This window comes from Eleginops maclovinus, chromosome 4 (genome assembly GCF_036324505.1).
Source record: "Eleginops maclovinus isolate JMC-PN-2008 ecotype Puerto Natales chromosome 4, JC_Emac_rtc_rv5, whole genome shotgun sequence".
NCBI classification, from domain to species: domain Eukaryota; kingdom Metazoa; phylum Chordata; class Actinopteri; order Perciformes; family Eleginopidae; genus Eleginops; species Eleginops maclovinus.
Window position 1 is genome coordinate 2659250 of NC_086352.1, and position 111924 is coordinate 2771173.

General features: G+C 42.8%; 6 protein-coding genes across 6 annotated transcripts in view; 5 read left to right on the plus strand and 1 right to left on the minus strand.

Moving 5' to 3' along the window:
• Positions 1-9498, plus strand: part of LOC134862710 (voltage-dependent T-type calcium channel subunit alpha-1I-like) — a 225623-nt gene extending 216125 nt beyond the window's left edge. The window contains 2 exon segments of the mRNA XM_063880729.1: positions 2396-2630; positions 5915-9498. Of these exon segments, the coding sequence (XP_063736799.1) occupies positions 2396-2630; positions 5915-6550 (871 nt within the window). The 3' untranslated portion in view covers positions 6551-9498.
• A 28110-nt stretch (positions 9499-37608) lies between these two features.
• zgc:92360 (uncharacterized protein LOC436988 homolog) lies at positions 37609-58872 on the plus strand. Its single transcript, XM_063880835.1, has 11 exons — positions 37609-38028; positions 42113-42243; positions 42410-42501; positions 46667-46749; positions 46866-46978; positions 50127-50273; positions 50783-50866; positions 51033-51095; positions 53476-53547; positions 56852-57083; positions 57747-58872. The coding sequence occupies exons 1-11, from the start codon at positions 37941-37943 to the stop codon at positions 57773-57775; spliced, it is 1134 nt and encodes a 377-aa protein (XP_063736905.1). The 5' UTR covers positions 37609-37940; the 3' UTR covers positions 57776-58872.
• Positions 58873-60025: 1153 nt separating this feature from the next.
• Positions 60026-61969, plus strand: uts2r4 (urotensin-2 receptor 4). The gene has a single exon (XM_063880839.1). The coding sequence runs from the start codon at positions 60026-60028 to the stop codon at positions 61100-61102; it is 1077 nt and encodes a 358-aa protein (XP_063736909.1). The 3' UTR covers positions 61103-61969.
• A 1495-nt stretch (positions 61970-63464) lies between these two features.
• lgals2b (lectin, galactoside-binding, soluble, 2b) lies at positions 63465-67486 on the minus strand. The gene is made up of 4 exons (XM_063880890.1): positions 67437-67486; positions 65228-65301; positions 64912-65083; positions 63465-63829 (listed from the first exon to the last, which is right to left on the minus strand). The coding sequence occupies exons 1-4, from the start codon at positions 67437-67439 to the stop codon at positions 63683-63685; spliced, it is 396 nt and encodes a 131-aa protein (XP_063736960.1). The 5' UTR covers positions 67440-67486; the 3' UTR covers positions 63465-63682.
• Positions 67487-69421: 1935 nt separating this feature from the next.
• LOC134862731 (GTP-binding protein 1-like) lies at positions 69422-85155 on the plus strand. Its single transcript, XM_063880778.1, has 14 exons — positions 69422-69496; positions 69882-70084; positions 70475-70586; positions 72186-72366; positions 72449-72632; positions 73305-73469; positions 73594-73717; positions 74556-74670; positions 75599-75743; positions 77091-77273; positions 77357-77492; positions 77942-78120; positions 78223-78363; positions 83088-85155. The coding sequence occupies exons 2-14, from the start codon at positions 69887-69889 to the stop codon at positions 83199-83201; spliced, it is 1977 nt and encodes a 658-aa protein (XP_063736848.1). The 5' UTR covers positions 69422-69496; positions 69882-69886; the 3' UTR covers positions 83202-85155.
• Positions 85156-107948: 22793 nt separating this feature from the next.
• Positions 107949-111924, plus strand: part of LOC134862713 (NACHT, LRR and PYD domains-containing protein 12-like) — an 82024-nt gene continuing 78048 nt past the window's right edge. The window contains 2 exon segments of the mRNA XM_063880734.1: positions 107949-108189; positions 108520-108675. Coding sequence (XP_063736804.1) covers positions 108551-108675 — 125 coding nt within the window. The 5' untranslated portion in view covers positions 107949-108189; positions 108520-108550.

Genomic DNA, 111924 nt, shown 5'->3' on the forward strand with positions numbered 1-111924 from the left:
TGGAGACGTTTTTCTGAATGGATCTCTAATTTGTTGGACCGACATCACATGACACACATGCAACTCTACTTCCTGGCAATGGGTTCAGGGTTTGCATCTGGTTTATGTGGAAGCAAATACATATCGCACACCGTTGTTAAAGTTCAACGCAATTTTTACCAAGATTTGTGCAGAAAAAGCTCATAAAAATCACCAAGGATTTCCTTCTTTGTACTTTATTCTTTAGTTGTTCTTCCAGCTGTGTTGCTACAGTATAGAGTGTTATATCATTCCAATAGCAAAAGTATATCAGAGTCTCAGAAGTTTTCCTTTCAGTTTCTACTTTCTCTCGATCGGTTTTCGTCGGACAGCAGCAGCTAAACGGTTCAAATGAATATTCCACATCATCGTATTAAAATAATCCCTCTCAGGGTTACCTTTCATCAGCGCTCCTTATTATCCTTATCAGTGTTCTCTGTGACCCTGCCTGGAATTCAACCACCAGGATTTCATTAAATCCTGACTTTGAGGTGGCATTGATAGTATCGTTAAAATAAGACGAGGCTTTCTCCGAGCGGGGCCGACGCACGAGGACGCGTCTCATAATCCCCTCCGTTGATTGACTTCCTCTGCGATTAAAGCAGTAATAGGTGATGCCGACCCTATGCTGGTGGCTCACCGCCTCCGTAACGTGACCGCCATCACAGGGACAGATGGTGAGATCCAAGCAGAGTCAATTCACTGACACAACATTACAGACTGTCCCTGAAGACACGGAGGACTGGTCTACATATGTTTCCTGCCGACAACGACAATCACTTGGTTTTGGGGATGAGATTTTCATAGACTTCTATACAATTTAGTGGAGTCGCATTGTGCTGGAAGTTAGAGACGATTCAGGTCAAAGGCATTGGCTTCTCTTTTCAGATATCAAGTTGATGTTTGAAATCTCTTTTATCAGAACCGTTATATAATCTCCGCCCTTTTATCCCAACTACTCAAATTCTGATTCAAACTCTGATCTCTGTTGAATTGCTTTTGAGTTAAACACTTCAGCAATGTCTGTATTGACGTACTGATTAAAAAAAGGGATGTTTCAGCTAACCCTAACTCATATGGAATGTGTGTTCTTTTTTGTCATGGACTTCTTTAGTGGAGTCGCTTTATGCTGGAAATTAGAGACGATGCAGGTCAAAGGCACCTTCACACTGGCTTAGATTTTCAGATATGTGATGAAGTTTGAAGTGTATCAAAGTCTATTGTATCAGTAATATATAACGCCTGCCCTTTTCAAATTCCCATTCAAACCCTGATCCATCTTTAAACTGTTGAAGTGCTTTTTAAAACAGTTGAGTTAAACAATTCAACAATGGCTGGATTGACGTACTTCGTGGTTAGAGCAAAAGAAGAGCTACTCCTGGAAAAATTATAAAAGGACTCAGAATCTGAAAAAGCTGAACCTTCTAGCAGAACTGGGAGTTAGCAGAATGTTATTTGGGTTTTATTTTGCATTAACAGAGGCGCACAAATAAACAATTCTTCAAAAAAGGGATTTCAGCTAACCCTGAGTAATATGGAATTTGTGCTCTGTTCTTTCATAGACGTCTTTAGTGGAGTCGCTTTATGCTGGAAGTTAGAGACGATGCAGGTCAAAGGCACCTTCACTGTTGCTTTTCTAATATGAAGTTTGCCTTTTAAATATGAAATTACATCTGTCTTTTATAACCGTTATATAATCTCTGCTCTTTGTTTCAACTTTTCAAGTTCCAATTTAAACTCTGACCTCTTTTCCAAGTGAAGAGCTTTTTAAAAGAGTTGAGTTCAACACTTCAACAGCGGCTGCATGGACGCACTGCAGGGTTAGAGCAAAAGAAGAGCTGCTCCTGCAAAAGATAAGGAAATGACTCAGAATCAGAAACTCATTTGTATAAGTTTAAACAAAGCTCTAGAAAAGAGGACCTTTTCAGCACAAACAGGAGTTAGAACGACTTTATTTGGATTCCTTTTTGCACTCAATGTTGGATGCACAAACAATCATTCAAGTAAGGGATATTTCAGCTGACCCCGACCCTGCGTTTTACAAAACGTTGTAGTGTAGAAATTGGCTTTCATTGGTGATGCAGATTTTAGTCCCGTGGAGTCACAGTCTTCTTTGTGAAACATTGGCAAAGGCATTTCCACCTTTAGAGGATGTTCAGGATAATTGGAACAACAAGTATTATCACTGACATTTCAGCAAAAGGACTGCAGATAAAAGGCAAAAGTAAAAACAGTAGACTTATCAATCAAATGAAAGTGCGTAGTAGAACATCTATTGTTTTGACATTTTACATCCTAAAGTATTTAAGGAGCCAGTGGTTGTGCAAACAGTGTGTCTGTATCGGTGTTGTGTGTTTGTCGACCAAGGTTTATTAAGTTCAAACCTTTCTGCCTTCAGACGGAGACGGGGAAGTTGCAGTCGAGATGAAGGCGGGTCTTCTCCGCTCTTCCACCTTCCTGCAGACTTCTTCCACCCGGCTGCTGCCGCTCATCCGGGCAGTCCCGGGCACAGCGTGGGCCCCGGAGACCGAGGACCCTCCAGGCTGCCCTCCCCGGCCTCCTGGGCGTCCCTCCGCTCACCCGGAGCCAACAGCAGGCCTCTAAGCTCTCAGGTATTATGGACGGATGAACGGATGGATGGATGGATGAATGGATGGATAGACCGGACCTGTGAGACATGTGTTAACCGATAAATGAACCAGAGAGAACCCGAGTTATCAGGGATGAAAAATAATTCAGGCAGATTGGATTTGCCAGATGATGTATAAGACAGATGATAGTACAATCAGAATGAGATGCTGTATGTGAAATGGGGCACCCCTATAAACTTTCCAAAGCTCAAGAGAGGCCCAGACACGAAACACAACTCCAATTCATCTTACTAACACATCTGGAACTGCAGAGAGTTCATGTATAACCCAAAAGCTACAACTCCACAAACCCAACCCTCACTAAATGATCACAAAAACATAATTTAATCGGTCAAGGGATTTGCAAAAGGACGTACAATTTAGAAAGAGATGTGAACCCAAACCCAGGGATCATGAAGATACAGTGACATGCTTTAAACACACCATATGTGATAGTCGTTCGGTCAAATTCCATTCATGTATAAACAAACAGTTAAAAGAACAAGTTAAACCATAAAACAGATCGGCGATATATAGTAATATATAATAGTATAAGGACCCACACATTAAAGAGAAATTGTTAAGAATATATCTTACTAACACGTCTAGAAAGAGAGAGAGATCTTGCATCATACGGGAACATCTACAACAACAAACCCCACCTTAGATACTAAACTAACCCTGACCACCAAATGGTAGGATTGGGATTTTCCAAACTGTGTAGTGAAGAAAGAGCTCGTGAACATTAACAGGGAGGCTGTGGCTCAGTGGGTTAGTGCGCTGATCTTCAGGATCAATCCCCACTGCAGTCAGCGTGTCGTTGCGTCTCTGGGCAAGTCACGCCAATCGTCCATAGTATTGAACGTATGTAAGTAAGTGAGGATGAAAGCCTGTAATAGGTGACATGTAATCCAGGGGTCTTCAGGATACAGAACATGCCTTAAATGCATCAAAGGTCTTTCAATCAAAACCAGAACCAAACACAGAGCTTGGCGGCGTCCGGTGCCGTCATTGCAGTCGCAGTAAATCTTTCAGGGTTACTTCACTGGAGCAGAGTCATCCACAGAGGACTCACAGCGGTTAAACTGGTGATTACAGACTGATGGAAATCACCGTTCTAGATCAAAACATGTGTTCTCTCCCTGCTGCCAAAACCCTTCTTTTATTCCAATTGATTCGGGACTAAGTTGTGATTTCAAACCGCCTATTTGAATATGGCCTTATTGTATGAAACCCCAACAATATGGTAGTTATACCCGATCGTTACCCTAGCCCCGGGGTCCCAAACATTTTTCCCTGAGGGCCACACACAGAAAAACAAACAACTGGCGGGGCCCCTCACTAGAGCTGAGGTATATTGCCTCACAGGTTAAGTTATAAGTTAGCAAAATCAATCAAATGTAGGTTCATGATGCCTGATGCTTTACAGACTACATCCCAGCTCCCCACAGGGTTTCATTTATTAAGTTGGGAGCTCATCCCTTAAAACAGGAGCCTCAGAATGCATATGATAAGAGGAAATCTGAAGGGTCTATTTCAAGCTTCTTATTCAAACAACTTTACAGAACAAGCTTGAAAGTATTCGTCTCAACTTAGATTTGTTGGAAGAGGTTCTTTATCGACTGAATTTATTTGAAAGGTGGACTTATGAACACATGAGTAGTACTGTGCACCACCTGTTTACATAAGTATTTAAGAAGTACAATATAAGACAAGCACAAGTTTAATTTGGGGGCCATATTCCATTAGACGAATGGGGCTGCATTTGACCCCCTGGCTGTAGTTTGGACACCCCTGCCCTAGCCTATGTTTTAAAGAAAGGATTTGAACGTCTGAATGAAAGTTGTAATGGCATCAAACCAATGACCTGTTGAGTGTTTCCCATGAAGACTCTTTAGAAAACGGCCATAGGAATTGCAACCTTAAAGCTGAAAGTCAAACCTGGATTTTGAGCACCTGACACCCCTACAAATGCAACATCCAGTTACGTGTTGTGTGAAACACTGCACACACACACACACACACACACACACACACACACACACACACACACACACCTCTCCCCATTGATGTTCCTTTGTGTGCAACTCCTGATAAATTTTGTAGTTATAAATAAAAGGTAATGATCTCATTCCGCATTGAATCCAACACCTCCCCTGCGTTGGCTTCTGCATGAAACGGAACCAGGATGAAAAAAAAAAGGCACTTATTTTAGTTCTTGCCACCGTGTAACCATGGAGACGGGTTTCTCTTTCTTTGCCCCCTCTACCTGTTTGGTTTGTTTCGCTCGTGCCTGAGTGCCTCTGTGATCCTGGGCTGCAACAGCAAAGCTCTGCGGCGCTCGGTTAATTAGCCCGGCCGGCCCTGAGTCTGAGACCGGCGCTGTGCAGACTCCTCACATTCTCTCCTGTCCCTTTATCTCTCTACGTCTCTCTCTGGTGTCTCTCTACGCCCCTCTCTTCTCACTGTCTGTCCTCTATCTTTTCTGTTATATTTCTGCCAATCCCTCCATGTCTCCTTTGTTATAATCCCTAATTTTCCTTTGAGAGCATGGCAGTAACAGTGCTGGGATATATGAAGAACGACTTTACGCCTTTGAGCCCATCTATCATTTAACAATCAAACACATGGTGTGTGACACATTGATAGAAGGGGTGCACCAATCAGGACCAACTTCAAACCATACCTGGACATTTTGGTTTTTCTATTATCTTTCATTTGTCTTCAATGGTGCTTATACAAAATTATTCAAAAGCAGGTCGTTTATGCTCAGCCCTTCTTGTGTAATAAGTTAGAACTAACCAGAAACATTGTGGTTGAGCAAAGGGATGAATAAGATGATTGCAAATTTGCGTTTTTGACTCACAACAAGTTCAACTTTGTCCATCACCATCAAAGCAGCAGCTTCAACCGACAGCAAAGATGTGTGTGTGTCGACACAGCTGTCAGCACGGACATGCCGTTGGCAGGCAATTCACTTGGCAACGGTGATGATGTATGAATCAAGATTCATCTTTTTAAATTGCCTTTATTTCAACTCAAATGTCCTCAGTAAAATTAGAACAGTTATGACATATCCACCATGTTGAAAACAGTCGTGCCAACACCAATCACTGCCCACAGGCTGCAGCACAATCCTGGTTCAATCATTTAGTTTAAACCTAATCTGATATAAAAATGTCCTGTGGTACAAACCAGCGTTAATCTTTCGGCTGGAAAAGTCTAATTGCTTCCTTTCTTTTACCAAATTCTTCCTCTGTGTGCAGCACCCGTCCCGCAGTGACTCCTCCCTGGCCACGGGCAGTTCAGAGGGCAGCCTGCAGACCACTCTGGAGGAAGGGCTCAGCTTCAGCGTGTCCCCACCTCGAGGTCTTGACCTCCCCATGCCTCTCCTTTCCCCCCTCCCCAGCCATCCCCAGGAACCGGCCTCAGGAGACCACCCTCTGCTAAAGAGACGCAGTACTACTTTTACCCTCCAGGCCACCAGGGGTCATCAGAGGAGCCAGAGCAGCTGCGGGGGGGGCAGCACCAGCCCAGGCTGCCCACGCCAGGACTCCATGGACCCTTCAGACGAGGACGTCGGCACGGGGACGGGGGGGGATGTCTGTCGGCAGACCCTGAACAGCGAACACTTGTCAGAAACGCTGAACAGTCTTTCACTGACGTCGCTGCTCAGCCCGAGCTCTCTGGCACCCCCGCTGGTGAAGAAGTGTAACAGCACGGGCTCACTGGACCAAACCAATGTACCCGCCAGGAGTAAAGATGGCCGCCACCTCTGTGGCATAGACTCACACGGTTACCTGTCCAACCCCTGGACGGAGGGGAGGGCGACAGGTGAGGAGGAGGATATCACAGACTTCAGCGGGAAATCCACAGACACAAGCTCCAGGAAAAACAGATGAAACATTTGTGGCCTCCCTGCAGTGGAACGCGTTAACCATTCGCATTTGTGGACCGTGAACCGAACAGGAAGTCACTTTTAACACATGTCCTGTGAACCCGATTCTGAAACCCTCTCGTGTCTTTGAACCGTCTGTTCTCTCCCGTTCCTCTCCCGGATCTGTCTGCTTGGGGGTTAGTCACTTCTCAAAAGATCACGATTGCTTCTGAGTTTGAAATCCTTCTCTTTTCTACAGGATATCGTTGCTTTATGAAAGGACTGCTAAACAATAATGGCAAGGGTCTTTTAGCATGACCAGGATTCAGCCTTTGGCAGATCTGGGTTTTACAATTTGAGAAAGCTACAGACAGGCATGATAATTAAAGTGATTGATGAACTTTACTAAAGTGATGATATTTATAAAGTGTACTGCTTCGAAACAAACATTTGAAAGACATACATAGCTAGACCCAACGTGCCGTCAACCTCAGTGTTGTCACGGTTGGACAGATGGCAAACTCTGAAGCTTCTTTTGAGGAAGACCTGAACTTTGTACAGTTTGATTTTGTAATATCCATCGCTAACAGTAGCATCGACCGACCTTTTTTCCTCTCAAGCAGGTGGGTAACTGAGAAATGAAAGCTTGTTTATTGTACTGTGTCCTTTTTTCAACTTCAATGTTTTGAAGTTGTGCGAATGTAGACGCGTCTGTCTCTGTCTGTGAGCAAGGAGCTCGGCTAAAGTCTGATGAGCGGCAAAGGGCCTCTTTTAATAGAAGGCTGGATATGTGACTGCTGCTGAGAATACATGTGGGTCAGTGGAAGCGTTGGCCACTTTCAGAGTGGACTCTTTGTGTTTTCTACATACCCATGAAAGGGCTAAAATGTATTGAGTGCAGACCTGGGCAAAAAAAAAACACACAAAGGGTCTGAACCCCAGACTCTTCTCATGAGTGTTATATATACAGTATGTAAGAGACATGTGTCCCTGAAAAGAAAGGTGTTGGTTGGATTCCTCCAAAATGAAATTAGGTTATCATACCCACCTCTTGAAAAGACTTCCCCCACATATTAAGCATCTACTGACATGGTAAATGTGAAGTAGGGATTCCCACAGATGAAATAGACTTCACAAGGCAGGGGGTAAAACATTCGTCGTGTGAATAAAACATGGGTCTGATGTCATTTAGTTTTCCTCGAGTTCTCCCAAGTTGTTCCTCTGTGCAACATACCAACAGTGTCTTCAGGCAGTGATGGATAACCAACAGTACGTATCTTAGATGTTTAACTGAGGGATTTAAAACTCAATGCTTCTCAGGAAAGAGTCAAAGATCCTATTGGCTTTGAGAATACTCATTAGTCATTGGTATGTCAATCATGTTTAACCCTGATCAGTAGCGGTAGGGATGGCATTTTTCGTCCGTCAACTGCTTCCGTCTAGCAAATTCAGTATTGAGAGCCCTAGTGGAGATACTTTGGGGTCCAGTAAATAAACCTTAACAACCTTTAATGTCCCCTTGACTTCAATTAACTCCAGAACAGGTCAAAGATCTCATTTCCATTCAACTATCTCGACATCACTGATTGTCACAAAACCTTTCATAGAAGTCCATAGTCCCCTAAATATGAATTGGAACAGATCTGAGACCCCTTCATGTGTCCTCGGGCAATATTTTAATGGAAACATACATGCGAAACACATGGCTATTGTGGTTATGTTAGCATTAGCATTTACCTCAAAGCCCCACTGTGTTTATCTACAGCCTCACAGAGCTGCTAGCAAGGCTGTAGCCTGCCGTGACCCTTTGTGAAACCTTCCCCCCCAGACCAGCTTCCTGAGCATTGGTACTACAAAAAAGAAAGGTTGTCTCATCCCAGATCAAACGGAACCAGTATTTTATGCAAGGTTCGGAGCTTCGGACAAATTACAGGAAGTTATGGAAGACCAGAATCAATTGTAAAGTAGGGGAGAGAAAAAGAGAGTTAGGAGTTAGCTTGATAGCATTAGTCTGCACCTATTACCGCTCTATTTTTTGGGTTTGCATCAAAAGACACCAACACTATTTTTAAAAAAAACAGAGAGTTAACATTAAATGTGCTGGTCTGTTGGACCAGTCTGTTGGACCAGTCTGGAGAAGCAGTCTGGAGAACTGAATGACATCAAACTGCCTTTCTGTCGTTGTTCAGTAGCACAGAATCCACTGGAGCTGCTGAACATGTGTGTGTGAAGCACTGGGTGTGAGTGTGGTAGGTTTAGTGTACCGTCAGATTTCCAGGGATCCAGAAGATCAGATGGTTGCTGCATTTAACCCAAATGATTATTGACTCAGGTCTGCTTGAGTGTAGCAAGATATTAGGAAAATACCCCAAACTATGGCAAGGATCTGGTGTGCCATGTGACTTGTTTCCAGACATTTTGACCCATTATATAATATAGGTGTGTCATGAAAATCCAGAGCAGGTAGACCTCAGGTGGACAACATATTGAAGCACATGCATACAGCAACAAATACACAAAGATGTCATACCCTGCAGGATGTTTCTGTAGTGGTTTGAGATGAGACAGTCTTCATCTCTTCCTCTACTTCGTCTTCATTGTTGTCCTAATTACATTATCTCCCGTCCACAGGGAAGCCGGAGAATAAAATGAATATTGATTCCCCCTCTATTCGAGATATGCAATATGCTAAAGTAGATGTACAGTTAGATGTATGAGATGGTATAGCTATAGCCAATATGGTGAGAGGAGATTATATTTATGAATTCATGTATTAGAATTTAAATATCAGATCGGGATCCAAAGGCCACTGAAAGGGTGATGATGTATTCATGTATTCAAGAGTGTGTATGTTTTCTCTTTCCCCCTCATGTTCCCAACCTGATTTCCTTTCTCCAAAAATGCATGTGGGTTTTATTTTCTGTTTTCTTAAATGTCATTCTAGTGTCATATAAAAGTGAAATAGCTTTTCAACCTCGGTCTCCTGGAGTTTCTCTTTGAAACGGCTTTTTATTTTACCTTTTGTTCTGTTCTCACAGAATTGTATCAAAGTTTTGTGTTTCAGTTTCTTCTGCGAAAAAACTGAGACCCAAAGCTTCGTGTTGGGTCTCAGTTTCTTCTTCACTCAAGATTCAAGAAGCTTTATTTATCCCGAGGGAAATTGCTGTGCAACAGTTGCAGGACAAAGTGGGAAAGTAATACAAAGTGAGGTAAAATCAAACTAACATAAATAAACCAAGTAAATAAAACCAATACAAAGACAGTTAATACGTGGGTGTATACAATATACAACAATACACACTGTGCAATGTAGCAGCATATAGAACATCAAATCAGTATAACCTAAATAAAGTGAAGCAGAGGAATTGGATAAGGTGATGTTGGCCTCAGGACGCAGTGTCTCCACTGTCCCTCTGACCTGAGGTAGATCATTTAAACAGTCTGATGGCCACAGGAAGGAAGGACTTCCTCTGGCGTTCTGTCTCACACCGAGGGGGAATGAGTCTGTTGCTGAAGGTGCTTCTGTACGAGGTTAGCACCTGGTGGAGAGGGTGAGCGTTGTTGTCCAGGATACTGTGCAGTTTACTCAGCATCCTTCTCTCAGACACCACCAACAAAGGGTCCAGTTGGACCCCCAGGACAAAGCCAGCTTCAAAGTTCAAAATCTTTATTTTTCTAAACAAGGGGTGTCTGTTGCGCAATAGCTCAACGATAAATATCTGAGATATTTACTTAAGGTAAATCGAACTGATCCCAATGAATACTTAAAACGTACAATTTAACAATTAAGCATCATGTGTTTTTGCCTCGAAGCGCGTAGGTGTTTCATTATTTCCACAGTTCCTTTCTACAGCCTTTTATTCCTGTCCCTTGAAGCAGCATAGAGCTTGGCCCTCATTTACCTGCCATCCATACGCCTTCCCTTATACAGCCGACAACGCCGCTGGAAAAGAAGAGCACACACCATTCAGACAAGTAGTCCTAAAAACAATCTAGAACTCACCTGTTAAGCCATCTTGTCTTCTTTGTGTTGAACCTTGTTGTTTCTGTTCTTGAAGAGAACACACTGGCTGCACCACTGCAACACACACAGCAGTGAGTGGTTTAGATTTAGAGGTTCATTCTTGTAAAACGTTTCTTAGAACAAGGAGTATTACAGTTGTCTTCTTTTGCCTTTGTGTGCTTGGTTGTATCCAGAAGATTTGTCAAGTTCTTTTGAAACAGATTCACATTATCATGGCTGATCTTGACAGTCCTGGCCCTCATGCACTCAGACAAAGGGTTGTTTAAAGGTTCGTCGAACGGACTAAAGGTTCACTTTATCACTTCCGCTTCTAATGATCACAGCTTCAGTCGGCCTCCAACACTTTTAAGCTAAGCAGCGAAAAGAAAGAGTCATGTTCTGCGTCTTTTTTCAGTTTGATTTTGCAAACTTTTCCCCCCGTGTTCTGTCTCTTTCTCCTTCCTGTCTTTGTGCTTTTCCCACTCTGCCCCGCCCTCATTCTTTCTTGTGTTTCTGCTTCCCTGTCCAGCTGTGTCTGGGCCATACGATTAGTTCTGCTTGTTTTCCAGTCTTTGTCTTTTGTTAGTCTTTAGAGTTCCTTGAAGGTTTTTCTGGGTCCTCCATTTGGGTCCACGCTGCTCATCTTTTCCCTGACAGGAAGTCAGAACATATGCAGAATCCCCGAAATACTGACAGTCGGCCCGAGAGGCTAATTGTTGTCCGACTAATAGCTGATGTTTTCTGAGATGTATTCCCATAAATCAGTGAGAAATGACCTCAGTCATTCTCTTTTGCTTATTATTATCCTTCCCTATTTAACCCCCACCCGATCCCTCCATCCATCCTCAGTTATACTCAGATCCACATTAAGCGCCTCCACACTTCCCTCTGATGCCCCTCGCTCCCTTTCATCTCTTATTTCCCTCTCTGATCTCGCCCAGGCCTCGGCCATTACGGTGCGTATCTGCCAACTCAGAAAGAAATGTCATTAGCGGAATATATTTGACACAGCTTTGCTATCACATAAATCCCCCAAAGAAATTATTTCCAGCTCTATTTTCTGCTCACTGGATAACAACGCAGTAAAACCCTTCTTATTACTCCTCCAGGAGGCATATGGCACCAACAAGGAATGGAGTATGGAGCATATTATACTCCACATCTGCGGACCAAGGGATGCATTAACACCTATAGAGTTTCTATCTTTGAGAATACATTTACATCTGTGAGCGTGGCTGGATTAACACAGTAGGCCGTCCTTGGGCAGATGTGAGCTGTCGTCCCCTCCCTCAATTCTCTTTGCATTGTGTATATTCCCTGCCGCCTTCAGGTACCCATCGAGTGCGGTATTAATTACATTTTGCCGAACTCGTACACTCTGATCACGCAGACGGTGTTGCAGTGTTTCAGGTTATCAGGTCAGAGCCAGATCACCACACATCTTAAGGCGAATATAAGCGGGATGGACGGTAAATGTACCATATCTGATCTGAAATGTGGTGTTCATGTGTAAGGGTGAAGTAGGGTTGGCTGGGGTTTAGAAGGTAGATGGTCGTCCTCCAATCCAAAGGTGGGTGGTTTGATCCCCGGCCCTTGTCCTTGGGCAGGATGATGTTGAATGTGTGGTCTCTCTTAGGTAGTGGCACCTTATGTGAGTGGGTGTGAATGTTGACTATCTGTAAAGGCTCTTTGAGGAGCTGCAAAGACTTGAAAAGGGCTGTATGAAATGCATTTATCACTCAGCCAATATGCAGGAGTCTGACCGTGCAGTGCACCATGAATGAAAGTGAGCATTGGAAACTGGAGTCACTAGAAACATGAGTGTCTGTTCCAAACTTCAGGACGATCCAACCGGCAGTCTGAAAAGAAAGCAGCAGAGAGATCATACTTGCCCTCCCTTGAGCCATACTGCTAGCATGGATAAAACCATCACCCACCAGTTATGTGGTGTAAGGAAATCCATTAGAGAAGTTTATTACCAGTCGTTTGAACCACAGCTGGCGTCCGGTGCCAACGCTAATCTACTCAGGAACGACGATTGTTCTTCGGTGTTTCCGCTGTGTTGGAGAAACAGAGTTCTGCTTTGAGGTGCAGAAACTTTTCGTGGCTTAGTGTTTAAACTTCATTTCAAAGTTAGCAGATAAGTGCTTCTGGAATAAGCCTGCAGTCTGTAAAGCTTATGAAGTTATAATGGTACTGTGAAACATTCACACAAATGGAACTGCGTCACTCTACAATATCGGTTTGAGAAGGAAACTGCCGTGTGAGTATTTATGTTTGAGTGTGTTCTGGAGTAACAGGTGAGGCAGCATGTGATCAAACAGCAGGCTCACCTGGGTGTCCAAACTCATTAATCCGCCTGTAATGAGAGTCTAATAACAGTAATGTGATCAGGGCGATACCCTCAGGGTGAGACCCTCAGGCCGACCTGTCATCTGTTAATGGAGAGGAGTGGTTTAGTTGATGGATGAATGTATAAATAGAAGGATGTGAACAGGGATAGCTGTCCCCTTCATCAGTAGTGTGTGCACACAAACATCTGGACCAATAATATTCATACAAATATCAATTGATATGAAACCAAAACGACCAACATGTTGCTGTAATGAATGCACAAGAAGAAGAAACAGATCTGTTCATATTGCACCGCCTGATTGTCCTTTCATCCCTCCTGATTTGCAACACTGATTTTAGTAGATTATACATCGTTGGAACATCTTTAATATAACATTTGGCCACAACCATCGAGTCATCCCTCTCAAAGTTTGAGCTCTAGAGAAGCCTCGAGGGCTGTGACACTGACGGTGGGAGATGAAAAATCCCACCAGATGTTGCAGGTTGGCAGATGGTGAACAGCTGTGAGGCCTTCAACGTATCATCTCAGTGTGTGTGTGTGTGTGTGTGTGTGTGTGTGTGTGTGTGTGTGTGTGTGTGTGTGTGTGTGTGTGTGTGTGTGTGTGTGTGTGTGTGTGTGTGTGTGTGTGTGTGTGTGTGTGTGTGTGTGTGTGTGTGTGTGTGTGTGTGCACAAAGGCTGGTCTAATTATGAGAGCAACCAGTGTGGCCATAGCTTGCTAGACAGCTTGACTTTGCTAGCTAGCTATTTCTGATAGGTAGCTAACGTAAGCGAGCTAACCAATTAAAGAGTAAGGGGACATTAGCTAGCTTAAAGAGTAGATAACTAACATGTGCTGGCTAGTTTGTTAGCTAGATAGCTAATGTTTGCCAGTTTAATAGCATACTGAAAGGTTAGAATTCAGCTTTCGTTTGTTGTTTTTTACTTTTCAACACTGTGGACCCATGCCTTCCCTTCTGGCAGTGGGAAAAAACTGCTGACGAGCTTTAGCACGGGGTCCGAGTGGCCGCTGTGCCTCTGTACTTTGATAGTTTGTTATAGCAGAGCCATTTAATGTGAGGATGTGGTACTGTAGAGCCATTGGCCCAGTGTTGCTGTGACTGATCCCAATATAAGTCATTGTTCACTATGCATCCCGTGCAAAATGACTGGGGAACTATAGGGAAGACGGCCCTGTCAGGAGAGCCCGCCTGCAGCGAGCCTCCTGATGGGATATTTGATAAGGAAATGTTCGAACAGCTGCTGTCACCTTAAATGTTAAACGCCACACAGAACGAGTGTCAAGAGATCTGACGCGAACATAACCGTCCCTCCTCGCTGACTCCACTTATAGACTCGAGTCACAGAGACACTTCATTGCCTTGAAAGCCTCCTAACAATATTTGTTCCTCTGTAGAATAATAAAATAGAGAATCGGCCCACCAGATCATTTGTTCTCATCATGCTCGGATCCAACCATCTGCGACTTCTTCGCTCCAAATGCATCTTGGAACATAGTGTGTAAAGAACAGGTGGTTTATTAATCAGAATATAAGCATTTATTTGAAAAATCCTCCTGTGTCAATTTGAGAGGTAGCAACAGGGTCAGCAGGGTCAAATGCTTCGTCGAGATTCTAAGAACTCTATTTTGTCATGGTGCAGTTTGACTGAACACACACACACACACACACACACCCTTGACAAACCATGTGTGACCACTTGATAGAATTTATAGTGCAATAACAAGATAAGAGCTCTCTCAATTTAATTTGGATTCCCATTTAAAAACGTAATTAGGCCACAGAGAGTGAACCGGTGGGACGCAGACAGACAATTAATCAAAGGGACGGCTACACGCGTGTTTCCTTTCTGTCTGTGCCGTGCCGCACAATAAGAGGCCCCGGGGGGCAGGGAAAAGGGTGGGGGGGGGGGGGCTGTCGAGCACAACATGCAATTACCTCCGCTATCTCCGGCTCAGGCTTAACGTAAAGCTCACACACCGACGCTGCATCCAGCACAGAGCAGGGCGACACAATGGGGGGGGGGATGTTCATGGAGATGAGCCGTGTGGAGGTGGCAAACGTGTGCTGGCACATCAGAGTCTGCAGCACGAGGGCGTGGAGACAATGGAAGAGCGATGGCCTCTGTGTTGGTGCTGATAGAGACATATGGACATACTGCATGAGCACTGTCAATCAAGAGTTTAGTACAAAGTAATTAACGCACTCTCAACTGATTGAAGTGATCCGAAAAGGAACGTTGTTCGTGTTTCCCGCCTTTAGGATCTGATTCTCTGCTTGTCAACAACACGCCAACGTTATCCTGGGCGGATGCATTTAACACACAAGGTGTTGGATCTAAATATCATTCGACGAGGCAGTTGATCAATCCACCGTCCTGTCCCTTTAAGTAGCTGTTGCTAGGTCAGACAAACTTGACATAAAGAAACTTGGTGACGCAGGTTTGGTTTGTGGGCGTTTGGGAAACTGGCCTTAAGGCAGCAAGAAGTGTAGTATGCAATTGAGCGGGATATTTTCAATGACTTTTACTCAGGTTATTTAGTTGGAATGCAAAACGTCCAAGATATAGATGGAGAAAATATGAGCAAAGAAACGTTAGCTTGGATCTTTTCTGGGTTAGGATAATTCCTGTCATTTTACCAATCCATCTGTCCAGTTCCTCATTTCTTTACGTTACTAAAGAACTGAGGAACTGGGAGGGAGGTAAACTGGTTATCAGACATAAGGCTTACTCATATCCAGCTAGTTAAAACTTGCTTGAACATATGTAGACTCAAATGCATGATGACAAATCACTCTTAAAGAGGTCAAATTGGGCAAATGCATGAAATACAAGAATCCGTAGCGTGGCTTTAGGTACAAACTAAATGAAGTTCTTGGCTTTAGAAATCAGGATTAAGGGAAAGACTTAAGGAGACACAGGTGGCAACAATCAAGGGTGGGGCTGACAATCACACTGGCGGGAAAACCCACAATGGCAGGAAGTCAAGGGGCTCTGAAACGAGATTGAAAGGAAAGTACGAGAGTGCATGACGAGACTAGACATGAGTGACATACTCAGACATAGATGACTAAATCTATAAACTCCATCTGAAATAATAAGATAAACCTGATTATTCAAAAAACTAAACTAACAGATTTAGTCTTACAGGAAGGAGGGTTTTAACTTAAGGGTTCTCAACTTGCTCAAATGTTTGTGGAGCAGAGAGAGAATAAGACTTTAGTTTACGGGCCTCTTGCATTGCATTGATTTCATTTGGTGCAAAAGTTTGCCGTCAAATACTAATCATATGCAAATATTACTCATATTTAATGCCAGGGAGACTGTATATGAACGCCTGTGTGTGCTTCTGCATGCCTGCCTGTGCACATCAGAGTGATTGAGGGCTGAGGGCATGACCGTGTGAGTCCTATCACATAATTTGTAATTCCAGCTAAACTGTAATTCCCTGGCTAAATGGCTTGGCAGGGGAGTAAGAGGCGGAGGAGGTGGAGAGCGCTGGTTGGTCGGGGGTGCAATAACCTAGATGCCTTCATACTGAATGGACAAAAGCATCAGTCTTGGGAGTCCAGCCCAGTCGGGTTAAATGAGAAAGAGGATAACTAGGTTGGTCTCCCGTTTGGCCTCCCCTCCCATTTACATGATAATGACTCCCCCATAAACCCCCATGACAACATCTTGACATCCCTGTCGCTTTTGCTTCCTTACACTAAATGCTTATGTATTCCTGTGTGTGTGTGTGTGTGTGTGTGTGTGTGTGTGTGTGTGTGTGTGTGTGAGGAGGAAGCATTTAGACAGACATTACAATGCAATCATGATTTGTCCCGGTCACATGATGAGCATATCCTCCCCCCAGACTGCCAATCATGTCTCAGCCACTCTTCCTGGACCTTAAACAGTCTGCTTGTCTGCTCTAACGTACAATACAATAGTTAGCATGTATGGCTAACTAGCTTACCACCCACTTGGCATTCCTTTCAGAGCCAATGAGCATTTATTTATCTATCTAGGTTATTATATGGGATTAGAGGTCACCGTCTAAGTAAGCATCTCGTGTGTCATACTGATATAACAACAGTCATGTCTTCCTCATATAGCCCAGAAGAGCTAACCAGCTCCCCAGATATAGCAACCGTAAAGGAAGCAGCAGTGAGGTAATGTTCGACTGCAGGAACTACGAATGAATGACTCCAATGAAATGTATGTTCTCACAGCTAAACGAACACCATGATTTTTGTGCTGTAGTTATTATTGTCAATGAGTGTCAGTGGCTTCAAAGCCCCTATTATTCAGGAGGTCAGATATCTTTCCTTTTGTCTGTGAACATCAGTCTATGGTCTTTGTAGTGCAGTGCTAATCAAGCTCTGCAATCAGACAACATCTTCAGTCGGTAATAGTATAGCAGTATAATAATGAGCTTGATACATAGACCTACATTATATATTGACGTGACACGGACTGACCTGAAAGACATTACCATATGCTGCTGCTGCCTCCTAATGAAGAGGTGCCCAGCAACAACACTTTTCAAGGACACCGTATGATTGGAATTACATGAGCGTAGTTAAGTCTTTATAAAGACGTGACACAGCCAAATAAAAGCAGCACCTTGAGGGGAACTGTTCGACAGTTAAACTCTTTCTGTTCCTTCAGGTTGACTGGTTCATTAGACTGTTACACAACCAGCACAATAAAACACGTGTGCACCTTTGCTCCGTGTTGCTGTGTAAAGGGAAAAGCCTTTAACTGCATCTGATCAACGACTTCTACAGACGTGTGGAGAGTCAAGGGGCGGATCGTTGGGGTTATTTCCATCTCCTTTTCTTGTGTCTCTTGTCATTTACTGGACAAACCCTTCTACTTCATCTAAGGACATGATACCATTGCCTTTCATTGATGACTGTAGTTCAGTTACATCTTTTGGTTTCAGGTCCTTCAAGGTCATTGTTCTGGTGTCATGTGGTTGGAATAACTACCACTGTGGACTCATTAACTTTCCCCCGGTGGACTTATTGATCAGCAACTGTCAGAGCTAAATGGTCTCCTGCTGCCTGTGAAACTGACAGATTAGGACTGATGGATAAAGCCATTCTCTAGACTTTTTATTCATGTGCTGTGTCCAAGAACAATACCTCAGATTTTTGCAAACTTCAGTAGCTTCAAGTCAGGTTTTATGTCAGTAATTGTTAATTCCAAGATGACTATTGTGCCCACTGTAACGACAGCTAACAATAGCTAACAGTAGGACAAGATGTGTTGTACCGCGTACAAAAGGCTGTGGGTATCAATCACTGTCCTGTCCTTGGTTACAAATCTTGAGCTGCAAAGGCTGAGCTGTTATTCCTCTAAAACACGTTTAATTAACACTTCTAGGTTGTTGTATACAAGTAAAACATGTCACCTCATCCACAGTCCTCCATGTTTCTTTGGTGAGCGATATTTCACAGATTGAACTCGGAGAGGGCAACACATAGGTGTATCTGTTGTTGAGCCACTAATTAGCTGCAGTGCTTTGCTCCGACCTATCCCACAGAAGCATATCCACTTAAGTCCAGCACCGGAGTCTGCACGCTTTTTTTTTTTGGCAGGTGAAAAGGGGGCAGACGGGAACGCTATCAAACTCTCGACCTCTGCATCTGCCACATCAGCTTGTTAATTAACAGCAAACATCTGCTGGCCGGAGAGAAAGAGGGGATTAACCCAGAGATCTGGAGCCCTCAACGGCAGAGTCCTTGACTGAACTGTGCAGTATCGAGTGGACGGGGGTAAGGACAGTAACATGGAGAAAGATAAAGCTGTCCAACAATACACTGAGCACTTGATTGGTGGTCCACAAAGATAAGAGTACCTAGTATAGATTGTATCTTGGAAGTTGACATTAAGACGTTTGATGGTCGATGACTAGCTTGAAGCCTTGAGATTGTCATTTGCCATCTTGGTGTTTGAGGGTGGAGTGAAGAACAAACAACCGATCAACATACAGCATGTTTCAGCCACCTAAATGTCACTCCACACTTTCCAGAATTTAAAACATCGTGGAAGACGTTCATTAAACCAAAATGAACCTCATGCCGTATTGAAGAAGCCTGGAAACTACCAGATGAGACCATAAAGTCATTGGGATATATTTACTAAGGTTATTAATTGAACTCGTTTTTCATAGACTTCTATACAATCTGACTATATTTGGAGTCAGTGGAGTCCACCACCTGTTGGATATTAGAAATGAATGCATTCTTTGGGCCCTTCCAATTGGCTTTACTTCAGACCCAGATGTTGTTGCCTGCTCCACCCAAAAAAAGGACCTCAAAAGCTCACTTCCTGACTGTTTTTTTGGTTGTTTTGTTTTATCCTTATGGAAACTAAAGATTACATTGCTACACAATGCAGGATTTAAATCCACATTGGCTTCAATATTCAGACCCAGAGAATGCTCCTTGGTTCAGACACATCCTGATGCCTAAATATCAAAGCATCATTGATGCGCTCCATAAGACAATTACCATTTCATTTTGTAATGCAGAGCGACCATCTGACAGCCCCGCTGAAAGAGCATTGATTGTGGGGAACACTGAGGAAGGCATGGAGAAATCATGGAGAGTAGGGCCGAGTTCAATCAGCTGCAGTTTGTGCTCAGACCACTGAACATGGTATTGTTGTATGAGGGTGGACAGCCTCTGTATCTGAACCAATCAGATCAGTGAACCATGACTTCACCCCCCCCCCCCGGCACCTTTACCTCTGTGTGAGATCAGCTTATTGACTCGCATACAATGGGTCTCCTCAGTATTCATTTCCACTGAAAAAGGACGCAGCTCTCATTGTTCACAGTGGCAGAATAAGAAAGCTGTCAGTCCGTGGAACTCATGGGTTTGACAGCCTCAGAATTGCAGATGATGTTCAGACCGGGGGAATAAGATTGTCAACTCGTCAAATTGTCAGCAGCTGCCAACAGCCAATCCAATCTCCCACATCGACCCGTGCCAATTCAATGTCCTGCTTAGCAAGTAGAACAAGATAGGTGGATTTACAGTCATTCAAGGAGCCCGTGCAATCCTTTATTGACAGTTCTACAACAAAAGTTAGTGATGCATGATTTGTTTTCCAACGGTGAGCCATGAGGATGCTTCTCTATGCAAAAGAATATGACGATTTTATCCAAAGCGACTTACAATAAGAAAACAGAGAATCAAACTCAGAACAACAAGGATAGGTCAGATATAATCACTTCAAGCATGTCTGTTAGAGCGACTGTGTTTAATTATACATTATTATTCTGTAATTCATTTAGGTCCTAATATGTTCTCTCTATTTATAACTTGAATTAAATTAAATAACCGGGACCAGATGTTATGTAAGGAAGGGGTGGGACTGAGCCTCGGAAATGGGGAATCGGGACGGAGTGTTTACCCCCCAATCGAGCAACAATAAACTCCATTGTTAAATGTTTAAACGTACAAAATTCAACATTCAGAGTTTAGATTTGAACGATGCGTTACTAAAAATTGAGCATGTCATCTGCATAAAGAAATGCTATGGTTGTTCTTGCATTTGTTTCTCTCACTCTGTAAGTTTCAGCTAGAGGCTCTATATTCAGAGCAAGATACAGCCTGAGTTATATATCTAAAGAGAGTGGGGGGGTGGACTAAAGGACAGAATGCTGGCTTCGGCTGAGGACATGTTCAACCCAAACAGAATGTAGGTGAGCCCTGAACTGACATCGTTGTAATTTTCGAGGGATTTCTCAATGAAATCATGTCCATGTGTGAAATGAATGTTGATGTTTGGGATGTAACCGTGGTGGGAAACTCTCTATAGGTCGAAATATTGAGCTGCATGGTGGGTGCTTAGGCCCTGTAACCAATTCACCAGCTCTTACAATGGTAGGACATTGTCATGGCACATTTTCATTCAATGTTTTAAAACTGTGCCACATAAACAGGGTTCCGCTTCTCGACTCACACGTGTACAAATAAAGCTCCGTATGCACTGATTTTCTTTTGCCTTCCGTTGGCAGATTTATTTTCCCTTTCCACAAGTTAAACAACCTCTTGTTTGAAGATATAGGTCCCTGGTCTCACCGCTTGGAGAGAGCAGTAGGATTGATGTAAACACATTTGGGGAGTAACCCAATGTTTTGACAAATGGTTGCATAAGAACCAACTCTCCCCAACTACCTCTGGTTTTTAGTGATTATTTTGTCTGTTTCCTGTATAAATACAAGAGGTTAGAAGCACTTGTCAACAAGTTGACTCATTTGTATGTTTGGATCAACCGTCCCAATCACAACTGCCCTGATTAGTAGCTTCAGAAAGCTGAGCATCATCCATCACGTCGTCGGGCAGGTTTTAGAATCGACTGAAATCCTGCAGCCACTTGACCACACATACAGTCTATGTATGGCTCCACCGGCCTCTATAGGGCCTGCAGTATATACCGAGGCTGATTGCTGAGTTGATGCAGCTGGGGGAGCAAGTGATTGGAGCAGATGGTCTCCGAAGAAGGTAAACGCTCAGAGAGAAAAGCGGAGGTCAGAGAAGACACGACACTTTTTATTTTATGTCTTTCAGATGAAACCAGGTGCAATTATATACACATGACCTGGAAATATGGATATTTTTACTGGAAAAACTAGACAAAATTGACCTGTTGACACTGTTTTCTGTTTGGGTTTTCAGATGTCAATTGATGCAAACCCAGTATTTCAAACAATTGAAAAATAAAACCCAAAGTAACGTCGTGGTTGGATGCAACAACGGGTAAGTTATGTGACAACAAACCCTACTGAAACTGGTGATACTCTTTTCTGATTGGGGCTTCAGGCGTCATGTGATTCTTCCACTGTATTTGAGGAGGCAGAATCCCAGAGAGATACTACAAAACCCAAAGTAGCTGCATGGCTGGGTGCATCAACCATCCCTTCATTTAGTTATTATTTTATCCTTAATATGATATTCAATAATCAGCAAATGTGTGGTGGTCCCACTTCCATTTATTTACCCCTTTAAGATGAAGGTGGTAATCTGTCCTCTGAGGAGGTTCCTCTTCCCTGCCTCCTTACAATAACAGTTCCTCATGGAAATAGAAATGAAAGGCACACAAACACACCCACACATGCAATGGGACACACACACACACACAGCACACACATGTAGTATATCACACTGGCACGCCGATATTCCTCCTCCCATTTCACCATATGGATGCAATTTACAACATATCATGAGAGCTGTAAGCCTCGGCCCACACTTCCCTCCCATTCTGCTCTGCTCTTCATTTCCCGACGCACAGATAGCCCCCTGAGAGCAAATACTGTATATGCAGAGGCTCCCACTATCTCCCCCCTGTCACGTTGATGGGCAATAATTTCCATCCACATTACATAACTCAGATAAACCTCTTAAAACCACCATGCCTCTCAGTGTGCAAATTGCTAATCCTACTGGAAGCCTGGCAGTTTAATTTTCAATAACAGTTAGTACTTTTAACAGTTTACCAATGGTGGACACTTTTATCCCGAGTGCCTTCGAGAGCTGCATATTAACACGCAGTTCATCTGCTGCCCTCGGCTTTCACAGCTGACGGGAACACAGTGGTAGCTGCCATCTTAACCAGCTTCAAAGGGAGGGAAGTTGTGCTGGTGACACTTTCTATAGACAAAGGAGAATCCCAGAAGCCTTGATTCAAAGGGGCCCTAATAAGCTCCTTTTCAGGTTCCTGTCAGTATGTAGAGTCTCTACTTTAAAGAGTCCTCTCCTGCTGATGTTCAGGTGTATATCAGTATGTAGAGTCTCTACTTTAAAGAGTCCTCTCCTGCTGATGTTCAGGTGTATATCAGTATGTAGCGTCTCTACTTTAAAGAGTCCTCTCCTGCTGATGTTCAGGTGTATATCAGTATGTAGTGTCTCTACTTTAAAGAGTCCTCTCCTGCTGATGTTCAGGTGTATATCAGTATGTAGAGTCTCTACTTTAAAGAGTCCTCTCCTGCTGATGTTCAGGTGTATATCAGTATGTAGTGTCTCTACTTTAAAGAGTCCTCTCCTGCTGATGTTCAGGTGTATATCAGTATGTAGTGTCTCTACTTTAAAGAGTCCTCTCCTGCTGATGTTCAGGTGTATATCAGTATGATTAGGGCAACATGTAAATGAAGTGAGCTCTAATAACGCAGATTCAGGCAGTAGGCTTATAGATTCACACTTGAAGTATTAGCTTACAGAACAGCTGACAGAGAAGAGTAACAGCTGATCCTTTTACATCAAACTATACATGCTCTTTTTAGTAGCATTGTAGTCCTGCTAATAATCCCCATGTTTAATAAAAGTGATCTTATTACGGTTCTATTTTTATGTAACTGTGAGAAAATACCGTTTTTTTTAATATCCTGATTACGTAATTACTCTCCATGCCTGACAATAAGCTCCAGACACAATCATCTCTCCCTGTTGTCGCGTTCCTCTCTTCATTCTACAGATTAGATGTGGTTGTCTCTCGCCATTAATATCACATTTAAGCAATGTTGCAGGAACGTACGGAGGAGAGGAATCACACACACGCCCACAGCTAGAGAGGGAAAATGGATTCTGTGAAGTAAGATTTTTAATAATTTTGTTCTGGAAGTGTGGGAGTATAATAACATACTATCTTTCTTTCCCTCACAGCTTAATTCATTCTGTTCTATAAAAGGAAGCACGATAACGTACGCTGTCTGTCTCTGCCTGTCTCACTGCCGTGTGCCGGCCTCCGTAAAAATAGACGCTTGATGAATCTGCTTGCTGTGATGGTGAATCCTCTCCTGTCATTAATGCTGAAAGCTATTGCTGCTGCAGTTACAGCCCTGTCGGTGGGGTCTCGGCGGTGATAAACGTACCTGGCAGGGCCAAAGCAATTATTTAGCTGATGTAAAGTAACGTTAGAGGTGCCTCCCGCAGCAGGGGGGTAATCTTGTTATCTAAATGATGAGGAAGAAGGAGGGAGAGAGGTGTGAAGAGGAGGAGGAGGAGGAGGAGGGAATGGTTTCATTGTTCACTTTGTCTCTTGCATATACTCAATTGAATACCTATAGAAACACAACTTCGACCTGAAGGGAAATAATGGACGTTAATGAAGAGTTTTGGAGGTCTTTACTTTGAATTAATGCAGAGAAGGGCAGAGTGGCAGGTGTCAGCAGCGTGTGCAACACATAGAGACTAATGAACTGATTACTACAAGCCTGCAATTATTCGATTCAACAGTGAAACTTAACAAAAGATGTCTTAGTCGGAAGTATGGTTGCTATTAGACAGCATTTACCCCCCTTTGAATCCAATATTGAATCCAATCCTTCTAAATCCCTCATCGTATCTCTTCTTCTACTCCCTACAATGTGCCGCCTACGGGGCTCGTGTTACATAAATATTAATAGTGGCATACACAAATGAGACTACAGGTTTTCAACTTGCAAGACACGGCCACCCAGGGGAGTGGTACTGTGTGAAGGGAGACACTGGGTGAGGTAAATGGGGCTTGTTTTTTAAACAGGAAGTTAGTTATTATAGTTTGGCTGCTGGTTTGGTGCGCTTATTATAGCCGTCAGCAGCTGGAGCAGCTCATAGAGGCAATTATGGCTCTTTAAAACCCTCAGTGCAATTTGCATATGAAAATATTCCCTCTCCTCTGGGCTTAACTCGTTTAAAATCTGAACATATAAAACCATAACTACGTTTAGAAATCATAGAGAAAAACACGCTCCTGAGTTGTATAGAAGTCTATGAGAAAAAGACCCTACTTTTCTCAAAGTATTGATGAGCTTATGGTCTCAGTCTCTAGTTTGAAGTCTTCTCCAATAGAGCATGGTACTCCTTTTATAGATTGTGGTCCCCTTTATGGTAAAATAGAAGGTTAAAAAGGCTATGGTTTTGGGTTCCTGTTAATGGATACATCACTGCCATGGAAATCACGTTGTTATTTAACCTGCAGGGGTTTGAAAGACACTCAGGAGCTGCCTCTCCCTGTTGTTAAGTAACTTACATAAAAACAAACCTGTGTACATTCCCAAAAATACAGAGGTGTAAAGTAACTAAGTAGATTTACTCAAGTACTATAATTAAGTGAAATATTGAGATACGTGTACTTGAGTATTTACATCTTATGCTACATTGTACTTCTACTCTAATGCAGTATCTGCACAATGAATACTTTTACTGTCGCTACTTTAAGTACATTTAGATGAGAGTACTTCTACTTTCACTGGAGGAACATTTAGAATACTTTTACTGTGACAGAGTATTCCTACACTCTGGTACTTCTACTTTACTCAAGTACAAGATCTGAGTACTTCTACTTTACTCAAGTACAAGACCTGAGTACTTCTACTTTACTCAAGTACAAGACCTGAGTACTTCTACTTTACTCAAGTACAAGACCTGAGTACTTCTACTTTACTCAAGTACAAGGTCTGAGTACTTCTACTTTACTCAAGTACAAGATCTGAGTACTTCTACTTTACTCAAGAACAAGATCTGAGTATTTCTACTTTACTCAAGTACAAGACCTGAGTACTTCTACTTTACTCAAGTACAAGACCTGAGTACTTCTACTTTACTCAAGTACAAGGTCTGAGTACTTTTACTTTACTCAAGTACAAGATCTGAGTACTTCTACTTTACTCAAGTATAAGACCTGAGTACTTCTACTTTACTCAAGTACAAGATCTGAGTATTTCTACTTTACTCAAGTACAAGATCTGAGTACTTCTACTTTACTCAAGTACAAGACCTGAGTACTTCTACTTTACTCAAGTACAGAATCTGAGTATTTCTACTTTACTCAAGTACAAGACCTGAGTACTTCTACTTTACTCAAGTACAAGACCTGAGTACTTCTACTTTACTCAAGTACAAGGTCTGAGTACTTTTACTTTACTCAAGTACAAGATCTGAGTACTTCTACTTTACTCAAGTATAAGACCTGAGTACTTCTACTTTACTCAAGTACAAGATCTGAGTATTTCTACTTTACTCAAGTACAAGATCTGAGTACTTCTACTTTACTCAAGTACAAGACCTGAGTACTTCTACTTTACTCAAGTACAAGATATGAGTACTTCTACTTTACTCAAGTACAAGACCTGAGTACTTCTACTTTACTCAAGTACATGATCTGAGTACTTCTACTTTTACTCAAGAACAAGATCTGAGTACTTCTACTTTACTCAAGTACAAGATATGAGTACTTCTACTTTACTCAAGTACATGATCTGAGTACTTCTACTTTACTCAAGAACAAGATATGAGTACTTCTACTTTACTCAAGTACATGATCTGAGTACTTCTACTTTTACTCAAGAACAAGATCTGAGTACTTCTACTTATCTCAAGAACCAGATATGAGTACTTCTACTTTACTCAAGTACATGATCTGAGTACTTCTACTTTACTCAAGTACAAGACCTGAGTACTTCTACTTTACTCAAGTACATGATCTGAGTACTTCTACTTTTACTCAAGAACAAGATCTGAGTACTTCTACTTTACTCAAGTACAAGATATGAGTACTTCTACTTTACTCAAGTACATGATCTGAGTACTTCTACTTTACTCAAGAACAAGATATGAGTACTTCTACTTTACTCAAGTACATGATCTGAGTACTTCTACTTATCTCAAGAACAAGACCTGAGTACTTTTTCCACCTCTGCAAAAATACCGTACAAATAAACGTCACATAGTTCAGAGGAACGCTCCATGCTAACCGTGCTAACATTAGCTGCTAGCAATAGCTCTTGTCTACATATGTTTATGTCTGGGTAGAAAAATCCAGATCGTTATGTCCCAAAATGCCAAGCCCTTCAAAATAATGATCCACGGACCAATGGGTGACCTCCAATGATCACGTCCACCCCTTTTATGCACACTGGCATACGCTGTCATACATAATGCATGGGTGTTTCACACAGATGAATAATCCATAGATGGAGGTTATGTTTTTTAATTACTCATGCACTGCAGGTAATTAATGAAGGACAACATTCAAACTATAAACACACACACACACACACACACACACACACACACACACACACACACACACACACACACACACACACACACACACACACACACACACACTTTTAGATATTCTGCCAGTAGATGGAGGAAACAGATGCTAGTCGAGTGTAGCACAGTTTGATCTTCCTTTCCCACGCACAAATGTCAAACTGTTGCAAGTGTACACACACACACACACACACACACACACACACACACACACACACACACACACACACACACACACACACACACACACACACACACACAAACAAACACACAAACTCTTTCAATGAAACTCAACAGATAGAAGATGTATCACTCAAACAATATAACTGCCGACCACTCAGTCTTATATATCTTGGGCACCACAAAACACACAGACACACAGACACACAGACACACACACACACACACACACACACACACACACACACACACACACACACACACACACACACACACACACAGACACACACAGACACACACACACACACACACACACACACACACACACACACACACACACACACACACACACACACACACACACACACACATAAAGCCACAGTTGGTTTGTATATTTGTTATATGCTGTATGTTGGCAACACACACACACACACACACACACACACACACACACACACCACAAACCAACCCACTAACTGTAAGACATGGCAACTGGGCCAACCACCCAATTACAAGGTCTAACATTGGTCCTTACACAACAGGATAACAGACACACACACACACACACACACACACACACACACACACACACACACACACACACACACACACACACACACACACACACACACACACACACACACACACACACACAGTAGAGCGGCTCTTAATTAACGTGCAGTAAATATTTGGTGCACAGGGCATAATGACAGCAGGGCCACGAGGAGACATAGAGGATAAAACAGCAATATTAGCTAAATGAGAAGCAGTGGAGCGGAGAAGAACATGTAAAGAAAAGACAAATAGGACGAGTGATTTCAGGCTGCAGAGGATGATTACTGGGACACAGGAGGAAGGCCACTTAAAAAAACAACCTCTTTCATCCAGGAAATAATTTAGTTACACAATGCTAGACAGCGATGCTAGGGTAACGGTAATTGATGCTGAGTTTGAAGCTTTTATGGAGGCAGTAATGGCTGAGTTACCCACAGTTGTGTATTGTGATATTCAACACAATGATTGAAAAACTTCACAAAAAATAAATCAAAGGTGACTGCTGTGCCAAGAAATAGTTGGTTTTCTCATTTCAAAAACACTCATAAGTGCATTTATTAGACACATAATAACTCCCCTGGTTAAACAGCAAGCTTAATCGCTGCAGCACGGCTCTGGAAACCTGAGCATTGAGCTGAATGCAGGGTCAGAATACCATCTGGAAAACTGGGAAATGCTTGTATTCCAGCATTTCTGACATCCAGTCTATTCCTGTTGAGTGTTAGCTTTGTTTCAGGTAGGATATCATTCTTTCATTTCCCATTTTTTGTAGTAAAACACTCTCCTTGTGTCACGTCTGGTTTCACCTCCTGTTTTTCGTGTTTTCCAGCCTTTCTGAGCTTGTTCTAAACAGAACTGCGTGCAGCGTCGGAGGTGCGTTCCCGTTCAATCCTATGAAAGTGGCCTCAGTTATGAAGCCAAAAGAATGATCCTCAAGAACAAAAAATATCTTCCAACGACTGTGGCTGCGGTCCTCTTTGACCCAGTAAGTTGCTGGTTTGAATCCGGCCCTGCAGTCAACATGTGGATGTATCCTCAGGCAAGATACTGAACCCTGAGCCTTTCCCGATGGCCAGCGGTGTGTGAGTGTGTCTGAGCCTGTGTGTGAGTGTGAGTGTTAGCTTCCCGAGAGCAAGTGATGCTGTTCTCTGTGAAGGAGGGGTGAATGGATGAATGACTCGTAGTATGTGAAGCTTTGAAGAGTCCAGAAGACCTGATGAAGAGCTATAGAAGTACAGTCCATTTACCATTTACCCTGATCTTCCAGGGATCTGGGCCTTGAGAGCATGGATGGAGAATTGTGTCTTCCCTAAACCCCGCCTCCAGTCAGCTCTGTCACGGATCTCCTCGGCTCAGTCAACTGAATCCAGAGTTTTCCCTTTTTAACACATTTTACAACTTTTAGGACCTCAGGATTTAAACATATAGAAGTGTTTGTACTGGGAAGTAGATTTAAGGGAAAAAAATGTATATTTACAGACGTCTGTTTCCCGCCGTAAGTCAATGGGAAAGAGTCAGCTGACACAGAAGTTGTAGTACCAGTCTCTGCCACTATGAAGACTGGCTTCAACACACCCTGCTCTTTCTTGTGGTTTGGTAATCAGCCTGCTGCCTTTGTGTTGTTGCCTCCCCCCTCCAGCTGTGTCTTGTTGACATGGTTTTTCTCAGTGTCAGATTGTCGTCCATGTGTCTTGTATAAGTTCCCTGCTGCGGTGCATCTGTGTTTTCCTTCCTGCATTATTCCTTGTGTTCCCTCTGGCTTTGCTGCCCTTGTTTCTCGTGTCATCTCAGTTTGTTCCCTCGTTCAGTTCGTTCTACTTTTCCTTTGTGTTGTATTACCTTGCTTGCTCTAAACGTTTAGTGTTTAGCTGTTCTGTCACGGCTTTATTTTGATTAACGTAAAATTTAACGACAGGACGGTTAAAGCATTCAAATGTCAAAAAGTGAAGAGCTTTTATTGTGAAGGAGCCACAGGAAATGCATGTGTGATTGTTGTAGCTTTACTTCCTGCCACAGAGCAGATGTGCTAGCTCCACAGTGTAATTACAGGACAGCTCATGGCCTCATGACTCTTTTCTGCCATCGTACCTGACACGTCTGCCCCCCGGGCGCTGACACCAGCCCACACTGCGAGGATCTGACATATGGTCTCCAGCGAGGAAACTTGCTCAGCATGATGTGTGTCTCTCCTGCAGGTGGAATAGTCGTCTTCTCTTTCGAGGACTTAATCCGTCCCGCCTTCACCTTGACTTCCATGTGCACAGCAGGGGGGCGTGCATCATGTACATACACATGTCATTTATATGTTCCATTAATCATGTCTGCGTGAGTACCCCCTCAGGATATTCCTCATCTGGCCTAGATACTGGTGCAGGATAAATAGTCCCCCGTGATCTATCCCCACATCCTTATCACCATGCAGGTACACAACCATGAGTGTTTACCAACGCCTCCATAAATAGAAGCCATGTATTATTTCAACCAGGAACACGGCTTAAGCAGGTAATCCATGTGTCAAGCCCCACTGCATGCACTCCATCATGGAATGATCGATGATAGGGGGTGTTTGCAAAGAGAATTCATAAAGCAGGAAAGCATATTTGCATACGGGGTGAGGAGAGCAGTTTAAAGCTCAGAAGAAGGAGTCAAATCCTTCCTTTAAAGATGTCAATAATTCCCCGTTGTCCCGCAAGGATGCTCTCATTTATCTCTGCTGTGGAGATAAATATGGAGACTGCATTTATCAATTGAGAGATGGATACTTTGGGATTGTTGCATCCATGTCTCCATTTTCTTTTCAGATTAACATTTCCCAGTTCTGACAAAGGAAAACGCTTCCTTACATTCATTTTCAAACAGTCACAAACCAGATTCTGCTGAAAAAAGAAAGAGGTAGGAGGGCAACACACCAAAGGTTTATCCTCCTGTTTAACTCGAGACGAGGTGTTTAATGGCATTGCATCTTTATCCTCTTTCTGGATTCCACCTCTCATAATGGACAGAGGGATTATTGCCCTCACCTTTATTTTAACATAGTCAATGTATTGATTGACTGATTCATTGATTGATTGATTGGTTGGTTGATTGATTGATTGATTGGTTGTATTTGGGAAAAGGTAAATGCTTTCCAATGGGTTCCAAGAAAGCATTTAGGCTGTTGGATCTCACATGTTTTGCTCTCGACACGGACAAAACCTGCTTAAACTTGACGGACACCAGGAAACCAGAATGCTCCCAATGTAAAAACTGTCAGGGTTGGGGAAATAGGACCTAAGTGATCAATGCTAATCAATAAGGTTTCAACTCAAATCGAGCTGTAATCAAAAAAGCCAATTACAATTAAACAAGAAAGAACTTAACACATACTACAGGGGAGCATGACTGAGGCAGACATGGAGACAACAGGAAATGAATTAAAAACCACGGGGAAAGCGACGACGAACGAACAAGGAGTAAAAGGAAAGACTAAATACACAGGGTAATCACAGGAAGACACAGCTGGGGAGGGGAGGAGAAACACAAGAGCAACAGGTGATCACAATGAGACAATCAGACACAGGAGGGCAAACACAGGAAGTGACACCAGACAAATCACAAGGAGGAAGATACATTTCAAAATAAAACCAACAAAACCCTATAACCAAGACAATTCTGTACAGGAAGTATTGCTCTCATGTCCATTTGAATAAAGTTTCCACCATGGATTTGTAGATCATCTGTTTTTCATAAGAAAAGACACCGTTTACTGCCTGTTGTTCACAGTCTGATCAGCGACTTCAAACACAAGATAAGAGTTGGAGCAAAGAGATAACAGCTGAAACTATTTCAGCAAAAGCTAAATCGCTTCAGATGAATTCTGAGATAGCATTTCAGCCGCTGCGTTTCACCTCCTTTGCTCTCCACACTCCCAAAACCCGCTTTAGCTTGCCAGATTTATGGAAACCTGAATGCTTCTGTTGCCGAAATCGTGTCCCTCTGCTCACAGATACTGCATCGATATGCAGAAATCTTCCATGCACAATGCAGAATGTGTTTGTCTTTATCAGGAAAATCGCTGTTTTCTCCTGGAAATAAAAGGAAAGGAGGAGGGTATCAAGACAAAGACTTGCTGTCTCGTGTCCTGTTTAACTTCAGGCGAGGCGTAACAAAGTCACAACCCTGAATTTCCATTTCCATTTCTGACACGACAAGACACAATTCCCTGCCTTTGTGTGATCAGCAACTTCAAACACAAGAATAGAGGCAGCGTTGAGAGACAGCAGCTCAGACTTGATTGTATTTCAGCGCAAGCTAAATTGCTTCCGATGGATTCCAAGATTTGACCGTTGCGTTTCACATCTTCTGTTTTCCGCTACACACAACCTGCTCAAACTTGACAGAATTATGGAATCCAGAATGCTTCTGTTGCGTGTCCCTTTTCGTCTTTATCAGGAAAATATCTTTCTGCTGGAAAAACTCGACAAGCTAGGAGGGCATCACAACAAAGACGTGTTGTCTCACTTGTTTGTTTTGTCTAATCTTCCTCCTGTTTAACTCCAGGCGAGACGTTTTATTGTGTAAGCATGGAAATCTTTTGAATCAATTTCGAGCTCAGGAGTTGTTTTTCCTTTTCTCCTCCCTCAAACCCTGACAGATGTGTGTGTGGTGTTGAGAATCTGTGAAGAGAATCTGCTGCCATGGAGGAGGAGAGGTGAAGGGGGTGGTGTTCAACAGTGACCTCCCTCTGGCTCTGGTCCTCCTCCTCCTCCTCTCCTCCTCCTCCTCCTCCTCCTCCTCCTCCTCCTCCTCCTCCTCCGCCTCCTTCATCTATGCACCACCCGCCTGAGGATTTATCCACTTGATTACCCATCAGACATCTCACCTGCTCAACCCCATCCCTGCAGCACTCCGCTTTAGAGTTCAGTCGTTGACCCGCAGCAACATGCTTATTATATCAGGCTTTATGGAGTTTAATAAAGAGCTTATTTTTACCTGCTGTTTTAGCCAAGATGCTAGGTGGTTCAGGCTCTTCTCTTACCCTGGTTGTAGCTGAATGCATTATAAGTTTGACGATCTATTGTATGTCATTCACGTAACTCTGAACCAGAAATATCTATATTAAAAAAAGGTCTGCATAGGAAGGAGGAATATGGGGATGAACTTAAGAAACTCCACTTTTACAGAGATCTCAACCCAAATGTTGACTTACTTTTCAGCTGACTTAGCCCCCTCCGTAAATTCCATAAAATAACTTTATTTAGAATTGAAACATAACTGACCCACTCGAAAAGGAACAATGGAAAGCCACTTAAAGTCGAAGTTAACATTTGCTAATTGAAGCCATATGAATCTACTCCAACTTCATAAAGAACAACAAGGGCAAAAAGATTTCCATCAGGAGAAACGCGCCGTAGTTCCAGGAACGATGCAGACGCACGCAGCTGGAGACCAGGGGACACTAAAGAGAGACGCACACAGCTGGAGACCGGGGGACACTAAAGAGAGACGCACACAGCTGGAGACCTGGGGACACTAACGAGAGACGCACACAGCTGGAGACCAGGGGACACTAAAGAGAGACGCACACAGCTGGAGACCGGGGGACACTAAAGAGAGACGCACACAGCTGGAGACCAGGGGACACTAAAGAGAGACGCACACAGCTGGAGACCTGGGGACACTAAAGAGAGACACACACAGCTGGAGACCAGGGGACACTAAAGAGAGACGCACACAGCTGGAGACCAGGGGACACTAAAGAGAGACGCACACAGCTGGAGACCAGGGGACACTAAAGAGAGACGGACACAGCTGGAGACCAGGGGACACTAAAGAGAGTCGCACACAGCTGGAGACCAGGGGACACTACAGAGAGACGCACACAGCTGGAGACCAGGGGACACTAAAGAGAGACGAACACAGCTGGAGACCAGGGGACACTAAAGAGAGACGAACACAGCTGGAGACCAGGGGACACTAAAGAGAGACACACACAGCTGGAGACCAGGGGACACTACAGAGAGACGCACACAGCTGGAGACCAGGTGACACTAAAGAGAGACGCACACAGCTGGAGACCAGGGGACACCAAACAGACGCACACAGCTGGAGACTAGGGGACACTAAAGAGAGACGCACACAGCTGGAGACCAGGGGACACTAAAGTGAGACGCACACAGCTGGAGACCAGGGGACACCAAACAGATGCACACAGCTGGAGACCAGGGGACACTAAAGAGAGACGCACACAGCTGGAGACCTGGGGACACTAAAGAGAGACACACACTGCTGGAGACCAGGGGACACTAAAGAGAGATGCACACAGCTGGAGACCAGGGGACACTAAAGAGAGACGCACACAGCTGGAGAACAGGGGACACTAAAGAGAGACGCACACAGCTGGAGACCAGGGGACACTAAAGAGAGACGCACACTGCTGGAGACCAGGGGACACTAAAGAGAGACGCACACAGCTGGAGACCAGGGGACACTAAAGAGAGACGCACACAGCTGGAGACCAGGGGACACTAAAGAGAGACGCACACAGCTGGAGACCAGGGGACACTAAAGAGAGACGCACACAGCTGGAGACCAGGGGACACTACAGAGAGACGCACACAGCTGGAGACCAGGGGACACTAAAGAGAGATGCACACAGCTGGAGACCAGGGGACACTAAAGAGAGATGCACACAGCTGGAGACCAGGGGACACTAAAGAGAGACGCACACAGCTGGAGAACAGGGGACACTAAAGAGAGACGCACACAGCTGGAGACCAGGGGACATTAAAGAGAGATGCACACAGCTGGAGACCAGGGGACACTGCAGCATGTGCATATTTTCCAGCTGAAGGAAAGGGAATCTACAACATCTCAATTAGTGAAGGAGCTGCAGCCGTCTGTGTTGTTGGAGCACCAATTTGTGTTTTAGTCTGTGTTGTTACATGAAGTGCATATTTAAGTGGAAGCAGGCAGCGGGCTCTTGCAGACAAGTGGCCCTGCAGACAAAGAGGAGACGAGGCCCCTGGAGGAGGCAGAGCTGGGAGTTAATGATCTTTCTGTATGCAAAGGCCACGGTTCAAAAGGCACCGGGATGATGGGAAGTGGCAAAACCCCATTAACTCCATGACAGAGTCTGCCACCAGTAATATGCTTTCTTCCGCTTTCTGTCTGTCTGTCCTTTCTGCCTCTGACTCAGGGTTTGTCTTTACACCTCTCTCTTTTCCTCACAAGGTCCCTCGCCCTGTCTCTTGTTCCGTCCTTCTCATTTCCTTTATCTCTCTCCTGATGTTTGGCCTGTTTTGTCTTTGGTTTCATGTGGCCATTTTCTCTCTCTCTCTTAGTCGTTGTCTCTCATCTTTTCCTTCTCTTCACACAACGATCTTCACACGGTCTGAATACGAGCCCCGAGACCTTACATCGAACGAGACAGATGTACACTGAATAAATAGAAAGAGATCAGGCCACACAGGAACAGAGCAGACGGGAGGGAGGATGAAGGGATCTAAGGAGGGAGCATGAGGGGATGTGGGGAGGGAAGGATGAATGAGTAAAGGCTTGCAGGGAGGGTTGAATGGATGAAGGGATGTGGGAAGGGAGTGGAAAATGGATCTAGGAAGAAAGCATGATGGTATTTAGGGAGGGATGGATAAAGGGATGAATGAATGGAAGAAGAGATGTAGGGGGAAAGGTTGAATGGATGAAGGGACGTAGGAAAGAAGGGATATAGTGATGAAGTGATCTGGGAGGGAGCATGGTGGGATGTAGGGAGGGAGGATGAATGGAAGAAAGGATGTAGGGAGGGAAGATGGAAAGGGGATGTAGAGAGGAAAAGATGAATGGTTGATGAATGTTGCTCTTGATGTCTATTGATACAGTTTCTGTCTGTGATCCAGTTTGTGTTCCAGTATCGTTTCCAAACATTTATCCCCCAGATCAGAGCATTGATTTAGACTCCGTTGGGCCACTTATGAAGCCTAAGTTATGGCTGCAAATCACAGAGTAAACTGGGAGTCCAGACTGGAAGGAAGGGCCAGAGACGGGGCATGATATGTCAGCTCGACACATACTAATGGCTGCCATTTAGTCCCTGTCATACCCACAGGCTTCAAAATGCCACCAACTGCGTGCATATAAATCATCATAGAGACAGAGACAGTGTGCTTTCTGAGCCCCAAAGTGTTGCTACAAATAATGGGAAATATCAGCTGTATATCATGGAGTCAGGAGGAACACACGTCTGAACTCAAATCAGTTTATTACGTTGTTATTGAATAAGGAACGTCTGCAGTCCCTGGGCCTTTAAAGAGGCCCTATTCTGCTTTGTCTGGGTTCCCCCTCTCCTGTAGTGGGTTATATAGGTTTTAGTGCATGTAAATGGTCTGCAAAAAGGCTACAATCCCTGTGTTTCTCTTTGCACCATGGGTAAAAAGAGTGAAAGTCTGAGCACGTTTTTAAGCTCAGCTGGATGTTCCAATTCCTAATAGGGGTAAATTAAAAAGCAGATTGCTAAAGCTGAAGTTGATGAGACAGGATGTGAGACAAATGACAGCGAGATAAGAGAGACCTTATTTTGTCTGTGTCCTTTATTAATTTCTGTCTGTGAATAACCTCCTGATCATCATATCCAGGAGAGTAACAGGATGAGCAGCTCTCTTATCACCCGTTCGTACGTTCACCCGAATCTATTTGGTGTCACCAACCCTCAGCTTTGACTGCTGTTAGTAGATTGTCAGCGAGGGGGGGATACATGAACCACGGCCTGGGACCGGTGTTGACAAACGAGCTCTGTAACGGGGCATTAGCCTTCCTCTGTCACAGGGGAAATCCAGCGCTGCAGAATGACATCAAATCCAGATTGACTCCCGTCGACCGCCATCTGTCTCCCTTGCACGCGATCACATCTGGGCTGTCAGCGATGGGGGAAGACCTCCGATCTTTTACTCAAATAAAAGTAGTCCTGCATTCATAATCTTACTTAAGAACAAAAGGTTAAGAGTTGGCATCTAAATACACCTGAAGCAACACAAGTAACAGTGCTGGTTATGCAGAATCATGTATATGAAATGACTGGATTATGATTACTGAGCTTTAAGGTGTTCATCACAGGTGGTAAAGGAGCATCATTTGAATGTACATCCTGCTGCTGGTTATCTTAACCTACAGTTATAGGTAGATGTGTATGTGTTAGTAGATGTATATTTTGTATTAGCTAATAATCTGTCACTGTAAAAAGCTATCAGATAAATGTATCTCACACAGTAGCATACAAGAAAAAGGGACAGTGCATGGTGAATGTAGCATGAGGGGAGCGCTGTAAACAGAGAATAGCTGTTCTATATTTCCAGGTACGATCATTTTTATTTGAATGGGAAGACAGTGTTGTTTGTAATATGTGTCATATCAGGATGAAGTGCACTTTCGGCCCACCAGTCATCCTGGTGTCATCATGAGGGGGATGATCTTCTCTTCCTTAATACTTTAAGGATACAGCGGTGACGGGCACACCTGTACCACACAGCGCTGCACCACAGACTGTAACTACACCCATTACTCACAGAAAGGTGGAGAACTCCTGCCCCCTGCTGACCCAACATGGAGCTACAACAAGGCAGGGACTCCTCAAGCACATTTTAGGTACCACCAGTACTTTCCTTTAATTATTTTTTCCCACAGCTGTATATATATATCTCTATTAATACCTCTCTCTCTCTTATATTCAATATCTGTATTTACTTTACTTGTGTAGCGTGCATTGGTATATCTGAGGTATATCGCATGTTGCACGAGTCTTCAGATTGTCTTTGCCAAAACTGCACTGGAGCCTTTGTGCAAATCCAATCAAACTTTCAATCACCATTAATCTGCTCTTTGAAAGGCTGCACACTTGGCCACGGAGCCATTTGCAAAGTGGCCTATCCTCAAATTATGCGGAAAAGCAAGTTAGAACAACCCCTGCTTTTCACTTCCTAGTGTAGGGTTTCATTGCTGTCCACACACCCCTCCAGACTGTACACACACACGCACGCACGGCCCGGGTCTGTTGCAGGGATTCCGCTGCAGAGCTCGGAACCACGCGCCTCAGAGTTCGGGTGTCAGAACCTGGATTAAAGGCCACAGAAGAAGAGAAAAGCGGATGGATATTTCCGTGTTAACTAAGGCTTTGATTTGATTCGAGCGCATACCTGTGCGGACTTGCCCGTCAGAGGGGGAGTCGAGGCCGAGGAGACACACCTTTACCTGCCTGCCCCCCCTCGCATCCACCTCCCCCCCCTGTTTCGCCCCTCTCTCTGCACGCGGAGGAATCTGGAAATGTCGGCAAATGAGAGAGCAACGCGCGCGCTGCGGGAGATCCTGCAGAACCCTGGGAATGAAACCTGCGCAGACTGTGGGGCACCGGGTAAGAAGACTCAAACGCATCTAAGTCAGCTGTAGAAGTGGTCAACACGGGGGGTTATCTGGGTAGCGTGTGTTCAGTTGCTGTGATGTGACGTTCAGGAGCTGTGGAGCGTTTACCAGAGCCGACAGGGTGAAACCAATCATTAAACACTCTTTAAAAGCGCCATTTCCTCTTTCTTTCAACCACTGAAGGCTTAAAGTTACGATTTTTAACATAATATTAAAAATGTAAAACTCTCCTTTGGTACATATTGTGGTATGGATTTAAATGTGTGGGAAGCTGAGTTCTCCAGGAGCACCTGAAGGCAACACATTGAAGTGAAGTTTTGAACAAGCCTGCACACGCTCAGACAGGTCTTGTAAACTCCCTTAACAGAACTTTTTTTAGCCCAACTCTCGAGGTCCACTGTACTCACCTTGTAGTTAGGCTTAGGGCAGGACATTATCAACAACATAAATCACAACATTGTGGACCAAACAACTCGAACCGTTGACAGTATATTGCAGGGTTGACCTTTGAAGCTTGCAGAAAATATTGCCCTTCTGAGAATGTTGATTAAACAAATCATCAATAATGTGGATTTAAAGGCTGAGAGGTTAATGGCAATATATAGAACAGCTAGAAATTCAAATGCATACAGAAACTGAAATCTATCTACTGCAATGATGCCTTTCAAATCAAATAAACAACACTATGATAAGCGTTTACGATATCTCAGCTCTAAGACGATATCTGTGTCATCTCACAACACAGCGGAGGGAATGTGAATGAAAACGGATAAAGTTTAATTATTGTTTTTATTCACATTATTCTGTGCAAATAAAGCACTGAAAACGTGCTGCTGTGTTCGGTCAATCATTAAGACTTTAAAGAGTCCTCTCCTGCTGATGTTCAGGTGTATATCAGTATGTAGTGTCTCTACTTTAAAGAGTCCTCTCCTGCTGATGTTCAGGTGTATATCAGTATGTAGTGTCTCTACTTTAAAGAGTCCTCTCCTGCTGATGTTCAGGTGTATATCAGTATGTAGCAGTCTCTACTTTAAAGAGTCCTCTCCTGCTGATGTTCAGGTGTATATCAGTATGTAGTGTCTCTACTTTAAAGAGTCCTCTCCTGCTGATGTTCAGGTGTATATCAGTATGTAGTGTCTCTACTTTAAAGAGTCCTCTCCTGCTGATGTTCAGGTGTATATCAGTATGTAGTCTCTCTACTTTAAAGAGTCCTCTCCTGCTGATGTTCAGGTGTATATCAGTATGTAGAGTCTCTACTTTAAAGAGTCCTCTCCTGCTGATGTTCAGGTGTATATCAGTATGTAGTGTCTCTACTTTAAAGAGTCCTCTCCTGCTGATGTTCAGGTGTATATCAGTATGTAGTGTCTCTACTTTAAAGAGTCCTCTCCTGCTGATGTTCAGGTGTATATCAGTATGTAGAGTCTCTACTTTAAAGAGTCCTCTCCTGCTGATGTTCAGGTGTATATCAGTATGTAGAGTCTCTACTTTAAAGAGTCCTCTCCTGCTGATGTTCAGGTGTATATCAGTATGTAGTGTCTCTACTTTAAAGAGTCCTCTCCTGCTGATGTTCAGGTGTATATCAGTATGTAGTGTCTCTACTTTAAAGAGTCCTCTCCTGCTGATGTTCAGGTGTATATCAGTATGTAGTGTCTCTACTTTAAAGAGTCCTCTCCTGCTGATGTTCAGGTGTATATCAGTATGTAGTGTCTCTACTTTAAAGAGTCCTCTCCTGCTGATCTTCAGGTGTATATCAGTATGTAGTGTCTCTACTTTAAAGAGTCCTCTCCTGCTGATGTTCAGGTGTATATCAGTATGTAGAGTCTCTACTTTAAAGAGTCCTCTCCTGCTGATGTTCAGGTGTATATCAGTATGTAGTGTCTCTACTTTAAAGAGTCCTCTCCTGCTGATCTTCAGGTGTATATCAGTATGTAGTGTCTCTACTTTAAAGAGTCCTCTCCTGCTGATGTTCAGGTGTATATCAGTATGTAGTGTCTCTACTTTAAAGAGTCCTCTCCTGCTGATGTTCAGGTGTATATCAGTATGTAATGTCTCTACTTTAAAGAGTCCTCTCCTGCTGATGTTCAGGTGTATATCAGTATGTAGAGTCTCTACTTTAAAGAGTCCTCTCCTGCTGATCTTCAGGTGTATATCAGTATGTAGTGTCTCTACTTTAAAGAGTCCTCTCCTGCTGATGTTCAGGTGTATATCAGTATGTAGAGTCTCTACTTTAAAGAGTCCTCTCCTGCTGATGTTCAGGTGTATATCAGTATGTAGTGTCTCTACTTTAAAGAGTCCTCTTCTGCTGATGTTCAGGTGTATATCAGTATGTAGTGTCTCTACTTTAAAGAGTCCTCTCCTGCTGATGTTCAGGTGTATATCAGTATGTAGTGTCTCTACTTTAAAGAGTCCTCTCCTGCTGATGTTCAGGTGTATATCAGTATGTAGAGTCTCTACTTTAAAGAGTCCTCTCCTGCTGATGTTCAGGTGTATATCAGTATGTAGAGTCTCTACTTTAAAGAGTCCTCTCCTGCTGATGCTCAGGTCTATATAGCCTCTACTTTTCCTGGCCTCCAGCGATGAAGACACCCGGTTGCTTCGGTCTTGCTCTATCTAAACAAGATCTTTATCTCTCTATCTTTAAGTCTGTTTTTCTAAGGAAGGCACCCTGATCCTCTAACACTCCCTCAGGTCACACTCTGGCTGTTATTCCTGTCATCTCTTCTTCTTCCTTATGACTCGAGACAAAGGACGCTTACCTTGGCAGGTGTCTCCCTGGTATTGTGAAACAGTGATCAGTAGATCATTAACCTGCAGAGCGTATCCCTTTTCTAATCTGCTGTACTACTGGTACATAAACAAATGGGCTTAACCCCCCTCATCAGATATCAGTGATCTGTAGTGATAAGAACAGGGAGGGATGCTGAGATATTGTGGCCCTGGGTATGATATGCTAAAGGACCCACAACCTCTCGTAATTCGGAAAGCTGCACTGCTTTCTGTTTTTTGGGGTCATTTTGACCCTCTTTAAGGTCTTTTGTGTCTCATTTCTTGTCATGTTCTGTCTATTCGTGCTCATTTTAAGTATCCACAGGTTCTTTGTGTCTCTCTGTTGCTGTTTTGAGTGTTTTCGTGTCGTTGTGGTTTTTTTGTAGTCTCTTTGCATTCGTTACACATCCATCTGTTCTCTGTGGCTGTCTGTTGTTGTCTTGTGTTTTTTTATGGTACATTTCGGTCTCTGTGGTATAATTCTGATGTGTTTTTGAGTATCTTTACTACTGCATTTTTGTCTCTTGCAGCTGGTTTGCATCTCTGTAGTTGCTTTGTGTCTTTTTGTGGCATTGTTGTTTCGCCTTTGTGGTTGTTGTGAGTCTGTTTCTGGTCTCTGTGTCTCCGTTCAGCTGTGAACCATCTCTGTGTGGTTCTTTTGGTCTCTTTTTAGTCTCTTTCTCTCTTTTCATGGTCATTTTGTTTCCCTTTCCTGTTTTGGGTCTATTTTTCAGTCGTTCTTTTGTGTCTTTGTGCTCATTTGAGGTCTCTGTAGTTGCTTTGTGTCTTTTTGTGGCATTGTTATTTCCCCTTTGCCTGGTTTTTTAGGAGTCTCTTTGTGTCTGTTTGTAGTTTTGTGTATCCTGTAGTCCCTTATGTTTCTTTGTAGTCAACCACACTTGCCAAGTATGCCATCCAGTAATCCACGCACACACGCACACACTCTGTTTACTTGCAGGCTGCAGATAGCACAGGTGTGGTCAAAGCAAAGAACATTTCTCACATATCCTGTCTCTGAGCTGATCAGGTTTTATCTTCATAATAAGACAGAAAGTTAAGTGTTTATAATCTCACATACAGCTGTGTTTGAGCTGCCTTTAAGCAAGGCACAGAACCCTCCACTCCCCCTGAAGAAAACCATATCCAAATCCATGTTGGATGTGAGGCAGGATAGAGATTAAAGGTGCATTTTGCCCATTTCTAAGGAACTTTTTGATCAGTGTAAGAAGAAGTTGTTGAGCTGCAATGGAGCGCTGTTCCCTCACACATCCCATCCTCTTATTTCATTCTCTCTGTCCTCCTCCCTGCAGACCCTGACTGGGGTTCCTGCACTCTGGGGGTCTTCATCTGCCTGGCCTGCTCCGGGATCCACCGTAACATCCCTGACACCAGCAAGGTGAAGTCCCTGAGCCTGTCCCACTGGGAGGACCACGAGGTGCAGGTGAGACCGCTGCAGCATCACCTGTTTCTAAAAAATACTTGTTGAATGCATCATCTTAGCTCTCTCATTTTATAAGTTACTTGTTACTTTTCTAAGTATCTAATTCCTGTGCCATGGTGTGATTCGTCCTGACTGATCTGTCTTATTTTGTGTGTGTGTTGGTTAGTTTATGGCTGATTGTGGCAATGACCTGATGAAGAGTAAATATGAGGCTGCTGTTCCCTTCTACTACTACAAACCAACCCACAAAGACTGCCAGTGAGTAACCATGGCAACACACACACACACACACGTCAAACTGCTCTATGCTTACAGTGATTAAGGAATCTAAATTTTGCGATCGTAGTGTCCTTTGGGCTGCAGGTCGTGCAGGAATGAGTCCTAAAGCGAAGAAATCAGTCAACCTGTTAGCACTTCCACTCACTGTGGAGACGTGAAGTCATGTGACCGTGCTGCAGTTCCTTTATAGCCCAACATTAGCCTCCTTTAGCTTAGCGGAGGTGACGTGAAGTCATGTGACCGTGCTGCAGTTCCTTTATAGCCCAACATTAGCCTCCTTTAGCTTAGCGGTGGTGAGGTGAAGTCATGTGCCGTGCTGTAGTTCCTTTATAGCCCAACATTAGCCACCTTTAGCTTAGCGGTGGTGACGTGAAGTCATGTGACCGTGCTGTAGTTCCTTTATAGCCCAACATTAGCCACCTTTAGCTTAGCGGTGGTGACGTGAAGTCATGTGACCGTGCTGTAGTTCCTTTATAGCCCAACATTAGCCGCCTTTAGCTTAGCGGTGGTGACGTGAAGTCATGTGACCGTGCTGTAGTTCCTTTATAGCCCAACATTAGCCACCTTTAGCTTAGCGGTGGTGACGTGAAGTCATGTGACCGTGCTGTAGTTCCTTTATAGCCCAACATTAGCCACCTTTAGCTTAGCGGTGGTGACGTGAAGTCATGTGACCGTGCTGTAGTTCCTTTATAGCCCAACATTAGCTTTTTAAACGTTTGTTCGTCACACAGATTATTTTCTGCAACAATCCCGAATCCAATAATAAAATCTCATTGGATTTTTGTTGAGGGAACCAGGGCAACTCGAACCGTAGGATCAGACTACAAAAAATGCATCATCTGTGCACTACTTTTTGATAGATGCCAGGCTATTTATGCTATTAATTTGTGCAGGATGTCCGGTATCATGCTAGTGATGATTCTTTCTGACCAATCAATGATCTGCAGGTTTTTAAGTCGACCAATTGTACCAACAAAAAAAACAACCATAGAAAACCAAAACCCATGAGTTGAGCAGAGGTGTATGTTACCGTGCAATGAATACACGGCATGTTCTTCCTCCCAGGCTGTAACCTTATATCACTCATCATTTCTGATCATGAGTAAAACGTTTCCTGTATAAATCCCTCACTTTCTAACTGTGTCATGTCCTCATTTACATCATAAGGGTGTTTTCTCTTTGCTTTGTAGATGTGTTTAAAATATTACTTTCAAGGTTTAAAGCTCTGTCCTTCTCACACAAACTGTTGGACTTGCATCAGGTGCCTTTTAGAAACCTTTCAGCACTCCTTGTTCCTTGAAATGTTCATTCCTGTGACAGCAGGAAGTAATCGCTGCGGCTTTTGGCAGCGATGCTCGTGTTCTTGGATGTGTCTCAATCCCTTTGTTTGGATGTTGTGCTGCTCTCCTTCCCGGCTCATTTGCTCAAGCTTGGTCAGGTTGTGAAGGGTGTGTCTTTGGAAATTAAATGTGATTCAAGTCTTTGGAGGTGCATGTGTGGGCAAATCTCAATCTTTAATTACCTTTTAGTTTGAGGATCCCAAACGTTGTCGACGCCTCTCCGCTGGGAGATAATTATTCTTGACAGAGAACATTGCCTTGTTCCCGGCTTGAACACAAACACTAACCATCTCATTCTCATTAACAGTCAGTATCACACATTTTGTCCGTCCCTCTTCCATGTTTTAAATGTCTTTTGATTTTGATTTTCTACTGCATCGCTCTCTGTTCTCTACAATATCATGAAGATGTGATCTGACTCTGTAATATTACGTTAAGACGACTCAGTGTGTCATCCTTTTGGCATTGGATGTGTGAACAGATGTCAGTGTTTGCAACATACTATATTAGTATGTAGAGTCTCTACTTTAAAGAGTCCTCTCCTGCTGATGTTCTGGTGTGTATCAGTATGTAGAGTCTCTACTTTAAAGAGTCCTCTCCTGCTGATGTTCAGGTGTATATCAGTATGTAGTGTCTCTACTTTAAAGAGTCCTCTCCTGCTGATGTTCAGGTATATATCAGTATGTAGAGTCTCTACTTTAAAGAGTCCTCTCCTGCTGATGTTCAGGTGTATATCAGTATGTAGCGTCTCTACTTTAAAGAGTCCTCTCCTGCTGATGTTCAGGTATATATCAGTATGTAGAGTCTCTACTTTAAAGAGTCCTCTCCTGCTGATGTTCAGGTGTATATCAGTATGTAGCGTCTCTACTTTAAAGAGTCCTCTTCATGCTTTAATGTTCAGAAAGCTCTTTATTTTTCTCATACTGTCTGTGCTGCAGCTCCTCTTTTCACCCTCTGTCTGAAACCAGAGCCCAGTCTGCTCTGATTGGTTAGCTGGCGTCACTATCTTCAATAAGTACCAAAGGAGTCCAATGGAGGCATTTCAGGCGGGGAGGTGTGTTGGAGAGATACTCCCTCTGGAAGGAACACAGCGATTTTAGCCTTTGTAGACCATTTACATGCACTAAAACCTGTAGAACACACAACAGAAAACTTCAACAAGAGCTCCCACAATCAATAGATATGTAGACGTCACACAAAAGTCATTTTTACCTGTAGTTTCTAACAGCAAAGTAGAAACTTCCTCTGGCTGTGTTGCATTTTAAAGTTCTTTGAATTTGCAACCACTCCTAAACAGCACCGTTTTGCTGCTAATGACAGAGAAGACTACTTATGTGAAGTTGTTTGAACTCAAGAGGCGTTTAATTACATATTGTGAGAATGGAGTCAAAGCTAACCAGCACCTTTTTTTGAGACCTTTTCTGATTCACTCTCCTGTCTGCGGGTCGCCTCCAGTTTACCTGCAGACACACACTCTTTGTTTCTGCTGCAGCGAGCAGGTCCGAGACAGGAATGTTAGGAATTGTATTCACAGGAGGCGGGGAGACTTTCAGAGAAGAGCAAAACCCTATCGTCTGACAATAACACACAGGCTTCCACACCTGAGTTTAAACCACTGTGTGTGTGTGTGTGTGTGTGTGTGTGTGTGTGTGTGTGTGTGTGTGTGTGTGTGTGTGTGTGTGTGTGTGTGTGTGTGTGTGTGTGTGTGTGTGTGTGTGTGTGTGTGTGTGTGTGTGTGTGTGTGTGTGTGTGTGTGTGTGTGTGTGTGTGTGTGTGTGTGTGTGTGTGTGTGTGTGTGTGTGTGTGTGTGTGTGTGTGGTTACAGGAGCATTTCACCAATGTGCCTGTATACAGCTCAGACCTCCACACCCTTATCACACACACATTTTTACACGCGTGTTGCACCTTCTTTGATCATTAGTAATCAGGACGTGCAGAGGAGGGGGGGTGGGATTCATACCCTCCGCCTCTCAGGTGGGTTGCTTCTTGGATCAGCGGATCTCACGTGATGATACACAAACAGACGATAGATAAAGAAGCTGAGATTTTCAGGCTTCTTTTCCTTGATTTGGTTGCTTTAAATTAAAAGACAATGATTATGTTTGGGGTTTTGAACCCAAAAACAGACATCTGAAGACTTCCCCTTTTGATTTTCACTTTTTGACATTTTAACCAATCAAATCAAACCATCGATCACATCAAATCAAATCTTGACAATTGATTTGTTGCAGACAGAAAATAAGACTGATCCTGAGCCAAGCTGGCTTTTATTTAAGGGGTCATGATAACTGTGACATGAATTGATAGTTCCTACAAAATTGAACTGTGTTTAACTAAATCCAATGGCAAATATTATACTCACACTTTGGGCTGTCGGTATGTCCAATAATACTTGTTTACTATGGCTCTTTGTGTCTCACTTAATGTACTGTTTCATTTTGCTTTCTGCAGCAGTGTTGTTAGCTTTGCTAGCTAGCCAGTTAGACAGCAAGTCACTAACATTATACAAATAAGTCATGTTATGTTTCTCTGCTGGGATACAGTACCAATGCTTTTCAGACTTGTATGTTTTAATTAAACTACTCTTGTTGAAATCCCCAGATGTTAGGTAATAATGTTTGCTGTTGTTATCAACTGGGCTAGCTGACAAGGCTAGCTACTTGATAGCCAACATAAACACACATTTCAGTCTCTTAACCAATGTGTATTACATGAAGATTCATATACATATTTCCTATCTGCCACAAAGCACACGTCTTCAGGTCTGCAGGCTCTATTGACATTTCATCTGTTTGTGTGTTCAGGACTCTCAGGGAGCAGTGGATTAGAGCAAAGTACGAGAGAAAGGAGTTCTGTGAGCCTGGGAACCACTCTATATATGAGGAAGGTGAGTGTGGGCACACATGCACGCACACACATACACGCACGCACGCACGCACGCACACACACACACACATAAAAACACATTCATGCTAATGAATAACCTTTACTGGTTTCTTCCAGGAATGAGAGATGGCATTTTGATGAAGAGGGGGCGGGACAACGGGCAGTTCCTCAGCAGGCGATTCGTCCTCTCAGAGAGGGAGGGGACCCTGAAGTATTTCACCAAATATGACGTAAGCAAAAGCTGTAAATAGGACTTTTAGTGGCCACATGAAGCTTTACCTACACTGAACCTTGTCTGCAAAACACCAGTTACATGCGTTAATAAGACAGCTTCCTAAATAATGTTGTGTGAAGGCAGTAGTTTACTTCCAGCACATGTGCGACACACATGTAACCACATCACAAATATCTCAATAAAGTGCAGGAATAACTTCTGAAACCCGGAAATTAGTCAGCATTTTATCACTTCCTAAGCCCCAGTTAACATAAAATACATCAGTAAATACCCAACTGGTGACTTAAAAAATGGTGGTTGCTAACAAGTGTCTAAATGAGGCGACTTAACGTCATCAAGCCCAACATTAGCCACCTTTAGCTTAGCGGTGGTGACGTGAAGTCATGTGACCGTGCTGTAGTTCCTTTATAGCCCAACATTAGCCACCTTTAGCTTAGCGGTGGTGACGTGAAGTCATGTGACCGTGCTGTAGGTCCTTTATAGCCCAACATTAGCCACCTTTAGCTTAGCGGAGGTGACGTGAAGTCATGTGACCGTGCTGTAGGTCCTTTATAGCCCAACATTAGCCACCTTTAGCTTAGCGGTGGTGACGTGAAGTCATGTGACCGTGCTGTAGGTCCTTTATAGCCCAACATTAGCCACCTTTAGCTTAGCGGTGGTGACGTGAAGTCATGTGACCGTGCTGTAGTTCCTTTATAGCCCAACATTAGCCTCCTTTAGCTTAGCGGTGGTGACGTGAAGTCATGTGACCGTGCTGTAGTTCCTTTATAGCCCAACATTAGCCACCTTTAGCTTAGCGGTGGTGACGTGAAGTCATGTGCTGTGCTGTAGTTCCTTTATAGCCCAACATTAGCCACCTTTAGCTTAGCGGTAGTGACGTGAAGTCATGTGACCGTGCTGTAGTTCCTTTATAGACCAACATTAGCCACCTTTAGCTTAGCGGTAGTGACGTGAAGTCATGTGACCGTGCTGTAGTTTCCTTATCAGCTTTTTCCTTCTGGTTCTAAATTCTGTCTTCTGCTATTGCATTTACGCTCCTATAAAAGTGGTGTTAACATGTTTAAGTTTCACAAACTGTCACATTCACATTGATGAAATAACTTTACTAGAGACACATTATGTTCTGCAGGATTTAAACGCACACTTAATAACGCTCTTTATTATTCCACGCACCAACCAAAAACCTAGGAGTCCCAGCAGTAGCTCAGTCAGTAGGGGCTTGGACTGGGAATCGTAGGGTCGCCGGTTCAAGTCCCCAACAGACTTGAAATATGGAAAGTGGACTGCTACTTGGAGAGGTCCCAGTTCACCTCCTAGGCCCTACTGTGGTGCCCTTGAGCAAGGCACCGGACACCTCCAATCCCCCCTCCCCATTGCTCCCCGGGCGCTGCACGATAGCTGCCCACTGCTCCTAGTACTAGGATGGGTTAAATGCAGAGGACCAATTTCACTGTGTGTGCTCTGCTGTGTGCATGTATGTGACTAATAAAGAGGGCTTCATCCTCCGATTTGATTTGATTTGATCTTCCTCAGCTGCTGCTACCTGTGCTCCGATGAGCTGAAGCAGCTGTGTGTCCTCTGTCAGTGTGCAGGATTCACTAAGCTGTACACCATTTAAACACCAATTAGAGCTGGAAGCACTGCGAGTCTGTCACAGTGAAATTAGGTCCAAACTACAACAAGTTAAATTTTGAATATGGTTTCCAGTGTGTTCTAACACGTGAATTGGCTTAGAAAAGTTGAATTCCCCTTGTCCTTCAGCCCTTCTTTTGTCGCAGTACTTCTCTCTGTATTCTCCTGGAGCCTCTGCTATAGCCAGCAACAAAACAAAATCCTCTCATGCAGTCTCAGAAATGATAAAAGGGAAAGTGTCGCTCAGGTGCTCCGGGCTCTGAGCTGTTTGTGGTTTCAGAAAAACCTGGAGGTGTGTAAAATATTCAGGCCGGAGTCGCAGTCTGCCGGCTTCTGTTTCTCAGAGTTGTCTCACTTTCCGACGCTGGGGGAGACACACTGACGGGAGGGTGTAAAATCTAATCTTCTTTCAGATCTTTGTGAAAAAGCAGAGCTGTGTCTGTTATCTGTTAAGGTCGACACACACTTAGAATATGTTCCTATTTAAATTCCAGTCAGGACAGATTAAAGCTCACACGTTTTCTGGGATTAGTGTCGGTCTGAGGCGAGATGGTTATCGGTGACGCTGACTGATGTGTTGGTAATAGGTCCAGATATCATTTTCATGGCTAGAAATTGTACGAAATGTGGCCCCAAGGCCGATTCACCTTTATCCATTACTTTATTTTCTTCTCTGGTCAAAGTTTGTCTCAACAACACATTTTTTATCAAGACTGATGAAGACCATTACATCAGGTCCCAGACCAGTTCATCCAGACATTATTTACCTGTTTCTACAATGAACAGAGTTGTATTTAAAACCAGAAGGGCACTATGCATGTGCAGACCTTCACCAAAGTCAACGGTGCATTCAAGTGCATCTCGGATCGTCAAATGTCATGATATGGGAAGTCTTTTTTCTTCAGATTTTGTTTTATTTATGAGCCATAAATTGTAATATAGGATCAAAACATTGTCTTGCTAACAGCTTTTAAAACCACACGTTAATATCTGGACGTTTACGTGACTCTTCCCACTTGGTAACTCCGTTTTCCGATTTATTCCTACACCTAGTGAATGCAGCATCACTGCAATGTTAGAGAAAGTCAGAAATAATTTGTGCACCCTCATGTGATCCGGATCCACTCCAAAATGTAATTTGGCTCTTCCTTGGCTTATGCTGCACCCTTTCACCAAGTTTGATGAAAGTCACACGGGTAGTTTTTCTATAATCCTGCTGATGGTCAGACAAACCAAATCGAAAACGTCCTCCTTGGCAGAGGGAATAAAAAAAGAGTATCAGGGTGGAACAAACACAAGATGAAAATATGAGATGGAATACAATAAAGAGCCAGCTTTTTGTGACTGTTTCATATAATTAATCCAAACAAAGTGTAGACATTTGCTCTTCTGAATCCTGAATCATCAGCTTTACAGTCCCTGAATTACCAGAAGACTTGCTGTTGACCCTTGCATTTCTGACCCACTATTACACCTCCTTTTTCCTCTCCTTCCTCCCTTCCCTCTTGCAGGCTAAGGAGCCCAAAGCAGTGATCAAAGTGGACTCCATCAACGCCACCTTCCAGCCGGAGAAGATCGGGAACCCCAACGGCCTGCAGATCACCTACCTCAAAGACTACAGCACCCGCAACATCTTTGTCTACCACGACAACGGGAAGGTCTGTTCCCAGTGTTGCAAATCTATGACTCTAAAAATGTGATAGGAGTTCAATTATTAATTGTGTTTCCATCAGATAAAGAACGTGGTGAAAGTACACAGTTGGTGCTGCTGGGGCGAGTCTCCAAACCCTTTTAGAAACCATCCGTACCAACTGGTGCCTGCTGATGGAATCCATTAGCTGATAGCATCCAGTCCATCGCTCTCTGTTATTGCATGAATACACAGTGAAATATGTCAAGTATTTCCATGTCTAACATCTGATTGGAGAGACTGCTGTATCAAAGACAGCATGACATTCTTTGCACATTTTTTAATATCCCAAAAATTAAACTAGCTGGTGAGTTTTTGTTCTGTTTTTGAGACACAAAAATACATCTTTTGGTTTTGCAAATCTGTTTCCTCTTTCAGATTCTCTCCGGGTTATTTCATCTTTTCTAACTTCTCCCTAGATTATTAGGAGAGGATCTTTCCTCACTTGTGTCTCCCCCCTCTGTGTGTCTTCATCAGGAGATCGTGGACTGGTTCAATACGATTCGAGCGGTTCAGCTTCACTATCTAAAGGTGGCCTTCCCCGGGGCTACAAATGCTGAGGTGAGGACACACACACACTCTCACACACTGAACCTGAGCCGGAGAGAATTCATTATTGTTGTTATACTGTGCGTGCATTTTTTTACCAACTGAATACTCAGCACTGAAACCTGTTGTTCCCTCAGGGTGTTATCCTTCATTTCTTCTCTTTACTTGTTGTTTTCAGCTGGTACACAAACTCACCCGGAACTTTCTGAAGGAAGGATACATGGAAAAGACCGGCCCCAGGGCAAGTGACACACTCGTTATAATCACTGAGCATTAAGAAACATTTTAAACGATTTGAAAGTTGAAGTAGAATTATAAATCATTCTAAACCAAGGGAAATCACAACAGAGCCAGCTAACCAATCAGAGCAGGCTGGGCTCTGGTTTCAGACAGAGGGTGAAAAGAGGTGCTGCAGCACAGGCAGTATGAGAGATATAAAGAGACACTACATACTGATATACACCTGGACATCAGCAGGAGAGGACTCTTTAAAGTAGAGACTCTACATACTGATATACACCTGGACATCAGCAGGAGAGGACTCTTTAAAGTAGAGACACTACATACTGATATACACCTGAACATCAGCAGGAGAGGACTCTTTAAAGTAGAGACACTACATACTGATATACACCTGAACATCAGCAGGAGAGGACTCTTTAAAGTAGAGACTCTACATACTGATATACACCTGAACATCAGCAGGAGAGGACTCTTTAAAGTAGAGACACTACATACTGATATACACCTGAACATCAGCAGGAGAGGACTCTTTAAAGTAGAGACACTACATACTGATATACACCTGAACATCAGCAGGAGAGGACTCTTTAAAGTAGAGACACTACATACTGATATACACCTGAACATCAGCAGGAGAGGACTCTTTAAAGTAGAGACTCTACATACTGATATACACCTGAACATCAGCAGGAGAGGACTCTTTAAAGTAGAGACTCTACATACTGATATACACCTGAACATCAGCAGGAGAGGACTCTTTAAAGTAGAGACTCTACATACTGATATACACCTGAACATCAGCAGGAGAGGACTCTTTAAAGTAGAGACGCTACATACTGATATACACCTGAACATCAGCAGGAGAGGACTCTTTAAAGTAGCGACGCTACATACTGATATACACCTGAACATCAGGAGGAGAGGACTCTTTAAAGTAGAAACTCTACATACTGATATACACCTGAACATCAGCAGGAGAGGACTCTTTAAAGTAGAGACACTACATACTGATATACACCTGAACATCAGCAGGAGAGGACTCTTTAAAGTAGAGACACTACATACTGATCTACACCTGAACATCAGCAGGAGAGGACTCTTTAAAGTAGAGACACTACATACTGATATACACCTGAACATCAGCAGGAGAGGACTCTTTAAAGTAGAGACGCTACATACTGATATACACCTGAACATCAGCAGGAGAGGACTCTTTAAAGAAGAGACACTACATACTGATATACACCTGAATATCAGCAGGAGAGGACTCTTTAAAGTAGAGACTAGAGATAGCAGACATATGTTGGAATGAAGCATTCACACAAAGAGGCTTTTGTACATTGTTACATCAGCATAGCTACATGCAGGTGCTTTCACACACTCAGAAGCTTCTACACACACACAGTAACCTGATCCTAGAGGAAACAGCCACTTCAGTATTCAGACACACACTCCATTTAATCTCTGTGTGTCAGGCGGCGAGATGAAAGGAGCCACTGACTCGCTTTGGGACGATTCGCTAAACGAACGTCATCACTCATTTCCTCGCGCACCTGTGAGAGATATTTGGGGAAGGAGTCACGGGCGAATTGAGAACAGATGACTGTTGGCTGCGAGGAAATCAAACTCTTTTATGAAGACACTTTGGCTGCAGTCGGGGACCTGAGTGTCCTTTTCGTTCAAAGCTCGGCTCTCTAAAGCTGCTTCGATAAACTCTCAGAAGGTGTTGAGTATTCTTTAAGAGCTTTCAGCGGGATGAATTAAACCTTCAATTTTGCCATTTCAGTTTCAGAGTGTTATGCATCACAAGCATTCAGACCTTTATTTAGAGACTTTAAAGCCAGGTTTGTTGCACTTCCAATGCCTAATAAACATTTATAAAGAATGCCAACACTCCTGATTTATAGAAAGGAACTTGTGTTTCATGAATTACCTCAATAAGGCTGCAAAGAGCTTCAGTATCAGTATCAAATGTCCCTGCAGCATACAATCATTGCCTTTTCTCAGGGTTTTCCACTCGTTACAATATCTAAATGTTGCTATGGATATGCAAAGGTCTGTGTTTACTTTTTTTTCAGATATCAACATATTCTTATAGTGCTCAAGTAGTTATTAATTGACAACGCATAACTGATTTAGCTTATTTTGAGTAGTTAAAGGTTAGATGATGAAACAAAAAAGCAGAGAAATTGATGATAAGTAGTTGCAAGCCAAGAGTCACACAACGTAACACTATGAATCACTTCTTTAAATTGAAAGCGAGACAGAAAACCCCTTCAGTCTTTGTCTCTTCAGTGATATGAAATTACTGCTTTGTGTCTCAGTGTTTCTCTGTCTCCCTCGTCTCCTGCCTGACTGTCTCCCTCGTCTCTCTACAGCATACAGAAGGCTTCAAGAAGCGCTGGTTCACTCTGGACCAGAGGAGACTCATGTACTTCAAAGATCCCCTGGTATGACATCTGTTCACACACACACCTACACACATCACACAGACTTCAGTGTGTCGGTTTATATTTAGTCGTTAGTTGATGCTTGAGGGAATATGCTTCATTTTCCTGATCACAACCGACCGACGACAATGCCATGAGGCAGAGCTGGGACCAAGACTTGCAAGTCATGATTAAGTCTCAAGTCCATGGAAGTCCCACATCTAGAATGATGTGTCCAAAGTAATCACAGACTAGCATCTTGTGAAGACAGACTAGTCCCAAGTCAAGACAGACCAGTCACAAGTAAAGACAGACTAGTCGCAAGTCGAGAAAAATGTGTCCTTAATACTCACAGACAAGTCCTACTTAAAGATGGACAAGTTTCAAGACATGATAGACTAGCCTCATGTCATTATTGACTAGTCCAAAGTTGCCAAGGTCAAGAATGGTAAGTCCCAACTCAAGAGTGATTCGACCCAAGAAAGACAAGTCCCAAGTGAACAATGATGTGCCTTAAGTAAATACAGACACGTCCTAAGTATAGACAGAATCATCTCAAGTCAATACAGACTAGTCGCAAGTCAAGACAAATGGGTCCTTAACAATCACAGACAAGTCGTAATTAAAGACGGACAAGTCCTTTACCAAGACAAACAAGTCCCAAGACATGATAGATTAGCCTCATGTCATAACAGACTAGTTCAAAGTTGCCCAGGTCAAGAATGGTAAGTCCCAACTCAAGAGTGATTTGATCGAAGTGCGGACAGACAAGTCCCACCTAGAGACAGAGTCATGGTTTACATTTCTGTATCATTTTTGTCTAGCTGCTTCTCAGTCATTGTAACTCAAGTCCATGTCATGTGATTCAAGTCTCTGCTTGAAGGTATTCCTGTGCTCTTACAAAATAATTAAAATGATCACCATGGAGAGCGGAGGGGGGGGGGGGTGGATTAAGTGTGACTCAGTAGGGTCTGATATAAGCTACTTTAATCTGTACGTAACCTTGTTATCCATGTGGCCTTTTTAACATGTACAGATTGCCTTAAAAGGAAGTGAAACGCAAACAATCCGAGTTGCTTAATCCTGTAAACTACGCTGTGGACTTCCAGAGACAACTCTGTGTGCAAACCGTTATCTGATACCGGTGCTTGCAAGCTGCAGACAATGTGAAAGTTAGGTTCTGAGTCACAGAGACTTTGCTTGAGAGGGGGCGGCCCCGATTGCCCAACACTTGGCTAAATGCACATCAGATAGCCTAGCATGATTAGCTGAGCTGATGCAATAGTTCAATGGAGAGGTGCAATAATTATAGGTGACCGAAATGTCTGAATTCCCCCGAGAGCGCAATACAAGAAAAACTGGACGATGAAAGGAACAGGAAGTCTAGTGAAGTTGTGTGTGGACTGGGAGTATGTGGCGGAGGCTCAAAGCGAGTGTCATTTGATCCCTTAGATAATGTCTGCATAACGTATGTTTGATGTTGGGTTTACAATGATGCACTGTGTACGCAATTTGTTCAGATTTTCTGAGAACAAAGGGGGATTTATTTGAGACGTTTAAGCAGTGTCACCTTGTGGTAGTAACACATCAGAGGAAATTGGTTTAGAGATTATCATGCAATAGATTCATTCAAGGCAAGGTGCTGGAGTGTCTATAGTCTCTGGATGTATGTGCTCTGAAAATTGGCAAGGAAATAATCTTTGTAGAAAGGATTTAGCCTATACATTACCAAAGAGCATACACGTGAACATAAAGCTTGGATTGAAGTTTTCATTATTAACTTAGAAATTGGAGAAATTTCAGTCCAGACCAAAAGAGGTAATCCAAAAAGCTACGTGGCTAGCGATGCTAAAAACATTGTTTAAGAGGCTGTGTCTCAATTCAGTAAACTGCCATTTCATATAGTTTGCAGTGTGTGAATCTGGACCGGGTAGTGTTGTCTAAAATCAAGCATGGCTGCTGTTCTGCTGAGGAAGGCTAGCTCTGTTGTTGGAGTTAAACTGGACAATCTGGAGGAGGTGACTGAGGGGAGGACGAGGAGGAAACTGGACAGTATCCTGGATAACCCCTCCCACCCCCTCCATGCAGAGCTAGTGAAGATGTTCAGCCACAGACTCATCCCACCTCGGCACAGCACTAAGCGCCTGGGAAGCTCCTTTGAGCCTGTAGCCATCAGACTGCACACCAAGGGGTTCACCAGGAGACCCCCTGAGAGTAACCGGACTGCACACCAAGGGGTTCACCATGAGACCCACTGACAGTAACCGGACTGCACACCAAGGGGTTCACCATGAGACCCCCTGACAGTAACCGGACTGCACACCAAGGGGTTCACCATGAGACCCCCTGACAGTAACCGGACTGCACACCAAGGGGTTCACCATGAGACCCCCTGACAGTAACCGGACTGCACACCAAGGGGTTAACCACGAGACCCCCTGACAGTAACCGGACTGCACACCAAGGGGTTCACCATGAGACCCACTGACAGTAGCCGGACTGCACACCAAGGGGTTCACCATGAGACCCCCTGACAGTAACCGGGCTGCACACCAAGGGGTTCACCATGAGACCCCCTGACAGTAACCGGGCTGCACACCAAGGGGTTCACCATGAGACCCACTGACAGTAGCCGGACTGCACACCAAGGGGTTCACCATGAGACCCACTGAGAGTAACCGGACTGTACACCAAGGGGTTCACCATGAGACCCTCTGACAGTAACCGGGCTGCACACCAAGGGGTTCACCATGAGACCCTCTGACAGTAACCGCACTGCACACCAAGCTGCTCTCGTTCTGAACTCATACATGTGGATATTTCCGTTATTTATCTGGATATATTCTTTTAGAATTTAGAGTTTTTATTTTAAATGTGTGTTTCATTTTCCCGTGTGAACCTGTTCTGCTTTTCCTCCTCTGTTGCTGCTTAAACACTTGAATTTCCCCATGGGGATTAATAAAGGTACACCTTATCTTATCCGTCACAGCTAGCACCGTTATCTTTGCATTAACAAGTTATTAGAGACTGTTCAATGGACCAAATTAAATTAACGGTGGCCTCTTTTCGACACTAGTGTAGTGGAATGTTTATAAAGTGTGGAAAGACCACCATGTATAACTTTTATTTGTAGAGTGCTGTGCTTTGAGTGTGAGAAGTGTCTAGCCTTCCTCACTCAGCTCTGTGACCGTTATGAGAGCACCATCCGGGTGCATTTTGCACTCTAAAGTCGTACAGAGTTACGCACATTCAGACACAGCATGGTTCCCGCTATTCCAACGTTTTCAGCTGACCTATGTCTGTCCCCCTTTCCCTCTCTTTGAAGGACGCCTTCGCCAAAGGTGAAGTGTTCTTGGGGAACAAGGACCACGGGTACAGCGCCTCCCCCGGCCTGCCCGCTGGCACCCACTGCAACGGCGCCTGGCAGTACGGTATCACCATAGAAACACCTGATCGCGGCTTCCTGTTTACCTGCGAGTCAGAGAGCGACCAGCAGGATTGGCTGAAATGCTTCAATGACGTCATGAATGCTGTGATGTCCCCTCAGGAGTACACAAGTAAGAATGAATATATTTCTAACATAATTTCATATACTTTAGTTATTAGCTTTCAAACTAGGCTGCTGATTGCTTCTTTTTTGAGTGCCCGTTGGTGTTTTTTCCAAAAGCTTTACATCAAATAAGTACTATGCCCCATACGGGTACAACGGAATTATTCAAAAAGACAACAAAAACACAAAAGCACAAAAATAAATTACACATTTAAATAAATGTACAATAATATCTAAGGTATTTGCTATTCTAAATCACTCTATACTTTCTAATAATCAATCAACACAAAAGTACATGTAAGGCTTATGAGCAGTGAGTAGTTATCCAGGCAACCAAAAATATCTAATTCAGTGGAAAAGTAATCACCAAACCAACCAAGATTTTCTACCACATTTGTCTAGAGACCATGAGTGTCTGTATGTCAATCCATCCAACCGTTTTCCAGATATTGGAGAAGTGGCAGGTTATAACCAATCTTTAAAACCCCAAAAAAGTAACCATGGAAGCGTGTGAGTAGCTCAACGTTTGGCTTTGAAATGAATCCTAAGGGTGCATTTGCAGTTTCCGCTTTGTGTGAAAGAGCAGTGTGATACCTTATGTACTGCAGTATAGTCAGCATTAGCAAAACAGGGTTTTTTTTCTAACTTTGGATTCTGATTTGTCTTCAAGTGGAAGCTTTGTTCAAGCACAGGCATTGATGGACCGGAGGCCTGTGGACCATCTCCTCTCCCACCCGGACTCACATCTGTGCCACACTACCTTCGTCACTAATATGATCTCACTGGAGCGTCTTCCAAGTCCCGATGCTGCTCTTTGGGGGCAGATGTACGAACAAGAGGACCATGGCAACATTCATTGGTACATTTAAAGAAAATATCGAGTCAAAAACATAGGAATACTACAGGTATTTGATTTTGTTGTGCTGCAAGCTTTGTACGGGGGGGGGGGGGGGGATACTTAAGATGTTGGTTCGGTCTGACCCTAACCCTAACAAATACATGGCCAAAATCACAGAGATCAATATGGTGTTGGTTTCCACTGTCAATCACTTAATCAGATGCATACACAGTGCCATTTTTAAAAGCCAATAGGACCTCTTGTATTAAGTATTTTATGCTAGTGTAATGTGATGATTGGGTAACACAAAAAAGGCGACCGTGAACAGGAGAGAAGCTGCTTCATCAGTCTGGGATCAAGATTCCTTTTCTTTAAACTTTTTTTAAATAAAACCAATTATTTTATTCATTGATTCATTTTAATGTTAACTTGTGTATCAAATGTATTGCAGTCCAGCTCATGAGATAGAGCTGAACAATGCTGATTATTGTGCTGTTTCTGTCCAAAAGATCAGAGTTTTTCAAAGCAAAGCAATATCTTAGACACACTACCTGTACAGTTTGCATCATGACTCTTGTGATTTTGTCAGACTTCTTTTGTTAGTAGTAGGTTTAGAACAAGTGTGCCTGTTGAAGAGGATCATTTATAGACAATAAATCATGTTTGCAAATGCATAGGGGATAGAAAAGCTGTAAGCACTTTAAGACATTGCATGGTCTAACAGTGCCTCCATGTGGCAGACCATTCCATTACTAGACCTGGGTTGGAACAGTCAATGATTCAGGTTAAAGGTTTCCCTTTCTTCCGTTTCACTGAGCGTTTGTTGTTTTTCTTTCAGTATTTTGGTTAAAGAGGTACTCCCATTATGTATTGATCTGTTGTCATTTCTATGCTTGAGCATGGCTGGCTGACATGAACATATTGATTACGAATAATAAAATAAATATTTCTTCTGGAAGTTGTCGAGGAATCTCTGTACAGATTTGTGCACCAATTCACTCTATGAATCATTGTTGAGCTTTTCCACATATTCTACATTTCCTGCACCATAAACCTATATAGATTCAAGAGTACGTGTGGATTTCATACTCTCTAACTCACAGAGAAAGCAAGTGAAGTCGGTTTTTAAAAGTTGTGAAGATAAGGTTCAAATTAAGAAGTTGTACATCTAAACAGAGGTCAAATGAAACCTTCTCTGTTATGGATGGCTGTTGTGTGTGTGTGTGTGTGTGGTTGCGGACAAGTGCCCCCGCCAGTGGTTTCTGGGTGTTTAAAACTACAGAGGCCTGAGAGGAATACCTCATAAATCTATAGGTCCTTGCCAGTTTTCACCCAGGTGAGAAAGAGGTAGGACGGAGAAGAGAAAAGGAGGGAGAGTGACCATGAAAACCCCAAAGAACACAAACACTTTGGTCTTCAGTCAAACTGGAGGCTTTCATGGATCCGAGCTTCATCTGCCCTGGTAATTGAGGTCAAAGGAGGTAAAGCGGAGCGGAGGTAAAGCGGCAACATGGATCATTTGGATAAAGGAAAGGAGCTCTACCACAGCAGGTAGACATCTGTAAAAAAAAACTTGGATTGGATATGGTACAGCTGATGATTCAACCCTTTTGGTCCTATCAAGACGAGAAAACCTATGGAGATCACTGCAGTGGACGGACATGTATTGAAAGTGACTGAAGTTATCCCAATAAGGAGACACCCTGGAATCTGAAGTTCACTTCAAGCAAACATTGCCTTTGCAAAGTTTGCCGTCGGAGATTTTCAGGGAACTTGATCCTGATTTTGGCGTGTGGAGGGCAGTCATTTTTGGGATACCAATCCACTGGAAGCTCCATACTCCCTGAAGCTGCTGGCCATATCATTAGTCTACCTGGTCTTCTAATTGGATATTAAAACCTCTGTCACCTATCGAATATCAATGCTGTTTCTTGATGTCACAGCTTGTACCCAAGTTGGTTTTACCTGCATTTTTCGAGATACAGTTTCTAAGAAATTACTGTATTTTCTATCAGCTGCCATCTGTGCTACTCATCACAGCATGAGATGTTTGCACAAACTTTAAAAGCTTTCCTAATTGAATGCAATGTCCTTGGATCTGTGAACCTGCCATGAACTGCACTCCCAATGCCACCATCACGCCACAGCTGGGCCTTGTCCTGAGCCCAGGGGCTGGAGACGGAGGTTCCCAGGACGGTGGTGGCGGTGGTGGTAGTGGTGGTGGTGGACTTTGGGTGACATCTCTGCTTGGTGTGACTCTGATGATCATGTGCGCCATGGGTTTGGTGGGCAACACGTACACGCTCATCATCACACGATCGGCCGCCTTGCGTAGGACAGGCTCCATGTACGTTTACATTGTCAACTTGGCTCTGGCGGACCTGCTCTACCTGTCCACCATCCCCTTCGTGGTCTGCACCTACTTCGCCCACGACTGGCTGTTCGGTGAGGCCGGCTGCCGCATCCTGCTGAGCCTCGACCTCCTCACCATGCACGCCAGCGTCTTCATCCTGGTTGCTATGAGCCTTGAGCGCTACCGTGCCGTGGCGAAGCCCTTCAGCGCGCACAGGTCCTCGACTCGTAAACGGAGACTAGCTGCAGGGGTTATCTGGGGGTTAGCCTTTGTGCTAACACTTCCCATGATGGTGATGATCCGCCTCAGTGAGGGGAAACCAACCGCGAGGGGTACGGTGAAAAGGATCTGCTTCCCTACATGGACCTATGATGCTTTCAAGGCTTACATCACCGTCCTGTTTCTGACCAGTGTTTTAGTTCCTGGATTGGTAATCGTCGGGCTGTATGTGGGGCTGGCTAGCCGCTACTGGGCGGTGCAGGCTAGCTTTGGAGGCAGCAGCCGGTCTGCCCGCAGGAGAGGACTCAAACAGAAAGTGGTGTCAATGATCTTTAGCATCGTGGTGGCCTACTGGGCTTGCTTCCTGCCTTTCTGGGGATGGCAGCTAGCCAAACTCTTCTCTCCGGAGTCCCTCAGTGCTTTGTCTCCGGCGGCTCATAATTACGTGAATTTCTTCGTCACGTGTCTGACGTACGGGAACAGCTGCATCAATCCATTTCTATACACTCTTCTGACCCGAAACTATAAAGACTACTTGGCCCAGAAAGGTCAGTCTGTGGGATCGAGCAGGGCTGACGCCGGGTCAGCTGTGACTACGCCACTGCAGGAACTTTAGTGGATGAAGAAATCCTCGCTAGGCATTGACACCCAAGTGAGGAATTGGTATTGACTGCTGGTTATCATCCAGAGAGAGGACATCTGTATTCTTGCTTCTTTGTACATAACCGGAAAGTGTCATATTTGTGAGACATTTGTAATCTGACGTAGCACTATCTACAAACTGAGTAAATTCTGAGAACATTTTAAGTTTCCTAAAGACGTTAAACCAGAGCCTTTGAGGATTCAGAGAAATCCAACACAGCAGGTGGATGTTTGCTAACACAAAAGTCAGTTTGAAGGCAGACGACACAAATGAGAGCATTTCATTTTTTGTTTTGTAATATACAACCTAAGCCTTATCCTCACATGTGCAGGACAGATGACTGTTATTCTACTCTTACAAAACACATTTCTATGTGATCTTTAGTCTACAAATACTTGGGTTCAATTGCCAGTTGTTACCTTAAATGCAAAGTACTTTTGAATATCTCTAGGGAAGAAATGCTGGTGACACAAATCGCATGTTCGATTGCTCCTTCCCTCTCCTATCTGCCGTACCACTTTAAACACACACATGTAAAGGATATTTCATCTGCGTCAAGGGAATGTGTTTGCATCGTGCCACATTCCTCAGCCTCGAGCCACGGCTTCTTTGAGTCCTCCTGCAAATTGTCTCTGAAAGAGCTGCTTCATCTCACCTCTGTCATATATATACTCCCTCTCTTTGCATTATCCTGTTTGATTCTCTATCACCTGCTCTATCCTTATAGTGCAACAACTCTAAATCAACAACGCCAAATTCATGATCAATGATTTCAGATCCGATTTGTCCTTTAGTTTTTATCCTTATTCTTCACGTGATCAATGTTTAGTACTGGTTTTAACAAACGTCCTTTTTGGACAAACTTGTGCTTAGAAATGATAGTGCTAGATAGCAGATTTATAGAGATTGAGGCGATATGTAAAGTCGTCGCCTGTAAAAATCATGCAGCTTCAATGGCTTTTATCTGGTTTTCACTCCATTAAATGTTTTAAAACATGCACTGGCTTTATTTTACAATTTACGATTTAAATCATAAGGAGATCTGAATCTCCGAAACACCTCCATTAAAGGTGTCACCGCCAGTGAATTATGACTGAAAACCTGTGTGTTGTGATGTTCAGGTGTATATCAGTATGTAGTGTCTCTGCTTTAAAGAGTCCTCTCCTGCTGATGTTCAGGTGTATATCAGTATGTAGAGTCTCTACTTTAAAGAGTCCTCTCCTGCTGATGTTCAGGTGTATATCAGTATGTAGCGTCTCTACTTTAAAGAGTCCTCTCCTGCTGATGTTCAGGTGTATGTCAGTATGTAGTGTCTCTGCTTTAAAGAGTCCTCTCCTGCTGATGTTCAGGTGTATATCAGTATGTAGTGTCTCTACTTTAAAGAGTCCTCTCCTGCTGATGTCCAGGTGTGTATCAGTATGTAGTGTCTCTACTTTAAAGAGTCCTCTCCTCCTGATGTCCAGGTGTATATCAGTATGTAGTGTCTCTACTTTAAAGAGTCCTCTCCTGCTGATGTTCAGGTGTATGTCAGTATGTAGTGTCTCTACTTTAAAGAGTCCTCTCCTGCTGATGTTCAGGTATATATCAGTATGTAGTGTCTCTACTTTAAAGAGTCCTCTCCTGCTGATGTTCAGGTGTATATCAGTATGTAGCGTCTCTACTTTAAAGAGTCCTCTCCTGCTGATGTTCAGGTGTATATCAGTATGTAGAGTCTCTACTTTAAAGAGTCCTCTCCTGCTGATGTTCAGGTGTATATCAGTATGTAGTGTCTCTACTTTAAAGAGTCCTCTCCTGCTGATGTTCAGGTGTATATCAGTATGTAGTGTCTCTGCTTTAAAGAGTCCTCTCCTGCTGATGTTCAGGTGTATATCAGTATGTAGTGTCTCTACTTTAAAGAGTCCTCTCCTGCTGATGTTCAGGTGTATATCAGTATGTAGTGTCTCTACTTTAAAGAGTCCTCTCCTGCTGATGTTCAGGTGTATATCAGTATGTAGCGTCTCTACTTTAAAGAGTCCTCTCCTCCTGATGTCCAGGTGTATGTCAGTATGTAGTGTCTCTTTATTTTTCTCATACTGTCTGTGCTGCAGCACCTCTTTTCACCCTCTGTCTGAAACCAGAGTCCAGCCTGCTCTGATTGGATAGCTGGCCGGCTCATAATAGAACACATGACAACAGGAAAGGGAAACCCCCAAAAGGCATAATAGGGCCTCTTTAATACTCCGCTGAGGTAAAATAGTCAAAAGAGATGACTGGTATCAGAATGTTGACTGTATGTGGAAGCGAGCCAAATCCAAACCAAGTGAAATACAGACAAAGAGTAAGACATGGAGACACATTTTTTTTCCCCCACAGCATTTATTAACGAACCCAGTGACTGATGGGATGTCGGAGCAGACACACTGAGCTACGCTGTGCTGTGGCTCCCTCCGATGGCCATTTCCTCTTATTACATACCACATATCTAGTGTAAAACAGACTGTTAAAGCTGAAGCTCTTCAAACTCTTGAAACTCTTCAAAAGCAACACACAAAAAAGGTGGACAGATCAAGACTTCTACTTGATCTTGATGCCGACGATCCTGGCGTCGCCGCTGACATCGAAGTGTTGGTACTTTACGTCTCCCAGGCGGTTGGGGAAGTTCAGCATGGAGCCGTCAGGAAGCTTGATGTAGAACTGCTCCATGCTGAAGTTGATGTGAAACTGAGGACAAAAAGAGAATACAGGATTTATCTTTCAGTACATACAAGGAAACAAAGCTAAGAGGACATGTGTGTATGTAAAACGAATGAGATAAGTGTGCTATCTGTCTTCCAGGGGCTATTGGGTTTATTGAGCCTGTAAACCCCTTCATGATTGCACAGCTCAGCGTCTGTTGAGTTACCAACTTTACAGTCCACTTCTTATGGGGAAATACATCATGAAATTTGGACTCCAGCCAAATGACTGCAATAAATACAGCAGAAGACCTTTGCTGATGAGCTGCCAAAGTATTTCATCAGATACACCGAGGTCAGTGTGTGTGAACTGTAATCAGAAGCCAAAGCAGCTTTGAATCTTTGTGGTATAAACATTGAATGGATATTAATTCTTCAGAAGTGATGACTCGGAGATGACTTATTTGCCATTTTTCATGTGGCTGAATGTATAACAATCTAAAACTGTTAAGAAATGTTAACTCAGAATTCTCTAAAAATAAATGGTCCGAATTATTCAGATAAATATCAAAATCAATATTCTTAGAAAAATGTTGGAAATTTATTATCAGAATTCTGAGATTTAAGAATAATTGGGATTATTTTTTTCCCAAAGTTCAGACTTTTTACTTTATTCTCAGAATTCAGAAATGTTCTTTTTTTTTATTCTGACTTAAAGCTCAGAACTAAAGATAAGTGTGGGTCATCTCACACATTGTTTCCACATGTTGCCCTAATCCTCTTCTGTACAATTAAATCTTATCACCAATTCAAAAAAAGAAATACAGAAATAAAAGGTCAAACTACAACGTATAGCGGAACCATTTCTATCTTGAATTAACTTTGTTATCCACCCTTTTTTTAGAATACTAACCATGATGTGTACTGTCTTTTACTGATGTGTATTGGGAAACCAATAGAAGGTCAGATTATGTAACTTCCGAGACCTGACATAACTCGTACTTCCTCTTATAAACAAAAAGGTGAAATAAAAAGCAATAAAATAAATGAATACTTGTTTTCCTTCATTTAAATAAATAAAAAACAGACTTCTTACAGATTACAGATATTGACTGCCTCCCAACACACCTTGCATTCCTCCCCACGCACAAAGGGGAAGTTTCCCTCTCGCATCTCGTCCCCCCAGCACCCCCCGGACATGGTGTTGAAGATGATGGTGTTTTCTTCCCCGTTGTAATCGAATCGGGGGTTGAAGTGCATCGCAACGTTCTCAGAGTCGTGGCCGATGTTGATGGCGAAGCTGCATGGGAGGTCAAAAAGGGAGGCGATGAGAAAGGGGGAAGAAGTGGATGAAACAATAACCTCTCTCAAAGAGCGTCGACTTCCTCCTCATTCAATGTGACAGAAGAATCTATATCTGTGATCTCTGAGGAGGCAGACTTACGAACTGCAGTCGTTGTTGGGCTTGACGCGGATCTTGAACTCATTCCCCTCCTTGAATGTCATGTTGGTGACTTTCTGTAGAGGGAAATAAGAAGAGACAAATGGTAGGGGTTACACAACTAGTCTCCTTTTTATTTTAGTACAGCTTAAGTTTGGATCAGACGACCAATTTGCGGGATGAAAGGGATAATAAATAAGAAGCCGGGCTAAATTTGGACTATTGACTGGTGGTGTATTTACTTATTTGGACGGATGGATCCTAGTAAAACTATCTTTTCAGAGACTGGATTTTAAGGGTTACAAAAAAAAGGTAGCGTTAGGGTTACACGACTAGTTGCGTTTCCATAATAGTACAGCCAGAGTTTGGACCAAACCAAGAGTACGGGGGGAAAGATTTGACAAGAGGCAGGATGAATTGTGAACTATTGACTCCTCTATCTGTATATTTTCTTCCAGTGAAACTAAAAGGATATCAACTTTGATCAGAAGATATTGAAATTAACAACAAGTCTGTTAATCTTCAGGTATAAAGAATGCTTTGTTTGGATCAGCCCACTAATATGGGGGATAGAGGAGATCATTTACAAGAGGAAGGGCTGAATATGAACCCCGGACTGCTCTGTTCTTCGTGGTCATCCTCGTAAAAAACATGGTATTTTAGTTTATTGGAAAAGGGCTCCACAAACAGGGCATCAATTTGAGTCTGAACAAATTTCCTTTTTAAACAAGCCTGTTAATCTTCAGGTATCAATACTCCTTTGGCATTGAATTCACACATTTTAAGAGATGAACATGAACGGCTGGAGGATGGATGATCGTAGCTGTTCCTGTTTTGACTGTTGATGATCAACCAGGGTGTACAAATGGCCCTCGGCTGTAAATGTACCGAAACAGGAAGGCCCTGTGTTTGTTCCTTGACACGTGGTTATCATATATAGACAATAAAACCATAAACACACACACTGACCTTCTGCCACGTTATATGTGCACACACTAAACAGGTACTGTCTCTTTAAAAAAAATACAAGTCTTACAAATAAAAACTAGCAAACCTGATAAAACACCTCAGATAGATTTTGAAGTTTCCAGGAAAACTATACGATACCACAGACAGAATAGTCTTCCTTGAACCTGTAATCAATAACTCCCATTCACCATCCTGTCCTTCCTGTCCCATATACGGCGGTGGTGGCAAAGTCCATAGGGGCTTGGCCTGGGAACTGGAAGGTCACCAGTTCAAGTCCCCGAAAGACCAAGTGCCACCGTGGTGTCCCTGAGCAAGACACTGGTTACCTACACTGCATAATGGCAGCCCACTGCTCCTAACACTAGGATGGGTCAAATGCAGAGACCGCATTTCGTTGTCCTAGTACTTGTACTCTGTGCAATGACAATAAAGTTGAATCTTCATCTTCATCTTCATATACCTGCACCACACCTATAGATACCCCATCTTTACCCCCCCACAATTCCCCTTATCTCCGATCAATGCTGGTTTATCATTGACTGCTAAGACTTGGAGTTGGAGAATAATTAAGACCAGTTGTACTCCATTATTTCCCATGAGGATTTTAGGACGTTGTTAGTGTTACGTTCTCTATATGGCAGCACAATACCTGTCTCGTATTGCCAAGCCATTACAATATTATATATTACGGGAGTGTCTTCTGTAAGTTAAACTGCTTTAGATTTACTAAATCTAAACGCATGGCACTTCCTTTGCAGACATGTATATTTTAAATTAGTTGCAGAGCTTTTGTTTCACAGTTGAAGTCTTGGTCACAGTATATCAGTTATTAAAGAATATTTGTTTTCTGTCCCTTGAATAAACTGTTAATGATTAACAACCTACTCCATAAAACTAAATACATGAGAAAGGTGCTAATGCAACCAAACCTTCTCTTTTCTCTCCTATCAAGCCATAAGGACATTTCAAATGTAGGTAAATCTGCGTTAATACCGCAAAGAATGGCATTCAAAGCTCTGTGAAATGGTCAACGTCCACCTTACTTACATACAATTTGTACTCTTCTATGTATTTAGAAATGTGGCACAATGAACTTTTCGATGGACTATGGCTTTAGAAACTGCAGAACATTTAGGAAAAGCAATCTAGCAATGGAGTGTCATACCGTCACCATGAAAGGACACAATACTAAATGCAGTTTACGTGTAGAATGAAGGAATATGAGGCTTTCCGCCCCGCTCACCATCTTGGCTGTCTTCAGGTGGCTGTCCCTCAGTGACAGAGCTCTGCCGGCAGGTGAGTCTTTATATAGCACCTGTGACGTTTACCTGGGACAGGAAGCAGCCAATGGGAGAAGAGTTGTAACAAAATATGACCAATCACTGGTGACTTCACCTTTCAAATCCAACTTTATTTCAGTATGGGCAATTATGTTTGGGCCTTGGGTCTCTTGAAATGCGCTATATAAATAACGGTATAATTACTTCAAAGTATGACTTTTTTTTATCCCATGTGTACTATCTGTGTTTCTGTCTTATTCTATTGCTGCTACACGATCCTGAATTTCCCTAAGGGGGTCAATAAAGGTCCATGTTATCTTATCTTATTTTACACAGCGCAATTTGGGTACTGTCCTTCATTTTTTTGGACTATAAGTTCACCAACATTAGTGTCAGACCTTCACATTTCCTCATTTTCCAAAAACTGAGAAGCAATGATGTTTTAAAAATGGCAGATTTAATAGCTATTTTCAGATTACGATTATTAAATATGGTTAAATAATGATGCATAATGACAATATTTGCCCCTGAATGTAATCACAGGGTCTTGCCAGTTTGAGCTGCAAACTCCCCGGCATGAAATGGATCACAATGTTTGAAACTACACATATCCACATTGTACCAGATAGAGTCGGAGGATGAAACCCTCTTCATTAGTCACATACATGCACACAGCAGAGCACACACAGTGAAATTGGTCCTCTGCATTTAACCCATCCTAGTACTAGGAGCAGTGGGCAGCTATTGTGCAGCGCCCGGGGAGCAATGGGGAGGGGGGATTGGAGGTGTTTGGTGCCTTGCTCAAGGGCACCACAGCAGGGCCTAGGAGGCGAACTGGGACCTCTCCAAGTAGCAGTCCACTTTCCATATTTTTTTACTTGAACCGGCGACCCTACGATTCCCAGTCCAAGCCCCTACTTACTGAGCCACTGCTGTACCATGGTCATACTTCGAAAAAATACTTGAAAGAAATTCAATTTGTCCTCATAATGAAACACAATAACTACTTATTTATTTACTATGAAATGTTTGTAAATGTTTTATATCTCTGGGCACCTGATGTAGGCTTAACTGAGAGGAAAATGTATGTAACACATGAGATACTGAGTTTTGAGTTCGGCTGTTATTAATTATTTTGCATTCAGATTGCCTTAATGCAGGGGTGTCCAAACTTTTTTCACCAAGGGCCAAATTCAGAAAAATATACGAGGGTCTGGGCGCCTTACTAGAGTTGAAGTATATTGCCTCTTACGTTAGGTTATAAGTTAGCAAAATCAATCAAATGTAGGGAAGTTATGCTTGATACTTGAACATGCTTTAGGAAAAAATCAGCCTACACCACAGCTGTCCGTAGGGCTCGCTCAGAGTGCTTACAATAAGGGGGAAATGAAGGGCATATTTCAAGCTTGTTATTTAAATCAGTTACTGGGCTTTTTTTTTTTATCAACTTAGATTTGTTAGAAAATGTTTTCAACTTTAATTGCCCGAATTTATTTGAAAAGTGGGCTCTTTAACTCGTGAAAAACAGTGTAGGCCTAATATATGTTTACATATCGTCTTGTGCTTGTACTTATTTAAGTACAATATAACACAAGCTCAAGTTTCATTCGTGGGCCATATGACATTATCCTCTTGATTTACCTGAGGGCCAATTTAAAATAGCCTGCGGGCCGCATTTGGCCCCCGGGCCGTAGTCTGGACACCCCTGCCTTAATGTGATATAATAACTAAAAGGTAATTGTATTTCTATTTTGGGATCAAACATAATGTAACAGCAGAACAGTTTGTGTGAAGAAAATACGTAATTAAATACTTAGAAAAAGTACAGGTGCGTGAGTGTGCTGGTTTCTGAAAGTAGGCCACAGTGTTTACGTAGCAGCCGCACTGACCGTAGTGGGCGTGGCTTTAAGAACAGTAGCCAATCATCTCTCTCCGTTTTATACTGGGCGGGGCCTGCATTCATCGCACAGACACCTAAACTAACCCGAATAAACTTAGCTCCTCAGCTAGTTAGCAACATATGGTATGTCTTCATTTCCTTGTTCTGTTATCACCTACCTCCGCTTCTTTAACCCTTTAACTTGAACAGTTTAGACTAAATGTACGGTCTATCATTTATAGCTATTATTTTCCTAACATAGGAACGTTAACGGTACATATTATAACGACAAGTTCGATGTTTGTTAGCATTAGCTAGCTTTTAGGTGGATTGTTTTTTTGTTGTTGTTTTGTTGTTTGTAACGCCTTTTGCAGAATACTTCAGCAATGCTGTGTTTGTGATGTGGTCATGCCAATAAAGCCCCCCTTGTACTGTATTGGACTGATAGTGAATCTAACTTCTGACTGTGCTAACGGCTAAGCTAGCTAGTTTGTTTATTTATTTTTGCTGCGTTTGCGTTGTTTCTCAGTTGAAATGGCGTCGCTAGAGGAGACAGAACCAACCACAGAACCAGAGAAATGCCCGGATGTAACACCAGCAGAGTCCATAGTGCCCGCTTGTATGTTTGCACCGGAGCGGGACTGTGCTGAAGATCCATGCGGGGAGGACGGCTTGGGAGACGGCGAGGGGACAAACGGAGAGACCGAGGATCACTTGGATTTAAGCAGCAAGGTGGGCCTCACTGCACATCTCTAAACGTGTTCCAGCAAAGATGGTGTTTGCTTTGATTCAATGAACTGTGCAGTAACACATCATAATATATGTATATGTATATATTGCATGAAAGCTGCATGAGATTATTATGCATTGTGCTGACTGTGCAAAACATCCAAAAGTGACACGTATGTAACTGCATGCTATCTAGCCATGGGGTATAATTTACTGTGTGTGCAAGCAGTTTGTATATTGGTATAGGGAGCAGCCTGGATATGCAATACTAAGATTAAGTATTGAGTGTTTTGCAGAGGCTTTAAACAAAAGCTAGCTATGCTGTGACTTGAAGACACTCACAACATACTTGTTTACTCTTGTTTGACCTTTCCTAATATCTTGACTTTTCAGCTGGTCCTTGTGAGTCCGACAGGGCAACAGTACGATTCATTACTACGGCATCTGAGGGAGCAGATTGATGAGGGCTGTGGAGAGACAATCTACGTGGTTGGGATGGGCTCAGGTAAGAGGAACTTTTATAGATTTTAACCAGAAAGTCTTGCATTGATCATACACGCTGCACATGATTCAATAACATGTCCCCTCAGCCTTAAACCTGGGGAGATAATGTTGCATGCTTGTTAAAGTATGCAGAGCTTTTCAACATGTCGTGATGTGGCTCCTCCATTCGGTAAAATGGTGGGGAAATGCTTACGTTACGAGCAGGTCAAAGATAACAGCTTCTGTTTGTATTTCCAGTAGATAAAGTCAAGTGTTTTATCCTAGAGCGACCCCTTCCTCCTCTCTGTCCCACCTTAATGACCTTTACTCATACTGTAATATATATAGACTTTCATGTGCATATACATTAGCTGTTTACACTGGAAACTTCTCTTAAAATGGAAGCAGTGTTAATTTCATGAGTGGAAATGGTGACAACATTTATTTATGAACAACTTTTTCCTTAATGAAGAGAATTAAAGGTTATTTATGGACACTTTTTACATGTTTATACAATAAAAAATCTATGAAATCTTGGGGGAAATTGCATTGTTTATAGACTAAAATGTCTAAAAGAATCCGTGTTAACTCTCACGAGTCTCTGATGTCAGCATTAGACTTTATTAATGACTGGAAATGATGACAAAATAAATTAAATCAGCTTATGTTGGATGAAAAATGAATGTGTTTTATATGTAATTACAATAAAACTCAATGAAATATCTCTTAATGTTCCTTAAAAAACCCCTCGTATATTAAAAAGATGTATTGAACAGTGGTGTAGTTTATAGACTTTAATGTCCAGAGCTTTAGTCAAATAAATTGATAGATCTGTTTTAAATCACATCTCATATCAGGACTAGACTTTAGTACAAGAATTTAAAACATGTTCTGTCAGCACCTGGTGAGGAAAGGGGGGGTTAGGGTTCTGAAAGCCCCTCCCCAGTGAGAGGGAGCTTCCCGTCAGCTGTGGCGGTGACCCCATTTGTTTGCTGTTCAGACCCTCACATTCACCAGGGCTTTTGTGGCAGTTATTTTCTGCCTGTTGGCGGGTCAAAGTGCATGAGTGAAAGGGTGTCATTTTCCCCGAGTCAGCACTGGGAGTGTCTCTACTACACAACCAGTCCTGCCTGTCTGTCTGTCTGTCTGTCTGTCTGTCTGCACAGTTAGCCTTCTGACCTGCCTGGTTCTCCTTGTTTCTGTGTCTAGACGGCTTTACTACGAAGCCACATTAGTGAAATGTTGAGCCTGCAGCTACGGTTGTGTTCTAAAGGCGGCTCTCTTTTAAACTGGCCCGACGTTACGCCCTGACGGCGTACGGTGCAGACCTAACCTGGTCCGGACTGGTTTATGTTCAGAGTTTCAGATTGAAATCTAATCACTAACTAACTCCTTTTGGATATGATTCCACTCCGTAGCAGTAGCAAACATAAGTTGTTACGTGTTTCTTTATTAATTATATCGTACTCATTACTTTAACCATCAAGGAACTGGTAGCAATTGTAAGCCTAGCATAAAGTTAGCACCGTATAAAAGACGGCTCTGTGTGCGTTTCTCTTTGCCTTTCCACTCCTGGCCCCTGTTCATACTTCATGGTCCTCCCTCTCTCTCCTCTGTTCAGATGGGGGAGACTACGGCCTGGACGAGAAGGACATGGAGGCGTCGGTGGCCACGGTGCGGTCGCTGTGCGAACAGATCGAGGCCGACCTGATCTTCCTCAGAGAGCGGACGGACACCGGAGGAAGGATCCGAGACTACCTCATCCGCAGGCGCGTGGGTGAGCAGGACTTCCTGGAAGTCAGGTAAGGACTTTAATCTGCACACTAAATAAAGCGTTTCTGATTCCTGATAGCTGTCACTCACCCTGTTTCCTCTGCTCCTCAGGGTGGCGGTGGTGGGGAATGTGGACGCGGGGAAGAGCACTCTGCTGGGGGTTCTGACCCACGGTGAGCTGGACAATGGCAGAGGCTTTGCTCGCCAGAAGCTCTTTAGGCACAAACATGAAATGGAGAGTGGCAGGACCAGCAGTGTGGGCAATGATATCCTGGGGTTTGACCAGGAGGGAGAGGTGAGCTTCTGCCAGCGCCCGGGACTTACTGTAGGAGTCTGGGACGGTGAAATGGAGAGCGTTAGTGTTTCTGCTAAATATGTTTACACTCATGTGCCAATCAGATTAGATCCTAGTACAGTGTACTGTTCAAATTTGTTAGTTAATTTCTTCAGTTCTCTGCCACTTTAATTTTAACAGACGTTTGACTCATTACCGGATATCCAAACCAGGGTTTGAAGAGAGACTTTAAAATCATAATTGATTGTATAACTACTCAATATTCAAGCTTTACTCCTTTTAGAGTGATTTAAAGTCAGTATAACTCCTAAACCTAAAAGCAGCAAAGGTTCAAAAGCATTTTCCATTAAGATAAGAAACCAGTATTAGTTTTTTTATTTATGTATTTCAGACGGGATGATGCACATTAATTAACTTGAGCACCTTTTAGTCCATCATGTGCTGTATAATTGTGCCAGATTTACCGTCTGATTTTCATCTGCAGCGCCTGGCAGGTCGATGTCATTTAAAGAAAACAAACAATAGCACAATTAAAACAAATGGATGCACAATTACAGCATGAATGAAAGCACGTCGGCTCAATAAAATGCACAAACACAGAGTAAAAGCACGGATAAAAGCTGATTATTATTGAGCGATCTGTAACCGCTGTCCGTGCTTCTGCTCCTGCAGGTGGTGAATAAGCCCGACAGCCACGGCGGCGGCCTGGACTGGACGAAGATCTGTGAGAAATCCTCCAAGGTCATCACCTTCATCGACCTGGCGGGCCACGAGAAGTACCTGAAGACCACGGTGTTCGGCATGACGGGACACCTGCCCGACTTCTGCATGCTGATGGTGAGAGAGGAGGAGGAGGGGGGGGATGAGGGGGGGGGGGGGGGTCAGGCACACTTTCTTGGGACTTCCTATTGTTTTGGTTTGTTTTTTGACCCTCTGTTTCCCCCCCTTCTTCTCCTCTCAGGTTGGCAGTAACGCCGGCATCGTGGGGATGACCAAAGAGCACCTTGGTCTGGCTCTGGCCCTCAATGTGCCGGTGTTTGTCGTGGTGACTAAGATAGACATGTGTCCGGCCAACATCCTGCAAGGTGAGCACACCCAGCACTGTATTGTTAAGCCCTGCCCAGTTTCCGGTGGAAAAATAATAGTGTCTTCACGCCTTGAAGCTGCTGAGTCATATATTGCACCTCCGACAACAAATAGATCCAGAGCTCCGGTTTCTTTACTTCGTCTCCAGAAAAAAGGAGAGTAAAAGAAAGGGTCAGAAATCTCAGTCTCAGTGTCAGCCTGCTGCCTGCCACTCGTCCCCCGGCAGGACACCCATCCCCTATTTACTCTCCGTAAGCTGTCTCTGCCGTCTGACCAGACATCTGACCCCAGCTCCATATCTCTGGACTCAGTAAACCCTTTCTGACCAACAGAGAAGTTGTTTCCTGGCAGCACTTTAACATTTTAGGGGGAGAATCTGCAACATGTGTTCAGACTCCTCTCTATGAAGTCAGTTATTAGAGACAGTAATGTTATGTGATTCCAGCTTTATTAACCCTCCCTCAGCAAGACGTTCTGTTGTTAAAAACACAATAACTCCCACTGCTTTAATGATGTTAATGCAGTTGGTGTGAAACCCCACACTCCCTCTCAATAAGAGCCTCTCCAGAGTTCTGTTTGCTTAAAACACAAATCCCTGCAAGAGCAAATCAACAAGCAAATGTGAGCAGGCCAGAAACGCAGGCAGTCTTCATAATGAACTATGATTAAATATGCTTTAAAGGAGGGACGTTAGATATAAAGCACCATTTATATTAAACCCCTCTCTCTTATTATAGAGATGGTACTTTACTCCGTCTGAAGGATTTTACTGTAGAAGAGTGACGGCCATTGCTTTTGGGTCCTAAATAACTTGATGCATTTTCTATGTTTCTGCAGAGACGCTGAAGCTGTTGCAGAGGCTACTAAAGTCCCCCGGCTGCAGAAAGATCCCCGTGCTGGTCCAGAACAAGGACGATGTCATCGTGACAGCGTCCAACTTCAGCTCCGAGAGGTGAGAGGACAGCGGAGGGACGGGAAGACTCACATATATATCTTCCAAAGAAAGGGAAAGGGAGAAGAGGAAGTGTCTTTAAGATCTTGATCTACAAGATTAAAGAGACACACACGTTAGTTTCACATTAAAGGAAGTGGATGCAAGTAGTACTGGGAGTAAAGTCTTTAAAATCATAGTGAAAAGAGAGATTTTAACACACTATCCACAATTGTTTTCATTAAAATGCACTTTTACTGTCTGCAACTCTTCATGTTTATCTTTAAAACAGCATGCAACGAAGTACTAAAACAAGTGTGTGTGTGTGATAGTATAATATATATTAACTTTAGCCAATTGTGACTCCTGTATATTATGTATATATTGTATGTTTTTACCATACAAAATGTATAATAGCCCTAAGCAATGTACTGAAATGATTTCAGAGCAGGTATACTAACTGTTGAAGCCTTAAGGGCTCATTACACTACTCCGTAGCTATCCGTCAATCCGCCCCCCTGGTCACGCAGAGGCTCATGAACCTTTCGAAGTTCTCCGTGGGGATGTCGGATACGCAATGCAATTAACCGCCCGATCAGTAGGTGTCGCTACGCAAGATGACCTAATCTCACGACGTCTATCGTGAAAGTCGTTGATTGTTTAACTTCCGGCTCCGTTCCACACAGTGAACAATGGCCAGGCATCTCTGTTATAGCACTGTAAAAGGGTACTTAATACTTCAGCTTCAGTTTGTATTTAGGCTAGTCAATGCTTATTGTGTATTGTATGTATGTGTATTCATATTTATGTGATTGTTTATTAATCCCTAAATGAATCTTGGGCTCATATTGAATTTCCTACATTGGTTCTGTGCATTCGTCTTGTAATGACGGTGCTGGAGGGTCTTTATTAACAGTTATACTTTCCTCCTCCGCCTCTCTCTCTGCAGGATGTGTCCCATCTTCCAGATCTCCAATGTGACGGGGGAGAACATGGACCTGCTGAAGATGTTCCTCAACCTGCTCTCCTCCAGGACCAACTTCAACAACGACGAGCCCGCCGAGTTCCAGATAGACGACACTTACTCTGTACCGGTACGGAATAACTCTTCCAACTCCCCGATGTTTGTTTCTTTCCCTCAGCTGAGTCCCTCCGTTCTGTTGTGGCTCCTGAAAGAGGTGACAGGGAAAACGACACCTTGAGCAGTGAAGGTTTGAGAGCTCTGAATGGATCACTGAACAGCAGTAAGGGATTTTCACTGTGAAGCGGTCACTGCCTTACATATGAGATCAAATAAAAACCAAAGCATGTCAGACTTTGAGAAAAGGATGATATGCTGTAAAGTTTCTGAACTTCTAGAATTTACTCACCTTTTTCAAAAAGTGTGATTTTTTAAAGATGATGCATGATGAAATGCAGAATTTTTAGGAATAAGTATAATTTATGAAAAGTGGAAATTTGAAGAGAAAATGGAAAGGAAACAAAAAGTGTGAATTTTGTCAAGAAGATGTTTAGGGCCACGTGAAGAAGAGTTGCAACAAGGAGAACATAGTGGGACACTTTTAAAAGTCGACATTTTGAACACAAATCAGAAATTTGAAGAAAAAAAGGCAGATTTTTTTAGGAAAAAGTGATAATGTTGAAAAACAATCTGAAATGTAAAAGTTGAAATTTAGAAAGAAATCTGAAAAAATGTGATCTTTTAAAAAAGTGATACTTTTGGAGAAATAGTCAGAAACTCTTAAAAGTGGACATTTGTAAAAAAAATCTGAACTAGAAAATAGAAAGGAAAGAAAAAGTGTGAATTTTAAAAAGAAGAGGATTAGGGCCACGTGAAGAAGGACCTAGAATAATGAGACAATAGCGGGACAAAACACTGTATTCCTGCTGTCACCCTCGTACGGTATTTTAATGTTTGCACACATGACGTCCTCCTAGTGTGAGCACAACTAGTAAGGCCTCTAGGAGAATTACAAAAAGCGACCTCTCCTCTCAAACACAAGACAGTCACAAGTAGAGCAGTAGAATCGGAGGATGAGACCCTCTTTATTGGTCACATACATGCACACAGCAGGCAATGGGGAGGGGGGATTGGAGGTGTCCGGTGCCTTGCTCAAGGGCACCACAGCAGGGCCTAGGAGGTGAACTGGGACCTCTCCAAGTAGCAGTCCACTTTCCATATTTCAAGTCGAGGGACTTGAACCGGCGACCCTACGATTCCCAGTCCAAGCCCCTACTGACTGAGCTACTGCTGGACGAGGAAGGAAGTCGGTTTGTTTCTCCTCCCCAGAGCTTACAGCTCTTTACATTTCAAACACTTAACACGATTTCCACTTCCATGTGGAGAAGCTTCAGCATTCAGACATACTTTGTAGAGTACGATATGCTCCAGTCTTCCCACTGAAGCAGCCCGATGAACACTGTGTCTGTTCTCTCTGCAGGGCGTGGGCACAGTGGTGTCGGGGACTACGTTACGTGGAATGATACGGCTCAACGACACGCTGCTGTTAGGCCCCGACCCGCTGGGAACCTTCATCCCCATCGCCGTGAAGTCCATCCACCGCAAGAGGATGCCCGTCAAAGAGGTGCGGGGGGGACAGACGGCGTCCTTCGCCCTCAAAAAGGTTTGTGGGAGAAACGAAGAGTCGGAGTCACTATGGCTTTAACTCCGGTTTGGCTTCATGTGTCTTTTTTTGTGTCTCCTCAGATCAAGCGCTCGTCGATACGGAAAGGCATGGTGATGGTTTCCCCAAAGCTGATGCCTCAGGCCACCTGGGAGTTTGAGGCTGAGATCTTGGTGCTCCATCACCCCACCACGATATCACCCAGATACCAGGCCATGGGTCAGTGTCCACACAGATCCCTTACCTCAGAGCATTAGAATATAACACTGTAAAAACACACAGACGCACTGCAGACACTCCAGAGAGAGATGGTTCTAACAAATGTGTGTCCATGGCATGACAGATAAAGTCGCCGCTTTATTCATGTCAAATGCTCTTATTTTGAAGGTGGACGGAGCAGCTACATCGTTAGCTTAGCCTAGCCAGATCATTAGTTAATGGTCCCACTAACAGGTATCAGCTGGTAGTTATTTCAGCAGCATTTTGATGCCTTTATTCCAATTAAATCACAGCAAAATGAGTCTTAACCACTGTGGTAAACGAGATAAGTGCAGCTGACTTGTGACCTGCCACAGCTCTCACTCTTAGCTCCCGTTTTGGGTGCATTCACACATGATTTTATGAGTTCCTGCTTAATGCCTGACACACTCCTCTCTTGATCCCATCAGTGCACTGCGGCAGCATCAGGCAGACGGCCACCATCCTCACCATGAACAGAGACTGTCTGCGGACGGGGGACAAGGCCACGGTCCACTTCCGCTTCATCAAGACCCCCGAGTACCTGCACTGTGACCACAAGCTGGTGTTCAGGGAGGGACGCACCAAAGCTGTGGGCACCATCACCAAGGTACTGGAGCTGCAGCTAGGGACACCCCTGATGGCCCTGTGTGTGACACTGGTAAACCGACTCTCTGTGTGTGTGTGTGTGTGTGTGTGTGTGTGTCTTCAGCTCCTCCAGGCTGTGAACACGCAGGCAGCGAAAGCCCAGCAGGCCAAGATGCTGTCCAATAAGAAGATGTTTGGCACAGGAGCCAATGAGGAGGCTGGATCCTCAGAACGACCGCCCAGTCCGAACTCAGCACAGCTACCAGTGAGTAGACCAACCTCTGACGTGTATCCAGTAAACACTCTGTTTTTAAAGGTCATTGCACCAAAACTGATCCATCTACTACACATGTTCTTGCCAATCCCGTTACATTTTTTAACAACTCAGTTTGGATTACCTTTTGTTATGCTACGGGTCATTTTGGTTTTGTAAAAGAGGTTCCTTTTCTTATCTAAATAAAATAAAAGAAACAAATATGAATGTAAAATATATAACTGTAGGAAAAATGTATTGAAATATAATGCACACACTGAAATATGGTTTCTGTTTTAGAATGAAATTAAATAAAAGATAAATAAAAAAGGGAAAAATAAATACATTATTATAAAATTATAAAAATGGAATTAAAGATAAATAAAATAAAATGGTGAAGAAGTGATTTCAGATAGATTAAGAATTCAAATAGATTTCAAGATAGATTCAAAGTATTCACGCTGAACTGTTCATGTTGAAAGCTGCTTTTTCATTTCTACCGGTTTCTGTTTCTATCTGCCACAACCCTCACTCTTCATCTCCTCGTACCCTCACTCTTCATCTCCTCGTACCCTCACTCTTCATCTCCTCGTACCCTCACTCTTCATCTCCTCGTACCCTCACTCTTCATCTCCTCGTACCCTCACTCTTCATCTCCTCGTACCCGTACCCTCACTCTTCATCTCCTCGTACCCTCACTCTTCATCTCCTCGTACCCTCACTCTTCATCTCCTCGTACCCTCACTCTTCATCTCCTCGTACCCTCACTCTTCATCTCCTCGTACCCTCACTCTTCATCTCCTCGTACCCTCACTTCCTTCATCTCCTCGTACCCTCACTCTTCATCTCCTCGTACCCTCACTCTTCATCTTCTCGTACCCTCACTCTTCATCTTCCTCGTACCCTCACTCTTCATCTCCTCGTACCCTCCACTCTTCATCTCCTCGTACCCTCACTCTTCATCTCCTCGTACCCTCACTCTCAGCGCCGTCCCCCCACTCTTCATCTCCTCGTACCCTCACTCTTCATCTCCTCGTACCTCACTCTTCATCTCCTCGTACCCTCACTCTTCATCTCCTCGTACCCTCAGTCTTCATCTTCTCGTACCCTCACTCTTCATCTCCTCGTACCCTCACTCTTCATCTCCTCGTACCCTCACTCTTCATCTCCTCGTACCCTCACTCTTCATCTCCTCGTACCCTCACTCTTCATCTCCTCGTACCCGTCTCACTCTTCATCTCCTCGTACCCTCACTCTTCATCTCCTCGTACCCTCACTCTTCATCTCCTCGTACTCTCACTCTTCATCTCCTCGTACCCTCACTCTTCATCTCCTCGTACCCTCACTCTTCATCTCCTCGTACTCTCACTCTTCATCTCCTCGTACTCTCACTCTTCATCTCCTCGTACCCTCACTCTTCATCTCCTCGTACCCTCACTCTTCATCTCCTCGTACTCTCACTCTTCATCTCCTCGTACTCTCACTCTTCATCTCCTCGTACCCTCACTCTTCATCTCCTCGTACCCGTACCCTCACTCTTCATCTCCTCGTACCCTCACTCTTCATCTCCTCCTACCCTCAGTCTTCATCTCCTCGTACCCTCACTCTTCATCTCCTCGTACCCTCACTCTTCATCTCCTCGTACCCGTACCCTCACTCTTCATCTCCTCGTACCCTCACTCTTCATCTCCTCGTACCCTCACTCTTCATCTCCTACCCTCACTCTTCATCTCCTCGTACCCTCACTCTTCATCTCCTCGTACCCGTACCCTCACTCTTCATCTCCTCGTACCCTCACTCTTCATCTTCTCGTACCCTCATTCTTCATCTTCTCGTACCCTCACTCTTCATCTCCTCGTACCCTCACTCTTCATCTCCTCCTACCCTCACTCTTCATCTCCTACCCTCACTCTTCATCTCCTCGTACCCTCACTCTTCATCTCCTCGTACCTCACTCTTCATCTCCTCGTACCCTCACTCTTCATCTTCTCGTACCCTCACTCTTCATCTCCTCGTACCCTCACTTTTCATCTCCTCGTACCCTCACTCTTCATCTCCTCGTACCCTTACTTTTCATCTCCTCGTACCCTCACTCTTCATCTCCTCGTACCCTCACTCTTCATCTCCTCGTACCCTCACTCTTCATCTCCTCGTACCCTCACTCTTCATCTCCTCGTACCCTCACTCTTCATCTTCTCGTACCCTCACTCTTCATCTCCTACCCTCACTCTTCATCTCCTCGTACCCTCACTTTTCATCTCCTCGTACCCTCACTCTTCATCTCCTCGTACCCTCACTCTTCATCTCCTCGTACCCGTACCCTCACTCTTCATCTCCTCGTACCCTCACTCTTCATCTCCTCGTACCCTCACTCTTCATCTCCTCGTACCCTCACTCTTCATCTTCTCGTACCCTCACTCTTCATCTCCTCGTACCCTCACTCTTCATCTCCTCGTACCCTCACTCTTCATCTCCTCGTACCCTCACTCTTCATCTCCTCGTACCCTCACTCTTCATCTCCTCCTACCCTCACTCTTCATCTCCTACCCTCACTCTTCATCTCCTCGTACCCTCACTCTTCATCTCCTCGTACCCTCACTCTTCATCTCCTCGTACCCTCACTCTTCATCTTCTCGTACCCTCACTTTTCATCTCCTCGTACCCTCACTCTTCATCTCCTCGTACCCTTACTTTTCATCTCCTCGTACCCTCACTCTTCATCTCCTCGTACCCTCACTCTTCATCTCCTCGCACCCTCACTCTTCATCTCCTCGTACCCTCATTCTTCCTCTCCTCGCCTCCTCCTCTCTGTCTCCTTGCCTCCTCCTCTCTGTCTCCTCGCCTCCTCCTCTCTGTCTCTTCTCCCCTTCCTGAATCTCCCTCCCCTTTAACACTCTCTCTCTCGCTCTGCCTCCCTGTCACGCTGCGTCAGACAGAGGAGGAGGCCCTTTGTAAAGACGGGAACAAAGAGAACAAGGTAAAGACGTTTCTGCCGAGTCACGACGAGGCGCCGTCTGCTGAAGCCTGGATGTTGTTGGTTTCTTTACTCCTTTCAAACCAGTGTTTTCTGAGCATGCAAACTCCATTCAGTCTGAAACCTGACACACACAGTTTTCACAGAAACTACAGGACCTTCTTTTTTAATACTGCATTAATGCTAACACACCTCTGCTTATATTGCAATACATGCTTTATGTATTGAAGTACCATGTCCACATGTGAACACTTACTTCTTTATTTAGTTTGATTTATTTGACGTTTTTTTCTGCACATTTGTATTTTATATGGTATTTTGAAGTATTTCCTCTTTTGTTGGACATTCTTACTTTAACTTTTGTTTATGTATTTAATATTTGATTATTCACTTCTTCTCTTTATGTAATAATTGTTATTCTATTCAAAATAATATTGTATTGGAAATTGTTTTATTTGAATATCAATTCATATATTTTACTCTGCCTTTTATTACTGTAACTTCTTATGTTCATATACATTTTATTATTATGATGTTTTTTTATTTTTATTTACATTTCCTTTTATACAATGGAGTAACTCGCCAAATCCAGTTTCCCCCGGGATAAATACGTATCTCTTCCTTGTCGTTAACATCGACCTGCTTCCAGGCCAGCAGCTTCTTGGAGGAAACCCTGAACCAGTTACTGAACTGGATCCCAATGTGTTTCACCCTTTATTTCCCTGTACTTAATGAAGTGTTGTCCTCGTTCATGATGTCAAAGGTCAGCATGTGTTCCTCCTCTTATCACAAGAACCTGCGATAAGCTTCCTATTTTTTGTATTTCATATTTTTATTCAACATTTTTACTTTAACTTTTGTTCATGAATTAAAACATGTATTTAATCTTCTATTATTCACTTCTGTTGATATAATAATTGTCATTCTATTTAAAATACTCTTTATTAGAAATGATTTTATTTCTATGTAAATTCATATATTGTGTTTTTATTGCACATTCTTTAACTTCTCATTTTTATGTGAATATAAATATCATTATTATGATGATGTTTTAGAGTCTGTATTTATATTTCATCTTCTAAAATTGAGTAACTCACCAATCCAGTTTGCCCCGGGATAAATGCATATCTCTTCATTCTCGTTAACATCGACGTGCTTCCAGGCCAGCAGCTTTTTGGCGGGAACCCTGAACCAGTTACTGAACTGGATCCCAATGGGATTTTTGGTTTAACAGATAATGTACCCTTTATTTCCCCTTGTTTTTTTCCCTTGTACTTAATGAAGTGTCGTCCCTGGTCATAATGTGTCAAAGGTCAGCATGTGTTCCTCCTCTTATCACAAGAACCTGCAATAAGCTGCAATAACAATTTCAGAAATGTTTTCCCTATGAAGAGATCTAAGACCACTCCTCCACCACAAACATCCAATGGGATTGCAGAAAAACCACAGACCTGATTTCGGGCTAAAACACTGGAGCAATAACCCGGAGATGAGGAAACCGGTAGAGAAATCAGTTAGATTAAATGCTGCACCACTCTGTTAGCATCCTACATTATACGAAACATGTATATGTATGAAGTGAGGACATTGTGGGGGCTCACCACCTCCACTAAAATGTCCTGAAGCATTGTGACTGTTCTTCTCTGTAACCAAATGTTTACCCTCTTGTCCGTTCAATCCCAAAGCACAACTTCCCGTTTCCTGCTGTCTTCAGTTTGTCTCTGCACCATGTGTCTCACTGGGGTCTCCTGTGTGTCTGCAGATGAAGTCTGGAGGTGGGGGCCGCCGGAGAGGAGGTCAGAGACATCGAGGGAAAGGAATAAACGCTGCAACAATCTCCACAGCGGTGCCTGCAGGAGCGGCAGGAACCGCCTGATCAGCATCTCTTAATCTGCAGGGCGGTGGCTGCGACTGCGACTGCGACTGCACGGCCTCTGGATGGAAACGTGTCCTTAATATAATAACTCATCGAGAGAGAGACAACTTCTTCCACATTGAGACGATGTAAAGCTGTATTTGTGTAACCCGTGGGCTGCTGAGGAGGATTTTTATCTAGTTTGATTGCAGTTCCTTGCGATTTGAAATGCATTATATAACCTTTTTCTATTTGCATACAGACGTTTGGGGGGTGTTTGTAGTTCTTTCATTAGCATTATCTGAGACCAGCAGAGGCAGAGCAGTCACTCCCCCCCCCCCCCCAACGTACTCTATCCTTCACAATCATATATGTTTGTTCCTGTGTTGCTCATGTGCTGTTCATCGTCTCCACATGACGTTCATTAACCGTTTTCTCGGGCTTCCATGTCAGTGACAGGAAGAGGAAGTAGCTCCATGAGACGAGCAGTTCACAGAGGCGATTGGTTAAAACGAAAAGGGAATTAATGCCAACCTTAGAATAGACCCAACAGCTAGGTGATCTCTAAATATTGTAGATATGAAAACTTGCCTTCCTGGTGTCACAGGGGTTCAGTGAGGTTTGTTTACAGGCAGCAGAAAAGTTATTGTCCTATCCTGAACCCGCATATAAAGAGCAGTGCAGGGACGACGTGGATTTGTACGCCAACCCGGAAGTTAGATCTGCAAGGGCTCCCTCCACGAATAGTCAATGAGATTTCTCCATGTGGTTTTGGGCTGTGAAGGAACTACTGATCACTTCTGTGCAACCACCATTTTTAATATGAGGTATTTGATGCAACCCAGAAAACATTCTGAAAACCATAGCCTTTCGTACGAGGGAACAGGAAGTGCTAAAATGCAGATGTATTTCCAGGTTTTAGGACTCATCCCTGCACCGCTCTACTGTCCACAGGGGGTCTCTCATGAGACACATCGTAGATAAAGAGCAAAACCGTCTCTCGTCCATTTCCCCCTCACATGCTCTGTGATTAATCCTGCCATAGAAAAGTCATGTTGTCAGTCAGACCTTCCTTTCTGGAGCTGATGTTGCAGATCAGAGAGAAGCCCGACATGCCCTCGTTTTCCCCCGAAGTAGTGTCAAAGTTAACGTGTGCAGACTTCTTGGTTTGCTTGGAGATATCTGAACACAAGCACAACTTCCTTCCATTTCCACTCTCAGAAATACACAATCAGATTATTCATCTGGCCGTGGTGTTCCACACTTAAAATGTAAACAAAAGAAGCCCAGGAAGAACGTCTTTGAGTCGCTGAGAGCAGATTTTACTGGGACGTAAAGGTCTCTAGGATGTGCCCACCATCTCTCAAAGCTTCGAGGGTCAAACCCAGACGTGTGTCAGACACAGGAACTCCGAGATGACAGTCTTTGTGGTTCTATTTAATCAATGATGAGCAGATATTTTACAGGACTCAGTGTTGGGTTTGCAGAAGTTAATGAGCCAGATGAAGATGAACAGAAGCTGCTTTTGTTAAGGGTCTAATTACATCGTCTGATGGTCTCTGAAAAAAGCTCCAATAATCCATCAATCTAGACTCAAATGTCACCCAGTTGCCACATTTTGTTTGCATGTTCCACTGATTTTATCCAGTGGTTCCATAGTTCCCAGTTGATATTGAAGAGAAACTACATAAGTGTGTGTGGGGCTTCTTCAACCGCCCCAATGTCCCCTTCCCATGTTGGTATGATGATGGTCAGTCTTCTCCGAGCGTCTGTAAAGCCACTGAATGAAACATTTGATCAAAGATCACAAACAAACTGCCAGAATATTACAGTTGAACTATTCTTTGTTTCTGAAGGGACACTTTGTGTGTGTTTGTCCGTTGTTGTGCAAGGATGAAAAAAAGACTCCATTTAAATTAAGTGGTGCCAGTTTGTGTTGTAAATCCTTTTAAATAAAGATGTTATAGAAAACTGACATGTGGAAAGTGCTTCTTACTTTACTGGAGTATTTATGAGTATTGTTTTATGCTCCTCTGTACTTTTACTCCACTACATGTATTTATCACCTTCAGTTGCTAGGCAGATTAGGATTACTGATGGTAAATATAATCTCCCTTAAATCAGACTGTAGTTCACCTGCAGTAAATCCAGCAGCTACCCTGCAGTATACAAAGCATTCAAACTAGCTGCACCTTTACCAGCTCTGAGAACACTTTAATGATCAATCATTATAAAACATATCAGAGATATTATTCTGAAATGGACCAATCAGACAATGACTACTTTTACTGTCGCTACTTTAAGTACATTTAGAGGAGAGTACTTTCTACTTTCACTGGAGGAACATTTAGAATACTTTTACTGTGACAGAGTATTCCTACACTCTGGTACTTCTACTTTACTCAAGTACAAGACCTGAGTACTTCTACTTTACTCAAGTACAAGATCTGAGTACTTCTACTTTTACTCAAGTACAAGACCTGAGTACTTCTACTTTACTCAAGTACAAGACCTGAGTACTTCTACTTTACTCAAGTACAAGATCTGAGTACTTCTACTTATACTCAAGTACAAGACCTGTGTACTTCTACTTTACTCAACTACAAGATCTGAGTACTTCTACTTTACTCAAGTACAAGATCTGAGTACTTCTACTTTACTCAAGTACAAGACCTGAGTACTTCTACTTTACTCAAGTACAAGATCTGAGTACTTCTACTTTACTCAAGTACAAGATCTGAGTACTTCTACTTTACTCAAGTACAATACCTGAGTACTTATACTTATACTCAAGTACAAGACCTGTGTACTTCTACTTTACTCAAGTACAAGATCTGAGTACTTCTACTTTACTCAAGTACAAGATCTGAGTACTTCTACTTTACTCAAGTACAAGACATGAGTACTTCTACTTTACTCAAGTACAAGACCTGAGTACTTCTACTTTTACTCAAGTACAAGACCTGAGTACTTCTACTTTATTCAAGTACAAGACCTGAGTACTTCTACTTTACTCAAGTACAAGATCTGAGTACTTCTACTTTACTCAAGTACAAGATCTGAGTACTTCTACTTTACTCAAGTACAAGACCTGAGTACTTCTACTTTACTCAAGTACAAGATCTGAGTACTTCTACTTTACTCAAGTACAAGACCTGAGTACTTCTACTTTACTCAAGTACAAGACCTGAGTACTTCTACTTTTACTCAAGTACAAGACCTGAGTACTTCTACTTTACTCAAGTACAAGACCTGAGTACTTCTACTTTTACTCAAGTACAAGACCTGAGTACTTCTACTTTACTCAAGTACAAGATCTGAGTACTTCTACTTTACTCAAGTACAAGACCTGAGTACTTCTACTTTACTCAATTACAATACCTGAGTACTTCTACTTTACTCAAGTACAAGAACTGAGTACTTCTACTTTTACTCAAGTACAAGACCTGAGTACTTCTACTTTACTCAAGTACAAGATCTGAGTACTTCTACTTTACTCAAGTACAAGACCTGAGTACTTCTACTTTACTCAAGTACAAGACCTGAGTACTTCTACTTTACTCAAGTACAAGACCTGAGTACTTCTAATTTACTCAAGTACAAGATCTGAGTACTTCTACTTTACTCAAGTACAAGATCTGAGTACTTCTACTTTACTCAAGTACAAGACCTGAGTACTTCTACTTTACTCAAGAACAAGACCTGAGTACTTCTACTTTTACTCAAGTACAAGACCTGAGTACTTCTACTTTACTCAAGTACAAGACCTGAGTACTTCTACTTTACTCAAGTACAAGATCTGAGTACTTCTACTTTACTCAAGTACAAGATCTGAGTACTTCTACTTTACTCAAGTACAAGACCTGAGTACTTCTACTTTACTCAAGTACAAGATCTGAGTACTTCTACTTTACTCAAGTACAAGACCTGAGTACTTCTACTTTACTCAAGTACAAGACCTGAGTACTTCTACTTTACTCAAGTACAAGATCTGAGTACTTCTACTTTACTCAAGTACAAGATCTGAGTACTTCTACTTTACTCAAGTACAAGATCTGAGTACTTCTACTTTTGCTTAAATATACAGTTAAAGTAGAGCTCTTAAATACCTACACACTTTAACTTCAGTCAGGTTTTTAATGCAGGGTGTTTCCTTGCTGCATGTCTGTTTATATCTCACTGAATGTAATCCCGGTATGATCACATTCCTCTGGTAAGGCTGGTTATGAGACTAGAGGAGGAGCTGCAGACAGGGAGGAAGTGAAACTGAAAGCAGGAGTCAGACTGCCAGACTCCATTTCACACGTGGACAGAGAGGAGGAGGACAGGGTGAGTGTTACACCAGGCTCTGCTTTAAACACATTCATTCTGTACTCTGTTAGACTGATGTCAGAACATCAGTCTAACAGAGTCCAATGAGACTTCTGCAAGAGCTGTACAGTTTTTATTTCCTGGTTTCTGATTCAGAGTTACATACCATGTGACAGCCCAGCGCAGTCAAGATGGGAGCGGACCGTCTGAAGTCTGACTGATGTATTTTAACCAAGGTGTGTGTGTGTGTGTGTGTGTGTGTGTGTGTGTGTGTGTGTGTGTGTGTGTGTGTGTGTGTGTGTGTGTGTGTGTGTGTGTGTGTGTGTGTGTGTGTGTGTGTGTGTGTGTGTGTCTGTGTCACTGGATTATCTCTCAGACTGGAGAAGATGAGTCGTTTCAAAGCTGAGGAAGAGGACAGATCTCCAGTCTCCAGCTGTCTGTCTCTGAAGAGTGACCGGTCTAAAGGATTATATATGGACTTCAGGAATGAACCTGGACCCTCAGACACAGAGTAAGAGTCTCTACTGTAACCTGACCTGAAGAGGATTCAGTTTCTATGTTACCTGATAATCTAACCTGTTCTTTAATCATTTCCATGAGGGCAGTACAGGAATACACTAAATAAATAGCTGTTCCAGATCTGCTCTGAACGAACCTGTATAACAGTATATATACAGTCTGTCCTCTAACCTGTATAACAGTATATATACAGTCTGTCCTCTAACCTGTATAACAGTATATATACAGTCTGTCCTCTAACCTGTATAACAGTATATATACAGTCTGTCCTCTAACCTGTATAACTGTATATATACAGTCTGTCCTCTAACCTGTATAACAGTATATATACAGTCTGTCCTCTAACCTGTATAACAGTATATATACAGTCTGTCCTCTAACCTGTATAACTGTATATATACAGTCTGTCCTCTAACCTGTATAACAGTATATATACAGTCTGTCCTCTAACCTGTATAACAGTATATATACAGTCTGTCCTCTAACCTGTATAACTGTATATATACAGTCTGTCCTCTAACCTGTATAACAGTATATATACAGTCTGTCCTCTAACCTGTATAACTGTATATATACAGTCTGTCCTCTAACCTGTATAACAGTATATATACAGTCCTGTCCTCTAACCTGTATAACTTTTGTCTCTCACAACTGAATTGTAAAGACAGCGTCCCTCAAACACAAAGCTCCAAACAAGTCTAAAAACCTTTCATTGGTTAAACAGTCAGAAGTCAGAATCTGCTCTTTAATGAACTAATGATGTGTGTAAAACATGTGTTGTTTCCACAGACAGAGAGCAGAGGCTCCAGACTTCAGCTGTCTGTCTCTGAAGAGTGAGCAGTCTAAAGGCAGACCTCTGAACTTCAGGAATGAACCTGGACCCTCAGACACAGAGTAAGAGTCTCTACTGTAACCTGACCTAATTTCCATTAGTGCAGTACAGGAATAATCTCAGCATAGTACACTAAGGGAATAACTTCCAGCTCTGCTCTGAGCGAATGGTCAGAACCTCAAGATCTGTAGAAACAAAATTCCATATTATTTATGGAAATCAAAAAGCACAATGAGGAACAAACAAATAATAAGTCCATAAACAGAAAGCACTGCAGCTAGGACTGTTGACCATCTCTGGTTCCTTTGAGTAGTCTGTTCACAAAGTATTTCTGGATCTTGATTGAAATTGTTTGTGACAGTTAACGCTCGAGAGAGACGGTGAGGTCCATCCCATAGTGTTGCTCCTAATATGGATAAGCTGTGTGCTGTAAGGGTTGTTCTGCAGGGCTTTCTACACACACTGGTAGTTTGCTTGGGTACTTGCTGACTTTAATTTGGAACTGATTTTGGACATTTTGGGGCACTCTGTTGTAGAAGATATCGTGCATCACCAGCGCTGTTTAAAGTGAACCAGGTCAACACATTTGAACAGATTGAGTTTTAAATAGCGGTGTTGTGTGTTCACATGTTCCTACACCACATATTGTTCTTAGTACTGTTTTTGGGATACGATTATTCCTTGTAGATCTGTTATGTATGTGTGTCCCCATATTTCAGAGCAGTAGTTAATGTAAGATAGAACGAGACTATCATATAGAGTTCTGAGTGCTGTCTCATCAGAAGTGTTCCTCGCTCGATATAAATACCTATTGTTTTAGATCAGTGGTTCTCAACTGGTCAAGCCTCAGGACCCACTGTCTCCTTGCTCCATAAATCAGGAGCACGGTTTTGAACATACAGTGGTATGCAAAAGTTTGGGCACCCCTCTGAGATTTCATGACAATTTGCTTTTCCTTTATAATAGAAGATCACAGCAACAACATTTGTTTTCCTACAAAGATGTAGACGTTTTAGTGTTTTCCAGACCAAAATTCTTAGGGTAGCATTACATAGTTTTATTATAATAAAATAAAATGCAAAAAATGGGATGTGCAAAAGTTTGGGCACCCTTATAAATAGCATTCATTTCAACACCTGTACGGATTTATAGCTGACAGGTTGCTGCACAAAATTGCTTTGATTAGCTCATTAGACCTTCAATTACAAAGACAGGTGGAACCAATCATGAAAAAGGCTATTTAACATAGGTAATAGCTGGCTGTGCCTGGCCTAGGTTCTTTCTTAGGGAGTGGCAAGATGGGGACCTCAAAACAACTCTCCACTGACCTGAAAGCTAAGATAATCCAACATTATAAATTAGGAGAAGGGTACAAAAAATTATCTGACAGGTTTAAACTGTCTGTCTCCACAGTCAGAAACGTAGTTGTGAAATGGAAGGCCACAGGAACAGTCCGTGTGAAGGAAAGATGTGGTAGGCCGACAAAAATAGGGGAAAGGCACAGGCGAAGGATGGTGAAAATGGTCACAGAGAAGCCACAGACCACCTCCAATGAACTACAACAACATCTGGCTGCTGATGGTGTAGTTGTTCACCGTTCCACAATCCAGCGTACTTTGCACCAGGAAGAGCTCATTGGAAGGGTGATGTGCAAAAAGCCTTTCCTGAGTGTTAATCACAAGAAGAGTCGCATGAGGTATGCAAAAGCACATCTGGACAAGCCAGAAGCATTTTGGAACAAAATACTGTGGTCAGATGAGACCAAGATTGAGTTATTTGGTCATAACATGAACAGGTATGCATGGCGAAAAAAACACACTGCATTCAATGAAAAGAACTTGTTGCCCACTGTAAAATTTGGTGGAGGATCTATCATGTTATGGGGCTGTGTGGCTAGCACAGGTACTGGAAAACTTGTTAAAGTTGAGGGCCACATGAATTCCTTACAGTACCAGGAGATTCTTGACAAGAATGTTCTAGAGTCAGTCACAAAGTTGAAGCTACGCCGGGGTTGGATTTTTCAGCAGGACAATGATCCTAAGCACCGATCAAAATCCACCAAGGAATTCATGCAGAAGCACAGGTACAATGTTCTGGAATGGCCATCCCAGTCCCCAGACCTTAACATCATTGAAAATGTATGGATTTATTTGAAGAAGGCTGTCCATGCACGGAGGCCAAGAAACCTGACTGAACTGGAGACGTTTTGTGTGGAAGAATGGGCCAAAATACCACCTGCCAGGCTTAAGGGACTTGTCTGTGGCTACAGGAGGCGTCTACAGGCCGTTATTGCAGCAAAAGGAGGCAATACTAAATATTAATGGAATTATTTCTTAGGGGTGCCCAAATTTATGCACATGCCTATTTTTGTTTGAATGCACATAAACATGTTTCTGTTTGACCAATAAAAGTTATTTCACTACTGAGATGTTTCTGTTACCATAAGGTATAACATATGTTAAAATGAAGTTGCTGCTTCAAAAGCTCAGCAAGTGACAAACTGATGCAGTGGTTTTCCTAAGGGGTGCCCAAACTTTTGCATACCACTGTATATATCTATATCTAAAGAGATAGATATGCATGCAAGGCAGATTATATCCCTTCACAGAACTAAAGTATACTTCTTTTAAAAGTGTAAACTGGTGAGGGTCATCACGTTTTCTAGAATCAGAATTGAACTTTATGAAATAAAGAAGACAAATATGTTTTGTATTAAATAAAAAGACAGACTTGGAACCAATCCTGGAAACTCACCACACAGGAAGAATGTGACATGTTGAAAACCCAACCCCTGAGACTTTCTAAATACTAACATGTAAACTACACATTCTGGTACTCTGAGAGGACCATAAATACATCTATTATTACCGACATATTTAATCATCTTTATGCCATTTCTCTTTACTCTGTTCTGCCAGCTGAAGCTGCTGCTCCTCACAGAGAGGAGAAGCTGTGTGGATTTAGACTGTGGATAAGGGTAGATAGCCCCCATTGTTCTGGGGGTCAAAATGAAAGACAGCCTTCACATGTTTTCGTTATACAAAGGAACGTTAAATCTCATGGATGTATAAAGAGTAGTTCTACTGCAGGTATTCTCCGTGGGGACCAACATGCAGTAATGTTGATCAAAACTGTTTCTGTTCTCCGACATTTCCAGTCCAACCGCTTTGCACGCGCACCATTAGAAATGTTGGCCTTCAGAATAAAAGGTTTTTTTTACTTGGGTATCTGCGACCCACTTTTGGGTCGTGACCCACCAGTTGAGAACCACAGTTTTAGATAGTTTAGTTTGTACCTAACTCATGTGATGCTTCCAGTTCAGTGTGTCATCATCACGGAGTCCCAAAAATCTGGTGACAACAACTTTTTCAATATCTGCATTCCAGATGCGTATAGAGGGATACATATTGCTCATACTCTTTGCATTCAATAACACGTCATTTGTTTTATTCACATTAAGGGATCATTTGTTGGCTGCGAACCAGCTGCACAGTTTTTAAAGTTCTACATGAACTGTTTGTATGAACTCACTAAGGTTGTGATGGAGCAGAGAATGGTGCTGTCGTCTGCTAATAACATACATTTCAGCATGTCTGAGGTGTTGCTAATATCACTGATGTACATCAGAAACAGTTCTGGTCCTAAAGTTGAACCTTGTGGGACTCCACATGTGAATGTTAATGTGAATAAAAAATGTGCTGTTGAAACCTTAAAATGCATAGGCTCCCTGGAGCAAACACCAACAAAGAAATTCATATTTCAGGAAAATACAGAAATATATTCAATAAATTCAGCAGTAATAATAATCCAGAACAAATATATATAAATAATAGGGAGCGATTTAATGCTCAGTTAAAGTAGAGCTCTTAAATACCTACACACTTTAACTTCAGTCAGGTTTTTAATGCAGGGTGTTTCCTTGCTGCATGTCTGTTTATATCTCACTGAAGATAGATAGAATCGGAGGATGAAACCCTCTTTATTACTCACATACATGCACACAGCAGAGCACACACAGTGAAATTGGTCCTCTGTAAATATGCAAATTAACCATACACTCCCAAAGAACCCACCCAAAATATAAGATCCTAATAACTAGGAGCAGGTGGGCAGCTATGTGAGCGCCCGGGGAGCAATGGGAGGGGGATAGGAGGTGTCTGGTGCTTGCTCAAGGGCACCCCGGTAATGATCAGCATTCCTCTGGAGAATTTAAAAGGGTTATTTTAAGGAAAATAAAATTAAAACAAAAGGGGGGAAAGTTAAAGTTGGGGGTTTTAATCCTAAAAATAATTTTCCCCTTTCTGTGAATAACTCCCAAATTGCCTAAAACTTTTTTTGATCCAAGATAACTAATTTTCCTCTTCTTTTCCCCCCTCCTTGGAATTGGCCTGGAAAAAGCGGGGTTTAAGTACCGGGTTTGGGATAAAAACCAAATTTTGGGGCCCCTTTGCTTTTAAAAAAATTTTTTTTTTTTTAAAAAGGGTTCTAAACAAAATTTCTTTTGCCATTTTTCCAAAGGGTTAAATTGGGGAAAAAAGGAGGTTTGGGGGGAAAAAAATAAATTTCCACGATACCCCCAATTAAATTTTGGAAATAAATTTTTAAAAAAAAAAAGGGAAATATTAAAAAGAGTTTAGGTTAAACCCCTTTACTTCCCTTAAACCTTCAGTTTAACAGTATTAACTAAAATCCTTTTTCAAAAATGAGGGACTACCCTTTCCCCCTTGCCCCCCCCAAAAAATTTCGGGAAAATCTACCTATTCCCCCGGGGTTTAAAAATTTTGGGAGCTTTGAGGGGGCCCCGGGGGGTGGGGGGTTCTTTTTTTTTGGGGGGGGGGTTTGGTTCCCCCAAACCCCTTTTTTTTTAAAGGGCCAGTTAGAAATAAAGCCCCTTCCTCCGTTTTTTTTGCCCATTTAAACAACACAAAATTTTCCAAATCAACCCTTTACCCCCAAACAGTTTTGAGGGGGAAAAATTCTCCCGGGGGGCCCTTTTTTTTCCTTCCTTTTTTTTTAATAATGAGGTTTTTCTTAAAAACTTCATATCTATTTTTTAAAAAAAGGGGATGAAAGTGGGTCTCAGGACTTGAAGGCCCAAAAAACAAAACGAAGAAAAAATTTTTTTTTTCCCCTCCACATAAGAAAAAGGCCGTCAAAGACTGTGAGAAAAAAACCCTATTCATCAAGTTTTACAAAAAAAATCTAAAAGAAGAAGGCTTTTCCTTTTTTCAGTTTTTTTTGAGGCTAATTTTTCTTTGCTTTGTGATGTTTTTAAAAATTTGAAAAGGGGGGCGGAGGGGGTTTTCTCCTTAAAAGAAAAAAAATTTTCCTTCATGCTTTTTTTAAAAGTAAAGATAAAACACTTAAATTAGAATGAAAATAAATACTTTTAAACCAAATAGAAAAAAATTTTTAGGTTTTCAGGTTTAAAATTTCAAGGTTTTTTTGTTTTATCCAGCAGATAAAAATTTTTGTTGGCAATGAAAATTTTATATCCCTGTCCTCCAACAACTAAAAATACAGGGTGAAAATAACATAATAAAATATTCAAAAAGAAGAAGAATTTTACAGAACAACAGTAAGTTTTTGGGGATGTAAAATTTACATATGGGAATTTACTTTTGGGGTTTTTAAATATTTTGGGGAATAGGGGGTATGGCAGATCAAAATTTTTGTATGGGGAAAAGTATAAATATAGATATGTGTACTATAAACAATATGTAAGAGATGTGTATAATATATATTATATTATTATTTGTGTGTTTAAAATAAAAATTGGAAACATTTACAGGTCAGGATTCATAGTCTTTGCCCGGGATAAAAATGTCTCGGTTTGGTGGTTTTGGTCCGGATGCTCGGTTCCTCGCCCGAGGCCAGACGAAAATTTTGCTGGGGTTTAGGGGGGCCTTTAATTTCCTTTACCCGGCCTTTTTCCACCCCGCTGGGTGTGAGGTCCTCCATGGGTGGGGAGCCCGTCCCGGTGATTGCTGACAGTTTTCACCACCCTCTGTGGTCTTCCCGGTTTAGGCGGTGCAATGCCCTACAAGGGGTGATAGCCCTCAGGATACTCTCGATGGTGAACCCGTAGAAGTTGCAGAGTTCCCGGGTCCATGTTAACTTCCCCAGCCCCGGGGGGAGAAAGCCCTGTCGAGCCGCTTGGATAGACCCTTTTGAAGTGTCCATTCAGGTCCTCACTGTTTTTTACCCCGAGGAACCCAAGCTGCTGCTTCTCCCCAGGGTTTCCCCTCGATGGGGAGGGTGGTGTCCCTCTCTGCCTTTTTGTCCCAATCAGTCTTTTTTTGCTGACTTGGGGTGGAGGGTTTTTGTCCCCGGGACCAAGATGTCAGGGGTTGACCCCTTCTTTCGCCTCTCATCGCCCCTGTGCCCGGCCGATGCGGGGTGTGTCGAAATTGTGTGGTGTTGGGGGCGTGTGTGGCCCGCATCGTGGTGAACAGGGAGTGGGGAGGGGGGAGCACACAAACCCAGGGGGTCCGGGTTTAGGGGAGGGGGGAAGTGATGTTTCCCATCCGCACTGCCTGGGACCCGCCCCTCAGGAACTCATGACATCACGAGGGCCTGTTGACCCCAAGGTCCCTGGCTTAATGATGAGTTTGGAGGGCACAAGGGTTTGAATGCTAACGTAGTCAAAAAACAGCATTCTAAATAATGTTCCTCGGGTCCTGGCATATCCGGGGAAACCCCTTTTTGCTCTGTGGGCAAACTGCGGGGGGTCCTGATGGGAGGGAGGAGGTGAAAAAGTTTGACTAACCGCTCAAGCACTTCAGATGATGGGGGTGAGTGCAACGGGGGTAGTCTTGAGGCGGGGGGGGGTTTTGCTTTTGGGAAGGGACAATGTGGACTCTTTAAAACAGGGGGGGACTACAGCGGGACGGACCTTTGAAAATGTCTGTGAACACACTGCCAGTGAAGCCACCTTGGAGACACCCGGGGATGCCATCGGGGTCCGGGCCCGGTGTGCGTTGTTTTCCTTTTTCAAATCTACACACTGCATTTTTAAAACCAGGAGCGGGATCCGGGGGCCTTTGGGGTGCCTCCCCCGGGGGGGGTTTCTAAAAGCTGCAAAAAATGTTTCAGTTCTTTGGAGAGATCCAAACTTCCTCAGCCCCCCTTTTTCCCTTTTGTAGTTTTTTTTGTTTTTTCCGCCACATTTTTTGGCGTTGGAGCCCTTGTTTTCGACTCCACCTTTGTCCCTTATTTCTTTTCGAAATGCAAAGTTCCCCGGGATGTTTTCCCGGGGAATTTTCTGTTCTCCAAATCACCCCCCCCTGGGTCGTGCCCTTTGCTTTAGTTTACCCGGGCCCTGCCGTTTATCCGGGGTTCTCATTTGGGGGAATTCCACAGTAATCCGGGGGCCGCCCTCATCATGCATTTGGGGATGTGCAAATGCCCCGCTTGCGGCCTCCTTTTCGGGTAGGCAGGTAGGAAATTGCCTAGGGCCCCCAGTGGGAGGAGGCCCCCCAAAAGAGGGGTTAAATTTTTTTTTTTTTTTTTTTTTTTTTTTTAAAAAATTCAAAGAAAGTCTATACAAAGCAATAAAATAAACAACATCATCCCAATAAACAGGTCTTATTCAACAGCAATGCGTTTTTAAATAGTTTCATAAAATAAGGTCATCTGTTAGAAGGGCTCTGCTGCGACTGCGGGGGCCAAAACAGGCCTCCCTAGACATGCGATGTCCGAAAAGCGCAACGACACATTGTAGTCGAAATACCCCCAGCTCGGGGGGGCCCCCCTTTCCCATGCATTAGCCGACAGCGTAAAGTGCAAGTGAAAAGGGAAAAATTAAAATGAACGAAATTACTCCCCGGAAAATAAAAAAAAGAAGAAAAAAAGGAAAGGAGCAGAAAAAACAAGACCCGGTAAGTAAATAACACAATCAACATAAAAAATTGTGCAGCGGGGTATACCTTTTTTGTAGATAGCGATTTGTAACACGACTAGCAGGAACCGGGGTTTGGCATGCTCATCAACCAATTTTAAAAATGCTCTTTGACTTCACTATAAGTTCATAACGTTATCAGCGGGCCAAATTGACAACGATTAATTCCCTCTAATTCCAAAATAAACTTACATTGTTTTCAGTTTTTTAGACCCTTGAGACAAACCGTGAAATTTTTCCTGAGTCTCATTTAATGGGGAGATTAACAGGGGAGTTTAAATAATTTGCGAATACTTTGGGTAAATTTACTTACTTTTTTTACTTTTAACTTTAAACTCCCCGCGATCAGCCACATAAAGAAAACAGCCATTTAGGGTCAATTAATCCTTTTTAACCTATTTGTGTTTGTTGTTTTTGGGGTCTCCATGTAGTGAAAATTTCCAAACCCACCGTTAAAAACGTCCCGATAGCTTTGAGTTTTTTCTATGGGAACAGACGTCACAGACACACACAACACACCACGGGTGGGGGGAGGGCGTGTTGCCACTCACAAATTGTTTCGGAAAACACTCGTCTTAGTGACGTATTTCTGTTTCAAAACCATGAAAAAGGGGATTTTTTGTTTTTTTTATTATTTTTTTTTACTTTTTTTTGGGTAAGCATGTTTCCGGGTTGTATGAAACCGCCACTAAACCCCCAGTAGGACTGTGTGTAATGTTTTAAATCTTTTTCACCAAAATTATCGGGACTGTTAAAATGAAAGGATTTCAAAAGCATTTGAAAAATAACCGCAATCATACAGTATTATTCTTTCCCCAAAGGGGGCATTGCTGAAATTTTTCACCCCGCTTACCAAATGTTGTTCGGGTTGCACTAAAGGAACTTTTTTCTACCATTTTAGGCCTTCTATCAAAACATTTGATTTATCAAAATGATTTTAATTTTTTCTAATTTCAAGTCATAGTTGTGTGTATTCATTCCCTTCCCCACAGAGTTTCGGGGACATTTCAAATTGTGGACATTCCGAATGTTAATGAAAAACTGAGTTTTGAGTCAATGCTGCAAAATGTGAATAAAAAATAAAAAGAATTTATTTTTGTTTTATTTATTTTTTCACCAGGGGCCCCAAAATCGTCTTTTGCACATGTTTTTGAGGAGGAGCAAGTGGAAGACAAATTGCGGCGTCCCCCCCCACTTCCCCGCAGGGGTTTAACGAAGGTGCATAAGCCGCACAATTTCAATTATCCCTTCTAGGACCCCAAATTATACACATGTGCGTGAAAGTGATTAAAAAGACCATTTCTATAAAGCGTACCAAGAGTCACCCTACCTTAAGCATTTTGTTTTCTACTTCACACTGAAAAATGTGCCTGAATTAATTTGTAATACATATTTTTCAGCTGCCATCAACTCCATCACGACTTGGGAGGGGCAATGGAAAATCCCCACCACCCCCGGGGTTCAAAAAATGCATTTAAACCCACAATTTCAACTATCACCTAACACCCATGGGCTAGAAAGTGTATTAAAATGACCCTTTTTTTTTTAAAAACATTATACAAGTAGATCACCATTCCCCGTTGCTGTACTTACCACATGGGAATTTGTCTTAAAAAAATTTGCAAATATTTTTCAACATGCCATCAACTCCTCTCCACTTCATAGGGGGACAAAAAGGAAATACATTACTGGGGAACCCCCCCCACCCTCCAATGGGGTCGTAGGTATTGCAAGCACCACATTAAGGATGACCAGGGTGTTTTGGCCAGGGTTTAAAAAGCATATGCCTGTGAAATAGGCAAAAAGGGCCTGTGCAAATCATGGCATTGATTCCCGCAAAACTTGAAATCCTCCCCAAGATTCACCAAGGCAGACAAAAGAACCCTGAAAAATGGTGAAATTACACATGGGTGGTGATTCCATCCACACAGAGGGGGTGTTCTGTTTCCCCTTTTACTGTTTTTTGGGAAGGGGAGCGGGCAATGCCTTAACGACTGTGGCTCGGTGGTGGAAAACCTTTTTTATCGCCTAAAAAAACCCCGGGCACAAAGGTTTCACTGTGACAAGGAAAAAGGGCACGCCCTTTAGAGGAGACTGCAAAACCCTACACTGATTTTTCAAAGACGATGGGTTGACAATTGAAGTTGAAAAATGGAAAGGCGTGATTCGGAGAGGTTGCCATATTTTTCCCCTCTGGGAGAAGCAACCAGGGTTTGAGAAACTCCCGTACGGTTGATCGCCCAAAGGATTTTCTGTTAAGTGGAAATCCTAGACGTTTGACCTAATGAATGAAACATCAAGAATACAAAGCAAAAAACAAAAATGCATTACCCGGGGGGTATTCAACGAAAACATTCAGCTGGGCGGGACAAAATCCACAGGGGAATTTCGAAGGTGACAAAGCAAAAAAACTTCTCCCGGGTTGGTTTTACCCTACATCACCCCAAGGGAAAAACCCTTTCGTGTTCTCAGGGTGTCAATGGAAAAAACCCCCTTTCTATTTCTGAGCATTTTTTGGGGTTTGCATGTTTTAAGAACAACTGGTAAGGGGTCAGTGAAAACCTCTTTACCTTGGGGAACCAAAAACCTCAGCATTTCAGTTGCCCGGGGGGTCTAGACGGCACAAATAGGGCCACAAACAGGGTGTGCAGCAAGAAATTTTAAGCTGAAAAAACAAGGCGCTATGCTCCCATGCAGCAGTCCCCCACAAATCTGGGGGTTTTCAGATGCTGCAAATCTTCAGTGTTTTCCATGTCTTTTTTTTGGATGCTGCAAAATGTACAACCTTTTCAGTTCTCTGTGCACGCTGGGCAATTTTGAAGCAGCGTAAGCGTCACCCTAAGCCCTTTTTAGGGGCAGATGGAGGGCCCAATTTACAGTGTAAAGGGGATGCGGTACATTACCTGAAATATAGACGGGCGTGCCTGGAGACATATGTCAAGGGAAGGGGGGCTCAGAGCCATGTCCCCAGCAAAAAACTTACAGGTGGCTTAAAACTGGTCCTTTCTTTTGTGACATAACCTGTACACTTTTGTTTCGGTTAACCAATGAGCAAGCTCCTCCCGGGCCCTTTTCAAAGCAAACACTGGGAAAAAAAAACCCAGGGATTTTCGAGTACCAAAAAGATTCAGGGAAAATGGACCGCATCAAAACCAAAAGGGTGCAATGGAGATTGAAAGATCTGGAAAAATTGAGAGGAAAATTGCCTGAGAAAAAGGCAACGTAAAAAGAAAAGGGGTTCCTTTAGAAGTACAGATAACCCAATCGACCCAAAGGGCCCTTTAGAAGGGACTTCTCCTCCTTTGGGTTACACTCCATCCCAGCCTAAAAGACAATTTTCCAGATGGGGGGGTGAGCCCTGTAGCTTCCTGTTCGCATTGATATCATGGGGGCCACAACCAAGACGGGAAATTGCATAAAGGATGCAGGAAGTGAACAAACCCTCATGTTTTGATGCAGACCTTGGCATTGGAGATAAAACTCTGCTTCCACCCCTTTTCCCAGATAAGATCCGGTCCCCTTTTAAAAATGCTGGACTACTATACAGTGAGAAGGTTTTGGACCTGTCAGAATTTTAAAGCATTGCCTGCGCCTATTCTGCCCTTCCTGTCTGGTTGCCCCCGGGGAGGGGAGCTTTCTCTCAAAAGGCAAAAAAATTACATGGGGTCAACAGAGCCAAAAGGGTCTCTGGCTGGGCCATTCAATTGGAGTGACTTTCCCCGGTTTTGGCTTGGGGGGGATTGTTCTATTTCTGAGGGCCAAGGGCCCGAAAACGCGTTTCGGGAAAAAAAAAATAAAAAACCCATTTTCAAATTTTTTCCTCTTTTATTTTCCAAAAATTTAAATTTTTTTTAAACCCCCAAAACTCTTTCCACCCCCAAAATTTAAAAACCCCCCCCCCCCCCCCTAAAACCCCCTCCTATCCAAACACCAAGTAAACTCACCAAACCCCACTTCCCACATGGTCCCTTTTTTTCCCCTCTTTTTAAAAACTTTTTTGTTTGACTTCCCCAAGGGGGGGGGGGGGGGGGGTTTTTTCCCTGCCGAAAATGTAAAAATCCCTTTTTTTTAAATCTGGGGTTTTTTTTCTCTTATTCATTAAAAAAAAATAACCCTTCCCAAATTTTTTCCCCAAAATTTTTCCCCCCCCCTTTTTAAAAAACCCCCACAAAAAATTCTCCCCCCTCCCTCCCTCCACAAAATCCAAAAAAACCCCCCTTTTCAAATTAAATTTACCACTCCCCCTTTTTCATATTTTTTCCCCCTTTTAATGAATTTAATTTTTTGGGGGGGTTTTTCTAAAACCAAAAAAACACAATTTTTTTGTCCCTTTTTCCCTTTTTTCCTTAATTTAAATGGGAAAGGGGTTTTTTGTACCAACCCCCAAATTGGTTTGTTTTAATTTCCACCCTTCAAAAAATTTTTTTCCAATGGCGCCCAAAAATTAAAATTTTTTCCCTTTGTTCCCCCCCTGGGAACAAAAAATTTATAACCTTTTACCCAAAATTAAACAATTATCCCCAAATATAACCTTTTTTCAAGTTGTATAAAATCCCCCTTGGGCCCTCCCCAAATTTTGATTAAATGTTGTTTTGGGGGTTTACCTCGGAGGGTAAGGGAGGGGCACGGATTTTTGGATGTTTTAATTTTGTTTCCCTGGGATGTTGGAGAACCTGGGGTTTTTGGCCCCCCCGGGATCGTTCGGCCCAATCTCCGTGAAAACCAAAACATTACAGGTTTAAGTCCCTTGAAATGCCACCCTGTACGGAGTTCGTCCGCTTATTATCCGGGGTTGGACTTTGCCAAAAGTAAACCGGTAAGGAGGCCTGTTTTCCCCTCAGCCTACCGGGCCCCGGCCCCGGGGAACCTCTGGTCTTTTTCCCCCGCGCTCACAGGTAGAGCTCCAAGGGGTAAAAAGGAGAATTTTCCTTTTTTTGCGGGTGCGGGATTTTTTGCTGCCCCCACGACCTGATGTGAAAAAGTTTTTCTCTATATTTTATGGGCTGTTTGGGGGTTTGCATGTTGAAAAAAAAAGTTAAAAAAAACCAACAAGTAAAACAATAAAAACAAAAGGGGATTTGTTGAGGAGCCAACACGGCACCCACCTCGCCCATCTTGCTCATCTAAAGTCCCGCCCCAAAGTCTGTTTTGGGCGGTTCTATTAAGTAAATCCCTTTGATGCCTTTCTAACCCCAGGCTCCATTTCCCTTCTCACCTGAACACACCTCAAAAAAATTTCTGTGTACAGGTAACCCAACCATGACCAACTCTGATCCAACTGCTTCAAGTTTTCTTCCTTTAATGTTCTGAATGTGGGGAAATATTTTGAAAGTTTGGCCCCATTTGGAAAATGTGGGATGGTTTTGGGGGTTTGGGATGCTGAGTCCTTTTGATTTTTCCAGGATCAAAGATGGCCTTTAACCAAAAAGTGCCCATATGTGCCCCTTTTGTCGGCTGATTTTTGATGAATTCTGTGTCACTTGGGAAAATGTGGGGGACTCGGGATATTTTGGATGGGGCGTTGCTGATTAGAAATAAATTGCCAGAGAAAAAGGTAAAACTTTAATCTTGGTCTCATACCCAAATGCATGAAAATTTGGGGGGGGAAAAGAACATTTTCAGAGTGCTTTAAAAGCCATGAGTAAACTTCAAATGTCCCAAGATACGGGAAGCATCAAAAGGGCATGGATTTTATGATTGTAATTTAGAACAATCCCATGGGGGGAATATTGTCAAATAAATCCAGTGCCCCCTGGGGCCCTTAAAACCCCAGCCTCGGGAGAAACCCACGGATTATCAAAGCCCCTCCCCCCCACAAAAAGGGTCTGCTGCCTTTGGGGAGGCGGACCGCGCCCCAAACCAGAACCCCAGATCGAGAAGTTTGCCCCAACAAAAACATCAGCCGGGAAACTCCGGCTCGGTTTGAGTCTTTCATTTGTTCTTGATATACTTGTATATCTCGTGTATACGACTTCTCCCTCATGTTTTATTATTTTATCTTTTTTTTTTTTTCTCTTTTTTATGTTTTTATAACTTGTGTTTTTCTGGAGGGCTACAGACAAAAATTTTATACAAAACTGTAGTTGTGTGCATGCAAAAAGCCTTTGAATTAATTTTTTTTGAAGTTGTTCAAAAAAAATGTTTTGAAACCTTTAAAAAATCCAGGCCCCCCTGGGCAAGTAAAACATATTAGGAAAATCAGAAAAATATTCAAAAATTCACGTAATATCACCCCGAACACACACATACAGGGCTCTCAATAAATTAGAATATCCTTGAAAAGTTCTTTTTTTCATTAAGTCTTTAAATGTAAATTTAAAGGGGGGGGGGACGGGATGGGACCTGTGTGTCTTCCCATGTTGCCCCGGTGCTTGTGAAATGGCCCGGGGATTCATTTCTGGAAAAAGGGCCTTTTTCGTAATACAGAAATGTTCAAAAATTCACGTAAAAATTAAACCCAAAAACAATTATTATTATAATAGAGATGTTTAATGCCAGTTAAAGAAGCTTTTTAAAACCTACTGTCGGGGTTTGGGGGGAAAAAGGACCCAAGTGCGAAAATCAAGGGGAAGGGGTAAGGTCCAAACCCCCCCAAAAACTTTATTAAAAAGCTTTGATAAAAAAGAAGCAAGGGGAACACAGGGCATGAAAAACACTTTGCTTCAGACTTGGCGAAAAGGAAACACGCGGGATCATGGGGAAGGGGTCAGGGAAGAAAAGACGACACCCCAAAAGAGAGACAAAAAGGGGAACAGGGACAAAAACACATGGGTAATCACAAGAGGGAGACAGCTGGAAGGGGGGGGGAAAAAAAGGGGCAACAGGAGAAAAAAGACCAATCAGGCACAGGAGGGAAACGCAGAAGGAAGTGAAGCAAAAATGAAAAAGAGGGGGAACTTTCAAAATTAAAAAACAAAGACAGACGCGGAAACAGGATCATGACCCCCCAAAAAACTTTACTTTATAGGTTTTTTATCAGGGGTTTCCTTGCGCATTCTTTTTTAAACTCACTTGAAACCCGTATGATCACATTTCCCCTTGGTAAGGCTGGTTATGGACAGGGGGAGGACTGCGAAGGGAGGGAGTTAAAAGGTAAGGGATGAGGTCAGACTGCCAGACCCATTTATTCAGTCCGTACTTAAACTTTTTTACATTCTATGTCGTCTATCCTTAAAACCAGGGGGGCCCAACCTTTTTTGAACCAAGATCTACTTTTTTAAATTTATAGTGTCGAGATCTACCAAGCCATATCGAAAGCCAAGCGACCCCAAATTTAAATTGGCCCTTTTAAAAAACCTGTTTGGGGTTAACGGTTCAAAGAACCTTATTGAACAGCTCATTTTTTTGGAACGTTTAAATGAACGCAAAACCCTTTTTCAAAAAAAATTGAAGTGAATTATTAATTATGTTCAGAACGGAACATACTGTAAATGAAAAATTCATTTTTTTTCCATTGAAAAATTTAGTGACATCTGTTTTTTCTTTTGAAACAAAGAGAAAAAGTTCCCCTCCTGTAGGTGCCCTTAAAAATGTATAACCGAGATGTTTTGGCACTGATGCCAATGCATTTTCGGGCAACGTTGTGTCCGGCTAAATAGTTTAGTTAATATTTAACGTACTGGCTTCCGCCGACGTTCCCATAAATTTCACAGAGCGGTTAGGCATAGCAACGCCAGGCGCGGAGGGGTGGAGGGTCGAGAAGGAAAACAAAAACCCAAAGACAGAGGGAGGAAAGCGCTGCGATTTTTAAAAAAAAAAAAACAAAAAAAATGGGTATGGGAAATGATGGGACGGGAAAGGACTCCCATTTTCCTCACGAAATTTAAAAAAAATTTTTACACTCTTGAAACAAACCCCGACGGCCCAAACATCTTTCCTTCCCGGTAAGATGTGTTCCCTGCCAGCAAAAAAAAGTTGGGCATCGACAACGTCCTTTCGATTTGAAACGGCCCATTGAAAAAAAATCCCCCATGTGAATGCAATTCAAAGTTTTGCTCATTTTAACACCACATAGGGATTATATTCTAATAAAATAAATATTTTTATTTCATATTTTTTTTCTTTATTTAAATTTAATGCTAGTAGATTTCATTGCCTAAGTATAGAAAATTTTCTTGTCTGTATTGCTCAAGTTTCAGCACCTTTAAGAAAAACCCCCCCAAAAGCAGTGTTATGGCAAATGTCTACGATGAACAGTTTCAAAGAACGTATAGTGATTTCTAGCTCGTAGTGTGAAAAAAAAGTATTTTTTTTGAATATTCACGAAAAAGTGAAATGAACTGAACTTTGAACTAGTTCAGAATTAAAATGGTGAACTTTGAACGTGAACTGTTCACTTTGAGCTGTATGAACTGAACTTGAACTAGTTCAGAAAAGCTGTGAACTGGCACAACACTGATAATAACACAATGTTCTGACACAAAGTTCAAAGTTTTAACAATAATAATACATGTATTGAAGTAAAATGTACGCGTGCAAAGAATAAGCACAAGTGGGCCCTAGGACGGGGCCGTAACAACACAACAACATACAACCCCAATTAATACAATGCCTAATTCAAGTTGGAAAGGGGTTCTCTCCCTTAATGGGATTTCTGGCACTGAGAGGAGGAAGCTAGTCTCTCATAGTCTGGACAGTAGGGCTGAGTGCCGCCGTAAGCAGGCCGCAAGGTGGTCATCGTCCTGGTGGATCTGTATTTTGATTAATGATTTATTATGTGAAAAGGCACAGACTCACACAAATATGTTGATCCAAAAAGTGCAGTCCAATTCTTTGAGTTTGTCTGAGGTTGGGGAAACTTCTCTTTCTGCATTAGATTCCCAGAATTGGACCTTTGTGTCAGGTGTAGCTCTTGATTTGAGCTAAATGTTTATTTAGTGTGAGGATCTCATTCTCAATAGCACCGCTCTCCAGGTTGAAGAGTGATGCCACTTGGACGTTATACAATCCACATCTATATTTTCCCAAATGGAAAATGAGGAAACTGCAACGGGCTCAATGGATGCAAAGTCAGTAAAGCGCCTGAAAAATTTTCTGACGAGAGGCTTTGCATTGATCATCATAACGTGCACTCTCAAGCTCCGCACAGTCTTTGCCCTGACGTTAATTCTGTGTCCATGTGTGGGAGTTCTGCAGATCGCACTGTTGCAACCTGCTTGTTAGCAGCTGTAATTGTTTTTTTAAAAGGTGTTCTCGGGAGCTGATCATGTTGATGATGTGTTTGTTCTTATCCCTGCAGCTCTAGATTCAAGTGATTGAGCTTGTCAGTCAGATCATTAAGACAGGCAAAATCCAAGAGCCATTTTGACTTCTTCTGCGGGTGCATATCAGCATGGTTTGAACGTTTCAGAAATTCTTTAATTTCGGGAAAACAATTCAGAAAACCTTTTCCAGAAATGTACCTCTGCTGAGCCACCTCACGTCTGTGTCCCGCAGCAGATCTGTGTGTTCTGCACCGGTCTCCTCCAGTTGCGCACGGAATAATCACCTCTGCAGACCCCTGGCCCGAACAGAACAGGCAATCTTGTTAGCCACATCCATCACGTCTTTCATATTTACAATCTTCCCGCACAACCCTTGCTGGTGAATTTTTACAAGGGTTTAATTCAGGAAATCCGGGAAAGATTCAGACTGTCTGCAACAACCCAATGAACCCAGCGTACAGCCAATCATCGGTTGTAATGGAGATGAGTTTGAAGAGGGGCAACTTCTCTTATGAACGAATTCCATAAAAACTGAAAAATATCTGTGCCTCTTGTGTGCCCTTTCAGAGGCAAAATGGTCAGCAGCTCTTCTTTTACACTCATAATGTCGGAAACCATTCTAAGAACACACATAGCTGAGCCACTCCACTGCATCAGTGGATTCATCGACTTGCAGAGAAAAAAAAACTCACGTGTCAATATCCTTCCTCAATTGCTGTTCAAACATCCTCCGCCATTCCCTCGCATCGCCGTGTCACAGAATGTCTTGATAGCTGCACATCCTGAACAGCAGACACAATCTCCTTTCGATTTTTAAAAGTGGCCAAAGCGCATCTGCAGCTTCCATGAGCGCTTCACAATCTCACCATCCTTTTAAAGATTTCTTTCCTTTTGCAAGAAACCGACAGACACGATAAGAAGCTATGGTTGCAGCCTTTCTCGTGGTATTGGGCCTGGTAAAAGGACTGTTGTGTGCTAGCTGACTTTTCAATTCCTTGACTTTTCGGGTTGCGCAGTGGAGATTTAGCTGGGAAATTTGTATCGTAGCTCATAGACCGTCTTCAAATGGGCCCCTCCAAATTACCTTTCTTGGTAAAGCCACATTTGCTTGCAGATAAACAGATGGACTTGGCTTTGGAATAAATCGAAAAACTAATCCTCCTCCCACTCTGATGAAAATGATACGTTTTAGATGTTTTAGCTTTTCCATCGTTGTAGTCAAGCTTCTTTGCGCCCTTCGGAGTCCTTAGTTTGGAACCTAGCAACCATACCCTGTGCGCGCAGATAGGAAAGAAGGGGCGTGAGATTTTTCTTTGATTATGCCTGATTTTACCTTACTACAGCTGTACAAATCTACACACTGCTTCACGAGATCAGCAGTTCATTGTGCCCATTTTTAAAGTGTTTTAGGTTGGAAGTTTTAATGTAGGCCTATTTTACACAACAGTAGGACAGCCTACACACAACATTTTCTCGCGATCGACTGGTAGACCGCGATCGTTTTGGTTGGGCACCCTGCTCTAAACGTTCCTTTATAGCCCCATCACAGGAAGTGATTTGAGGCTGGCAAAAAATGTTCTGATTCAGTCGGGCAACAAGCTTAATCCATGGCTTGTTAGCCACCTCCATATATGCCATTTTGAGGGCAGCCTCTTTGGCCTCTCTACACGAGGCCCTCTTCCACTCTCAATATCAAAGCCCAAAACAGCTGGGTCTATATCTGGATGGGTCGTTCTGTCAGCCTATGGTTGGAAGGCAGGACCCAAACCCAGTACAGAAACCAGAGTGGTCATGGCTGGGCCGTAACAAACACCATGCTCCAACATAAGATGCTCTTCAGTTTTTGTTTTGTTGATATTCTGTCTCTCACTGCTAAAGTAAAGCTACCGTAAAAATTGCACACTGCTCATTTCTTTGTCAGTGGGTAAAGTAACTAAATTGTCAGGGGATCAAATACTTATTTCCTCCACTGAATAAAAGAGGGAGTGATTTAATGCTCAGTTAAAGTAGAGCTCTTAAATACCTACACACTTTAACTTCAGTCAGGTTTTTAATGCAGGGTGTTTCCTTGCTGCATGTCTGTTTATATCTCACTGAATGTAATCCCGGTATGATCACATTCCTCTGGTAAGGCTGGTTATGAGACTAGAGGAAGAGCTGCAGACAGGGAGGAAGTGAAACTGAAAGCAGGGAGTCAGACTGCCAGACTCCATTTCACACTTGGACAGAGAGGAGGAGGACAGGGTGAGTGTTACACCAGGCTCTGCTTTAAACACATTCATTCTGTACTCTGTTAGACTGATGTCAGAACATCACTTCTGGATTAAAGATCAGCGTCCTAGAGTCCAATGAGACTTCTGCAAGAGCTGTACAGTTTTTATTTCCTGGTTTCTGATTCAGAGTTACATACCATGTGACAGCCCAGCGCAGTCAAGATGGGAGCGGACCGTCTGAAGTCTGACTGATGTATTTTAACCAAGGTGTGTGTGTGTGTGTGTGTGTGTGTGTGTGTGTGTGTGTGTGTGTGTGTGTGTGTGTGTGTGTGTGTGTGTGTGTGTGTGTGTGTGTGTCCAGTGTTACTGGTTTATCTCTCAGACTGCAGAAAATGAGTGGTTTAAAAGATGAGGAAGAGGACAGATCTCCAGTCTCCAGCTGTCTGTCTCTGAAGAGTGACCGGTCTAAAGAATATCCTCCAGACTTCAGGAATGAACCTGGACCCTCAGACACAGAGTAAGAGTCTCTACTGTAACCTGACCTGAAGAGGATTCAGTTTCTATGTTACCTGATAATCTAACCTGTTCTTTAATCATTTCCATGAGGGCAGTACAGGAATACACTAAATAAATAGCTGTTCCAGATCTGCTCTGAACGAACCTGTATAACAGTATATATACAGTCTGTCCTCTAACCTGTATAACAGTATATATACAGTCTGTCCTCTAACCTGTATAACTGTATATATACAGTCTGTCCTCTAACCTGTATAACTGTATATATACAGTCTGTCCTCTAACCTGTATAACTGTATATATACAGTCTGTCCTCTAACCTGTATAACTGTATATATACAGTCTGTCCTCTAACCTGTATAACTGTAAGTCTGTCCTCTAACCTGTATAACAGTATATATACAGTCTGTCCTCTAACCTGTATAACAGTATATATACAGTCTGTCCTCTAACCTGTATAACAGTATATATACAGTCTGTCCTCTAACCTGTATAACTGTATATATACAGTCTGTCCTCTAACCTGTATAACAGTATATATACAGTCTGTCCTCTAACCTGTATAACTGTATATATACAGTCTGTCCTCTAACCTGTATAACTGTATATATACAGTCTGTCCTCTAACCTGTATAACAGTATATATACAGTATGTCCTCTGACCTGTATAACTGTATATATACAGTCTGTCCTCTAACCTGTATAACAGTATATATACAGTCTGTCCTCTAACCTGTATAACAGTATATATACAGTCTGTCCTCTAACCTGTATAACAGTATATATACAGTCTGTCCTCTAACCTGTATAACAGTATATATACAGTCTGTCCTCTAACCTGTATAACAGTATATATACAGTCTGTCCTCTAACCTGTATAACAGTATATATACAGTCTGTCCTCTAACCTGTATAACTGTATATATACAGTCTGTCCTCTAACCTGTATAACTGTATATATACAGTCTGTCCTCTAACCTGTATAACTTTTCTCTCTCATAACTGAATTGTAAAGACAGCGTCCCTCAAACACAAAGCTCCAAACAAGTCTAAAAACCTTTCATTGGTTAAACAGTCAGAAGTCAGAATCTGCTCTTTAATGAACTAATGGTGTGTGTAAAACATGTGTTGTTTCCACAGACAGAGAGCAGAGGCTCCAGTCTCCAGCTGTCTGTCTCTGAAGAGTGACTCTCAGCATAGTACACTAAGGGAATAACCTTTTCCAGCTCTGCTCTGAGCGAATGGTCAGAACCTCAAGATCTGTAGAAACAAAATTCCATATTATGTATGGAAATCAAAAAGCACAATGAGGAACAAACAAATAATAAGTCCATAAACAGAAAGCACTGCAGCTAGGACTGTTGACCATCTCTGGTTCCTTTGAGTAGTCTGTTCACAAAGTATTTCTGGATCTTGATTGAAATTGTTTGTGACAGTTAACGCTCGAGAGAGACGGTGAGGTCCATCCCATAGTGTTGCTCCTAATATGGATAAGCTGTGTGCTGTAAGGGTTGTTCTGCAGGGCTTTCTACACACACTGGTAGTTTGCTTGGGTACTTGCTGACTGTAATTTGGAACTGATTTTGGACATTTTGGGGCACTCTGTTGTAGAAGATATCGTGCATCACCAGCGCTGTTTAAAGTGAACCAGGTCAACACATTTGAACAGATTGAGTTTTAAATAGCGGTGTTGTGTGTTCACATGTTCCTACACCACATATTGTTCTTAGTACTGTTTTTGGGATACGATTATTTCTTGTAGATCTGTTATGTATGTGTGTCCCCATATTTCAGAGCAGTAGTTAATGTAAGATAGAACGAGACTATCATATAGAGTTCTGAGTGCTGTCTCATCAGAAGTGTTCCTCGCTCGATAAAAATACCTATTGTTTTAGATCAGTGGTTCTCAACTGGTCAAGCCTCAGGACCCACTGTCTCCTTGCTCCATAAATCAGGAGCCACGGTTTTGAACATATATATCTATATCTAAAGAGATAGATATGCATGCAAGGCAGATTATATCCCTTCACAGAACTAAAGTATACTTCTTTTAAAAGTGTAAACTGGTGAGGGTCATCACGCTTTCTAGAATCAGAATTGAACTTTATGAAATAAAGAAGACAAATATGTTTTGTATTAAATAAAAAGACAGACTTGGAACCAATCCTGGAAACTCACCACACAGGAAGAATGTGACATGTTGAAAACCCAACCCCTGAGACTTTCTAAATACTAACATGTAAACTACACATTCTGGTACTCTGAGAGGACCATAAATACATCTATTATTACCGACATATTTAATCATCTTTATGCCATTTCTCTTTACTCTGTTCTGCCAGCTGAAGCTGCTGCTCCTCACAGAGAGGAGAAGCTGTGTGGATTTAGACTGTGGATAAGGGTAGATAGCCCCCATTGTTCTGGGGGTCAAAATGAAAGACAGCCTTCACATGTTTTCGTTATACAAAGGAACGTTAAATCTCATGGATGTATAAAGAGTAGTTCTACTGCAGGTATTCTCCGTGGGGACCAACATGCAGTAATGTTGATCAAAACTGTTTCTGTTCTCCGACATTTCCAGTCCAACCGCTTTGCACGCGCACCATTAGAAATGTTGGCCTTCAGAATAAAAGGTTTTTTTTACTTGGGTATCTGCGACCCACTTTTGGGTCGTGACCCACCAGTTGAGAACCACTGTTTTAGATAGTTTAGTTTGTACCTAACTCATGTGATGCTTCCAGTTCAGTGTGTCATCATCACGGAGTCCCAAAAATCTGGTGACAACAACTTTTTCAATATCTGCATTCCAGATGCGTATAGAGGGATACATATTGCTCATACTCTTTGCATTCAATAACACGTCATTTGTTTTATTCACATTAAGGGATCATTTGTTGGCTGCGAACCAGCTGCACAGTTTAACTTCAGTCAGGTTTTTAATGCAGGGTGTTTCCTTGCTGCATGTCTGTTTATATCTCACTGAATGTAATCCCGGTATAATCACATTCCTCTGGTAAGGCTGGTTATGAGACGAGAGGAGGAGCTGAAGACAGGTGAGGGCGTTAAAGGTGAAGCAGGAAGTCAGACTGCCAGACTCCATTTATTCAGTCCGTACTCTAAACTTTATACATTCATATGTACAGTCTATCCTCTAAACGTTCCTTTATAGCCCCATCACAGGGAATGATTGGGGGGCTCAAAAAAATTGCTGAGTCAGTGGGGAACAAACTTTTAAACCAGCGTTAGCCAC

Bases quoted from the DNA above. Each gene is read 5' to 3' on its own strand.
- zgc:92360 (XM_063880835.1), top strand. From the start codon at position 37,941: ATGTCGGCAAATGAGAGAGCAACGCGCGCGCTGCGGGAGATCCTGCAG. The intron at 51,096-53,475 runs GCAAGTGACACA...GTCTCTCTACAG, and splicing joins TGGAAAAGACCGGCCCCAGG to CATACAGAAGGCTTCAAGAA. The intron at 57,084-57,746 runs GTAAGAATGAAT...TTTGTCTTCAAG, and splicing joins GTCCCCTCAGGAGTACACAA to TGGAAGCTTTGTTCAAGCAC.
- LOC134862731 (XM_063880778.1), top strand. From the start codon at position 69,887: ATGGCGTCGCTAGAGGAGACAGAACCAACCACAGAACCAGAGAAATGC. The intron at 70,587-72,185 runs GTAAGAGGAACT...TCCTCTGTTCAG, and splicing joins CGTGGTTGGGATGGGCTCAG to ATGGGGGAGACTACGGCCTG. The intron at 74,671-75,598 runs GTGAGAGGACAG...CTCTCTCTGCAG, and splicing joins TCCAACTTCAGCTCCGAGAG to GATGTGTCCCATCTTCCAGA.
- uts2r4 (XM_063880839.1), top strand. From the start codon at position 60,026: ATGAACTGCACTCCCAATGCCACCATCACGCCACAGCTGGGCCTTGTC.
- lgals2b (XM_063880890.1), bottom strand. The intron at 65,084-65,227 runs GTAAGTCTGCCT...CCTCCCATGCAG, and splicing joins CCCAACAACGACTGCAGTTC to CTTCGCCATCAACATCGGCC. The intron at 63,830-64,911 runs GTGTGTTGGGAG...TTTTGTCCTCAG, and splicing joins TGCGTGGGGAGGAATGCAAG to TTTCACATCAACTTCAGCAT.